This window comes from Homalodisca vitripennis, chromosome X (assembly GCF_021130785.1).
Source record: "Homalodisca vitripennis isolate AUS2020 chromosome X, UT_GWSS_2.1, whole genome shotgun sequence".
Taxonomy (NCBI): domain Eukaryota; kingdom Metazoa; phylum Arthropoda; class Insecta; order Hemiptera; family Cicadellidae; genus Homalodisca; species Homalodisca vitripennis.
In genome coordinates, this window is record NC_060215.1 from 50808951 (window position 1) to 50933269 (window position 124319).

The window sequence follows — 124319 nt, forward strand, 5'->3', positions numbered from 1 at the left end:
CTTTTCCGTTTTCGATCTAGGGTTCAGATAGTTTACTGAGTTAACAAAATCTCACTAACAGATCATTATCCCCAAACATGTGCTGTTTTTGCGTCTTGGCCCACCGTAGTCATGTAAGAGATACTTGTATTTTAAATTGTTCACTAGAGGTCAAATATAACTTTATTGAGGTATATTGATGCATCGCAAAAGACTCATGGTAGTTCTTATTCTAGCAATTCATTACTAGAGCAACAGACAGTCCGCGTCAAACAAGATAGGTTGATTAGAGTATGAAATGACACATTCCATCGCTCCCCAAATAGCGCTTTAAAACCATTTTTGGTTAAACGACTCTAGAGCTTTTAAGGCTTGTAATTTTATATAGAAGAAGAATTCCTAAGGTCCATACTAATTTTATTGTAGGTATAGACGACTACTGTTTTGTAAAATCAACACAACACCCTAATAGGTAGGCAACAGATAGTATTGCAATCTCAGGAGAGAAACTGAAAGTGATTTTAAATTAGCAAATATTAGTCAATATAAAAACTAAAACTTCTGGTTCCTTTAACAAAATCAAAAATCTCCATTATATATAAAGGATATAACTGAACAAAAACTTTAAATTTCTAAATTCTTGAAATACAAAATACCAAAATCTCTCTTGAATGTAAATTAAAGCTAAAATAGCTGATTCCTAAAAGAACATTATTAAAACCAAAAATAACCTCCTTGAAACCTTATTTAATGGAGGTAATTTATTAAACATGTCATTTATAATTTAGGACAAAAATCGGACAATTATTTAAATACCGGAGTAAGATCCACAGATCCAGGCTGACACAGCTAGCTCAAGTTAGCTCAGAGAATCAGGAGAAGTACTCTTATGGCAATACAAATGCTCCTCGTATTCACTCAAGGTACTGCAAACGTTATTCAATAAGTGCCATATAACTATCTCTTCCGGCTTAGTCACAAGAAAGTTAGATTTCACATGTGGCTGGCATCTCAAAATGTCAAACTGAAGATGCATAATGGGTTAGACGTTTAATTTCCACAACACTAATGGTACGATGACTCAAGGTTGGCATGTTAATATAAATTGCAACACTGTTACATATTTAGAAACTCTACATGAAAAAGCGTAGAAATGTAATTGTAAAACGTAGATTTCATTAAGCTCCGGCTTGTGCCACCATACCTTTAAATTGATCACGCTTGTGATACGCTTATGGGATCACGGATTTCGTTGAAAAAAGCACCGTTGGAATAATCATTGCAAAATTATTGTAAACTTAACTGGTCTTTTGTTTTTGTATTCTAAAATGTCCTCTTATTTGCCAAAACCAATATGCAAAGTTTAGTGTCTGTAACTAGTTCTAGAAATACTACATTTTTTATAAAAAAAGATACAAAATTATTAGCGGCTAAACGAGACATTTTTCAACCTATGTTTATATGACATTTTTGTTTAAATCGTGAGTACTGTCAACCAGAAAGTTTGTGACACCCTTTTCGGAACACATTTGTATACAAATTGACGTATTGGAGTTCTAGGGGCCAATTGGAGGAAATGCAAAAAATATCTCCCGGAATTTCTGTTATGTGGGTGATTGCAATAGGTATGTTTATAAGAAATCTACCTAAAAGCCAAGTAATCTGAACAAAAGTTACAAATGTTTTGTCAAAAACATGTGTTCGGCATATGGTTCACACATTGAGAGAATAAGGAATGTTTCTCACGCTAAAATATTTCTAAGAAACATAAATTCAATTATATTATCTTCACATCCCAATTTAAACTGTGCTTAAAGAACTTATAATACGAGTACCTCTTTAATAACTGTTTTACGGTAGACTGAGACACACAAAAATCATGTTTGAGGATTAATATCTGATACTAAGGTTTTGTCAACTTCATTCATCTTTCGATTAGTACCACGTCTGAAATATGACACTGATACAGATTGACTTTTTAAATCTTGAGTCCACGTCTGTCTGTAAAGTTCCATAAAAAGTCGGCGACGAAGTCATTTAAAACGAATTCCTTGATCTTTCAACTAAGCAGAGGGTGAATGGAGCTTAATTCAATATTTTCACCATACATGATGATGTGATAAAAGAAGCTGCAACCCCTAAGACCTTAAAACGCAAACTGAGTCACGGCGTCTAGATTTTTTTTTATTTATTTTTTTTTTTTTGTTCTTTTAGGAGAAGAAACTTATAATTTGCACTTAGTCCTATAAAGAACGTTGCCTCCGGAGTGACAGGATATTCTGGATAGGTAAATTTGGGGGTATGTTCCGCCTCCTATCGAGATTTATGAGGAAGAATTTAGGACACTAATCTCAAGTCACGTCTCCTTGAAAGAAGGGGAGGCCAGCTCTGAACCAGTCTCTCCAGTCAAAGCAGGCAAGGGATGCCTTATGTTGAAGCTAGCAAGAACCTCTGACACTTAAGGAACGTCATCTCCCATAGTAGACTAGACCAATCGAATTAATTACCCTTGTACCCCGAGAATCTCGACGTTTGCGGTTAGTAATGTGCCGCTCTTGGACATCGAGAAGGTTATCCAAATTTAATTGACACAAACGGTTTTTGCTGTGCCCAGTGGTTGGTTCATCTGGAAGGTGTAAATCACCAGGTGTAGATCCCTGCTGGGTGTCTAGCTTGCTACTCGATGGAAGAATAAGGTCTTCTTAAGTAGTTTATCGGTTTTCGGTTGGCATTATTGAAGTGACTACTTCTTTTTGCGGGCTATGGATGTATGTTTTGCATTGGTTTAAACTTTTGTTTCGTGTCACGTAACGTATCGTCATGCTTGCTTTTTGTGTGATGTGTGTTATATTGGTACAAGATACAAAAAGCTACAGAACTTTCATCAAATATTTATTAGGATTAGGAGGTAAGTTCAAGTCACAGTAATATTTTCCGGTAGCCCAATATTGTTATTTTTCATCCATCCATATTATCACTGCTTGTTTACCAAGTATTACCAGACATTTTGTAGTGTTTAAGCCTTTATTACTCGTGAATTGAATTTTACAGCATTTTAAACGCATAATTTTGATATTTTAATACGTATACTTAATCAAATGATTAATCTGTAGCATGTCTTTGCTATTTTGCAAATAATCCGTAATAAATTAAAATATTAATGTGTCTACCAACGCTTAACATTAGGTCAACATATATTTAAAGCTTAATCACTAGATATATATTTTTTAAACTATTGTAGATCCCAGTTTGTATTGAAATTGTTTTAGGCCTACTGTACAGTTATTAAGATTAATGAACTGAGATAGGTCTAAACCGAAAGTATAATTGCTTAGGGCGTAATTAATAGGTAGTAGGCATATACGCTACTTAACTGTGTAGAGATAGAGCTGTAAAATAAATAATTAATGCCACCAAGATATTCCACGAGATAGCTATTTTGAAGATTGAATAAATAAACTTCGTGTTAATTCTTTGTAGTCACTTATGTCGGCCAGCCCTGTGACAGCCTTACTTTTTTTATAAACTTGATGCATCATTTTGGTTCCCGTCACTTAAAATATTGCTTAGTGCAAGAAAAATGGAGCAAAGGTTTTCTCACTCCACGACAAAAACAGCATTTCAGGGCATTTTATAATCAAGAAAATAAAAAATGTTGTAGATAAGGAAATGGATTTTTTACAGAATATGTATGAAATATGAGTAGAAGAAATGACTCATTTATTTATTTATATGAAAATTATTTCCCTCAAATAGTTCACTAAAACTGATGTAATTTTCTTTAAGGATATTTCTTTTCAAAATATAATTTTCTTATGTAGATACTGTAAAAACTCAAATTTTTCTTTCATTTTTATTAGAGACTTGTTAAAATATTGACTAAATTTCCTATTTAAAATGCCTGTAATTCTTCTTGGATTGACAAAATAGATTTCATACTTCTCTTGTCCTCATGAAAGTTACCTAAAAGTTGCCTAACACTATACTTTGATTATTGTTTAATATTCCAACCATGGACCGATTGCACCACCCTATCGTGCTGAGATAAGAACGATCATCTGTTACCACTTCTTTTATTATTACTCCCTGAAATATCACGGCAAACCCATAATTAGGAAATCGTAAATCCGTTACCGTAAATCGGGCCAGTTCTAAAAGTTCTTGTTTTCGTTTTTGGATGTATAGGGACGTGTCCGCTTTGGGTTGTCCGCACATTATCTCAAGATTAGTTTGACGTACAACGGCAAGATTTTGCACCAAAATTAGTCTTTTGTATAACAAAGAACAGCAGGGAGTTGAAATTTTAAAATCCACACCATAGACCGATAGTATTATAAAAAAAGATTACAAGGGCCAGAAATAGACCCTTTTTGACGTGTTTAATAAGGTGTGTATAACGTGTGTATAATATATATATGATGTACATGATGTATATATATATATATATATATATATATATATATATATATATATACATATATTTGGTCGGAGCAACTAGGCAAACACAATATTTTAATGGAAATGCAATGCACTCCAACCAAAAGTGCTCATAAAAGCACAAATCCGGAAATAATTTTTACAAGTCAACAAGCGTGGATTGCTTAACTTTTAACTAAGTTTCAGCAATGCGAGAGTGATTAAACTTTATGTTTCAATGATGAATCAATTGTTTGTGATTTCATAATTTTCTAAATCTGAACCTTTCCACCTAAAATACGTTGGTTTAATAAAGCGATTATTCATTTACAAGCTCTTCGAACGCGTATTACCCCCGTATAAGAGCTCTGTAGGTATTCTCTTCCAACCGGCCATTTAACCATTCCTGGAATAATTTATTGCCGTCGAGAGGTATTCCTGTGGTAGTAACTACTTCCAAGTTTGAATTATTGGATATAAAGGTTAGCGTGTTTCAGTTCTGAAATAGAATAGTAAACCCTTTATTATTAAGTTCCTGTAAAATACTATGACTGCATATACAATGTTGAATTGATTCTTTTAATTTTCAAGACTAGTGCTTTAAAATATGAAACAATATCTTTTCAATGTTTGATTACATTAGTTTAAGTATGTTATAGAATTTCGGTAGCTTTTTATTCCATAATTTCAAGAGTGTAGGTCTGAAATGGTAGTTCATAACGTTCGTACGAGAGAAAAATTAATGCAAATCTTCATGGCTTGGTAGGTTCCAAATTAAATAATTTTTTTCCATATTTTTAAGTTTCTTTTTTATATACATGAGGCAAAATTTCAGTGATTCGTCAATAGTTCCAATAGTTGTGTACCGTAGGTAGCGACAAATTATTATAACTTTCTGACATAAAAGTTTCCCATTAGGCTACACTTTAAAATCATTTTATGAAAAGATTAGTACTTTAAGTTTTTACCTTAAGTACTACTGTCTAATATAGTGATTCCTAAAACTTGTACCCATTACAAAATGGCGGCCATTTAAGTTATTTCTTTAAGGCCATTACACTGTAATGAATAATGCTTATAATGTTGTTTGTTGTTTTATAATCCAATAATAAATACCTTTCAAAGTATGTACATATTAATTTACGGTTGCATTTAAAATTATCATAACACAGGCTGTCCAATGTAGGTGTGTAAATGGTTATTGTATAAAAATGTAGTTCATATAACCGTATAACATTCTGCAAAATTTGTAAATGTTTTTAAATGCTACTATGGTTTTAAAATTATTACAGTGCTTTTAGACGTTTATTTATATGTATATACTTTACACATATATTCATATACAGTTGAAAATATATATTATATATATATATATATCTTATATTATCTATTATATTATTATATAATATTATAATATATATTTATTATATATATTATATATATAATTATTATTATAATTATTATATAATATTATCTTATATTATCTATATATTATATATCTTATATTATTATATATATATATTACATATAGTAGAAAAATATATATCATAACTATAATATATATTCATATATTTGAAAATAATGGAACCAACTTCGTTTATATTAAATGAATACAGTTACAAATTTAGATTTATTATACAGATGTAAAATGTTATTTTCAATCTCTTGAGACAGAATGTAATATTGCTCATAATAGGAGTTGGTCAATGGAGTATTTGACAAAAGTACTTAAGTACATAAAAGTAATCATGGAACTCGTTACACCGTTCATGCCATGGTATTAAGTGGGGAATAGGTTAACAAACTGTACAGTCAAAATATAATAAAAATGTATTATTAAATGAAGTATTTAATTTTTTAACTAAAATGTTCCACCGTAAAAATTAAATTGGTTATAATAAGTGCTGAAAATGTGTTCGTGTACGGTTTGGCAGTATACAATCCGTATAGAAAGCTGATACTGCATTGCGTAATGCTTCTTCAGGAATTAATCTCGTTTCTCGTACAATTCTTTGTCTTAGTTCATCTACTCGTTATTCATGCGATTTTTACAAAAATTATTTTTGAAATACCCCTATAATAAAAAGGTAATTCAAGCAGTGATAGATCGGGTGAACTTGGGGGTCATTCTACAATTTTACTTCGACCAATTCAACTTTGTGGGAAATATTGTCTTACTTGTATACCACAATGAGGAGGTGCTCCGACCTACTTAAACCAGACAGCAGAGATATTTGAGCCAGATATATTTTCATTAACATGGATTAATTCTTTCTGAAGCACGTGGAGATGAATCAGAGTTAAAATGCCTATCAATAAAGAAAGACTTAGTTATTTGCATTCCAAAAATGCCGAACGTTCGCTTTTTGGAACGTTTAATGTGACACTCCCACCATCCAGTTACGATTGGTCATTTTGACCGTTCGGAGTAAAAGAGGAGTATGTCCGTTTGAGAAATCTACAGAACTTAGAAAGACGAGATCTTCATCATACTTGTTCATCATGAGTTTGCAAAAATCTATTCTTCTATCGCAATTATATTTTTTGTAAAAACTTAATTTTGTAAGGCTTAAAACTATTATGCTTTACAACAATTCATACCAAAATATGATGTACTTCCACGTCCTTGCGCTGCTCCTCTTAGAGACGCACGGAAATTATCTACAAAAGTTAGTAAAACGTCTAAAGAATTTCCTTCGTCATATTAAATATTTTGGATTTCCAGCTTTCAAACCGATTAAAAACGTTTAATTTACTATTTTTATTACTGTTGAATGGAATCACTTAGCACTTCACGATATAACCTGACACTGCCACCATAGCCACGCATCATTAACAGTGTGCATGAAAGCATGCACAGCCAATGTCATTACAAAGGGAAACAATAAAGTACGTACTCAGATGCTTACTTACGAATAGTTCTGAAGTCCAATAATGGAATGGAGTATTGACAATAAACAATTAGGTGTTATCAATAATGAACTTGGAAATTCCAATATTCCCAAACCATTTGTTATTCTTGTATTAAGAGATAGCAACACATAACATACTAGTCATTAATGCAATATGTAATAAATCACTGATACAGAATTTTAACTAGTCGCCATTGATTGTTTTGAGTTGGTACTTCCGGCTGTATCCTTAAGATAAAGGAGGTAGTTAAGATATAAACTTAACCATAGCCTTTCACAAGTACTTTTTATGAAATCTTCCATGAGTCATCCTCTCTAGGAATAATAATTCATTCTACATAAAAAGATATAAAAGCATATCCTATAACAGTGTAAATATTTATATGCATCTAATTAAAAGAGGGTCGTTTCATACTGTTTCAAAACACGGTATGTTTCAAATCACATCTACATTCAAACCGTTCTATGGTAAAGTAAAATATTTTTGATCTGAATTAGGTAAAACGGTACAGTTTACTATCATTATATTCGAAATCTAAAATCTAACTTTTCCTGTTCATAACAATTTGAAATAATTTATGATGTGAAGTTTAATCATTTTCCAACAGATTCCACCATCATCACACCCCAGAATTTCGAGGTATTGAATTAATAATTGATCGTGCGAACTATATATCACATAAGATAGGTAGAAAGCAGAAAAGAAGGTGTTATAATAAATTTAGGACAATTCAACGCAGATTAACAAAGCGATTAAAAAACAAAAATAAGAAAGTTGGGTGTACCTAGGCTTATATACCACATTTAGATTAATTAAAATGAAGAACGACCAAAAAGACTATCTTCCTTACATCCAAGAAATTACTTATAAAATAGGATATGAAGGAGTCCCAATATCCAAACTACATTAAAATGGCTCAAATATTGAAGAAGTGACTGAGACCAGTAAATGTCACTATTTCATTGTAATTCCAATTCATGTCGTTGTGCTTAGTTTGGGAAATTAAAGGCTATACCTACATGATTAGTGAAGACACTAGGTACATTAATAGTTTCAGTAGGGGAAATCGGTCATTTCAGAACAGAGGTACGAAAACTGTGATAGAATTCGACGAAACAAAAGTTTTTCTGATATCCATGGATGATTGGAGAAACCTTAATAATAATTAAGAATAGAAATATAATCAACAAAGAAGTTAGCATGATATTGTCAAAAATATTTCCAACTATTATCATATTGCTCCTTTGTTGGTTAAGCTTCAGCTAATTACGATACACCTCCGAAACATTTAACTGTTATGAACAGGTGAATATGCACAGTTTGCTGTTTTTGGTTTAACATTTGCCACACCACAACAAAACAGAAATAGTCAAAAATTAAATTGTGTATGTAGTGTTTCGATGTGTTGTGATATGAAAAACGGTCGCGTAGTTGTGATAATTCAGGTCATTCGATAGTAAACATCTTAATTCTAATAATGATTTCTTAATGGCTACAAATTTTCAAACCAACAATTTCGACACGAGACACCAATAATTAACTTTGGTGTTAAATTTTATTTATATGAATATTGCCTGCTACCAATTTTTTAAAGAAAACGTTAAAGAGCGCAAACAAATTACCTATTAACAGTTATTGAACGCAATTCATTTAGCATGTATTCAGCTAAAATCCATTAATCCTTGTAACAACTTTACACTACATCAAAAAGCAGTTAAGTCAAAGAAAAATAAACACGCAAAAGAGTTTATAAATAATAACATTTATAACATTAAAGAACGTTTTCAGTATCTGTTCAGCACGGCATTAATTCATGAAACGAGCCACTGGAAATGTGAAAAAATAAAGAGTATAATAAATTAATTATACGCTCAAGGTTATAATTAAAGTGAGTAAGGGTATACATTTAAATATAAATCAGCGAATTTCACCTACAAAGATACAACGTTAGAAAGCACAAGATTATTGTAAAGCATACCGTCTGGTGGTCGGACCAAATATAGAACTCTTTAACAGGTATTGCTGCTACTTGCTCATCGATAGATGGAAAATAGAATTATTTACTTGGTTTACAAATGTGTGCAGCTATGATTCATTAATGGTAATTACAAAGCGCCATAATAAGTTCCCTACGTGTTACAAACTGCGGTTTTGGTTGCGGTAATCTATCAATAAATCAACGCGTGAGTAGATTGCACAAATAAACTATATCAGGTAATAAAGATAATTCGGGCAATTACACCGGCTTGGCTAATCATTTCCGAATAGTGACCACCTATGAAACACGATCACGCTATTTAAAAAGTATAAACCTACATATGGATATTATTATAATAAATTATTTTAATGTAGTTCTAATTAATATTTAGTACGTGTGGAACTCTTCGTTGAATGTAAAAATCTCCAGATAATTAACTAACCATTCCTCATACATCAAGCGATTGCTTACAAACAGTGTTAATGTTAATAGTATTAGTCCACACGTCCCTTGTATACGTGGAATATCAATGTTGATCTATAAGCTATAAAATGTAAGGTACAAATCTAGTTCATTATTATCGATGCGTAGAGTAGTGTTGACTTTATTTCCTAGTAATTAATTTAATATTAGGCAAATGTGGTACCTGTTATAAGCTAAAACTGTGCAGTAAGGCCTTTATTTACATTCTGTGTGCAAAGGTGTTACATAATACGCCAAGTCCCAACAGACAATAAGTTCAATTAATTTCCAACTATATTATTTTCATTCATGCAACAATGGCAATGTTGATTGTACTTTTATAAAAAGATTTTAGACAGGAAATTGTTATAGTTTTTCTAGCTAGTTTTATGATTTATATCATGTAAATTTGGTGCAAAATGTATTTTAAATTAATGATAATGATGTTTATATTAATTATCCGAAACTAAAATATTTTTGGCGTCTTCTAAAATAGCCATAAATACTTCACCAACAAATTGTTTTCGTTACTTTGGAGTATTAGACCAACTATTGAGTAATCGTGCGTACCTATACAAGTATGCTATTTGTTCTTGTACTATCTTCAAAGTTTGCTACAGTTTCTGTCGTGTGCAATTCGAAAAATGTAAAATAAACTTATATAGTATTATATGCATTCAGATATATTTTTAGAAACTTTATACTAACTGATATCATAACTTTGGAAGAAGGATGTTATATTTATTAAATAACATTTATAGTTAAGGACAAAGTTATTTTAATTATAATTAAAACTATATTATAATTTGATGGTTACTTTAAGTGATTTTAAGCAGTGCAATGCTAACTTTATGAAAATACTAAAACTTGTTTATCACTTTCTTTGTGAAAAATTTTGATTTAGATTTGAAGGTCCGGTACTTAACTTTTATTAAATATTGGTTTTAGTCCATTTAATACATTAGCGGATGTGCGTATTTAATACTAGTGCAATACTGTTTTCTAAATAAATTAAAAGAATTCTCAGAGAACATAGTACAATAACAAAGTTTTAATCGCGATGGATGTATTTAAATTCAGATTTATAAATGAAATCTTTTCTAAATTAATTAGTTGCCTGATGTGAATATAAGAAATATATTATTACAGTTACAGTTTTACAGTTGGTGACAACAATCACGTATAAATAATCACTAATCAATCGTTATAAAATTTCATTGATTATAAATGTTTCGGTCATGGCCAATCATGATATAGTATTTTCAAGAGCACATCAAAACTGTAATACTATAAATACAACTGACAAATAAGTCGCAAAAAAATCCTGATTTTGGTGGAAATAACCTTTAACCTAATTGTTTTAAAACGAAAGGCATCAACTTTTATTTTAAAAAAGATTTGATTTAGATTACAGAGTTCAGTATTACTATTTTGTATAATGTTGGCAAATAAAACATTAATATAAATGTCTAGCTGTTGTAATATATGTTTGATTTACAATATAATATTTTGGACGCAATACGTTGAATGAAACGATTAACTTTAATAGATATTCCTAAAGGTCCCTTCACATAGTACGAGATATATCACAATTTTTTACTTAAGTAAAAAGCCACAAAGCTACTAGTTTTTGTCTTTGTGATGCTGTAAAAAGCGCATTAACAAGAATTTAATTAATCTGAGTAACTACGGATTGTAAAAACAAGTCGCGGGAGTTTCGTCCAACCACGCAGAACGAGAATGAATAATGTATGTACATACACACGCACACGCACACACACACAATACACTAGTTCTCTCTTGCTCGTCTAGATTAGATGTGGGTGGTTTTCTTAACAGAGTCAATTTCTCTCGTTCAACCGACAAGCAAAACTCGCTTCTTCGTCTTGGCAGATAATTTCGTTAAAAGTTTCGTTTAATTTTATGAAAATCAGCTTATTTTCCCCCACATTGCTAAAGACCAAGTAAAAGCGAGAGATCTATAAAACAATCAATGATCAGTGTAAAGCTCAGTATGTTGTGGTGTATTTAAAATAATAAGCCATTTATATATATATATATATATATATATATATATATATATATATATATATATATTACAACTAATATGACGTTCACTATATTTTAAACAAGAGGACTTGAATAAAAATGTCCTAAACAAGTGATTTTTTTTATTGCTTCGATCGTTCTTTCCCGTTTTGACTTAAGTACAGCCTTTAGAGGCCAGTTCGTGTAAACAGGGAGTAATCCCAAATAACTATGTCATTCTGTTTTTCGAGAAAATGTGATTTTACAAATTATAAAATTATTATTACATTTTAAACTATATTTAATTTACTCAACAACTGAAACAACATTTTAAAATATGTTAACAAATACCTAGCATATTTTGCATTTTTAAGGATATAGAAGAATACAAACTAATAAGTAAGAAAAAATAGTAAGGACACTGAATAAATGAGAAATAACTTTAAATGAAAGGGGCTAAATCCTGTATACTAACCAAAAATAATACACCTAACTACCACTCATGATGTACGATTGATGACGATCCTGTACAGCACATAAAGTCCTGATAGCAATTTCATAGAGCAATGCCGATGACTTCCCTAGTTTCATATAACACAAAATAATCAATAACTTCTCACTAACTCGCTTGACACCAGTGGGAACCGAGCCAGGAAACCATGTACGATTATCCGCGATTTTATTAGCGTCTCTGAGTGCAAATCGCACACGTTACTATTAACTTAATGAGCAATTCCTACCGTTTTCCAAACCTAGATCGTTGCTTAGAGCTGACAACCTCATTAGGAGTCGTTGAGTGCGACTAGCCTATGGAAGAAGTCAAATCAAATCAGTCTGTTATTGCAAGACCTTTTTACAACGTACGTAAAGATGTATGTAAAAAAAAGTCACGCATGAGACAAAAGATCTTCAAACACGAATCATCACTCAATCTCGCTCCATCGGTTTCCAGCCACACAAAAAACACAACGGAAGAGGAGCTTGTTGGGATAGGTTGGAAGATGTCGGAAAGGATGGAAGTTTTCAAATGTGACCCTCACATTTCAGGAACCGTAACTGCCCTAAGCAGTTAATATGGGCAAGTTGTTACGTAATCTATCAAAATGTGTGGTTTTGTAATGTCCAATGTCGTTTTATCTGTAAATCATGAGATCTGCATCATCGGCGTTCGTAACAAAGAAGTAGTCAGCGCGCTGGAGATTTAAAATATCTATGACTCCATTCCTTCCTGTGCTCCAGATATTGTACTCCCTCGCTCCTGACCTTGAGTGAATTTGCGAGTGACAAAAAGTTAGGCGTTACATTGCGTAAGGCGCGCCTCACCTTGCGCTTTCACCGCGTCTATATAAGCCAGGTCCGCAGGGGCAATGGAGTTTAGACTGTCGGCTGAAGCTGTCCAAAGGTAGGCGAGCTGTTTCTGTTCAGTGCATAGTGTCAGTGTGTCGCCTCTCATTGCTGTGTGGTTGTGGTTCATTATCACTATTATATCCTTACGAGCACCGATGACGGAAGTGACTGGATATCAACAGTGGATTATTGTGCTTCGCCTGCGGAACCCGTCATTGTATCGCTTTGCTTGTGATGTTTTGGTCTTGATAAGCGAGATTTACGATTAATCGTTTGTACAGTTCTTTGTTGAGAGCGCATGAAACTTCATTTCACACGTTACATTGTACATTGTCTCACAGCTAATGTCTCCTTTTATCTACAGTTAAATAATACACAATTTAGCAGTGAATCGTCATTGCACCATAACTATTGTGTGAGAGTATGACTGAGTCATTTTAAAGTTAAAATTGCCCCAAATTTTGCGATAGCACCCAAAATAGTCAATTTGAAATTAATTAACAAATCAGTGTATTGTAGAGTAAAAGAAATTCCATCAGTTGTACGTCTTACACGAACTGTCATACTATCGTAGTGTAAAGGCTCCCTACGAATTCCATAATACATTTCCGGTTTTACCTTCAACCTTTTATTTGTTTCTTAGAATCACTGGATCAGTCATGTGCTTTTAAATATATAAATGAAGCTACTGATAAAAACAATCAACTGGAATGTTATAAAACGTTCCGAACGGGGAATGGTTTTGTACGGTGGTATAATGGCTTTGAACAAATAACACAGATTCAACTTTAAGCAAGATTAACAAAGCTCCAAATGAAAAATCTCGTGGCTCACTGTGTATCCACGTCCAATAATCGTATAGTCTCTTTGGTGTGTACAGTGCGGAATCCACCATGGATCTCGATTGGTTTGCATTAAACACCTTACAATCCGCATTCCGTTCGTTTGTCCACGGTTTCGCTTACAAAGTTGATAAATTAAAGCTATTTATTCAAAAGCACTTACACTTTGTAAAATAACAAAATTGATTTAATGTTTCAGATAGAACCTGAAAGGAATTCATTTATGATATGTCGTTATTGGTAATTATTAACCATCGCAGTAACTTTAATTTCGCGTGTTTTTATGTATATATATTGACCTGGGGTTTACGATTTAAATTGGACATTTCTACATAGTGACAAAACAATATGGTAATGGATTCATTCTATAACGGCGTTTCGATCACTATATTATAACAGCAACTCTTGCGATACATTATACTTTCATTTTCTATACTCTAAATTTGAAGATGTAGATGAGCCCAGTTGATATCTCGGCTTTGTCATACTTTGTACAAGATAAACGCGTACAAAAGTTCAATCATAGAAAATTTCACAATCAATCAAAACCTTTCCACTGATTATGTAACGTTTTATGGATCAACAACGATTGTGTCTAATAGAATCTTTATGTGGCATGATGATTGGTGTTATCAAAGAACTTTTTTTAATCATTTATTAGCTTTCATGATGGTTTACAGGTTAATCTTTAAATTTTCATTGAAGATAAACTAAATTGTTTAGATTTCCATAATGTCTTAAGTCCATCATAAAACGGGTTCTACACAATTAAATAGAAAAGCATTCCAAAACGAAGCCACTTATTAAGATTTAACGTATGAAAATTGTGATTGCATTCTACATCAGCTGTTCAACTCGCAACTGAAACAACATCAAGGGACAGTTGGAGGAACGGCAATGTTAATAATGTAAAACGTCTTCCATTTAATTATGAAGTAAATATTGTTAATGATTCAATAGAAAATTATATTTTAATATCAGATTTCGAACATATGTTTCTATTAAATTCATTATAAACTACATAAATTACCTATCGGTTATTGTTAGACTATAGCCTACATGAATTATTCAGACTAAGAAATTTATTATACCACTAAGCATTATATATTTTTGTCTCAAAAACAACGCTTGAATGGTATTTAGGTTAAATTTGTCTAATTATAGAAGCTAAATACTTATAACAATTTATGAAATTTATTTTCCTTCACTTTCCATTACTTTCTTTCTATATTTCAATTTTTTATTTCACGTTTATCAACTTCAAAAATTCTGAATAACTGACACTATTTTTATGGATTTTTTTAATAGTTGAATGGTAAAGGATAATAGTCCACTGTTGGTATGTATAGCTTACGTTAAATTAGCCATTAAACTTTACAATTATTATTAGGTTATATTCTTGTGGTAATCTTTATACTTCTTTGACTGTGCATTGCAATCTTACAACATACATATTGCATGACAACAATTACTCGTAACATGCTAATATTTACTTAATAAGCTAAGCTGTGTATATATAACGTTGATGTTATGGGTGTTTCACATAGGTTTATTGTTCTTATTGCTCTGATTTCCAAGAAGTTTTAGTTTTAATATTTTACCTGTTACCTTTGATAATATTAAAACTTACTCTTATTCATTGAGAGTTAATACTGAAAAATCAGAAGAGAGCTTTTAGTGTTCTATAGAAAATATTTTTGTTTTATTACACTGATATAAATGTAACTGAATTGTCCAATTTGAGGAAAAATTTGTATATTTCGCGATGAGAAAACGAGCCAAGCAATATCTGAATCACGTTTATGTACATCAAAGTGCAAAAATGTACGAATAAAAAAGTTAGGTTCACTTACTAAATAACTTTAATTGAAATTTCCTTCTGCATTTTTAATTAAATATGCTTTTAATGAGATGTTTCACAACTGTTGCTTAAAATTGAAACTTGATTTCTTGAAACTTGAAGCTGATCATCTGACAAACAATTATCGTTTTGTTCATTGGCAGAATTCTCGTAATATATCTTATTGATACTTTCTCCCTAATAGAATAAATTTTGCACCAAATTAATTACTTAAATTACAGTTTTTAAAGGTCTTAACATATAATATAATAAAATGTGAGATAAATTATTCATTTTAGTTTAATGGTATGAAAATAAAATGACTGCATATGAAATATCAGGCTCCGTGCAATATCTCGAAAATCGACGTATCACATATCACTACAGGTCTCACGGCCGAGAAGCAGTGGAACCGTGCTTCCTGGGGCGGTGTAAACCAATTGCCCAAATCACTTTCAACGCCTATCAATCCATACCTTCCCGATAAATTTCCAATCTGGTGGAAACCAGTATCGATTTCCAGAATGTCTGGGACACTGCTGTCGAACTCTGCCATTTTCTGGTTGAATGAGATAAGCCGTATAATACAATATTGGCAAATATTAAAATCGCCATCCTTATATTACTACATCATAAATTGGATTTTACAATTAATTTCTGTGGAAAGCTTCTCATTTTTCTTTTAAAACTTTTAACGCAATAAAAATATATTTATCTAGTAACTTATTGTGCAATTTTATATATTTTAATATTTAATAACATTTGATGGAAAATTCAGATCCCCCCCCCCTGGTAATATTCAATGTTACTTAATCAAATCAGTTTTACATAAAAAACGTTATACCATTTATTCCACTGAAGTATTATGGATACTTTATTATTCACTTTATTACAGTATCATATATTTCTTATATCAATATTTTTTACATTGTTAATTTTCAAATAAATATTTTTGAACCGTTTGGAACAAAATATGTACGCTTTAGATTACCTATAGTTCAGTTCATTGCTATTTTGATTACTAGTTTTATTTCACTATTGAATCAATAACAGATTAAAACAAAAATTAATTTAAATATTGGGCAAGTGTTAAATGTGTTGTACTATTTTTGAGGAATCGGTGAATGTATAAAACATATTCCAAACGAAGATGATGTTCTTTATTATTATCATTTGAAATTATACAACGTTCTATGAGATTAAATAACCAAAGATAAAATTACAAATAGGGAGGTAATTTGTCTGTAAATGTACGGTTTTATTTTACACTGACAATTCAATAGGTTCAGTTTTAATTTTCTTTCCATAATACTAGGTGGAAATTACTGTGATTGTGACTGAAACCCCAATGGAACCTTGTTTAATTAAATATCTATACTGACAGAGTAACACGCGATACGCCTGTTCTGTCGTACGTTTTATTGTTTATTTAAACCACTATAAATCGTATTTAACACGTCGAATGTACCACTTTCAGTTCAACATTTCACTGTAATGTCCTACACTAAAGACCGGATAGCCATTATGTGATGGGCGGTAATGACTACTGTTCACGACATTTTAAGACCCCACACGTGACCAACAGTTAAACTATAGGTGTGGAACCGAACACTACGGATATCGACGATTATCCTAACTCCTAGTTACGCGTACAGCGGTTCCGTGCTCATGTGCGAGTTACCGTTAGTCTCGTGGCTGTCACCACTAAAGGCGATGTTTTCACTTAACGCCCTAATTTCATCACAGTAAACTTCTCACAACGCTGTTGGCAGTTTGGCACAGTTATGGCTAAAAAGTGGTACCTATAAAAGGATACAGGTTGTGTTATTACGTTGGTATGTTCCAGGCGTAATCTTACCTGGAGCTATTTCTACTGGGGATCTCCCTCCATACTTCTATAATCAGTAATTGTAATTTAATTTCAGCATTTATATGGCGTATTCATCAAGAAATACAACCTTTCCGTTTGCCTATAGCTTTTATGAATTACGAGTGTTTATTATTTCCAAATATTCAATCATATAAAGCAAAAACAATTTCTAGGAAAAGTTTAATTTAAAACGTTCAAAACCAATTTAAAATCATCATTTTTTGTTTGTTCACTTGGGATAAGCAGCCGAGACACTCGCATTGAAGTCAGTCCTAAAACTACGTATGCGCTTGCTTCCGGAGTGACAGGATATTCAGGATGGGTGCGGTTGGGAGCAGGAGCCGCCTCCTGACGAGTTATACGGGAATAGCGGGCTATATCTCAGTCATGTCACCTTAGTAAAAGCATTTCCGTTCTAGCCTTTCCAGTCAACGCGGGCAGCAAACATCACTCCTTAATGTCCGTGGTAGCAACAGCCTTTTCACTAAAGGGGCTCCCGCTCTCAAACAGTCATCCCCCACGATAGATTGACCAGACCTATCGATCCATCCTTGCACCGCAATATCTCGACATTTGCAATTAGTGATGTACCCCTCCTAAAAATCTATAGGGTTTCCCAGACGTAAGTGATACATCGGGTTTTGATGTTCCCAGTCTAGGTTCAACTGGAAGATTCAAACCAACCAGAAGTGAACCTTCCTGAAGTAAAAATCACCATCAGGAATAAGACAGTGTTACTAATAACCGGTTACAAGGAAATACGTATTCGTTAATTACAAATTGTTGTTATATTTTATGACCTCGAAGTGATTAAATTTAGAAATGGCTGGCGTAATGAAGTTGTCCTGCGGTAAAATCAGCAAGCACCATTTTGTGGATGAATGTGAAAAATCCTTTTTTCAATTGAAATATATAATGTTATGAATATGTATGAAACTTGACTACAAGTACTGAACGAAGAGCTTCGAACGAGGTTTGTATATCGACTAGTGTCGTTGAATTCCTATACGAAGGTCAACACAATATTAGCTATATCGAATCCCCACATCTGACTGTAACTCTAAACAAAGTCGCGACCACTCGCTTTTTCCTGCAAACTGACACAATGCATGTTTGATTGCGGTGCAGATAAACAGACCTCTAGGTTCGTAATGAGTGGCCACTACCAGTAGGTTAACGACGGACTAATAGGACGAACCAAACTGCTAAACTGTCGTTACCTGTCCATGTCCGTAAAGGGGAATCTTTAGTTTTTACCAATTGAAGACGTTTATTGTACCACATTCCGTCATTTGGTGACAATCGCAATACGGTCTACCACTCCTATACGAGATAAACAGCAAATCACTCTTGTACGGACTAACTGCAATTTTGTACTACACACATATCACTACGTGCCGCTATCTGCTACTTCATATTGTTGGCTTTTTCAAGTTTTTACTAAACTTGCTCTTTATTAATAACACGCGTTGAATTAGTTTCCTCTAAACTTTAATTACTCATTTAGGAGGCTTAGTTTGGGTTAAATGTGGAGTTAAACTAGGTTATTTGTATTATAGTGTAATGCTTGTCATAATTAAATCGTATGCAGAATTACAGTCAATCGATCGAACCACCTCTCTTCCTTAAAATTAGTAGGCATACAAAGTTATGAACATTAGCTAAGAAAAGTCCACACCTTTATCTCAGCTAATGAATGAGGAACTTGATTCAAACTAATATTTTTCATCATCATGGCTGGTTCTATATGTTAATCACAGGATTTTTACTTATAACCTGGCGGGAAACAGTTCTGCATGGACTCTTTATAATGCAGAAACAGCGTATACGGAACTAGTCAGCTTAGTTCAAACCGAAACAGTTAACGTTAATCTGATAATATGGGGCGTTATATTTTCACTGTAAAAAACTTTTACTATGTGTAATCTAAGTAAAATGTGATTCAACGAAATGTTATATATACTCTACTAAAAGCATTTCTCCAAGTAGACGTGAGAAATACAACGTAAAATTCTAAATAGAATCATCTGAGAAGGGGAGGACTTTGCAGAGTTTGTCGAATTATATCGATGTTACTCAATATTCCTACAAGAAGAGAAATGTACTTCTATGCCAATAAAGTCCAATTGAGACACGTATCGGGTCCGTGCGTACAGAATTCTCCCGTTACCCAAACGTGTGAGTGTCCGGTTGTCCGGTTGTCCGGGTATTTGGACGTAGTTGTCACAGCAGGACAACCAAAACTAATTCTCGACATGTGTGAAAGTGTTCCCAGGCAATCACTAACCACCGTATTAGTGAACGTAGTGTCTCCCCGGAACGACGCGTCTTGTCGATTCTGATGTGTGTTGGATTTCCTCCCGATTTTTTTCCTAAGCGTTGTTAGTAGAATGTCAGAGTGAGAGAAAGTCTTTGAGCTTTGGACTTTTCTTTTAACCATTTGTTGCAACTCGAATGCGCGTGTGGGAATTTAGGATACACGTGAAGTACACAGATTATTATTCACATTAAAGTGTTATTGATTTGCAAGATAATGGAATCTCTTTTTATACTGCTCCATTTGGAAACCCGAAAAATTAACTTATCAGTAGGTACAGTGAGGTATAGGTCAAATGTTCATGGCAGCACATAATGAGCTGGTTATAACGTCCTGTTATCATACTGAACTCCATCCCAATAAATAGATTGGGTAAAACCTATTTACACTTTATAAAAATGTTTAACTTTACCTAGTATTTCATGAAATCGACCGATAAATTTCCTTCCGACCGTAAACCACGCTAACTTCTTTTATAGCAGTCTAAATGAAAATGTAGCGAAGGATTTTGAAAATAAATAATAAAAATCATATTTTGACACACTTCAAATAAACTTTCAGACACGTAAATTAGTGCGGTCATTGTCATCCGATGGACGAATAGACTGAATGACTTTTGGTGACTATTAGTCTCCTGACTTTTAGTGATTCAAGCGAAAATATCATCTTCGAAAAGATTTTTCATTTGGTATTTTTAACAGTTTCACTATCCTCCCACTTTGATCATTACCATTATTAGTAAGGCTGAAAATCAATCCATTTCATGGAAATTCCAATATCGATGTCGCGAAAATTATGCAATGTTCTTATGAAGTGCAATTTGGTTCCCGGATAAAAGAAGCTAATTTTCTATGGAATTCAGCTTCTACTTCAAAAACACCCGTGATATACCCTTGTTATTTAAATCTGATTTCAAGAAACCCTTCTTGAAACAAAAAACTATTGTGTGGTTAAAAGTTACTTCCGTTACTTTTAACGCAATATACTACAGGCATTATCAAGAACCCAGTCGAAAAAAATTTCAAATAAATGTGTACACTTTCATTACTTCTGTACTTAAAAGTATATCTCCACTTTTATTGGTCTATTAACGTATGTGATACACTTGTGTTAAATGGTGTGTTCTTATTTAATAAGAAACATCGGGGAAGAAAATATTTGAGGAAGGAAACATTCTTAGGTAGCATGTTCTTATTAAATTGCAGGGAAATATTTCCTCATCCCCCTCCAACTGTCAGGCTTATTGGTTATTAACTAAGGCCGCAAGACGACGGAGAGCCTTTCGCCAACCTCGCTTGTTATGGCGAGAAAGTAGATTGTTCGCTTCAGAGAAAATCTCTTAAAACTAAATTAAATGTCACGTAAATTTTCTTCACACTCTAGCGAGTTTAGTCAAACATTCTCCCTTACACGGAGGTGTTTACACATTTTACAACCGAAAACAAATAATGAGAGCTTTCGTATATGGTAATACTTGACTGGAACATTGCAACTCTAAATATGGCAGCACTTGTGAAAAGTTATTGTGTTGAAATCGTGAGGATAAAAACATTTCTTAATAATCACTTTTTGGTGTTATAGTAAAAAATTATTAAGTTTTATTTAAATTGTTTAAACAAAAACCATAACGAATCTTCGTTATATCCCATCTGTATTGCAGGAAACATAGGGACAGCCATTAAACCATTATAAGTAGTTCTTATTGAAATTCTTAGTAAGTATGAACCCTGCTTCTTGGAAGTATCCTGTTAGATTTTAGATATGAGAAACTTACTTGATAATCAATGTCAGATTTACAGACTGGTCGGTATATAATTTCAGCTTTGTTATAATGTTTTTATTAATCCTTCCTTTAGAGCTTTCAACAATTAACTTTTTTATTTTTATAATCACGTTTACCTTCTTGTTAGGCTAAATTACGAGTTAAACTTAATATATACAACTATAATATCCAAATTATAGTCCGTATTAGAATAAGAATATATTAGAAATACGTTAAATGACTGAAATTGAATGAATTAATTTAATTTAAGTTATGAATATTAGAAAAAATGTGTGTGTTTGCTTCCTGTTTTGTTCTGTAACTAAGTTTTGCAATGATCGTAGCCTACGTTGAATCTTAAGTTTAAAATGTGTTTAGGGTGGTATTATTCTTTCTTTCTGTTAGCTTTCATTCATTTAGAAATCTGTCAAATGCAAACAAAAATTGAATCACGCGTAATAATACCATACACATTGCACAAACATAACTTCACACTAAACTCACAATCTTATGAAGCAAAACTGAAATTTTCGTGGTTCAGGTTAAACTGACTCAATGTTGGATCATGCGAAGTATCCAGCTGCGTAAATAGTTCTAACGATACACTTCTTTTTATTTTACGCATGATTTATTCTAGTAACTTTCATATCTTGTTTTATTATTAGATTCTTTGGCAACTAATCAATATAACAAATCTGAACGTCGTATTCATACCATCTCTGCTGCATCAAGAAGTAGAATGTCAGTATGATATAGTCAATAATTACGACAAATTAGCTTTTCTTATGTGCCTCACAATTTAAAATGTCTCTAGTTGAAAAGTGTAGTAGATTAAGTAAGATAACAGTTGTTCGCACATGTTCAATCGTTATATGTTACAAACGTCGGGCACTAGAATTGTTTGTGTAGACTTAACTTTATACTTTTAGGTTGTTAGAAACCAGAGAACATGATATATTCTAATCTAAACATGATGGTGTTCTATGTTTTTAACATTAAATGATGAAAAATGACCTAAAGCCTGTTATCCTTTCAAATCGTCCATCGTCAATATTAAACTTTTAAAATTATATATTTATTTCATCGAAAACCTTCGCTACAACCAGCACTGACCACATTTTTAACATTTGAAAAAGGACCATACACATTCTAATTGTAAGAAAAGCGGAATTCCTAGATACACTCAAACTTTTTTAATAAGCATCTGCATATTTTACGCCAATTTATGCTTTTCGGGTGCATTATTTGTGGTATAAAGGTTATAAATAAGACCATTTCACGAATCGTGGCTGTTACGTGGACGAAGAAGTAGTTGGGAGAGAAATTCAGATAACTGACCGCAAGCCAGGCACACAACTTCCTACAAGCTGTGGACTCTGACCGCACGCCCCGAATGCCGAAATGAACTATTCTGACTTACAACGGTCCTCGTTGAATATAAACATGAGATATGTTGCATTTCAACTTTACTACATTGATATATTTCTTTTCAAATGTTTGTTATGAAAAATGTGAACTTTAGACATGAAATGGACTGTAATAATAGTAAAGAATTCCAAAAGATTTCGAATAATCTTTACGAATTTTTCTTATCTTCAAGATAGGTAATGCCAGGAAGCCCCTTATTACCCACTCAACCCTTATACACAATCAACCCAAGGGTTCTTCTCCATGACATTACAAGAAAACTGAAATTATAACCAATTTAGTTAATCACTCAAGTAAAATTTTTATCTTTGTAGTTACCGTTTTCTATTTACATTTAATTTCATTTTTTATTATGTTTCACACTTTATGATTAAAAACTTTCAACGAGGTATGGTATTTACTATCATTAAACAAGTGCCGCTTACATTATTTATTTAAATCCAACATCGTATTCTCGAAACAATTCTTTTAGATGTTTCGAGGTTCTTCGCTCTCCAGGTTCTTTTAGATTTTAGATTTTATATATGAAGTTCCTATTTATATTCATCAGATTGTTATTAGTTTAAATTCGATAAGGTAGCCGTTTGCAACACTTTCCTTAAACGAGATTTCCTCCCATAATAAAGTGAAGCAGAGAGGAGAGAAACAATGAGATATGCTGATCTCGGCTGAGGCATGTAAACACGGTTCAAAGGCGATACTACAAGACCAGTATGTACCTCATCAATAAACATAAGTCAGTGTATGTAGGGAGCTGTGTCAACACGGACGTAATGTACATACTCACATTGCTGCACCCGCCACACCGCATAGCCGTACGCTTCTGGCGGAGTCAGGAATACGAGAGCGAGGTCTGACCGGTTCATCACTTAATAACTAAATACAAACTAAACAATGCTACAAAAATCAAAATTATGATCTTATCGTGAATAATTTACTACAATTGGTATTGAATAAATTTACGAAATGTAAATATAGCTCTTGACTTTTCTCCTCTAGACGAAGTAAAACGGCTCCAGTAAAAATGAAGGGATTCAGATTTGATTCTATTTACAAACTAGTTATAATTGCTGTACGTTAATTTTAAATATCAAACAATATTATTCGTTATTTTTATTTCAAATTAACTTATTCTTTATCCCTTAGTTCTTTTACAGAATATTATAATAATATTTTATCTAATTTGAAGTAAACTAATGACACCGAATCATCATAATACTCGTATATTGAAGTATAATGTGTAATGCACTTGAATATCAATTAAAACGTAGTCTGTTTTACATCATTTAGCAAAGGTGGCACTTGTTTTATGTTAAATATCGGGCAAACATAATAATGACCAGCAACATGTATAATAAACATAATTTTTGTTTATACTTATCTGTTTTATTTCCGTTACGACTGCAACTAAAAATTCGTTTTAAATAGTATTATATTATTCTAAAATTTAATAAATTGTAAGGTAAATTTAGTACCTATCAATAAAATGAATTTATAGGCACGATCAAGAAATCTATTTAGGTTTTTATGAATTTTATTAAATAAATTTTTTTAATGAGGCGGAAAAAAGTTCGTATTCAATGCAACCCCTTTGAAGTTTACCGCTTACTCTATAAAGGATCGATTGGTTCGGATATGGGGTCACTTTATTGTCCATGAATAAAACTGCTGATACAGCAATGGTAAGCTGTCCAATCGTTTTATACGGTCTATATAATGACTATATTATATTGAAAGGGTAAAATTATCATACAATGAGTTTCCACTTTAAGCCTTCGTGTCTTTATTCCGTGTGACACGGTGAGGCGCGGCAGGCGAGAGGCGACGGGCTTTCCGACTTACCGTTAACGAGCAAGTTGAAAGCGCACTCTGTCAATATTCTGAAAGGCCTGCAATTCCATTGTTCAAAATCTTTAGCCCACATTGCTAAATAAAGGTTAACATGAGCTACACACCACTTAAGTCGACAACACATGATGTTATAAAATGGATATTATCCAATCGGTTTTTAGTTAGTTAACAAATTAACTAAACGCATTAGATTTAAATTACAAATTTGTTTTTTTTTCTCCTAGCCACAATACTTGTAAAAGTGGCCAGGAAATTTCCAGATGATTTATGTATGTATATAACTATGTAAAAATAATTGGAAATAAATCATTATTTCATTAATATAAACATAAAGTTAATATGCAGTTGTTTCATAAATTTTTAAAATCTGAGTCTAAAGCTGTAATGGGCCCTTCGGAGTTTTAAAAATATTTCCTAGTGACAGGAAAATTGTGACCAATGCAAATTCTGCAATGGTAAATCACAAAACAAATACCGAAAGATTGGATACAACTCCGTTGCAATTACGTGCTGCAATGTTATACTCTCCTCATTCCAAACAACGGTCAGTAAAAACTTTGAAATATTGTTTGTTATTGTTACTATATAAACTGGCTTATTCCTATTAATGTAGCAACACTGAATCAAAATAAAAGCAAGATTTACTAAGCAGCTTGAAGTTCACGTTTTACCAGACGATAGGTTTTTGAATGTAATCCGTGATATATAGAAAAATATATGTATTTATCATCTTTTTAATTTTATTTTTCACATTCTCAAAAATTAGACATTTATATCTGTCAGCATAGCCGTTAAAGTGACTTATCTAATAAATAATACAAATACTGTATGGAACGTATAGCTCCTGAAAGTCTGGTTCAAATTTGTTTTCGATGCTTTTTATGAATAGATTAATAGCACCAGAGCTAAAATAAACAAGCTTTAGATAATATCATATTAATCTAAAAGTTCAAAGTTATTAAAATGTCCCACCTTCATGAGGAGAATCGCCCAGGGACGACCAGTTGCCACGGACTAGTTCAAGGCCTTGTAAGGACACTATTACAATATAAGTGATGGGTACCAAGCCTTGCGATGTACCCGGGTACAGTATTCCCCACATGGTCGCTCTTAATGAGAACATGTAGTTTAAATTGACTGCCTTTACCCTACATAGGGACTATTAATCGTAGTCCTAACTGGACGTGAAGGTTGGTGTGTGTCAGGTGTATGTACACCGGCCAACACACGTCTGCACCTGCACCTGTTTATTGGAAAATAAGAGGTACAGATTTCCCCAACATAGCCCTTGTTGTGTATATGCTCATCAAAACATGTCCTTAGTGAAGATTAAAATTTCAAAAATACGTCTAGTGGTTGGCAATATATTTATTTTGATTAACATTCATTCTCTACAAAACATAAACTTTAAAGATATGTTTCTATCACATACAACAACTATGGGAAATCGCATCTTAATATTGTTATTACTTTTATTTTTCAATGTGTACGTGTTATTTGGAAAGTACATTCAGTGGTTGGAATAATATTAATGTTTTATCATTTATTACATTGGTGTTGAAATTCAAACATCTTGCCATCATTCACTAAAAACATGAACCATCATATTTTACAGCAGGTTGGAGTTACTTAATTTTTTCTACCTCAATACTGTATAAAAACTGGGGAAAGGTTTGTACGCTGTTAATTTAGAAATACATTAACTAGCACTACTAAATCTTCTAGCTATGAAGACACAACTAAATTAAATTCAGTTTACACATGCACTCTTACTCTATCAGTGTGAGTCTGTTCATTTTTGCTTCAGGTTACATAACGTAACACTACTACATTCTGTCGGATAGCCCATAACACAGTAAAACCCATTGTTTGTGTTGGAAATCGCCATTCTTCAGAGCAGTAGCTCGTGCCTGCACCATTATACAATTCTAGCCTCGGCTGGAAAGACAGACACATCAGCTGTCTAATTGGTGTGTGCGGTACAATGTCCTTTAATAAATAAACAGTAAACTGATAAGTTTTCAGTAGTATTTTTGCCCCGTTGTAGTACAATAATAGTTTATAGACTCCTTTTCAGATTCCACTCAACCTACTCCATACTTAGGAGATATTAGAGCTCGCTAACAAGGACGTAAACATCTCGCTAAGTGTCAGTTTATGCATGAACTACTAAGGAAGCTCCATTATTTTACGCTGTGAAAACCCTAGAGAAAGGTCAACCCCTTAACTCAAGGCGACTCCAAGGCTACATCAGAATTATTTTTAGAAATTATCTCATTACATACAAGGAACTACGATAAAAGTATTTTTATTTTATTGAGCGTAACTAACTGAGATCATTATTCCTTTCGAAATACTATAAAAATACTTGTACTTGCTGAACGGAACATAAATAAACGAATACATTTTGAATACGTTGAGATAACATAGTAAGACTTGTAGCCATTTTTCTTCGTTGTTTTTAACACGTTCATGCAGTCAATACATTTACTGCTGCTCTATAGTGACTGATGTTCTGTAGTTTCAGCATTGAACAAGCCCTAAGGCGTCTGCCGCAGTTAATGTTTTAAGGAATAGATGAGTCTATTCTTAGTAATATTATGCACTCGACGGCACCGAAGGAGCTAATAAAAATGTTGAATTGGAAGAAATGTATTTTCATCTATTATGATCCATCTATCGTCCAATAGTAGGATAAATGGTTTTACCAAATGGGACATTTCTACATAAGTACTTCTCTTTAAACTATTGTCCATAATTTCAACAAAACAAGTTTTCTGTTCATATATCGTCTGAATATTAGGTAGAAATGGGAATGGGAAAACGCAAAGGTGGATACACCATGCACAACGTCATGTTACATTTTACTAGTTAAACTTTTAATTCAGACAATGGGTTTCATATACGAGTAACATCCTTTTATTGTTGTCATATGCTAAAATTCGGTCCACCGCTTGTTTTTAAAATTACTTTGGAATTTTTGTTGTTTAACCAAAAAGTAAAGTTGTAAAGTGTAAAAGGATAACTGCATATATGTTAACAAACTTGAATAAAAGGTATCAGAAATCGTCTTTTATTGAAAGTAATTGCTTTTGTAGTCTAGGAGCCAAGAACCAATTTGCATTATAAGACAGCACACAATTTTATGTTTCTTTAAATCGATAAATGAATTTCACCTAAGAAAGAATTATGTTATCAGTCGTGCAAATTTTTTTAAGGTCTAAATGGGGAGGTATCGGAAGGGGTAAAATTATCAAACGATAATTTATCCTCGAATCGTATATTTCTTGGCTTAAACACTTACACCACACATGTAAGTAAAAGTTATATCACCGCCAGACAGTTAAATAAATAGGCTAAAAACCCGCTATTGCCAACCAAATAGTCGGTTTGTAATAGTTTAGCCAACGCTTGCAGTTATAACAGTTGTTTTAAGTGTGTAAAACTATAAAAAAATATGATCTCAGAAAATTGTCGTTTTTTATTCTTAAACCTTTCGATACCACCCCAGTTCAAAACTAGTGAGGCTGGAAATCGATTTCTTAATTAAGGTCATGTACTTATTATCCAAAGAGGCCAAGTTGTTTAAAAACTTATTTAAAATGATAAGACAAGCACTAGTACCATATCTACTTACACATAGGAAGTAGGGAGTACGACTTGACAGAGTGGCCGCAATTTTGTAATTTTGTCGCGGGTAGGAAGATAGGAGAGGGAGAGAGAGCTGCTGGGACCCACCACGTGACGCCCGGAGCACCGCGTCGCGCCGGGCCGCCCCGCCGCTGTATCCCGCTTGCTGTAAATCGCCTCAGGCTCAGCTTTTAGAGAGACATGCAACTCCTATCTATAAGACTGACGGGTCGCATATACAAAACTGTCCTCGTTCGTAGTCGATCTTTTTACTAAAATGAGTTTTGTACTGTAAAATTTCAGCATTTAAATTGTAAATGGATTTGATAGTTGGATTTTTTCAAATTCACTTTCCAACTTTTATTCTCAATGATAAAATTATCTAATAGTCAGTTCAACTACTTTCATTAAATACCCTTCGCAGTTTCTAATAAGAAATCCATAAGTGTGATAATTTTCCAAGCTAGTAGAACGTTTAGTCTTCTGTAACTTCAATTATGTGTTAAAATATTACGTAAAATAAATTTAAAACATGAACATGTTTGTTGAGCAAAATCACGAGGGTCATACAACGTAATCGGACGTATGCGTTAAATCCATATTAAATATGTACAGTTTCAAATTATTTTATGTTAAATATGTACAATTTCACGTTATTTTATTACAATTCTTTGAATACTATTTATTGGCTGGAATGACATCTCTAGTTTGGTGAACTAAAATTACATCATTCCACACAAAAATAAAACAAAGATTATGGAGAATCCTGTAGGTTTCCCCTTCACGCCATCAATAAGACATTGGTTATACTCGGACTGTTTATTTAAAGCCTCCTAATTGAACAAAGAAGCAGTGCCCGTACTTCTCAAGTGCTGAAAGCGCATTAGATGGAAACTTTATTGGAAGGGCGCAGGCGTGAGGCGGTCTCGACTCTGCTAAAATCGCGCCCACTCCACCATTCTTCGCCTTTCGCCGTCTCGTAACCGACTAATTCATTATCGTGTTGGTTGTAGCTGTGGGATGTCCGTGCCGTGATTAAATAATCACCGGTTCTGTCTCCAGTGGTAGTTCGAATCGTTCTGTAAATAACGTTCTATGTGTGTTCTGAAATGAAAATTAATTTAGTGATTTCCTTGAAATTCTAATCAATATCCAAATCTAAATCTTATTGTGATGCTGCTATTAAATCCCCTCTCTTGTGTGGAATTCAACCCATTTCTGTGTTTCGCGCCTGTTTGTATCGGATTCATGGTTTGTGAACATAGCTCTTTCAAAAGTAAATTTATTTGCAGCAAGCTTTTAGGATATACTTCACACTGTGATCAATGTAAGAGTTGGGCATCTGCTATATAGTTATACTTGATTTTTGTTATTACCTTTGATTTAACTTCAACTTAAACACTTTGTCAAAATCCAAGTTGAAGAACCTTGTACAAGATGTGTCTAAAAGTGCATATGAAATGTATACTCTTGTTGTTAGTAAGGTTACTGATATTTAGATAAGGACGTTGTTTTGTATCCACAAACTTTTGACCGATACCCTCTGAAGAATGGGCACCCACCCTATCACTAAATGGTGTAATGGAAACCACTTCTCTGTATGGCATACGGTATCTTTTAAGTTTTTAATGAAAAATTAATGTCAAACCTTAAATTTTATACATTTAATCATTTCTCCCATTTAAACATTACGAATAAAAGATAAGGCATCATAGATGAAACTATTTAGCATTCCGAACAATATTGAAATAAAAGCTCAAGAAAAACATGAATTAGCTTTTAATGATAATATAAGTTATTTATTGAAATACAAATTTCAAACCTCAAAACCTCTCATGCACTTATTCCAAAAAGAACCTTTGCACGCCTTCCGTAGTGATAGGATACTCAGAATAAGCAAGATTGTAAAAAGGGACTACTTATTATAGTGATCCCAAATTACATACGCTATAAGGAAGTTAAAGCTGGCACTATACTGGGTATATCAGTCATATGGTCTTGGAAGAAAGTTTTACCCTCTTACAGTTCTAACGGTCAGTGGACATTATTTCCCCACGTTTAGGCTTACAACATTTAGTACTAACAGTCATCCTTTCCAGTAAACTAGACCATTCGACCAACCCTGTTATCTCAATAGTTCAACATTTGCTGTTAGTAATGTGACACTCCAGTGATGTGACATCAATAGTGTTGCCCATGTGTTTCTTGGACCCAACGGGGTTTCCTGTACCCAGTGTAAACTCAAGTGGAAGTATTATTAACCAACCATAAGTAAACTCTTCTGGCAAACTTAGATTAGGTATATTATGAATATCACAAAGGAATTATTACCATTTAAAAATAAGAATGATAGGCGCTTCCCTCTTTTGAAGCATCCCTTTAAAAGAAATCACATAACAAAAACATTCGTCAATCTAGAAATTTCTTCAAAGATTTTATTTCTACTTGGAAATTTTAGTAAATTAGCAGTGATCGATCTATGTATAAAGGTAGTAACAACCTCAATCCACGCTTCAAACGTTTTTAGAGTGGTACGGCGCTGTCTAACAAGACTGCCTCATTATATTTAAAATCTCCTTAGCATATTTTCATAGTCTACATTTTCACTGATTCCACAAACTCAAATCTTTAATTTACTTAAAAGTATTGGAAAAAACAATAACCGCCAGAACACTAGTAAAAACTAGAGTGTACTTTCACATGGTTCATGTATATCTCTAGATACCCACAATTATTAGCCTTCACCGAAAAGACCAGTTAGTGTTATATAATTCGATTTTAAACTTATGTGACTTGTGGAACTACATTTTTAATCATTTACCCGCAACAACCACGTTAAATTGGAATTTCTAACTAATCCTGTTCGCGGTTGTCTCTCAATCCATTAAGACTCAAATTAAAATTTGCTGTTACTTTAGGATGTTTCTCCTTGTTATTTCTTAATTTAATTGCAAGGAATAATTCATCATTGTCAACGGTAATTGACACTCGATAAGTAGTGGTAGATAAAACAATAAAATCTTCTAATTTTTTATTCATGTTGTACTTTTATTGATTATTATGGAGAACTAGCATTACGGACAATTTAGTTTAATGTTCTGCAAAGGTGAGAGACCATTTGCATTTTACAAAAACACAATCGAGTTTTTCATGAAATCGATACCGGGTTTCCTCCTAAGCTTCACATAGTTATTTTGGGATTCGTAATTTAAAGGTTCCAAAACTGTTACAAATATCAAGTTAACATTTTTGTCAAAGATACCTACATTACCTTACCTTAGCACATTTAAAAACCAACCATTACATACAGTAAATAGTAGTTAGCCACCTAGATAAGGGCCTTAAAGTCTCCATTTACTCAAAATTGATCAACCCGTCTTCGTATGTAACTGGATTCTACGCGGTATAGTATAAAATGTCCATGTAATGAAAATGGGATTATTTTGATATCAAATTTTAAATTATTGATTTTAAATTAAATTCAAATAAAAAATGTTGGCTTTTTTATTTACTGTCTCAGTTTTGGATTTCCTTGGATAGGAAGTAATTGTATTAATTTGTTTAACTATAGCAGTTTGAATAGTACGGGAAAATTGTGAAACACAGTGTGGGGTCATGGGGACATTAAAATAATATTTTGTCATGTTTTTATTAATCTAATCACATTTTGAAATACGAAACTGATGGGCTCTTCCAAGACACAGAGTTATAATTAATGCTGAAGGCTACTAATATAAAATGAAGATTGAAAACCAAATAGACGCGCGCGCACTCAAATGACATTTCCACATTTCACATTTGAATTCCAATGAAGTTTCGTTGATATAAACACGATTTTCTTTTACGTTAATATCAGATATTTAAAATTACAATCAACAAAACTGATAAGACGTAAATAATTATGATGTGATATAAAATAATGTGTTGATACGTAACAAACTGTACTTGGTATAAAGTTTTTGAGGTATTTCAGAGATTTCTCTACCATAATAAATCCTAAAATTAACAACGTCCATCTTGTCTTGCATGGGTTACACAAGGATGGCTCGTTGGAATCTGCGTTTTTGCATGGCAGAATTCTCAGCTTAAATCTTACGTCCCACCTCCCTCACCCGATGCTGTTAAAACTCCCACTGGATATTGAATGTTAGACAATGCGGCATTGTTAACTAGCGTTGCTCAGGACGTGAAATAGCAAGGCCGCAACAGCGACCACTAGGATATCGCCGCCGCCGTCACACGCCCGCGCCCGCGCCCTTCCATCGTCATGTCGGCACGTTTCTGTTTCCTATCGCTACGGTTACAGCTCGGGTAATTAACCAGTCCAACGCAAAACAAACTGAGATAAAATCAGTTCTGAAGGGACACTAGTGGTATAAAATAAACATAAATAATATGGGGTTCTGCTTGTCATTAACTCGATGACCGATTGCTATCCAACACTACGTATGAGGAAGAAAATAAAGTAAAAGTAAAAGAGAAAAGAATTTGCTGAAAGTAACCGACACCAGGAAACCGGAACTATATATATACATAACCACAACTTTGGGATGTAACAGTAATTAACATTGCTTTAAGGAACTGTAAATCAGAAGAACGAGTTGAAAACATTTGGTACCTAGGTATTTACTTTAATAAAATATGTCCTATAAACAGCACCATTTGAAAATTTAAATCGGAAGAAATATCAGAACATTTTATTTTTAAGAAAGTTTTTACACAAAAATGTGTTTAAGATATTAAGTTTTGTACTTATTCCCTCTAGACTAACATTTGGACTGAGACTTCGCGTAATGTGGGCAATTCTGTGATCCAGATCATAGGCGTCTTACGAAACCATTACATTCGAACAACAGTATTCAAACAAAAAGGAAAAACGGCGCCTGCCATTTGAAATGGGTTACAGGCGATTACAAATTTTGTCGGTGCGCTGCGTATTTGCTTTTAGTGTATTAAACGAAATTCAAAAGTTTCGTGTGGTTTATAAAAAAGTTCTTGTTTATTATTTATAATATAAAATACTATTTAATATTTTGAGTTCGATTTGAAAATAGTTTTATGTTAATATAGGTCATAGTAGTCACTACAAAAATATCTGTTTCAATGTATAAACGTTTTAATTTTATGGGTTCTTCAGTATAGGTAGATTTTTGTATTTATTTCTTGTTCTAGAAAAGGTTTATCCATTTGTTCCAATTTATTTTATTTAAGATTTAGCAAAATTTACCCATCGAGTAGAAACTGCAAACTTAAATTAGTTTTTCTTTACTTTTACATGTAAATAATGTGTTGATTTAACGCCACATATAAGTAAGGATGGCTAGAATATTCCATAATAAAATTGTACATTTTATAAAGTTTTTGGAATAAAGTATACTCTTTATGTGTTATTCTTTACCGGTGACAACTGCTGGATTGTTTCATTACTTAACACTTCATATTTTCCTTTTCTAAGCTATCGATATTCCTAAGTGTTCACTTGTATCCAAATTGATACTTTACTTTACACATGCCATTTCTAGCCTAAACTAGACAAAGGAGACACGCTACTTTTGCATATCAGACCTGCATTAGTGACTAACTGGGCCTCTCTTCCTGAGTCTTCTAAAAAGTGTCACACTCGAAGCCGGGTTACATAACGCAGTGAGAGACGGTGTGGCGCGGCGGTCCGGTCCGGACAGAGAGCCTGCGGCCACAGGCTACGAGCGTGTGCGACCCTGTCTGCGAGCCGTGCTAATGCGGTCGCTCACCGGTCAGACAACGCGGTTTCATTCAATTTAATGGTATCACGGTTATCTCGTGTCGACTGTACCTGTACTTAAAACCCCACAGTCGGAGAAAGTAAAGTAATGTAGGTTATTAAACAGCCCGCTTTTGCTTATCGAGAATGAGCCACTTGGCTTGTATTGTTGGCCTCTCTGTCAAACAAGAGACCGACCTATCTGTACCAGTTCAAACCTGTTATTGATTTCTTTTTTCCTTAAAGTTCTCTTTGGCGTTTTTTAATCGGCCAAGGGTTTCTGAAAAGATCCAGTAATAACTTTTGTTGTAGCTACGTAGATGCTGAAACTTTGGGGCCTGTAATCTGCAGTCGTTCTTTATTATCAATTTTTCTCTTTGACCTTCATTTATTTGTATTTTACCTAATGTTTTGGAATTTGGAAAGTGTACTATTCCAACGAACATTGCATTAAACCTTACTCAACGCAACGTAGTTTATGACGACAGATTTACAGTTTATCCAAAGACTGTTGACCGTAAATATCGTGTAGAGTCATTCATTCCCTCTAATCTGAAAATATCGACAGTCGATGTGATCAATGGATCGATTTGTCGTCCTTATCGTGATGACCGCGCCATTAAACTCGGAATGAACAACGCCGCGCCGCGCCGCGCCGCTGTGTTCGCAGAGCTAGGGAACGGAACCCGGTAACGAAATGTAGGCCAGAAGGTCGCGTTTTGTTTCTACACAGCCTTGGGTTTTATGGTTGAGAAGTGGACTAACAAATCGCTATTGTTCTCAAAGAAATACTTGTCTCCACCCTTCAGGAAAAAGAGGAACTCGCTGAAGGTTGGAATAATTTTATTCTACTATCCGTCAAAGTTGAAGGGATTGCTGGAATTTGTCGTTCTTCAGGCCTGCAATAACTGATACCCGACGTTTCGTGGACTAGTATAACCATGCAAAAAAGTAAAGCATTAACACACACAGTGATGAACACATCAAGTTTAATATTGAAAACGAGAAAAGCTGTACATAACTTAAACATACCATGAACCCAGCCCTGCATATTGAGAAACACAAACGAAAAATGACAGAACACTTAAAACATATACCATTAAAGCACATAATGCACGCTCACAATATAACAAACGAGATGCGTATCCTGACGTATTGATGGGTTCATGGTGCGATTTTGTGTATGTTATGTTTTAACTTTAGTGTTTGACAATGTGTTTTAATCGTTTCCTTTCTTGTATGCTTAACTCTACGTTTTAAGATTTTACTCCAGAAGAAGTGGGCAGATGTTAGTCCTCGAAATGTTTTCGAGGAGTACTTAACAATGAGAAATATTGGAATAATGTTGGTATCACTTTCAGTTATTCATCATCTATAATTAACGATTAAAACTAGTCCAATATATTTTTGACCAATTGGTTCGTAGAAAGAATTCGAGTGGGTTTTAATTTTTAATACAATACCTTAATAGAGAATATTATACAATATTTAAAAAAATAATTTTAGATGGATTTACCATAAATAACACTTAATGAATAATATCCTTTCCATTAAGTTTCTTGCACACGCTGATTAAAAAAAAAAAAACAATTATTTTGTTAGCTTCTCTCACGTTCGGACACACACACACACACACACACACACACACACACACGCGCGCGCGCATATTTCACGTCTAGATATAATTCGGAATTCATTTTGAAATTTTAACAGTTCCCCAAACACAAATTATGCGATATTTTCAACAATAAGGAACGGGTTATGTCCATACGTTATTTTAACAGTGATCGATCCAGTATCGACCGGCTGGCCATGGAGCCCAGCTGCTTGTCGATCGTGATAGCTCGCTATCAATGTCCGCAGTCCGTAAAGAACAGCTGGTCACACGCCTTATACAACAGCCAGTCGCTACTCCGCTCGCCTCTCGCTCGTGAACTCGGGCTCTCGCCTCTCGTTAGTCCTGCTGTACACCCGGCAGCATAGTGTCACCTACACCTGACCCGCTTGGCAGGTGGTTATGTCTTGTCATCAGATCTACCTTTGTAGCAAGCATGGAAAAGTTCGAATATCTATCTATATCTCTATGTCTGGCTTCCTTGTTAGTGCTAGATTGTTAATTTGACACACTGTGAGCAGTTGCTAGGGTGCTAGAAGGTCATGGACGTAAAGCATGACCACTATACACGTCCAATGAGAAATGTTGCACTCTATTGAACTGTGATTTTCCCCGACGTCTTTAATCTCTATATACGGCCCTGGGTACAAAAAATTCAAAATTTACAAGAAAATACACGATCTGAAACTATATGCAGTAATGAAAATTAACCCCTTGTCCGAAATCTACTAGAGTATCTCACCAATCGTGTTGGACACACCACACACTAAGAATTATATATAACTTCTGAAAGATGAACAGAAAAAACCCTTTACCCAGATAGCCAGCCAGCCTTCCATGGCAAAAAATTTTCCAGTTCCGCGTTCTAGTCGGATGTAAATCACCTTCAAGTTCATCGAGTGATTGTGGGATTGGTAGATCGTACCGCCCTGTTCACCACGATATCGTGAATCTGCTTGTGCAGACCTGGTCATAATTCAGTAAATGAGGTAATAACCGAGATCTGAAGGTTTTCGCCACCTTAGTACATTCGTGTTAGATGACTCAAACCAAACTGACTTTCAGGTCTAATATTATTCTTGATATATTCTATTTATAATATATTCTTTCATAAATTTCCTCCTCCTTTTGATATTCGTGTCTTTCGAAAAAAGCCAATAAACCCAAAATATGAAACACAAAATTAAAACACTGCTTGAGTCGGAACTGCTTTGGTTTCAAGTCAGTGTTTCATAAAAGTGCTTCTATTTTCTCAATAAATATAAATTATACAGTGACTTTGCTTGAAGTATATTCCCGTCCCTTATGAATAATATTTTCAAGGTCAGAAGAAATTTGAAAAATTATGACATGTGGCGCCTAGCCCATTTTGATCATCGTAAGTAACTAAGGAAGTACTTCGGTGAACGGAGATAAAATTGGTACAAATCACTGAAGTATATCTATTTTATAAGTTTTCTAATGTACTTCTCATTTATTTTATACGTAATGATTAATAATTTTAATGTTTTTAGAAGGACTGCACCATGAGGATATGTTTAATAATTGTTCACTTCGTTTTATTAAATAACCTAATGGTTAAATTTTGAAATATGTTTCAATTTCTATAATAAACCAAGCACTTTAAGAAGGTTTAGACAAAAAAATAACAAAAAGAAACAACGTCTTTAATTAATACCTACAGATATTAGGTATCACGTTGAAAAAACTGTTTTATTTAGAAATGCTATTTATAGGAGAATGTAGAGGCTTTTTGTATAGGGAGGTAGGTTATAAGTATTTTATTAATTCATGAAACAATCCTTTTCTTATAGTTTTCGAACTGTTGCATGATTTTTAATTATTATTTGTTTGGCTCCAAATTTATTGTCTTGCTACGTACAAAGCCTGTAGAAACTGAATAAATTTAACGAATTCAAGTGTTTTTGAAGGTTGGGTAAGAGTAGTTTAAAAGTGACCAAATTGTAATCAGGACATTCCTCTGTGTTATTGAACGAAATAAAAAATAATTTTGTTAATCAGTTAAGCAAAAAAACATATAAGTTGAAAAACATTCATTTTTAAATAAGTAAATAAATATTTGGTAAAAATTTCATTTTAATTTTGTAACTGCGCACGATCTTTATAAGTTAGGTATTGTTAAAAACATTATTTATAATGTCATAATTTTTAGATGAGTTTTGAAGGGGTATGAGGACTTTGGATTCTACAACTGTCTGCTTAGGGTCCCCCTGGATGTCAAAATTAACAAAATAAGTGTATTTCAAGACTTTTACGGGCACCCGACGTGACAGTTTTTCAAGTAAAAAATGATAATCCCTCCATATTGCTTTTTAGTCGTGTTCGGTTTGAGATGTGAAATGCCGAAGTGTCAACTTGTGACGGAGCATCATCAGGCCGAAGTGTGAAGGTGCTAAGTGGCCATGTGTGCGCAGACTCACAATGTGTCACTGTTACCAAGGCCACTCACCACTTGCACTTGTTATGTTGACTTGTCCCACTCGGTCAGTGCCTTATATAGCGCGTAGGTGGTCGCGTTCGCTTTCTCGCGTTCCAGCTAATAGTCTTGGATGCCAGATTTTTACAAGTTGTTACATCATTCAGAAAAACAGGTTACACATTTAATTGTGTGGAAGTAGATTGCAGTTTTTCAACTGTCTACTACTCGTGTTATGCCCTATGTTTTTATGTTGTTAGTCTCGGCCTTTTATGGACCAGTGTAGGCATCTGTTGACATAGCAAAATTTTCATTATAGTAACATTCTATTTATGTTATGGTTCTTTGTAATTTTAAATTGAAAGAATAAAATTATAAAGCAATTTTTAAAAGTGTTCTTGGGGAATCATCAAAGAAGAGAACATTCGCTAGAAAATTGTGGATAAGGCTTGTCTAAGAGCCCAGGTGCGGTTGTGTATAACATTTCATGAGAACGGTTGATACATCGTAACTGTAACGGATAAAATCTTCGCACGCAATTTTTTTTTATGTTGATGGAGATACCCAACAAATTCTAAGATGTCATTCTTCAGAAGAATTACAATAATTGTTCAACCATGTGTCTGTTTTGTTTTTCTCCGTAAACTGTGGAGAGCGTTGTAATAATAAGCATCAGTGTTTTTATACATATGTAACGTTCCAAACAAGTATATTAATTAATTTTCCATAATGTTATATAACTAGTATGTGGCATTCTAATCCGCACTAGTTCTGTAAGAGGTAACCCTTGTAAACTACATACGACAATCGATAAATGAGTCTCGAACTTTATAGTCGTTAAATACCAAGTGATCGCCAGTTAATCCGGTTGCAACACCAAGAGTGCCCCTTTGATTCATTATATTCTGCGAGAGTTGGCCGGTGGCCGTCAAAGTTGAGGCCATTGGAAAGGAATGATATAACGTATTAGATCCGCGTCCAGTGGAATGTAAATGCAGTGTTCCTGAACCCCCTCTCATATTATACCTTGTTCTGGAACAAACAAAGGTGTAGAGTGAATCACTCAATAATTACTATTCCAAAATTCAATTTATTACTACTAAGGAATTTATGATTATACTAATTGCTGAAGTACTCTAAGGATATTGCATGGAGATTGTGGGACTTGACATGTTTGAAGGTCCAAGAGACGTATACTGTCACAAATCAAAAGGTGTATCCGGTCACGCTTAGCAATGCAATCTGTTATCTAAAAATATCTCCTACAATCTAAAATACTCATGGTCAAGAGTAAAAGTAGTATCTAAAATACTTGTTCCGTACTCGTAAATCCATTCGGCCTTTAGCTAAAAGAAAGGTTCACTCCACTTACGTAATTCACATACAACAGTACGATAGTGACTAATTTCTCATACGAAATACCTGAAGTTATATTGGAAAATTATCAACATTTGTGTATTGTATACATCTTCAATACGCCATAGGTTCAAACATTCATGTGTTTAGAGTGCCTCATAAACGCCACCAGCGTGGTACTGTCCTGTACGGTAATATTATCATATGCCGTTTTTAATTTTTTTACGGTGACTATAACAATTAAGGATCGGTAAAGTTATTTAGCGTTCAAAATTGTGTAATCTTATGGTAGTTGTTTTAGAATATATCATCTGCCGATAGTAACGTCCACCCAATAAGCCTTTTTAATGTCTTATTGGAGGTTCAGTAATTCAATTATATACAGTGTGTCTATAACACCAAATGCTTCATGGTAAAGCTATTGTGAAAACTAACTCCTACATAAAGAGTCTGGTGTAACTTCTTTCTTACAGTAAAGACTCAGTAATCAAATTAAATACACAGTGAACCCAATACATGAGGTATTGCGTGGTAAAGTGTTTGTGGCGTATCCACATTTGAATTTATAATGTTGTAAAGTGCATGCATGACAGTGCAGGTTCAGTGATTTAGTTAATTAGACTGTCCCCACAACAACAGGTTCCGCGTGGTAAAGTTAATGGCATATACACATATTAATGACGAGCGAATCTTGTATAACATCTATCAAGCAGTGCAAGTGCCGCGAAGTAAAGTTACTATGGTTACTTGTATATGCTTTCATCAAATCAGTATGGAGGTAAAAGTTCAGGTGTTTAAAACGTTTCCACACCAGGTGCGGGGCGATAAAGTTACTATGGTATATACATGAGGCGAGGCTATTTTAAATCAAGACTTTTGTAAAAAGTGAAGTTTTACGTTACCTGCTATTTATCCCCTTCAACGTACTCTCCTCCCCTCTCTGCATTCGTATTGTCCACTGGTTGAAACGGTGCTGGACGTCGTCTTTTGAAAGCGCATTCAAAGCTTGTACCACATTCTGTTTCACCTCCTCAACGATTTGAAAATAAGTTCTTTTCTGATGACTTTTGATCTAGGAGAACAGCCAAAATGCACATGGTACTAAATCAGGAGAATAGACTGGATTTTGCATCACTGGAATTATCGGATAAAAACTGCTGAACGGATAAGACGCTATGGGATGGTGCATTGTCTTTGTGCAGAATCTACGAGTTGTTTCTCCTCAGTACGATGTTGACTTGACCAGCAATAGCTCGAATGGATAAACGACGATAATTTTTCACAATTTCGTTAATTTCTTAGAATGTTTTGTCAGTAGTTGAAGTGCAAGCGCGACCGGGAAGCTCGTCATCTTCCATCTCTTATCGGCCTTCACGAAACCATTCAAAAAGTGGAGTCACAGAACACATAATTCAACATATTCAAACACTCGGTAGCTGATTTTTGAAGTTTAACCAAAATAACCAAAATCACAACACGCTGCTCAGTCTAATCGTTTTTTCCGATAAACGATTTTCACTCGATGCACTTTAAACTACTGTTGTGGTCAGACTGCTGAACTGATCGATGTTGTTTTGATAACTACGTAGATAACCAGTGCCCTGTTCCTCGCTTATCATTTTCCCTGTAAACGATTTTCACTCGATGCACTTCAACTACTGTTGTGGTCAGACTGCTGAACTGATCGATGTTGTTTTGATAACTACGGAGATAACCAGTGCCCTATTCCCCGCTTATCATCTCGCCGTTGGCGAGATGACGATTATCTCGTTTTCAAATAGCCCGGCTCCTATGTATAAACTTGTATAATGTCTGTATGATGGTAGGGTAATTCAGTAAATTATAATGTTACCACACAGGTACGGCGTGGTAAAATGATTATGTTATATCTATATCTACTTATATAATCTTGTATAACGTCTACATGGCGGTAAACGTTCAGTAATTCAGTAATTTAATATGTTCCCACATCAGGTGCCTGCCTAGTAGCGAAGTTATTGTAGCATATCAACATCTGCATGTAGTCTTGTATAGCGTCTGTAAGGCGGTGAAGGTTCAGTAATTCAGTTCATGGATGCTCGCCAAGCTCTACAAGTCGTACACCGCATGTTAATAAGGTGCGATGGACCAGATTCTTCCAAGGCTGGGTGACCACCAGAGAACGCGTAGGTCTACTCCCGCTACTCTCCACATACCAGATTAGCAACATTCCTTACAGTCTCATATTACGAGAATGTTTGAGACACTTTATAATACCATACCGGTGTGATTATTTTGCCTAAAATTTCGCAAGATTAATCAAATAAGACACCGCGTGCGCTTAATTTTTTTAAATTTGCTAAAGAATTCTATTCGTAACTAAGAGAATATATGGCCGTAGACGTATATTCCTGAATGAGCTCATAGATTTACTGCATGTTTGCGATAGAAAAAGGAATATTTTTATCGGGATTTTTATCGATTTCACTGTTGTTCTCGTAAAATTAAGCTAAAATAGATCCGTCATTTGTTTAAAGTTTGTTATTGACGATGGATGATTTGAAAGGATAAAAATATTTTGGAATTTTCTAACAATACGTTTGGAAGAATGGAACTTCTTGATATATTTCATTGTCAAAACCCTAATACATAAACATGCACACACAAAAACTAAAGAGTGCGGCAATGGACATTGGAGTGTGCCAGTCGAAAACCCCCTTTACAACCATCAATTTATTTACAGTAGCCTGCGATAAATACGCTGAATGTTATTTACGTATGACTCTTGCAGCATGGCTAAAATTTACGTAAGACAGTTTTATTAGTCTAAAAACCCTGTTTTATTTGTGTGTTTAATGTAGACTTATAAGACATTAACTCGGTGAAACAGATAAATTATCATTGTATCGTATATCATAATAGTTGTTGCCTAAATCGATCAAGAGCACTAGACAGTCCGGTGCCACAGCGCTGATGAACGATCATTGAGACCGGTTCCGAGCGCACGACTTGATGTTTTCACGATTTGCGTTCACTTGAATCATTTACGCTGGATTACGAACGTTCAAAAATACAGCTTACTCTGTGGTTTTTACTGAATCCACTGTCGGGTGAAATGCGGTTGTCACGAGACGCTTTTTGTGAAAGTTTGGATCTCGGATTCTATTGAAAAAGCCGTATGCGCTGAATATTTGTATTGCGCTGAACCCGATACCTAAATATTAGCAGTATCAACATCGCTGACTAGCTTTACCAATAGTCACAATCTTATTATAACTCCCATAAACTGTATTTACTAATTTCCCATTGGAAGACAAATTGTTACGAAATACAGATAAGTTATGTTACTACAGCCAGATATACCTTGTGTTTGTTCGTAGAGATAAGGACGAAAATTCACGAGTCTGTCATGCTACTTTATCAAATAAAATAATATTAAACATTTCTTCAATCATAAGCTTAAGTGGCTCTCTTACAATTTAGCCTTGAATCGACCTCGATATCCTATTCAGCATTTACTATTATCGTATTCAAAAATATGAACACAATAAATGCAATACAATTGCGATTACATTCAAATATTCACTGTCCACCAAAGGATCATTATACTACGGTCCTCGCAGAAACCAAGCCGCTGACTTTAGCGTGAAAACACTGTATTCCAAATGGATACCAAGATTGGTTAGTAACTTATTAAATGGATATTGAAATGTTTATTAGTACAACATGTATACTAATACTTCTGACAATCGTGTGCTGGCAGAGCAAAGTTACAGAGCACTTGGTCAACAGCATGCAGTTTTCCTCCTATCTGTACTTGTCAAGCACCAGTTCCCTGAAAGGTTTCCGAAAGAACGATGTGTGGGAGGTAATAAACCTAGAAAAAGTGAAAGTGAGGTAAATGCCGGTTTTATAACAGGTGTAGGACAAGTCACCGGCCGCCCAACGCAGTAATGCACCATTCACATGTCCAGCCTCAATACACCCTCTGTCCTGCTGCCGATCGCTGTCTGGCGAGCCGCACCGCTCCGTGCCGACCCGGACCGACCAGGCTACATTCACCGGCAAAATAAAAATGGTTCAATTTAATCGAAAGGAAAGTGGTCTCTGCTCCGCTCGGCGACCGGTTTGCTGTCGAATCCCGTCCAGAAAAGGCGAAACTCGTTCCGTCTTGTCCGCCCGATCCATCACACCGCGACCCAGAGGTCAAGGGGCTACTTCCCTCCTCCTTCTCCGCACGGCTCATTGTATCTGATCCCGCCTGACCAGGGTTATGTATACAGGTGGAAGTTCCTGATAGGAGTTCCTCTCGGATATTATATCACGGGTAATTCGATCGCTACCATAGTTATATTATAAAATTGTGAAATTCATACTTTAAAATATTTTCTGCTTAGCTCCTCCTCGATAACTAAGAAATAACTAGGATAACAATAGTAAACAGCTAATTGGCGGCGGCAAGACCCTTGCAATCAAAGCATCAGTCGCTGAATGGAATGACATCATGTTAACTAAACTAAAACAGGAGTAGTAAAAAAATTTTGATGATTGAGGAATTTCTAATAAATGTCTTTTTTATAATATTTGAAAAAATCGTACCATTTAGTGCAACAAATAAATCCATAAAACATGAGTGGAAAGGCCAATCCCCTTATCCTTATTCTGCCCGTTATCACGGACCACTGGCTTGTGCGAAGATCGCATCAAACAGAATAAGGAAGGAAGTCGATTCAGTACAAGTTCGACGCGATGATACTGATAACAAGTTCTGCGGCCACAGAGAGGATTTGAACCTGCGCTATCTCTGACTCAGATCCAAAATCCGACTTCCTAGACCATCCGGCCTTCGACTCTTCTGGCCAAGCATTCACTGGCACCGGAGTTGATTTCTTGGCATTCATCTAAGGACACTTATTTTTCACGTGGCATTCATCTCTTCTCTTCTACTCCTCTTTAACTCCCCTATTAACGTAAAAGTTTGTCTCTCCGACCTGTATACAGCAACGAACTCGTGTTCCAGCAGACGCGTCGGCATGGAACGATTGAAGTCAACACGCCACATCGAGCCGACAACAAAGCGTAGGATCGGAGAAAAACGTTTGGCGTATGGAAATTCGCACACCTCATGCTCCACCGTCAACGGACTACTGGGCTAATAGACACGGTAGATTAGAGGTTATTAAATCTCCCCGAAGTAATAACCGGCCAAATATTGCATGCAGAGGGAAAGTACTTCGGCACGCGCAGCACCGATGTGAGGTAACACCCGCCAAGGTTGGCCTAACGTGCGAAACCGCCGGTAATTGGGGGCTAGCGCTAGACACCGACCGGCTCGACAGTCGACACCGTACCGATCGCCGGCGCCGGTCACCACCTGACGGGAAACGGTGCGAGGAAATTGCGAATTATCTCTGTACTCTGAGTCACTTCGCGTCAGGGACCCGGCGGGCGCGTCGAGGCCGTCCCGAACATCACGACCTGAGACAACTCCGTCTCAGGTGAACTATTGTCCCGTCGTTTCTCAACGTTGAGCGACCCGTAATTTTCACCTCGGTATGAAATTCGATTGTCACGCTATGAGGCGTATTCCTTTCGGGCGTGTATCATTTTGATTTTGAAAGATAAAAACATCATGAGTGCGTTGGCATTTGTTGCACCGGTTGTGTGTTCAATGAAATATAATTAAAAAGTAATAGTAATTAAGGACAGTAATAAAGAACTAAATCTTTAGATGGAAAGTTTATATACGCCGTAAGCGGAAATAAAATAATAAAGCAATTAACATTCAAGCGTGTTCGGATTTAGTGATTAAATATCATGTGAAATGTTGGATGGGCTTTTCCCTTAACCCAGTTAATAAAACTAAAACTTGAAACAATAACATATCACTTGTATGTACTGTAGGTTATGTCAACCTGCATTGCATTGCATAGATGTGAAATTGCGCACTGTATTTATTAATAACCTTAAACACTGTGAAAACTATGTTGGATTAGTGACACATAAAAAGGGGGTCAATCGTTTATATAAGATTTCACTGATAAAAAACCAGTGTTCTGCGCCAAAGTGCTCAGGATACCTAATATGATATCTCATATAATGTGATATTCAAGGAAGATAGACCACGCGCGGTGCAGTGCGCAGACCAGACATCACGATTTCCCAGAGGCACGGATGACCGCACACGATTACATTTAATAACCGACCCACTCTATTATGACAGAAAGATATGATACGATTGAAATCGCGGTCAATTTACAGGCACATTATTCACGTGGCGTCCCGTCGGTTATAACTCGTAATGTGGCTGTTGATGTCTTTATAGTGCTTACATGGCGATCTACTGAACTGAATTTATGTAATTTGGGGCACGGCATTGCATATAAAAGTACTAGGAGTTAAAATGTATGTAAATTACTAATAGCTTTTATTCGACGAACTACTAAAGTCCTAATGGAATCTCGTCCGTTTTCTACACGTCTAGGTGACAGTCTCTATGTACAATAAAGCAATGTTTTAAACTATACCGGGTTTTTTTGTATTTGTCCAGAGTTAAAAACGTCCATTTTCACTATCCTTTCCTCTCCAATTATTCTGTGATCATTTGGAATTTCTGTAGAGCTGATTTATTATCTTGATTGAGAGGAGATCGGAACTTGTTAGAACGAAAGATGTTACAACATTGTTTTGACAACCTGACTTACGATGTGGTACGCATCATGCTACTAAAAGGCCTAAAAGCACTACTCTGGCAATAATGCTTTGACCAGCCCGGCTAGGTGAGGAGGGCATTATGACATTACAAAAGAATTGCAGGTCGGGAATTCTTTCTGCAAGCACGAAAGGTGGCACCGTCTCTCCGATGATCAAACCAATTCCTTTTTACCTTATATTATTACATTATATTATTTTCTAACAGTTAAAAATTCACTACTGCTTTGCATTATGTATGCTCTGTAAACTGAATATAACTGTCTTTAATCACTTTTCCCAACGTTTTCCTTAAAATTTAAAGCGCCCGTGTTTAAACATCCTGTTCCTATCTTGAATGCTTTTTTTATCGGTGCTAATGGTTACTCACAGTACGTAGACAATATACTAATTCATTTGTAGCCGTATGGATTCATGAGCCTGCATGAGGCAAATTGACTAAATGATAGTTAACAATATTCTTTTACTCATTTTGTGTTTTTATGTTACAGTTGAAATACGAAACTTTACCACCAGACAGCAGTGACAGCTAAGAACGTAAGTGATATATTAGTTTACTTACAAAAAACATGATCATTGTACTGTGCCTAAAGCTGTCGCTTATCGTTAATCTCTTGTATGTTTTATATTCAGATGATACATCAATGGTACGCTAGAAATACATAAATAGAAGTAGAAATACTGCCTGGTATAAATCGAGAAATTCTTTCTACAACGATTTTGTTTTTCAAGCAATACAATGAGTAATAAGTTTATTACAAGTTTATATACATTGCATTGTTTTGTTCAAGATGTTATAGGATAAAAATGTACAAACATTAATACCTAGGCCTATATTTTTCTTATACAGTACTTTGAAACTACAGTACATCCTTTGGCCACTAAATATTTTTTCTTCGAGTCAAAGTCGAGTATGAGAATTGTCACGCTTACCAAGTAATGGCCTCCTTCCCGACTTTGTATCGCAATGCATTATATGTTTTAAAAACTTAAAGAGTCGTTAACATAAATACGTATTTAAGGCAATTTCTTCCATTCCTGTCCTAAACATGTATACAAATTTTTGTCCATTGAAATGTCCGAGCCACTTTTCACCCAAAAACAAGTTTACAAATTCCAAATTCATGTAATGTAAGTAAAATGCCTTTATTAAGGATTTTACTGTTCATCGATGATGACAGATTTTCTCGAAAAGAATAAAACGGCCATTCAGGTGGTAACTGGTGTAATATTCTTTGTATATCGGCACCAACACCATCAACCAACAGCATTCCTGTGGATCCGATAATTTTACAAAAGGAGAGAAACGAGACGCATGTGCCTTAACAAGCGTATCCTCTCCAAATTCAGTAAAGTACGACGCATATTTGAGGTCAGACGTGGTAGAGCGTGTCTAATAACCTTGTATACTTATAGCAATAATGACGACACACCTCGTTATATCATTTCAATTTAATGTCCCAGTATGACAACGAGTTGTACCTAATATATATAAAAGGTATTTACTTTTCCTGTTGGTAATATGGTGTAGTCGGTGATATGTTAATTTGATGTTTTTTTTAGCTTTTTAGTAACATCTTTTTAAAAGAGAATTCTAGAAGGCAGAAGGAATAGAAGGAAAATATTTTGGATTCTGCGAGGGAAGGAAATGGTAAAGAATTTCCTTTTTTAATAAAATTTCTTTAAAGTTACCGGTACCTATATTTAGATTTTTTATGTCTCTATTCCTGATTCATTTTGAAAAACATTCCATTGAATGAAATCATAATTAATATACATGTCGTAGAAAATCACATTCATACCTTCAGCCGTTTTTCTTAGGCTTGGTTACAAAATACCATATTCTAATTTGGTTCATTTAATCTAATTTGAATAAGAGATGTCAAGGTATGGCCGTAAAGGGGTTGTAAAGGTTTTTATCAATGCTGAGATATGAGAGTCGTCCAACAGATGTGTAGAATTTAATTACATGGCAACAATTTTCCATCGTTCTGTTGTTATTGTCATTCAGTTCATTTAGACCACACGGTAACACCTCCACCATTTTCAGTTCAATAACGTCATTGGTCCACACGAGAAGTTATTGGAGCAGGAAAAGCGAAATAGCTAGTTATATGGCCTCCGAAATAGCTAGTGTGAGAGGGTTTTTAAGATCTATTATTTTGTGAACTCTCAGTTTTTGAACCGTATGACCTGTTTTACTTGGGAAAAGAAACACAGGAACCACCTCATTGCTCTTTGTCCTAAAAGAATCTTCGCACTTGCTTCCGGAGTGATATCATTTTCAGGATGAGTGAGGATAGTGATATGAATTGCCTCATGATGAGGTCCGATGGTACATCCATATGCAGTGGTATAGTGGGCACAATATCTTAGTCATCTCATAGGGGTGGTGGGACTAGCTATTTTCCTGCTTCTTCTAGTCAAAGTGGGCAGAGGACACCACTTCCTAACGTTTAGGCTTGCATAAATCTTTAACACCAAGTGAGCCCTACCCACTCTAAAAGACATCGTCCTCAGTAAAGTAGGCCCTTCAATCAACCCTCTCAATATTTGCGGTCAGTGATGTACCGCCCCTGGGTATCTATGCAATTTCCATATATCCGAGCTTACGAAGGAGTTATTGAGTACGATAATGGCTCATATTAGTGACTCAAAACTAGAAACTCAATATTTTTTTGTATAAAAACTTTTTGAAAATTCTTATTACTAAAACTATTGAAATGTCCTATTACTATAAGTAGATGCTCGTTTTTATAATAATTTAACATTCTGATACTAATTATTATGCGTTCATTTTGTTTTCATTTCCGGTAGCGATTTTATAGGGTTGAACTGTCAACCCTTGTTCGAATGAATGAATATCATGTATAAGCATGTATATCAATGTGACCTCTTCATGTACCTTAAAGACGTAATCCATTATTTAACACAAATAAGTGCAAAACTAAGCACTATCTCTGATTTGTACGCAAATTTGCTTGAATAAATAAAAGTTATAACGAGTAAAAATTGATGACGTTCTTTGGGTACAAATTTAGCGCTACCCTGAACTCAGAAGAGTGGAAGACGACCGTGTCAAGTCGAGTTATTAACTGATGATAATCGTATTGCCTAGAAGAAAGCGAGCCCGCGCCCTCAGTGGCGGTCAAGGTTGAATGTTTGCCGACAGACCGTGGCGTGGCTGGGTCGGCCGTTAACCTTTCCGCCCAAACATTGCTCTTCTAACTACAGGAAGACTTCGTGATAACAATCCCCGCTCTTCACGAGAAGCCAAGGGCACCAGGAATCTAACCATAAAAACTATCTGAGTCGTTTATCGTGTCATTTTAATTCCTTCTGGATGCCTCTACAGCGAAAACACATCTCTGAAATTAACTAAAACATGAATGGAACTGTTACGATGGATGGGAAAGCGTGAAAGAATTTTAGTCTTGAAGGCCTATAATTTTGAGGGGCTATATTCCCTACTATATACAGAATAAGGAATAAAAATTATGGCATTCGCAAGGATAGATAACAATGTGAATCCTTCACCGTCAGAGGTTTTCTCAGCTACAAGTGGGAAGTAAGCCTTACTATAACAATACTCGCCGCTATCTTATTCGTTCAGAGCTCAATTATTGTCTGAGTTTTAAAACCCGTTACGAATTATCTTCATTTGTTAACGTAAAAAGAATTCGACAGTAATTTGTTTAATACCTACTCCATACAACATGGGTTCCATGATAAGATCATATATGTAAAAACCTTTATCAACAATCTAAAGTTACTATCACTTGAAAACTTTCTTCATTGTCGTTAGTTTCAGTTCATAAATTATTTTACTTATTTAAACATATTTTACAATCCGGGATGTAATGGGCAAGATGGTAAAAGATTTCAATTAAGAACAGTTACTTGTGAAAAATTCTCTCTAAGATATACAATTCAAAATGTAATAAAGATCACCACAACATCATCATATCAAAAAATAACGTCAAAGCGAGTGAGTGAGAAGGTATGAAGTTGATTGGTCAGGTATGGGACAACACGGGTGGTATAGGTGTAAACTACGATTCCCACGATATCTGCCAGAATGCCATCCGGCTCGAGCATTAAGTCATTAACGTTTTTGTCCGACACGACTAGGCGGTCGCGGCGCACAGCGGTAGGTTATACAGCGCGCATAGTAGGCTCGAGCTACGCTCGCATTCATTACATATAATTGTCGATCGTTTACTCTACCCCACCACCCACAAGTGGGTTCGAGTTTGCCGTACAGATAATGAAACGGTGTTCTCCAAACTTAAAGCTCATTTCCCAGTAATCGTGAACGTGTTAAACCAAGTTTCATAACCATTGAGATACTAGTCTCTTCGACCGTACTCATTCCTTGCCGGAGTAATGAACGTGTACGTGAATATCAGCTAAGTAATCATCATGCCGTAACAAATACTTCCGTAGTAACGTTCGATATTGTGGATGAATGGATTCAAAGGATAATGCGATTTGGGACATTTGTCAGCGTTATATGTTACAAAAATAGATGGGAATCGCTCTTCTTCGGGTGCCAAAAACATCAAGGTATAAGGCTGACCATGCACCAAAATTTAAAAGTGTAGTAAATTTGTAGCAATGAACGCACTGAAATCATGGATAACAACTAAAGAGTTGTACATAAAGAAAGACTCAAGCATAAACCTGTCCAAAGTAGTTTTTACGATATTAACTTTATGCCATAAAGTTTTTTACACTTGAAGAAGAGGATAGAATTGAATAACAGCGGATGGTAACCAACAATTATACGTTTAATTAATAAATCAAAATATTGACAGCTTTATAAAAAACTATTATTACACAGACTACAAGCTAGGTCTACAGAACCTTAGATTTAATATTAATCTTCGACTTCCTAAAAGTTATGTGTGTGAAAAAGCCACGAACCGACCTAAAGACTAGACATAAGACTGGTAAAGTCCAATTTATTATAGACCTACAGTATTGTGTAAAAATAAATGTTAAACAGCACGTAAATGAAGTGGGCTGACGGCAAAGTTCCACCGAAACCATCAAAATATGAGAAAAAAACAGTTTTTTAATAAAAATTTTATTTAATATTTTATACCGTTACATAATATTTGCACAAAGTATTAACGACCTGTAAATCCACAACGCTGTAATACTTCTTGTTGCAACCGGGCTTCGGTTGTAGTCTATGAAGACATAACAAAACAATTGTTCGCCTTTTTTGTCGCTGGTAGCGTCCTGAAAGGACTGCAACGCCATTACGGGCCGACCGCCCGTTGACGTGCAACTTACGGGAGAATTTTATAGCTCCATAATACTTGGGGCACGCATTTCACTCCTTTTTCTTCTGTAATGTGCTAATAATAGACCTCCCCTTGTAAGAGTACTAAAATTAGAACTTTCAGTTCAAGGGAGATTTTTACAACGTCCAAAATGTAAATTGTGTACTTTATTTAGCCACAACGACGCATAAACTAAGGCACTAAGACTAAATAGATTGAGTAAAGACTTGGAACTAGTCGATAGAGACTAACCGGTCCGTTGCATAAAAAGTTGGTGAGCTATTTTACTACTAGTATTTAACTACTGAAACGTAAAACGCAATAAATGTATCAATTAATTGTGAAAGTCTTTAAGCAACGAAAATGTGAGAATAGTAGACTAGTAGTTCCATTTAATTTTGACATGAAAAATCGTCAAACCAAGCACATAACAAAAACACCCTCAGTAAAGATTCGTCTAAAAGCCCTGAAAGATTTAACAGCCTAAAATATTCTTGTGAACTGATACGTAACTTATTATTTCCTTTATGTATGTTTTTATCTGAATTTATAAAGTTACTATACTGTGTTCTGGGCATGTACACTAATATACAATATTAATGGTTCCTGAGTGATTTATACGAAATAGATTTACTTACAATTAATTAAAAGTTCAAAACTAACTAACATGAGCAGATTTCTGTATCTTTCATTGGGGTTACATATTGAGTGAAATAAAGTTTGTAACATACTATATTTAAACATATTTTTTATTGAAACATAATTTTCAAATGGTGAAGCATCAGATTAGGTCTTTATATTTAACAGCGCATTTATTTGTAAAACGTTTTAATTCACAGTTTTCAAACAAACATATTTACGGCAGAGGTACACCAAAGAGAACGTTTTGTTACACAATAAAAGGTAACCGCAATAGCTTTATCACTGTTTGTTCAAGGTTAATGCAGATGTTATTAGATAAGGGAGGAAATCTGTCCTTGCAGGCAGGAGCCGGGCGGCCGGGAGAGAGACGCTGATCATGGCGATATGTTAATGAATTCGGCAAGGGACTCTTAATTAAATGAGGGTAAAGATAAACTATAGAACGATGTGGAGAACATTTATGTGACGAAACGTGCTTTCTAAGACTTTGAGGGATACAGGAGAATTTTGTTAATGGAAATTAGTCAAGAATTAACTTATTATTGTTTTAGCTATGTGTTAAACCACTATATATTATTGGACTGAAATGAGCCATACTAAAATTGTTCTGATATTGCTTGCATCTCATTCCCGCTTGTGTAAAAACATGCTATTTACGTTGGATTTAATTAGTCAATTCATTTACAAAAACGGCTTAGATGAGTTTTAATGTAATGATTAATGACGCGTTCGCGACTGTTGCAACACTTTCATCAGCTCGATTTTCAAAATTGTCAGCATCCTTTTTATGAATTAATATTTTGAGTAACTATAATTTAGAGATGAATTTTTAAAACTGCAAATTAATAGTGTCCATGCAAAACACATTTAGTTAAGCTGACCTTGGTAGTATTAAAGCTCCAATTATTATAGTCTACTATTTGGTAGTTACTTATTGATTGATTGAACATTCCTAGTTATACATATATTTGTGATGTATACCCCGCTGAGAAATTTTCTACAGTGGAAATCTCGTTTACAGATTACGAGAGTTCCGTGCAGTTGTGTATGGACAATATCCATGAACACCACAGGCAAAAATTGAACCCAAGTTGGCTCGAACTCATTATCTCTCAAACTGCTTCTCTAATAGTTCATCCATTATGCAATTAAATACACGAGCAGGCCAAAATATAACATCTACAAATTAAATATCCATTGAAAATAGTTCATAAGCAGCGTCTTTATAGTGTTTTCAGCAATTCAAGTACCGTATTAGGTGTTCTCTTTTCCCAAATTCTGGATATTTGCCAGATTATTAACATTTGAAAACTTTACTCAAGTTTTTAAAAATTATTTAAACTTCAGCTGAGCTTTTTTCCTTCTTTCATGATTGTCTATTACAGTACTAATAGATCAACATTACTGTTGTCTACCTAATGTGTATTGAACTGCCTTGTTCAATGAAACCAATAAATTCGAATTTATGATGGAGCTTTATTTTCCAATTGTGTTTAGCATATTGTCTTTCTGAGTAGAGGAAACACAAGTATGGCTGTAAAGGGTACAAACTAACTTGCTAACGAAATATGTTGCAACTAAAGCGGTATTACTGCCAAGATACAGTAGTAAAATATAAGATACTTAAGATGAATGAACTATACTACTCAGTATATCACTTCAGTCTAATTGTGCACTGAATATAAATTTAGACTATATAAATATAATAGACTGTATGAAGAACCAAGCTATACCTCACAACGTTGCAATCTAGTGCATTTTCTATGGAGTACCAAATACAAGTCTATTATTTTAAGAAGAGCCGGATTTGAACCCGCTAGCCATATCTCCTTCACTTTCGATCTAAAGTTAAATGCCTTAGATCGTGCCGCTACCTATTCTCCCAAATAAGTTTTCCTCTTGCTATTAAGCTAAGTAACTACATACAAATCAACTATCACTTAAAAATTACTAAAAGTGTCTAAGAACAATTCTACATAAAATTAACGATGCTACTAATGAACAAAAGCCAGCTATATACGTATGTGTCTTCCGAGTAGGGATGTATACAAACGATATAGATTCCTAATTGAGATTTAAACTTCGTTACAGATGATAATATAATATATATTCATCATAATACTATCAATATCTTCAATAAGAGTACAATAGATTTCACATTGAAATGTATAGAAAATAATGTGTGTATTCAAGTTGTATAACGGAAATGAGCTATGAACAATCTGAACAGACAGAAGCATTCCGACATCATTCCAAAACATTCAGCATTTACTGGGGATACCCCGTAATCTCGGCGAAGAGATAACGTTATATCGACTGCGATGCTACTGCTTCTCATTTCCGTGAGCCATCTAGCAACAGAGTGAAAGCGAAGCCGAATTGGTCGGTTATGCGTAGAGTGATTCCAACCTCTAATCAGTCCTAACTAGTCCTAACTGGTCCCGGAGTCGGAGGAAGCGGTGACGAGGGTCATCGGGAAGAAGCGAATTTTGCGGTTAGTTATTATTACCCGCTTCGGTCACGTCTCTCTTGCATCAGACTGTACAATTTGAAGGTGCTCCTGAGCGTTCTGTAAAAGTGGCCAGTGACAGATTAGGATTGTCCGATAGATAGGATGTTATAAATAAACTATTGAATATGTGACAAGAGACTGCGCGTAAAGTGAACATTAAGGTTAGTTCAAAAAGAGGCTGTGTACTTGATCAATCCACTACAAAATCAAAGTTACTAGTTTACAGAAACTTTGGTATCTGATGGCACTGTATAGATATTCAAGAATTATATTTTAAATAGGGTTAGAATTCAAATTATGATTGTATACAATTATCACTGCAATTTACAAACATAGGAAAGACCAACTTAAACTTTCCTTATCCACTCAGTAAATGTGTGCGAATGTACAGTTCAAAAGAATGCGATATTTTAACTTACTGGAATGATAAACCTACATAAAATGAAGGTCAATTTAAGTCAAGTTTAATTTGAATAGATTGTGCCCTAAAACGCAACATTAGCAAAAACGTTAGTTTGTCATTTTCCGAATTTTAGTTTTATGGGCTTCGAATTTTAGAAAAAATACATGAGTGTACTTGCAGTTGATAAATAAATAAACAAATCTGTGTATTCTTTTAGCAAATTATTGTAAACGATACTCACTCATAATATGAAACGTGTAACTGGCCTTTTCACATTCACAACCAAGGTATTTGACATATCTCACGTTGCTTCTGTCTCTATACAATTCTCTTGATGAGTTAGCTACCAAGATGTTGTTTTCCCCGTCATAATAATCCAAAATTGTCATCCAGTTAGAATCAACAGAACAGTTCCCAAAAGATTAGCTGGCGCGCCAGCCCAAGAAGTTTGTTGCAGAACCTCAACCGGCTTATCTGGCTCGGAAAACATTGTAAAATGGAACTATTAAAACTCACAATAGTTATTCTTTCAAGTAGCTTAAATATTTTAAAGGTGGTGGCCATCTACGCGCTGCTCATTTTCAGACTTCAAAATAGCAATCATATATTTTTAAATCTTTTGGTAAATAACCACTAGAAGGGAATGAATTGAAAGGAAAAACCCACGATCTACTCTTGATCCAATTGATCAATTCTGGAAACCGAATTTTGATACCGTCCAAACCTGATGCCTTTTCTGTTGGAATCGAGGGTATGGCACCAGTAAGTCTTCCAAAAACAATATTTAGAACACTAACAGGGACGAATGTTAGGATTTAAATTCATTTAAACTGTTCGATATAGTTCAAAAATGGCATGCGTCTCCTCTGTTTCTACATACTCCTATCTTTACCGTTTACTCGAAGAATGGCAGTAGTTGAATCTGCATAGGTTGAATTATTATACAAATCCTTGTATTCCCTATCTATACCCAGAGAAATGTCCTAACCCCTCTTCTAGGTTTTCAAAACCTTGACATAACTAGAAGCAGTCCCGTGTATCTGTCAAAGTAACTTATAATGGGATGATGTTTAGTGGTAGGGAGCGAATCGCGGAAAATATCTTACCAGGGATTTAGGTATTCCCCAGGTCTATGCAAGGATTTTAAAAGGCTCTAAGGACGATTCTGGTAACGGTTTTATTAACCGAGCACACGAATAAAATCATAAATGAGTTATAAACACTAACTCTGTCATTAAGCTGAAAACACTGTGTTTCCATCTTTCTCATCAAAATCCCAAGAAAACATTTTGGGGCCAACCCAGCTATAATTAGGCAATTTTCATCCTCAGGCGCACCTCTATGTAGCTGTAGCGGTCGTACCAACATACAAGGGTAATAAAAAAGAAGAATTATGTTTCACTATAGGGTTTAGGGGCGCTTGTAAACATTTACTATTATCGTTTCAAACACTAACTGCCAGTACATATATTTCGTCTACATAGCTCTCGTGGATTATATATGTCATTAATGTCCTGGTTAGCGTATGTAGCCACGCAATAAACTTCTTCTGTTGCCTGACTACAAGTATAAATGTGATATCAGTGATAAGATATTTTTGTGCGTTTCTTGTATCGCATGTATGTAAGTGTTATTGCTGTTATAAAATTACATATAAACGTGCTCAGCCCGTCAAAGTTGAGATATAAAAAGTTCAGTGTACTCCCAACAAACCAAATATTGTATTGTACTCATTTAACAACAAGTACGAATACATTTTTAATATAAAACACCTAAAGAGTTATCAGCAATTAATTACAGGGTCGTTATTTTATACACAGAGGATGAAACTTACAAGTACAGGAATAGGTTGTTATAATAATGTTTGTGTTTAAGGTGATTGTTGCTTAGTACTTTAGTCTGATAATCAAAATTAAATAGTTTTCAAGAAATACAATCCCCGTAACCCAATGATTAATTTAAAATCTGAATTTACTAGCTCATTAACATACAAAAGTTACTGGTCAAATCTATTGTAAATTATGTCTTTGCCTTTTTTGTCATGGGAATTAACATTTTCTCGTATCCATTTCTTTTGCCCCAAAATCATTTCGTTAACCAGAACTTCTTCAAACTGCCTTAGTGCGTTATTGCACACCTGGTAACAAGTCTGTCATGAACAGTGTTTTGTGATGTTCGGGGAGTTCACAATTGTTCGTTAAAAATATGTAAGTTACGAAATAGTTACGTATTATAATGTTTACTCATTAATACTCAAACACAGTTGTATCTATACAGCCAGGGGTATAAAATGAACTTAGGGTGTTGTACAAGATATTGTCTGTATATCCTTATGTAACTTCCGCCAGAAACTTTTCGAACTTCCTTTCATGGTTTAAAACGCAAAAGAAAGTCACATTCTCAATCGGGAAGTAATTACATAAATTAAACCACCGAGCTCTCAGAATAATCGTTAAGGAGATTTTACTAAGTGAAACTCTTCCTCAAATAAGACCAGGTGGCATTGCTGCACAAATATGCAATTTAGCGCATTCTCGGGCTTAACTTTCGCCGAGTGTAAGGTCATCACAAGGCCTGCCCGCAACCACGGCCCTGATACGGTTAGAGTCAGCTTATCTCGCTCACGTCGCGGTCGTGTCCCCACAGGCCATCCAATAGACCACTTTGTCAGTAGCCGCTCAATGCAACTCTCCGAAGGGGACTGTAAATTGCGGTATCCCTCGCCTCAAAGGTGCCCAGTGCCAGGGTCGGCCCGCAAAGGCATTGCTGGAGATAATAGTCCCAGGCTTGTCTAGGTGAGCGAGGGAAGCATTTTGGGTCAGAATAATTGTTTTAGGTTTTCATCTTTCGGAGAATCAACGGACCAATTCCAACTAGAGACAAGACTGATCGTTTTTCTGATTGGGTTGGAGAAATATTAGAATGTCTGTAGACTTAGAAACGTGCTACTGCTTCACCAACGGTGTCAACTAGGTCTTTAAAGCTATTTTTCTATATCATACATTTATTTCTTACCAAAACAACTACGATTAATGAAATCGCCTATGAATTTTAATCACACAGAGTTTGTGATATTAAAAATGATTGATATTAAAGGTGCATATAAACTTTAGCAAAACTATAATGTATCTACTTCAATAATTAGTATGAAAGATATGTTATATATTACACATGTGTGACTTACGTCAGGTAATTACAAATTATGTATGCACTTATACATAGCAAAAACTATATATTATATCCATAGGATTGTTATATATATATATATATATATATATATATATATATATATATATATATATATATATATATATATAAACCTAGGGTTTTAATTGGTAAAAATATGATAGCCTCAAGCAATTCAAATGATATCACATCGCAAAAAGTAGGAACACCAGACTGTGAACAAAGTTTCCTTGTAATATTATGTTAAGGTATGAGAAATAGAACTCCTCAGTTATATTCATTGGAATTAGAATGATTAGATGTTACCGTCCTGCGAAGATAGTTATTGTAATTGTGCGTATTTACATCCTTGATTAAGTTCAAATCAAAATACATTGCATACGTTGCAGTGATCTCTCAGTGATAATCCGTGGTTATATATCACAACAGCTACTATTCAATGGCTTCAAAGATTTGGATTAAACCAATCAGTATGCCTCTTTTTCAAAATGATTAGTGATTCGAGTTCAAGTTGTTTGCAGTAAATGCCTCTCCTTTGTGGCTAGTGGTTTTCTGCATCCTGTTGAGTAAAGCACGCACACTGTAGGCCTACCTGATTCTTTCTTAGACTGTGAAACTACGTTGTATTTGTTCTTCGGTCCATTTCCTTCTTTCAGCGGTAACAAATATGATACGGTACGCTATTAACTTATAAAAATAATAAATATACACATAGGTAATACCGATAGAGTAACTGAATGGAGTTATAATCCTCTAAGCGTACTGCATGGCCACATCTATCAGCTGCAGGGAATTTGAGTCTAAAAGGGTTTTAGGGATTACGGTCGGAACGTGTTTTGGTTCTGTACGTATTCCCTTTCCGCACACCGTCGCGAAGATGGTACAAGCAGAAAGTACTTGTATGTGAGAAGCAGGTGAGGAGAGGAAGGAACACGTCCGAGAATACGACATGCAGGCACAATACGAACAACGGCAAGAGCAGAACTGACGCAATGGATGCGAGATCAGCCGTTGCATCACGTGATCGTCCCATCCCATCAGCTCTCAACTGGCGCCGCGCTGCGCCTGCCCAGCGTCCTGTCCCGGACTCCCGGCCCATTGGATGCATCTGCGTGCTCTACATGCCTGCCCTGTCATCTCGGGCCGGGGCCGAGCTTTCTATTAGATGCTACGTTAATTAGCACCAGCAACTTGGAGAGGTGAAAGCGGTCGACCGCTCCCGCCATCATCGTCAGCCGGGTCGGATGATGCCACTGCGCTATGCGCTAGGAAAGTTAATATGATCCACTGTCAGTCCTGATATTGCACATGTGCATATCTATGCAGTAGTGAGCAAACTCCCCCGAGTCCAACAGACGTATTTTGAAGAAAACTTAACAAAGTGGTAGTACTTTGCATTGTACTTGTACTAGTATGTAACATTTGATTTCAGCGTTTGAAATGTATGTTTAATTGGGAAGTATACACTTAAAGCAGGGATTCAATTTTATTGCCCTGGCATAACTACGTAGCTGTCCACTAAATAAACCGGCCCGGCGCTCCGCTCTTCCTCCACTTAAATACCTGTCCATGAGTTATGGAAATGGCAGAATTGAACTGTTCTGGAGAAAAGTTACACTTGGTTTTAGCAGTAGGTCATTTGAATAATAAATATTGTCTGCACAATCTCACGAGCAGATTTTGTTCTATTATAAGAACTATAATCAAACAATTGTATATGACCAAACCCTTTGTTGAACATTACCTCCAATGAAGTCGTTTAACACAAGAATCAAATTGAGATTATGGAACAAATTGCTCATCATTGAGCAAATGAATCATTGATCTAGGAGGTCATGTTATCTTTTCGAAATGAAACGAAATCACAAAAAAATAATGAGAAGCAAATCAAGGTTATATTTATAGATGTGTTTTGTCTTACACGCACTTTGAAAAGACTAGCCCTCCAACATATCAAACGTTAAAGCTAAAGAGCCCTCATCTTCAATTCTTAGTGTAGGCATCGCTCGTTATTCGATAAGTTACAAAACTGAGAACATAAATAACGGACTTGGCCTCCTTTCCCGGATCTCGGCAAAGGCATTGGTCACTCCTGTGATCTGCCACCATTGTAATGGGCGATATCGTAGGATGCGAAGTGATTTTCATTTGTCATAGCTGAGTCATTTCTCTGTTCACAATTTTCTACAACTTTCTGCTCCAACAATAGATAATTAAATAGCCCTGTACAAAGGAGGGGGCGGGGAATGTCCGGCTGTCACGCAAGACTGCCGGCTACGCCCAATATGCCTTGTGACTATGGCTCATTCATTATCTCAGTCAGTTTGCGTGCGTCTGTTACAGAATAAAATCATTATAATTAGGAAGATACCCTAGGATAAAGGTGCTATTACTATAATACAAGTTGTAAAATGATAAATAATACAATCGAAATCTTTACCGTTACCAATTTAGTCTAACGGTAGTACTTTGGACTGATATTCCAATAAATAAATTAAAATTTTTCAAAAATATCGGGATCATTCAAATTTACATAGAGTTTTGTCCAACATTTGTGTTGTAAGAGTATTTTGTTAGAGTTGTATAAGTTATATGCTTATAAGTAATTTCTATTCAAACTAAATTTTGTTTGTCGCATCCAGCTGATATAAGGAAGAGTAATAACTGTTCTAACTAATATTATATGAAACGTATTTGAATGAAATAAAGTTTTACGGACACTCTCTGTCCAATCTGAGTTTAATAAAGGGCCACTAAGCTATTTAATGTTATATTGTTATTTTACTGTAGATAAATTAACAGGAATTACACTCGAGGTGATACAATCGGTGCACGATTGAAATAGGCTAACAGTGGTTTGTTGGTTTAAAACAGTGACTGGAGGAAACGACAAGTCTTTATCTTATAATTTCCTTATGTAATTATTCAAAGACATTTCATTTTCTTCAATTGTATTTTATTAAAACGTGTAGTTCCTAAATTATTAAAAAACTAATTAAAAGTTGAAAAACCTTATAACTCACTGAAGCTATTACTGATTCTGTAAAAATATATTTTTATGTTCAGCCATTTTTATTTGGGCTAGGTTACAGCATTTTCCGAATTACCTTAGTGTGATAAAATTACATCTAAAAGGACTGTGAAATTTAAAAAACATACCCAACCTAAACACAATTGAACAATTTTAAACAGATCCTTTAAAACGTAGTCACCTCATATAAGAAATAGTGTAAAATACCACAGAATTATATTACTTTGCTAATTGCTTATAGAATATTAAATTTATTTATTTTAATATATAGTCCATTCGTCTATAAGAAAGTGCATTGCGTTCCCCGCCCACTGGCTAGGAGAATCTGGCTCAGCCACAGTGACTGAGCTCGGCAGTCAGCCAGCAGGAGCGCTAGCTGGGAGACGCGGAGACCCGCCAAGTGATGAAACTCGTAGTCCAGTTTCGTGTTTCAATTACTCACAAAATAGCGCATGAAATCGCAAACTGCAGCGCGGCCCGAAGCTGAAGGTCAGTCAGAACATTGGCGCAACCTTAAGAGCGGACAGACCTTGACCGACCTTGAGATAGGGGTGAAAGTCTGGAAGGCTGCCCACTTATCAGACCCTTTATCAGTCATTTTTTGTCGCCCTACAAGGCGATTGTTAACTGCGGTCGCGGGTCGCCCGGTTACTGACCATTATCCGAGAGATTGTTGTTTTGCTTGTCGGGCTATTTGGGTCAGTAGAATAGGAAATCGGCTAATCTTAATTTATACCTTGCCGCCACATTAAGTAGAGTGCCGCAGCCATTGCTGTGCCACTCACTGTTAAGCCATAAAATGTTGTAATTCGTTTTAGTATAGCTCTGAAATTCCAATTTCTGATATCGGACGGGCTATAAAAACCGTGTTATGTCTTTACTCGCCAATTGACGACCAGTGCTCGGCGATCATAGTAATTTGCCACCTAGCAATCTCTACTCAGGCAATCTGATTTTCGCCAAAGATCGGATTCAAAGATTCTTTCTATTTGTTTATTATAACAAAACAAAATTTTAGAATATTGTTAGTTAGTAATGCATAAATCTTATTTATCTCATAAGTTAGTGTTTCAGCACACTAGTGGCTTTCGTGTTATTCATGGTTATTGCTAATTATTACTTACATTTGTTAATGGCTAACTAAGGATATACATGACCTTACAGCTTCATCGTTTTTTTGATTTTAGATATTATTCAAATAGTAATTACACAATGTAATGATTTTTAAACCTAACAATGCAAGATGCGTTTCATTTACTTGTTAATACTCAATATTTTCCACATTAAGTTGTGTAAATTTTCTGTTAAGGTAATCGTTTCAAAGTATTTTCCTTGATAGCTTCCTGCTTATGTAAAGGTAAAAAAGTTTTAATTCAAGAGGTATTACAGACATTTATGGTAGGAAATATGGGCAATTTAGTAATTAGGCCCAAAAATAATATTAAAGAAAAGAATTTTACTTTTTACAGCTAGTATAAGAGTTATGGTGTCATAATTTTAATAATTTATGACTTAAGCAAATAGCTTTTTTAATGAAACGTAATTTAAGAGGGCCGCATACTTTAACGAACTATACGTTAAGGAAATTACATATTTTTACAAATAAAAGTTTTCTATGGCCATCTTTCGTATATATACTATTTGTAATTTATACGTTTATCTCCAACCGCTTTTTTATAGTCCCAATTTCATTATATTCCCAAATAATAGCTTACATGCCATTAATTCATCGTATAATACCAAAATATATTTTCTTTATTCTGACTCGAACTGTAACCTAAATATTGTGTTTCTATTTTTGTTAATAACCCCCAAACCAAACTCTGATTGATCTAACTCCTTCGTGACTATTAGAAATTAGTTTTTAAAATGAATAAGTTTCTTTAGACAAATGTCCAATAAATAAACTTTAAAGTGGACACCTTACATCTCGTTTTACATAAAAACATGTATTCATTCTGGTACTTAGTATACAAATGTTATATAGTATTAAGTAGGGACTCCGGTTTAGGCACCGGTATGGTTTAAAGTGGCTGATATCATGAAAAGTTTCTTTTTCAAGTCTAACAGACACAAATCTTGCGTGATTTTAATTTACGACTAATTGTATATTCATCCTTTTATTCACGACCAAAATATTACCATACATTTTTTAGTACTTACTAATCACAACCCGTGTATGTAATAAATTACAGAAACAATTCTTCTTTTGTTATCCAGCATGGATAAAAGCTCCAATCACAATGGACACGATCTTCAAAGTTAAGGTCTAGCCTGGAATTACCTTTGATGAATGTAGGATTAAGGTCAGGTACGGAACGCGCCGCTAGTTCCTTTGGTATTCAAAGCGACCATCAATTAATTCACGGCACTTATCCCGACCTCGACCGACCGCAAACTTCTCTATGCCTAACATGACTAATAGGTTTACCGCTTTGACATGCACAGTCCTACTGTTAGCAGACTACCGCTGTGCAGGCATTATTCTGGATCTTTTTTATAGTTTATAAACCGTGATGTTGTTACTGCTTACGATCCAATATAAACTAATCAATGTTGTACTTAGTTAGTCATTCTGTGTAATTCATTATTCATGCTAATGATTTAAAATCAGTTATTTCCACCAAGAATAAAAAAATGTTTATGAAGAAACGGAAACCCGTTATTTGGTAACGGTGATTTAATAACGAAATAGTGACTCATGGTCGGCTCAACGATACCCCCATTATGTCAACACCGGCCAATCCGGATCATTATCAAATTTGATTAAGAACCGGTTTTGCCCGGTTCCGCATTAGTTGATAAGAGGTTGTGATAGAAAGGAATTTCTTTTTTTGTGCCAGATGAGTCGGGATTGGTTTTGAAATCGCATTATCGAGGTGTCCACGCCCACTGGCCAGTTCTGCGGTACTGCCAGACAGGACAGTTGCCCCAGGCCAAACATGTTCTAGTTTAAATATTAAATCACTTTCCTTCTCTTTCCGACCATGTTTATGACCTATTGCCCAATGGTGGGAAAGTGATAGGTGTTTTACAGTTTGATGGATTGAATGTCACTGGTTTGGTTATAAACTGTGGGTCTGAACTGAGTATGTCAACACTCTTTTCTCCGCCTACCCCATCTGAACTAACTGAGACTTAATATACGTAATACGTAACTGGCCTTCTATAACTCTGTTAAGACATTTCTGTTTGCATAATGCGTCGTAATCTTTCACAACTAGTTATATTGTTGGAGTTTGGCCAGATGAAGAAGTTTTGTATTTCTTGTGAAGTCATGAGGCTCATAATGGTATTTTTAGTGAGTCAAGGACTTTTGGTCCTCCCTCAAATCGTTAAGTGGGCAAGTCAAAACTCTTTAGTTGTATAATATCTCGTATGCTAAAGCCTTCATTATGGAAAATAAATATATTTTATATAGATTGAACCTCATTTCCCAGCCATATAGAACTTTACAATCAATTTATTATGCTCTGGTTTTTACTAGCTTCATCTTCTTCAAGATTATTCAAAGGAGGTGTTGCATGAAAAGGCTGAATATACTATTTTTCAATCCTTCCCACTCTCCCGGTTTGTAGAACGAAAGTTTTGAAAAGTATATCTGTTTGAAAGTAACATTTCCGGAGTCTTAAACGTTTTACATTCATTTAGTATCTACTCGTAACATACCTGCTTACATTTGATAAGTATTTGATTTATTAAATGCTTCATGATAACATTTGTCAAAGTGGTGGAAATTTAAACAACAAAAACTAGAAGAATCCAAAAAGAGGCATAAACATATACTCTTGTCTTCTTTCTTTAACATTTCCTACTAAGGAATTTGTATTTATAATGAATATAATTTATGGATGATAACTCTTGGAGAAAATTCCACAACAGATAATTATCAATTTATATTTATAAGTTATTTAGTATGACTTTTATTGTAAAATCGAATATATATTGTATATATATATATATATAGTATATATATATATATATATAGACAAAATTCCAAATGAAACCACTGTAATCACAATTTTGAATATAATAATAATTCAACTATAATCGTCTGTAATTTTAAACAATCATATTCTGCAACTAAGAAGCGTACTGCAATAAAGGTCAGTAGAGTTGTAGTTGGGGTGTCGTTACCCTCAAAATGTACTGTTAGCGTAAAGTAGCATTTTGAATATAACAAATGGAAGATTGGCCCATTAGTGGGTATATTACCGGTGTGGTCGAGGACAGTCAGGCGTATTATCCAACAAAATATGCTGGAGCTTGGTACAGTTGAATCATATCTAGACCGTTCGACACATTTTAACTTGACTTTCATGCTCAGTAGGTCAGTAACAAGGCTACTAGACACAATCAACAGTTACATCAGCTATTGCGCTAACAGTTGTAGGTGCAAAACTTATTAAACCGTTCTTGTAACTTTTTATTCAACTTTAATTTTTTGACGTTGATTTATTTCAACGTTGAGCAATTCAACAGTTAAGAACTGCCTTCTGTATGAACAGTATTATGCCGTACACTTGTAATCTTCTTCATGTGACTTTATGTCAATAAGTATTGCTGATTTAAATGTAGCTAAAATTTTAAAGAATTACTTTTCGTTTATTGAGTTTGGTTTTATGTTCAACAATTTTCTTAATTTCATCCGCTCAAACGAGAAGCGAGGATCATTTATAAATTTAATTTTGTAATGAGAACTAATAATTATTCTCCATAGGTTAACCTTGTATAACGAAACATAATCTCTCGATATGAGAATCCAACTTGTGATTATTATGGTCATATACGGCAGTTTAATTCCATTCTGTGTATCACTTATAACGTTGCCATTAACGTCGTCGACTCAGTAAATAATCTCTCCGTGCTGTATCTCGGCACCTCACTAACTGGACTCAGCTAATTATGAAATGATTAGGTCAGACTGTTATGCCGGTTTCTAACAAAGCCGTATTTCCCTGGTACCCGGTGGGTGGTTGGCCAGGTGGCCGGAGTGGTGGTCGGCGGCGAGGCGGTCGGACTTGCCTTGGACGACCCAGATCCTCTTGAACCAGTCCGCCGCCGATTGCCGGTTGCGCAACGTTGATCATTATCATAATGGCCGACGGTCCAGACAAATTCCAACCCCCGGGCGATGAAAGGGACAGTTACACGTGAGATTAATTAATTGAAGTCCTATTTTTATGCATAACCCTGAATTTTGAACCTGTCCGAAGATTTCATTAGCTAAACTTAACTAATCAAAAGTAGTTACTGTTTGTACACATTTACTAATAAGTTATTAGTTTAACGTGTTAATTGAACTGTAATGATCCTTGTTCAATGAGGTCGTTAAGGTTCCTATACGTGTGGATAAAACACACTACTTCCTAACTGAGCAAATGTTATTTCCACTGCTATACTAGCAGTATCTATATATGTATGAAAACAGTATAGATACTAGTTTTCAGAGTTTTAAACTTATGTTGTATTTTAGAACATTGGCATCAAAGGACCAGAATCAGAAATTTGGAATGTTTTCGTCGTTAGATTCAGTTCTTAAGCAATTGTAACGAGCAGCAGTAAAATACAGTAGTTATAAATCACTGAACTTATTTTTCGAAAAACGTATTTGGAAGAAATATAGATAACCGGTTAATTTAAATTTCCAAAGAATAAAACATTTTAAAGTAGTTATTTAATAGTTTAATAATTACTAAAAATATAATTATTACAATTTTATTTATACATTACGAAGTTTATTTTTTAATCCATGTAAAACACAATATTTCCAAGATTGTTTTTTGTTTTATTTACTGTTAAGTTCAATTAAATGAAGTGAGAGACTGGGTTTGCAATTATTAAAGTATAGCTCTGGCCAACAAAAATGCTTATCGATGTGTTTAGTTCATTATATGACTTATTCTTTCTCTAAGCACCGAACAGCTATCCAAATTTTTTTGTATTGTGCTTGGCTCATGGATATGTTTAAAATTACTTTAAACTCGCTTAGAAAATTGGCCCGAATAAACTTGTTTTTTCTAGATATGTGATACAGGTCAATCCTACTCAACTCGTGAAGCAATAAATCTCACGTTACGTTCTATATCAAGCCGATTTTACTCTCCGGTATTTGGTTTAATCGATCCCCACTTGTGGCAGCACCTCTATAGCGCTCTGGTAGCGGACCCAAGAGATTGCGCTCCTATTCTTTTATCTAGTAATTCAATTCACTTCGATTATGAATGCAGTTTCTGCTGTGTAAAACTTCACTTTTGGTTTGTCGTAGTTGTGAATTAGAGATTAATCATGAATCTGAAACAGACGACTCGTTTTCCGTTGAACCATATGCTGCTGCTATCTTTCACGTATATAAGTTATATTTCATGAAAATGAATCAATATATAAACATAAATTTGCGTAAGGCTTTTACACATGTACACAGCAGTATTACATACGTACGCTACTGTGTGACACATATAACAGTAGTGTTATATGTATGTTGGCGTATTAGTATCTGGCCTCTACCGGAACGGTTAATCCAGTAGAAAATTGTTGAACTTTTAAAATTGTAAGAAAACTTATACAACGGAGTATTAAAACCCCAAGAGAACCAACAAAATGTAACACGGCATTTCTTTACTGAGTCACTAGCACCGTTCTTGCCCTTTGACCTCAAACTCAGTAAAGTTCTTTTTAGGACCAAAAGGAACCTACGTAACCAAACTTCGAATCTCTGAGTGACATCGTTCATCAAGAGTTATCTCATTGACAGACAGGAAACTACACAATTTAAAAAGGACAATTCGGGTCTTTAATTATTTAATTTTTGTTTCAATCAATTCAATTAATTTACGCACATTTTTAATATCCGATATATTTTAATCTCAAAGGTGGTTCTACTTTAATTGCAACTGTAAAAATTCATTATACTGATTAATTAGATTTTTTGTGATATAGTTAAACTAATCTACAAATATAACTGCTATTCCACTTTGTGCGATACGTAAAAACTAACCCCTTGTGGAAACAAGAACAAGGTCCGAACATGGAGAAAGGATTGGGGAACTCGCTCACTCCCCCTGACCTAATCTAATTCTTCAATTGTTTTAGCTTATTACCACTCCTTCTCCTTTCTCTGTGTCAGCTTGCCCACATGGAATATCCATATAGGTGAGCAAACAGCAATCAACATCAAGGTAGTCCCAGAAAATCCTAAAATTCACATTTGTGATATCAACTTACAAATGATCTTGAGAAACTGATTACAACACTCGGTGTCGTTCAAATTCTGCAATATTCCAGAAATTAATTTAGAGATTTTAGTTCACTTAGTACTGTACGATTTTTGTCGTGTTATACTATATCTAGCATGTGTGGTCTGTTTATAATCTTAGCGGTTTATGAAAAGCAAATTTTGCAGTTCTATACACGAAACTAATTCGTTTTGTTTATCACACAACTAGCTACTCGATATAACAATCGCACATCGTTTGTTCAGAAGATCACTATATTTAGAGTCAAGTTTTTAATGATTTGAAAACTTCATTGCTTACTCAACATAGTGCTGAATATTTAATTAGGTAATTAGTTAATGATATATAACTTCTTGGGGGCCCTTATTGTTTTGTTAATTACGTTATATCATGACAGAGAATTGTTTAGTTCCAGTACATTGGTGTTCTATTTCTTAAGTTTTATTAAAAATGGTTTAAAGTTAATATATAATTATAAGGTTAGCTTAAGCAAACATGTTACATTTCTTTATTAACTGTATTCTAGACTCAATACTAAGTTTTTGTTTTTGTTGTTTTTACACGATATTACTAGTAATTTGTCAGTTATTTTCCAAGTACAAACGTGGTTCTATTGTTTATAATATTCGGTGGAAATACATCACTATTCATTATTTGAAAGTTCCGTTTTGCATTTTTGTATCCATTTTATTTTTAGCTAATTTATAGAAACATAAACTGTCAATTCTTCTCTTTATGTTTATATATTGAACTTCAAATTAACTGTAAGCTACTAAAAACTTTAACCAGCTTAAGTTAAAAATTATGAAACAAATTACGTACTAAATTGTAAAATTGTGTCGTTAATGTTACAAAACGTGCGGGTAAACGACGTACAAGATTAAGATGATCTAGTTTCCACGTAGAACTAAATTCTTTATCACTTCTTTATAAGAAAGTGGAAGTACCGTACTACTGTGATGAGGAGAAACAATGTGTAACACAGAAGAGTAGACCGAGCGGTTTCCCATCCCACTACTAGTAGATTAGTTGGCTAACTGGTTACGCCGAGCACCGCTGTTCCAGTTTTCTGCCCTTGAACTGATACATTTCGTAAACGCGACGCATTAACACATGGTCAACATTATGTAAACTCCGTTCTAATTTCCCTTTTACAGATGTCTTTCCTGTTTCGCAATTGAACAGTTTATGGGCCCAGTAAATCGGGTTTCAATTATCGGTTGAGTAGGAGTCCGTATTTTGAGATACCTTAAAGTACGTTTCACTAACTAGTTTCATTTTGCAGAACTGTCCTTATTCATTTGATGACGATTAATGTAGAAAACCATTTTACAGGTTTAAATGTAGACTTCATGTTGTAGGCTAGTATCATGCCATAACTGTTTACGTTTAAAACGTTTTAATAATATCGGTACTATATTTTTTCAAGAGATTATAAATAAGTGACAAACTATTTTCCAATAACTGTTGATTTAATTTAACAATTACCGGTCATTTCTAAGTGTGAGAAATGGGTCTGGCTGGGTGTACCCAAGCGATAATCACGATATTTGAGAATTAATAAACTCATTTTTAAAGAGATTCAAAATGCAAGTAGTGTTTATTTTTGGAGTGTATGCTTTTTCACAAGCTAATTTTCAGAGTTATCTTAAGCTATTTGTTATTTTAATTTAATATTGTTACCTCCAAATTGATAATAATTTTTCTTTTTCATCCTAAGACATTACGTTATGAGATAGGCAAATCCGTGCCTAGAGAAATTCCTACTGATTCTATTGAGTGAACAGAACAGTTTCCAATTAAATAAAATGCACCGTGCTGGGACTTGAAAAACCCCTCTGAGGCATAATCGTGAGCTTGAGCATGACACGAATGCTATTACACAGCTTACTGATCGCAATAGCTTCAATAAGCTATTGAACAGAACAGAGAACTGAGGTAGCAACGGTTGGCGTGCAGGCTCGAGCACGAACGCCAAGACCTTGACACCACATGAAGGGACGACGCCCTAGGAGGCAGTCATGGAGTCGAGCACAGGCAGTCAGAAGTCAAAGCCAAGGTAGGGCACAACACCTGCCCCTGTCTGCTATTGACAGTGAACTCGGCGGGGTAGGGCGTTGGCTGAAGGCCTCCAATGAATTAACAGTCACGGTCATGAGTGTGTTTTATTTGGAGTCATACCTCGTCCGGGTTTGCAGTTTTCAGAAGCTGTGCGGTAACAGTACTAATCTCACTGATGTTTTTCGTCTTGAACTCTCTACTTGACTGAAAAGACACTATAATATCTATTTACGTACTATACAAGGCACTTAATTCAAGAAAATACATAATACATAACAGGCATAGAAGTTCAGGTTGGCTGGTAAAACTACTCAAGACACGGTTATCGTCAAAACAAAGAAGTATACATAAGCGGAACGACGCTTTAAGATCGGCCTTCACAGTTTCCTTAAAGATACAAAATTAAATTCATTCTATTCCAAATGCTTGTATAGTATTCATATTTTTAGTATAATATTTCATAAAGCACCACTCTGTATTGAACTGAACTTTGTTAGGATAAATTATTATTAGGGCATAACAATCTGTAGAAAATTGCTTTAGGACATGTAGAACATACAAGATTAGTTAGAGTTGATGGATTTCATAATTGCTCAACTACCTGATCTGTACTATTTAATGTCTTATAAATCAGATGATTACTAAAACCAGGCTAATCGCAGCATAATTTATTAAAGTGGTGCAACCAGATTTTAACTGATATATTTTTTACATTAAAGTCATAGTCCACTAAAATAACTTTCCTGGTGACAAAAAAGAAGGAAAATGTCCACAAGAAAAAATAGGCGTTTAAAGTAGTAAATGTAAACAATTTTGTAATCAAGACGAAATAAAGACGGCTGAAGATAAAAAATGTGAACGGCTGAAGTTAAAAACACTGTTTTGAGAAATCATTTGCTCATGTTATTTTTTCGAGTCAGATATTATATATCCTGTAAAATTGTCATATCCATATCTTCAATCGTTTTCTTTTGGGTCAGTATAAGACTCCCAACAAATCTTACGTCAACTCCCAGCCACTCCGCGTGGAATGGTGACAAAATTGTTTTCATATTGTTATCTCCAAAAACGAAATCTTAAAATGCTGTGGCCTGAATTTGATTTAAAATCTGAAATAAAGAATATTATTACTAAAATGTTATGGTACCACCTAAATTTCTTAATCTTGAAAAGAATGGCCCCCTTAAAGCTCAATCTTTTGTTCTATTCTTAGGACATATCCAATACATGATCATAGTTTGCACTATTTTCACTATTACACGTAAAAGACATTTTTACTAGCTTTCTCGAGCGGGAAAGTGGCCGCAACTTTCGCCCCGCTCAAGACAAATTCATCTGAAGGCGGCCATCGATTAAGAGAACGCATGGTCACGGGGTACGAGAGTACATACCATACACTTTCGCGCATAATTTTCGCCACGAGATATGCCGTTACGTAGCTGTCAGGTATGATTACGTGTTGTATGCGAGTCGGACTGAACGTTATGATTACTGCTTATTTATCCTGAATACAATAAGAAATTTAGTTGCAATGGCTCTTATGGAAGATATTTATGTACGCAAGGTAATATTTGCCAATTATTTACAGTTGATACTCACAGGTTTGTTCAAAATTTTGGGGTTTCTTAATTGTTTTTGATCCAAGTTAGTGTTCTCAGTGGCTTAGTGTTTTAAACTATATATAAAACTAAAATTGTTTTATACATATACTGCTCTAACTGTTCTATAAGACGCACAACTGTTATATAGAACGCATGTATTATTCCTCAGTATTTATTATTTTTATAATGTAAAGTTCACTGTTCACAAAATTCACTAAATTACGTTCAAATGATCATCATTTGGATTGGAATCGCTTCACTGGCAGTGCACGATTTGCGACCATGAATAATAAAAGGCGTCGTTCTACACGGACCATTACCCTCTACAAATGACCATGAGTAGCCGTACTGTATATTCTACTCTGTGTGTGTGTGTGTTTGTGTGTACCCTCCCCCCTCTTGTTAGTATTAACAGATGAGATAATTGAAACGAGAGTGTCATCGATATTTACATTATTCACAGAAATACTATAAAAATTCACGTAGAACATTATTTCTCAAATCACTAAATATGTTACAAATTACTTTTTGTATCAATACAACTATACACATAAGTCACTGTTTTTACTACTATAACTACTTGCGAAAAACTGAATGCAAACTTTAATCTATCTAATAACAATTTTCTGAATTTCTTAAACTATCTGAGTTGAATGTTAGTGACCTTGCCATATAACTTCCTTAAATTTGGTAATATTCTTAATAACAACTTAGGAAATAATGTAGGTGTTAAATACCAGTAATACCAAAATATGCGTGTTGTTTACTTTTAATTTAATTAATTAATATGTTTGTATACGATGGTATAAACGTGCATGGATTCTATTCAAAAGTTGAAAGCTCGAAAACAGTCAAGTTCAGTGCTTAAAGTAAAAAATTATAGTTGATATTTTTACTATATTTTGTTTATTCAATCTGTTTACATATATGTATTTTTAGTTTATATAAAATATATTTCCACTGCTATAAATGCATGAGTTTTTTAAACTATTTCTTAAATAGCTAAACAATTTAATAACCAAACTTATCCATAAAAAGTTTAATATTCTTTGTTTAATAACTTTTCCTCATCTTTTAATTCTCTCAAAGCCAATTCTACTGTTCTATTTTACGTTCTCGAGATTTCATAATAATTAAAGGACTTGACGGATAACGCATCAGTACATATTCTTGAAAATATTGTAGAGTTTTTATCTTGACGAACAAATTATGCTTTTTCTTTATCTTGCAAGTAATAGCATTTCTGTATAAACTGTATATTTTATCTTGTTTTTAGTTGGAGTCATATACTTTTAAAGAAATGTATTTCCAAAATTTATTAACAGAATTATTACAATAATCTAAGTATAATGTATTTTTCTGTTATAAATCTTTATGTAAAAAGAACTCGTGTCTTGTACATAGCATACTTATCAAAGGTTAAAACAAGAGTTGGTGCTATAATCTAAAGACCTAACTATTTATATTATTAATTTTAAATTTCCCGGGTGAAGTTCCTACAAATCTCTGCCATACTCCCTGTGTCTCATCATATTTTCAGTAAGGATATGTACTTAACCTTAGTTAAGTCATACATCCCTCTCCAAAACTTATTCCCGCGTACTCCTCAGCGCATAAGTGATATTTGTAGGCATATATCTCTCTGGTGGGCAGGATTTTTCTCCACCAAGGCTGCGGGAGGTAATTCCAGTGGCGCTAATTGGCGTTGTGTGCCGGGCCGGGACTGGGTCACCTCAGATTGAAATGCCTTTCCCGACACCAAATGTTAACTTGCGCAAACTGTCTTCGTCTTACCACGCACCGTCACGTTTGACTGTGAACTAATTGTGGAGTTGGGCGTGAAAAGTACCGATGCGATGGTTAAAACTAGAAAAGTACATCACAATTGGCTAACCGCGAGTCAGTACAGTATGTTAAGTAAACCAGAAACGTCAAGAGCGTAAAACAACTGATCCAGTCACTAATTCGGTTCGACTGCGTAACGTGAACGGGGGAACTGTGTAGCTGAAAAACGACAGAATAAACGAGTTTTGTGAGGGTGTCCAAAAGGACAACGATTCGACAAAAGGACTCGTTTGAAAGTGGATCACGCGATTTGTGCAACGAGCGGTAAAAAGCAAGAGCTAATATTGTTACCGACCGACGCGGCAGGGAAAGGTGCAATTAGTGAATATTTCATTAAGTGGAAGAGACCTGAACGGTCGGTAGAGCGGGTACCCTGTCATTTCGGACCAAATTTATCGTACTGGTTGTTCTCAACGGATGGTTTCTTTTTCGTTCGTTTTTGTTAATATTTTAATCTGTAATTCTTCAGCTGTTCTTGTTCGAGCAATACTTTTCAATATACTACAAACACTGTTCCTTTAGAGCTCGGTTCTTTCATTGTTTTTTTTTTTTTTTTTTTTTTTTAACGAAAATAGTGTATGTCTTTTTGTTTTATGTTATGACGATGTTAAGTTTTAGATACTTTTACGTACTTATTTATGTTGTACAATTATGGGATACGTCACATTAAAAATATTAATACGTATCAAAAGATGTTTAGTTTTCACGTAGTTTTTTAAAGTTAGAATCTTTTGGAATATTCAAACAACGGAATACAAAAAAGTTTTATGAATAATAACCAATTAAAATTATGAAGGGTTTGGATAACTATTACTTATATTTTTGGAATAACACATATTCCTATGATTAAAAGTAATGGTTTAAAAATTGTAACATTATTCTAATCGGGTTAAAATCAAGATAGCTGCCAGTACAGCCGGCCGGCACAAATAGTGTCATACGGAACTCAATATTATGATTCAAAATTTAATTGTAAATTTGCAGAAGGAAATCGTACACATGACATAAATAACTTTAAGTGATTAAACTGTAATAACTGCTTCTTATAAGATTATAATCGGATGAATGGATTACTAAATTATATTAACATTAGTATATTAACATTATCTGGCCTCTGACATCAATTGAGGGTCTCTGTGACAATAAAAAACCTTCAATATTGGAAATTCTGGTGTTAAATGTAGTTTTATTCTGCATCCGATAAGTGGGCTTATTGGGACCTGAGTTATTTAACTAACTGTTAATTCAATTATTTTCTCTATAATCTCTGAAATTTGCCAGCAATCCTGTGACTTACAAGATATATATTTGGTGATTGTTTACTTGAGTTTAAAGGTGATTAATTATTTGAACTGTTATATTGAGGATGACCAGTAGGGAACAGCTGACTGAGGAATGTACTCAAAATGTTACCATAAAACCTCAAGGCAGACCAACCGTGTCGCTAGTAGGATCAGGTCTTCATAATATCAACGATATCTCAATCTCTGATGTTATCAATATTGCCGTTATTTACATATCACAATCTCTAACTTTCCTCTGTCCGGCTGTGCGGTAGAACATTGTGTCTGACAGAGACATATTCGTTCTTTGCTCCGATTGCTTCATAATATGCCGAGATATACGACTTCAGGATATCGAGATATACACTGTATATCCTACAGTGACTTGTTACAGATTTTGGTAAAGACTTTTTTAAGTCAGTAATGAGTTAAATGTGTTTACGAGTTACACAGTGACATTGCTAACTCGTACACATTTCCATTGTTGATGCGTTTCAATGTTTGTAGAATATTTAAACTCTTTTAAAGTCAATAGTAACCCGCAAATTAAAATTTCGTCATCTACAAAAAAACTCGAATTTAATTCGCCCAACTTGATAGTTAAAATTTATTTAGGATTACATATTTATAGGCAACCTAATCAAATTATTTAGATCTAATCGAATAATCATGTTTCTTATTTCAGGAAAAACTGAGTAAGATAATATTTTTCTGAACTGTGTTTTTAGACTTAGTTTGTTATACACTACGTCACAAATTATAATCCACGAATATGCTGTATTGCTGAACGTTATTTCAAACTTTTTCAAAAGTTTTTGTCACAGTATTTGTTATGCTCCTTATGAAAACTAATGAAATAACGTTCAGCAATACAGCATATTCGTGGATTATAATTTGTGACGTAGTGTATAACAAACTAAGTCTAAAAACACAGTTCAGAAAAATATTATCTTACTCAGTTTTTTCCTGAAATAAGAAACATGATTATTCGATTAGATCTAAATAATTTGATTAGGTTGCCTATAAATATGTAATCCTAAATAAATTTTAACTATCAAGTTGGGCGAATTAAATTCGAGTTTTTTTTTGTAGATGACGAAATTTTAATTTGCGGGTTACTATTGACTTTAAAAGAGTTTAAATATTCTACAAACATTGAAAAGCATCAACAATGGAAATGTGTACGAGTTAGCAATGTCACTGTGTAACTCGTAAACACATTTAACTATTTAATTTAACTATCTATTGCTTTTTAATGTACTCTTACTTAAAATGTAACTTACACAAGATTTATGTTTTTGATATATTGTATTTCCTCAATTATAATTCATGGTATGAATTACACACATGGTTTGACATTAACCTAATGTCAACTATAAGCAAGTACATGAAACGAAATACAAACTTAAGAATAATATTGTATGGAAAAACTAAATTGAGATCAGTCTCTGGTGGCAAAATATTTAGAACACTTGTTTATAATTCACTTGAGATTAACTACCTAGACTATGGCATAATTTCCGACATATACGCCGGCAAATCTTTTTATACTAGTTGATAATATTACAACACCTTTAGGTAGAGGACGATGATAGAACTAGTAACATTTGTATATATTTAACAAACAGCTTACTTGGTATTTACAGTCTATATGAATATACAATAAGATAGATCAACTATATAAGACACATAGTTGCATTTATAAATCAATTCATATTTCATTACGTCCATGTACTTGCGTCTTTAAGTACATTAAAGGAGGGTTATCAATGAGTTATTTCATGATTTTCTAACCAATTTTATTTTTTCAAAGTGATTTCATGTGAATTATTTTATGTCTCCTTTTGTTTTACTTGTTAATCGGTTATATACATAATTCATTTGAGTGTGTAAGTCAGATTTCCTTATAGTACATACAATAATGAAAATATGAGTTAATAATTTAATTTAAATCGACATTGAATTTTTCTATAGTTTTTCGGCTAATGTGAATCAAATGTTCAGTAAGTCGGCTACCATTCATAGAGGTCCTTTCAAACAACCATACAAATACACAAAACAACGTAATCTGCTTCACAGTACATATGTTGCTGTTTCTACCTCCTTAAAATTGTATGACCCCCAAACAGCCAGTATCCCTTTAAACTAATAACTATTAATGTTTCTTTGTTACTTCACTTAATATTAGTCCAAAATACGAGAGAAATAAGTGTATAATTTAAGGCAGCCAAAAGTCCCCTAGGAGTTTAGGGGAGTGTACTTCCCTGGCCGATCAATCTCTTTCTCCTCCTCTAAGTAAGATTCGATCATCATTCGAAAGTGAATGTTTCTAATTGGCAAAGATTATCATTTCCTCAATTTGCCGTTTTCACCCGCCAGGCCACCAGATGTTGACCAGCCATTGTGCCTGTCGTGACTGGTGGAATTATAAAGACCGACACATGGTGGTCGGCGCACTCCTTCTCACACCACGGCCTTGACCGCGACCAACACAACGGAGACAGTGAATGTATGTGGAATTGTATGTACCCCATAGAGCGAGTAATTGAGTAAATTAATAACTATGCTTTGCTACACTGTAATCAGTCATACAATTACATAAAGTGTAACATGAAATTCGTGGTTCAATACCACCTTCATATTGCACGTCTAAAGGTAAAGAGAAATAGGAAAGTTTCATATTGTAAGTGGGACTTTTTGCAATTGACTATACAACAGCGAGTTATTTGTACTTAGGGACGATTTCTGTACTTCTCTGTGATGTTTGCTTTGACGGTGGTACTTATTGATTTATTTTTGGAAAATACAGTATGTTTATGATAAATTTAAACTTTCCTGAATAAAAAATGTTTTCAATATTTTGGGTTTTCACGCCACGTGAAGTTATAGGCATTTAAAGTAACAAGGCATGCAATTTTTAATAAGGTCCATATAAAAAATTAATCTTGTTAAGAAAGAATATACTTAATTCAAGTCCTTGTGTGTTAGGGTTAATTGTAAGACAGGGCCTTATGGCCCTAAATTCGCCCTTTTGTATATTTAATACAAATAAAGTCATTTGAATTTGAATTTTGTCTTTTAATTTAGTTTCATTACAAAAATAATCAACTTATAAATTTAATAAGAATCTTGTCACTTCATGAAGATACAACTCATGTACAATTGTACATACTATAAAAATATGACGTTTTAATCTTAAGCAGTTCTTATTTTGCCTGATTACAAAAGTATCTAAATTTCCTACTTTAATTGTCTTTACTTTCACATTGAGTGATCCATGTTTCTAACTTTTTATGTGTTCAGCTTAATGGGCTATGAACAAATATTTTACAAATCCAAAACTGATAGCACCATTTAATAATGTACAAAAACTTTATAATAGTCCACGAGACTCAACTGTAAATTTATTTGTGTGTTCCAAGATTTCAAAACACATTAACAGGCTTTAATAACCATAAAAGACTTTAGTGGTTAATCGTGGGTATTGTTAAATATATTATATACTAAGACCGATGCCTTATTATAATAACCCATAGGGTATCTATGGCAAGACAAGATGCAAACACAGTCGTCAAATGAGTTGGGAAGCTCACTAGTGCGAGAGCCTGGGGAAAATGTTTACCATTGGCAATTAATTACCTGTTATTCCGGCGGCCCGTGCATTCTTGCCTATATCACATTTGATCACATCAAAACTTACACTTTGGTATTATTATCTCATCAATCACCACTTTTAGAGGAATTACAACACACATTTATTGCTCTAAATTATCATAAATTAAAGTTCTCATAATATATACTTCATAACATAAAGTATCAGTAATTAATAATTGCATAAAATATGTAACCATTGTATTTGCACAAAAAAAGAAAAAACCCATTATAAAATACAAGGGAAACCCCATAAAGCCTAGATATTTATTTAAATTATTTCGGCTTATTTGGATGGTTATGAGTCTCCGTTAATAATCTGCCTGTGAAAACATTTTTCAAAAGTTGTTATACCATCCGATGACAATATCAAAAATTCGGCCCTGTGGGAATTGACTCTATAGGAAGCCTCTCATGGAAAGGTTGTATTTAGTCCTATTGAGGAAGTGAACACAATCACGGATGAAACTGACGGGACTGTCCGCTCAATTATTGTGCGACTGTTCCGATAGAAAATAACGAAGACCGCATCAAAGTAAGCATCGGCATGGCCCAAGGGTATAGTTTCTCCTGAATTATTGTACACCACTTTCGATCCGAAATCGCATTTTCTCATTAAATAAACTCTCTGCCATACTCAAAATTGCTGTGATTCGACATTATAACTTCTACAATACATGTGTAATAATCTACTCTTACCTTTTCTTCGTATAGCACCACCTTGTTGAGATATGAATAATTTGCTGAATAATCAAATATTACGACAATAACCCTCCCCCCCCCCGCAACTTCGCCTAGTAAAATAAGTAATCTTTACTTTACTTTACAATATCATTATTATAAGGTAAACCATAACGAACTATTTACATGCGTTACATACGTCCAATGTTTAATACAGTACATGTATGGTAAATTACTTTTTTTACTTGCATTCACAACCGTTCACTCAGAAACAGGTTCGGAAATGCCGCAATCGGCCAGCAAACATCTGTGAAGTACCGTGAACCTTTAATTAAATTTCAAAATTGTCCCAACAATCAGGAGATGAAGCCCAAAATTTTGAAATTCAGTAACCTTTGACCGACCAATACATTCACTGAGAAACAGCTATAATGTCACAATCCAACTGCAAACTTTTCAAAGCGTGAAACTTTTCAATTAAGAAATTTCCTTACAACTGGGAGCTTGAAGTTGGAAGTTTTATAAAGTCATTAGTATTTTATAGAAATACTTTGCTTGTTTTCTCAATTTAACCATGAAAACCTGCGACAAAAAGTGAGGCCTTAAATTACTCATATGAATGCGATATTTCAGAAAGTACTGAAATACATTATATAAACCATTTAGATTACTGAATGGTACATACACAACATTTTACATACGCATTGTTGTTTCTTGTTTTCTGTAAGAAATGTTATTGCTCTCCAACATATACAGTATAAACTACTAGTTTTTATATTCCCAATTTCAATCGTATAGAAGTAAAACAACGTACTACTTTCACTCAAATCGTAATTACGTTCTCTCAAGTATTTCCGAAGCTGTTTCTGTAGAATTCCAGACCTATTTTAGAGTGGCAGGGCATCATGCTGATAAGGAAACTTCTCACAATGGCCATTTCTATTTCAGGACATCTCGTGATCAATGTAAGAGTGCCCGGTGACAGTGGCGTTGAAGCCAACAAACAATAATCTAACGTTAGTACATTACAATAGACAATCTAAAACGGTTATATTATCTGGTAAACATACAATTATTATACACGCTGGCTGTACCAAATCGGAGTGAGATATTCCGATTTCCACGGTGAATACAATGGAATGTGATTGTAAACGAGTCGTGACTTAATTCAAAGGAATAGGAATTGGATTGGATTCAGCAAACTGTGACATTCTTTCGAGGCCGTAGACGACAAACAGATTTTTGGCACACAAAGGTCTGTCTGTAAAAGGAGTAAAGGCTCCTTATCTTCCCGAGGTCATTATCATAGCTTCGGGCTTTCCACTGGCACTTTAAACTACACATTCATCGATTTATAAGTAGCTTTCAGTGACATTCACTCATTTCAGAAATGCTTAGAGTGCCGTTTTAAAAAGATCCTGGCTATAAAGACATGTTAATATAATATATACGTCTTAAAATGTGTGTACGTTTTAGTTGAAAAGACACATTTATTTCAGCAAATGCTTGAGTGGGTTCAAATTGTGGCTAGTAACCTTTCAAAACTGCATATGTGTAAGTTAAGTAGTTTAGTATTTAACAGAGTAGAAATACATCTAACAACGCTCCTGCAGCTTAGAGAAAATATAATTTGTAATTTGAAGTCATAAAAGACTAAGACTGTACTGTACAATATTATATAAGACACCGCATGACATTAACACTCGCCAGGACAGTGATCACGTTTTCATTATTTTTGTCTCCAATTAGCCTACTAACATTTTTATACTCTTTTCTTGAAACTACACCCGCTTTATTTATTGCTCTATGAACGGTGTTCCCCGAACAATATGTTTTTTCAGAATATAGAGTTTTCACTTTGCTTTAAAACTCACTATTTAAGGGAACTGAACCTGAAATTCACAACTGAAATGTTTGTATTCCTTAAAACATGATTGCTGGAAATTCTTTGGATTGTGTATCACGTTTATTAGCACAATACAGGACCAGGTAAGTTCTCTTATATGGATTTATGTGATATCCGTGATTGCCTTGGTATTCACTGTTTATTTTTCAAACATTAGAAAATATTCGAGTACGGATTACTTTTTGGAATTGGGTTTTACTAAGTTTAAATCACATGAATTACTGCCACGGTGCTTGGCTGTATAACTATAGTCATGAAATAAATTAAACTTGAAAATTAAAACTTATACTTATGAGATGATTTAGTGATAAACCATTTTCACACGCTTCTGGGAGGGAAAGAGCTACAATTTTATAACATTTTACCTCTATGTCTATTAAATTATTAGTGCCACTCAATTTTCACATTACTTTTTACATTTAATTTACATAAAAGTCAAAAATTGTATACTTATTAACAATCAAAAATGGTTGTCATTTACATCAAAGATGTAGATTATATGAATATTCATTTCTGTTATGACGTCAATATCGTATATTTTTCGTCAAGCCTTTAACAATTATGCGCAATTGTGGTTTCTCTTTTATAAATTAAAACTTCAAACAGTTCGTATGGCGTTTCCATACTTTTAAAAACTTTGCATCTACACAGTGATAGTTTTGGGTTTTGGGTTATTATTAATCAGATAATTTCAAGATTTGGAAAACGGTTGAAAACTAACCAGAACTACTCGTATTTGGATATCCATACAAAATACACGATGCAACCTACTCCGAAGGTACAATATTAAATCGATTTCAATACTGCGTTCTTGTAGTTACCTAGTAATATATTAAATTCTTTCATTATTAGTTTGTAAAAATATTTATTTAGCAATTCTCGAGAGGTAACTAGAAACAAAATTCAAACTACTCAATCTCGCTAAAGTTCATAAAGAAAGTTTCAAAGTTCCCCTTCTTCCTTATTGAGCATTCATATCACGCTCGGAGAGATCAAGCGAAGGACCGGCACCAAAAATTAACTTTCCCGCGTTTGTGATCGACCGGAAGTAGCTTTCCGAAATCTTCTATGAATAATTCAACTGCTACTCGTGTATTTTCTGATCTCTGATCGAATGGTCGGAAAAGAGGGTGTTCACGGCTTTCTCTCGCCCATCGGAGCTCGCTAATAACACAGTACCTCGCTTACGTCATCAACTCGCACTCTTCGTGCACCGTGCACCGTGTACTGACCGACAAGTACGCTGAACCGTCCAATCATGACGTCAACACGTGGCTGCTGTAACTGCCTCAACATATTAGAGGTCTCAGAACTCAGCACCGACCGCCGCGGCGATACACTAGACACACAAGCGACTTTCACAAGCGTACTGTTCGTGCCCAGTCTTCCTTGTCCTCAGGTCGTAAACTCCTGCACCCACTTAACTCCGATTTACATACCACTGCAACGGTTCATAACGTTAGCGTATTTATTATACCGTACTTTAAGTGTGGTTCGGCCAAATTTAATCCGTGGAAAATCAGTAAGGCCGTGGACCAGTTCTTATATTGATGCGAGTTTCGCTCTCACGGGGATTTAGCCTTGCATTCATGATTATATGTAACTGTAATTTTATTCACTTTTGCAAAGATTGCGCGCGCAAATTTTATTTACTCACTTTACTTTCAGTGCTATGGTTTTAATGTGAATAGTCAATGAAATGAGTAAAATAAAACTTTGGTTTAACCGAGAATTGTGTGAGAGAAGTAGAAATGGAATATACTTGTTTCCTCGAAGTACATAAATATTTACACGTAGTTCATTTTACATGAAACAATGAAAACTACAACTCAATTGCCTTGTGGTCAGGTTTATTGTAGGCTACAAAAATCTCACTTAAGAATACATTTAAGTTAATTTCTCAACATTACACAATTACGGTTTACTTTAAAAGTTTTAAAACAAACAAAAATTCTGTATTATTATTTTTTTAGGAAATAATAAGGCCTCCGAGGCTAATCATGGAGGTTCTATCACAGTATTATGATAAAATATATACAAGTTCCAGTTTTCAAAATAACAGGCAAAATCATATTCGACTTCTCACGACCAACATAAAAATAATAAGATAACTGACGAGGTTTTCATTAAATGAACTCTCTACAAAACAGATCCAAAAGTATTTGTTTAAAATTATTTCAACTCTGTAGATATAAAGGGTACCCCCAAAAAAGAAGGTCCCATGTTTGAATCTCAAAAACTTCATATTTAAACACACTTCATGTTGTACTCCATTTTTAAAAGTCTTTGTATCCTAAAATTTTGGTGAAAAAACAACAAAAACACAATTGTCTATACATTCTAGAGTGCCATTTTTAAACTGATAGAGATAATTAATTATTATTTTCACCAAAATATATATCTTCCTAAGACCCTTAAGATTATGTACAACATGACGCCTGTTTGTATTGGAAGTATTTGAGAACGAATTAAACGGAATTTTTTGGAGTTGATATTTGATATGGTGGGGAATTGTTTAAACTTTAACTATGCAGTTGTCCGTTTAACCTCTAGACATTTAAGACGGGTGATCAGAAACACCCTGTATGTTAGCTCTTTAAACACCAGAAATAAAATTTAATAGTTTCATAACAATTCATGGTAATTCATAGTTTAGCACTCTTTAAATTATTTAACTTGTAGATTCTCAGATCGTTATGCCTAACAGAGTAATCGTTATTTCTTACAAGAAGATAATAAAATCGTGTGTAACTTCATCACTGTGACTTATTTATTTTGTGCATCGAAATTTGTATAGCATTTTATTTACTATGATTGAATTAAAATCACTTTTTCTTTAATACTCTTATCGAGCACATATAATCCCTTCATGAATCTTTTCACATCGTTTCTCCTTTCTATCTTTACGGGTTAGGGACTTTCCGTGCTAAATTTGTGTTTTAATACGTTGAAGGACTCGCAACTCTCCGTCACGCCGACCTTACAGTGGCAAAAGTCACGTCGTGCCTGTGAGATATTCACTGTTGATAATGACGGTATCAGAGTTGTATAGTACCGTAAAGTGGTCGCCAACACGGACGCCAGCAAACCAGCACGCGAGTGTACGGTGTAGGAGTAGTAGGTAGGGTCGTGACGAGATGGGGAGAGATCACCTATACTTATTGGAATAGTGACATGCAAACAATAAATATTTCTGTCTCAGTATTACGAGACACTGAGAATCGCAGGAAAGAAGAAAATCTTGAAGCTTTGGTATTTAATGTGTTTTTAGTTCCCATGTAAACAAAATTATGTAACGGATAAGGTATTTAACTACATATTAAACTAAAGATTTTTTTAATTAAAATGACTTTAGATTCTAAATTGTTAGAATACATAATTGGAGACTGCTTGTAGATATTGCATCCTAAAAGTTAGAAGACACGTACATTCAAATCATGTAACCTGAGAGTATTTCAGAACACTGTTTTCATAAAACGGAAGAGAATTTTATTTATATTTCCTACTTTAATAATAGTATTGAAGAAAGCACTGTGAATACTCGGATACATTTGTCCACTTTTGAAACACTATATATTTTTAATATTTAACAACATTCATGATTTTTGAAACCGCACTAACTAAAATATGAAGTAATATTATTAAATAATTAATTAGCTTTTCAACAAGATGGCACAAGTGTCTTATGTAAACACTATCGTTCAAAATTTATTTCAATATTAAATTAAATTTTCAGATTTCAACAATATTCGGCATGTAAGCTTTAATTTGTGAGTCTGTACACAAAGAGTTACTTTTTACTAAATATGTTATCCTATAATCATAATCTCATTATTTAACTATTAACTTTTTTGTTTTTAAACGTCTTTTTAGGGGTTTATTAAATACTCAATTTTTGTTGTTGAAATATATCTTTTTAATGGGTTTAGAAATATTTATTACAACTTTTACCATATTAACTTGTTTAATGTAACATAAACTACATCTGTGGGATTTAATTGTGTTAAATATAAGTAATACACTACCGGAAGTCTTTTAATGATGTAACAGACATCATGGGGAGTGCTAACAACGTGATGCAATGCTCTGGCCGAGCCTTTCCAAAACACTAATTGGGCAACGAAGAAATACAATTATTACTACGCAAAGTTATACAATTTGTGCCAATAGTTGCACTGTTTGTATAACACTGCCCACATATCTCGCATATGACACATTCTCACAATATACACAATTATCGTTAAATATTTGGAAAAAACTTTCTCTTGTAAAAAAATCATGAAGTTGAATTTTTAATATCAGGAGTTTTTTAACCAACTGAAAGATCAAATTCTATTACCTATTTCTTTGTCTATTAATTAATAAATACTAAATTGTTAATTGGATCTTACATCAAATTGAAAACATCCACAGCTTTAAATCTAAATAGTGCATCTGTAGATTAACATAAGCAATATTTTTAATTGGATGAGAAGTTTACCTATACGTGTTGTAATAAAAATGTCAAAATTAAGCGATCGCTTCACTCACACCTGTATGTGTTACGCAATTTACTACTTGGATTCGTCAGCTATCTGAGGCGAAAAAATATTTCCACTTCACCCTCATCCTCATATCCTCTAATTAATGGCGATGTGTAAATATGATACCCATACTCAGATGACACAAACATTGCCTGAACTGGAGACCCGTGGCCTTGAGCATGTCAGGATCTGGTCTTGTCGCTTTTGTGTAGTGAAGGTTATTCCCTGCCGATTATGAGATATTGGACAATACGTTGTCCTAACCAGAACTAACGCCTGTCACTCAAGTTTATTTTGCTAACGCGAACGAAATCTCTCTGTAACAATTATGCCATTTAGTTATATAAATTGAATAATGTTTTATTAGACTACTTGTACATGATTTATGCAGGACTATAAGATTGTAATTTACTTCTTAGGTTGTAAACATCGCAGTTTCATACAAAAACAAATTAATAAACAATAAATAATGTGTTAAACCCGATTCTCTAACTACAACTTTAATATGCTAAAAATCTTAAGATCTTATTTTGTATTCTGACAAAAATTCTTAGCCAAGAAAACGTAGTAATAGTTTCCAGCATAAAAAATCAATTTAAATGGTAGCGCTCACCTTGTAATAGCAGCCACTCGTTTTCCAGCTCTCTGTTCATCCGACTCTATATGGAATAGAGCCTTCAGACTGTTTCATACGTGCGGAAGCTATTAATTCGTTTTTATGACCAACATCTACTTCACGAAGACTTTATGCCACGCCATTAATCTTTTAGTCCATTTCGCACGTTGTGAACACTTCATTTTTAGCTCAGGTGGATTGGGCAAATCGGCTTTGTGCTGCATTCCAAATTTTATGCTGAATTATTACCAGTATTACCAGCATTCATACATTTTATATCTTAAGTAAATTGTTGGTGTTTAATAAACAGTACTGACAATTGCACAATTTTTCCAATTCTGTTTTATATGTTTTCTGCGAATTATACAAGCATATTGCAACACTTTCAATGGTTCGATGTGTATTGTATTTTCATTTTAACAATAGACTATTTTAATTTCGAGCAAACTTTAGTTGTAATCTTATAGCTTACATGGACAGTTAAAGATTTTGTATTCTACCAGACGAGCTACTATTAATTATATGCAATACGAACTAGTACCTGTAATAGAAAACGTGAATGTAAATAACGGAAATAGTGTTATGCCATACCATTTATTCATGTTACTACAATAATATGTTAAAAGTTCAGTACATTTCAATAGCATATGATTAAGTACGGTTTTTAAATTAAAATATCATTGAGTTAATTATGTCAAGATTAATTTGGACAATAGTAGATATTATTTTTATTTTTTACTTTTAAGGGTGAGGATCTAATGAGGAACATACGTATAAAGGATATAAGTTATCTTTAAATTATTATTGAAAACCTCATGACAAGTGTCTACAACCCATCGTTGTCATGTCGTGTCGTGTTATCTTACCCATCGTTGATTTATTTTTTAGTGAACCCACTATTATCAATTAAAGTTTAACCTTCTACATAGCATTGACTCAAAATTTTAATTGAGTCATTTGGATTTAATGATTTTATAGAAGGAAAAGGAGATTTACTGCAGAGGTACCAACGTGTAATACCGAAGTGATTTCGTAAGATATTACTTCAAAGACCGTTAACTGTTTTGTTTTTTAGTTATTTTTAATTAAGAGTTCCCATGCATTTCAGGTAAAACTATCTCAGGTATCCTGGACAATCTCGTTCACATCAAAGGGTTATTGAGTAATTTAAATGTGTACCCTAAATACTCAATCAAATCCATCCATTAAAATTATTATCTTTTATATATTTACACAAAATTATTAGCATAATTATTATCAAAACTTATGTCAACATTTATTTGGCCGAAATAAGTTTTAGGTAAGTCCAACGGTTTGATGACAGAAGATGGGGCAAATAATGTGGCCCTTCCAAGCAGGCCCTTCGGTGATTTTAATTTTAATGGTCTACTAAAGTATGTGCATATAAAAGATGACAATCGTAATAAGCCATAATATACACTTGACATTGGGGACATTTGGTTTACGGTATACTGAGTATACTCGTATTTATACTCCAACGCAGTAATAAGTGTTTGTTTATTCTATCTACTTCCAACCTTATAACTTATCAAACTAATTCTATTAAATTCAAATCAAAACAGATATTCCTACTGATTGTATCATGATTCCATAAATCATCCGTACATTATATTTTCCCTATATCGTTCTTGAGGAAAAAATATTTATAATTCCACAATTCCACAAAATGTTACCTTTTCGATAGATTTTGTATACATCAAATAGTAAATATTCCTACAGGAATAACCAATGGGCCGATTTGATTAGTATATATTCTATTAATATCCCTGGAATGTCTTTGTTTAATTTGTCATTTTAAGGTGAGAAACGCCGCATTAAATAATGTTAAGGTTTACCATTCTTGCCCACTGTGTTGAACCATTATATTTAGGATAAAATACCAATAAAAGCTTGATCGACATGACATATGGATTTAATTGGTGAATCTTCAGCTACAGAGAATTTGTTTAGTTTTAGTACTTTTTTTAATTTTTCATAAATATCATGATTTCTTTTAAATCCACGTCTGTAATTGCAAAAACTGCAAACTAAACTTGTGTGTAAAGGAAGAAAGTTTGTGGCATATTTAGGCACTAAACATTTTTTTTACGGTATGTGTTTGAAGCCACCCAGGCATGTTAAATCTTTGCCATTCTAAGCCCGAGACTAATTTTAGTTCTCTATGTTTTATCTATTTTTTATGTATGACACTTATATAGCCAATATGTTCAAACTCTTAAAATTTTCCCTTGTAGCAGAAAAATGTTAATTGTAACCAATTACTCTAAAAGTTCCATGTTAAGGAATTTAAAGTCAAACAATAACACATGTATGCTATTCTAGTCTGCACCATCTCTGGATTTAAATATAAGAAGTCATTCTTTGATCTTGCAGTGAAATATTTTAATTGAAGCTTAGAGATCAGCAGATTGGGAAAGCCATCATAACCTATAAAAACAGAATATAAAAGATGACAGCATTATAATACAAATTTGAAAGCAGCACCATGTACAATGATTAAATTAGCTTCCAGAAAAACTGGAGTAACTGGATAATGTAGTGACGAAGTCTGCGGCCTGACCCAACAATGGTTCCATGACTCAACCAACACTTTACCCAAGGACGTGTGTTACACATTGAGTCCCAACACCACATGCCGTGACTCAAGTCAAAGACCGTACAAGCGGTACCTCTACTTCACAACAACACAGGCTACGAATAATATACCTTTTTCGTATCTATTATGGACAGAAGAAACTGTAACAGCTTTCCGAAGCCAGCAAATAAACTAATTTTCAGAATCATCTACATTTTAGAGGCTCTTAACTTTGCAGTGAAATCATCATTCTTACATTGCCCTTTGAATAGTCGCCTCATTTAGTGACAACAACCTCTTTCAGAGCAAATACGGTCCAGCTTATGCGACAATCATGGCAAATCTTAAACCACAACTTTTTCTAATGAATAGCACTTACAAATCTCCCTGATAAGAAAAAAGTCATGACCTTTTATATTATTTGTTGAATTTTTATTTTACGCTCATTTATTGCATCTCATCGACTTATTTATTGTAGTATAATAATGATTTGTGTATCTTTTATTGCAGTACTATTACAGTATACAAAAATATTATGTAGAGTATAACTAAGTTATTTAATCGCTCATTCTCTCTTATTCACTTACCGACCACAGTAGCCTTTACTTATACAACAGGAGATTCTTTCTGATGCGGATGCGGTCTTCCAATTTAATTAACTAGAGACTGTCCGCCGCGCTGGGCCGTGGCGGTATTTCAACAAAGCAATCCGTAACTAGAAGGGGGCGTTTTTCTCAACAAGTACTCGCCCACCTGAGAAAAGGGAAATCTAGACGTACCGGTACCTGTCCGGTCCAGATACATCAAGATAGAGAAGAGATATAGAGGTTTGATGGCACAGACGCAGACCGAGAAAGTGGTCGCCGACTCTCGGCAGACATGCAACCCATCATCACACGTCGGGTTGTGTAATCCACGGATAATTTCGCCGGTTTGTTCCTCATTTAAACCGGAAATCGAGGGTGGCAGGTTCAATCTATAGACTGGAGGTCGGGAGTTAATTGCTGGTCGCAAATCACTCGTTCTAATCTCGTTCGCTTTATGAGGTCTTTACGGCAGTTTAACCACTAGAGAACGTGTGACGAGCTACAGAAGGTCCGATAGAACTGGAAACCGCTGAGGCACGAGCCGTGTAAAACCAGTTGTAGTTATGGGCCGGTTCCAGACCAATACTTCACAAACTTTATATTAATTATTCGTTACAAATTTATTCTAAGCTTATTGAATACTATTGTACAAACATACATTAATAATCGTATATCCACATAAAAGGAAAGAATCCCAATTATGTGTTAAAAATAATGTTAGAATTACAGGATAAGTTTGAAAATTGTTTTCCTATCGGGCAGTGTTTTGAATTTTTGAGCAAATTCGATTTTGGAGCCGGCTATAGTTAAATTTCCTCCCTTATACTTTGTTGAAGAATCTGCATACATATATGTATTTGAACCTTTTAAAAATCATTATAAGAATGTTTTGTTCAAAAATGGATTAATAAAGCAAAAGTAATAGTCGACATTTCCCAAAAATATTTCGATGCGTATTTAGCGTACTTTTAAATTTATACATTTAGCAATATTCGTACTCAAACATAATGGTCGCCAGTACTGGTGAAGCTGAATAAAATAAAAATGTTCCATCTAATATGTCATATAGTTTCATATTGCTTTTAAAAATATACTTATTTAATTTTCTTGGCTAAAGTATAATAACTATCGAGAATATTGAAAGTATTAAATATTCATGAACAATGGAACAGAAATAAAAGAAAAATACTTATTTAAAGAATCAACTGTTTTGAATTATAACAATTTTTAATCAGACTTATGTAAAATTGTGTGACCGTATTCTGAATTAGAACCAAACCTAATTAGGAATATAATTGTATCGTCTCGTTTTATAGCCTTCAATCAGTACTTATTAAGGTTAAAATCCATGCATTTAAACATAAAACACCCTGATCTTTAAAACATGTTCGGATGGTTAATCCGAACGTCTAGAGTCACTGTATAAGTAATGATCAACTAGCACAGGACTGAGATAACAGCAAAATACAAAATGACAGTTTCACTGTCACAATGCTGGACCAGCGCTGTTGTCCTGATTTTTCATTGGAAGCTGAACATAAATAATTTAAATACACAATTAAAGTGGACTATATTACTTAAATATTTCAAATAATACATGGAAAATACTATTAAATAAATGATCAAACCTTGGTTTAACGTCACACATAAAAATAAATATGTATTACTGTACTAACCAGTACCATAATACTAACCAGTAATTTAAATATACACACAATAAAATCTGGCATTTAATTCAGGAGTGGAAAAGTAAATATACTCTGCGAGTCTATGCAAGTGTGTGTTTTAAATGTGCCATGGACACTTTTAGTTATAGCAATCACATTTTCTTTAAATACATCGTTTTTCAACAATTATAGCACCAAGGTGATGAAACTAAAACCAATAAAAACCATAAAAGAATCATTATACTGTATATCTTATTTGACCCCAATATTATTTTATCTTGCTATGCCATTTTAAGATAAGAGCAGGGGTTTTCAACGAAATGAATATACCTCGAAGAATCTAAAACTTCCTCCATAACAGACGGACAGCAAACGTATTTAGTCCTAGAAAAATGACAAGAACGTGAATATATTTTTTATTTTCAACTACAGAATCGATTTCTTATTTTAAAATGAACTCCAATATTTAATTTCGAGAACAGGTGAAAATATAAAACGTACATTAACGTTTTAAGACCAGCATTATTTTGCAATTGTCAAGACCTGTTTGCAGTTATTCTTTGAGAATGTTAATAACAACATGAAACTAATAAAAAGTTATTGTTTCAGATGAGTTTATCGAGATGCAGCTTGCTAGTCGGGCTGCTCTGCTTGCATAGTAGCTGGGCTCAGCACCAGTTCTACCAACTGCTGCAGAACTACTCAGGTACGTCTCTAATACAACATGCTGCTCTGCTTATACGGTAGCTAACCCCAACGTGAGTTCTGCCAGCTAAGGATCTAATATTTCTTCTAACCTAAATTATTTCATACTTTTCAAAAGTTTTAGACCTCCAGTTCAAGGTTATTCAATACTCTTGCAATCAAAAAACTACATTTACTCCCGGTACATGTAACAGGTGCATAGTTTGGATTAGACAATTTCTTTGCTGTTCGTCAATTTTATCTAATGTAATATATAATTTGATATTAAATTATATTTTAAAGTGAGTTGAATTTAAGCGTGCTCAATTGATCTTTCTAGCTATGTTGTGATTGAGAAATGAATATTCTTTTCTGTGCTTCAGATTAATTGAATCTAATGTAAATGTACTCGTATGCATAACATTTAGTCTTAGTTCTTTGGTTCTATGGTAATCTAAGTTCTACAGTTAAAAACACATCGATAATCTTATTTTCCAATTATTTATGTTTTATTGTATTTTTTCCCGTTATTTTTAAATAAAGTTTACCGGTTAATATATTTTTATAGTTTTGGGACATCATAACAAAAGTTTAAACCGTCTTGTTTTCAAAAAGATCTCAGATAGACTTTTTATGAGATGATTTATTAAAACAGCAGACTGTAGGATGAAAGATACAGACTGCTCTTATTTAGACTGACGGACTGGTCGTGAAGCGCCAGTCTAGCGTTTGTTTCTGATGTCAGAAGACATTTGCAATCTGACATCCCAGTGAACCCATTCTACAGATGCCATAGGCTCACAAGTACCATCTTCTTCGACCCACTGACGACCGATTCGTCTCTTCGCTAGACCATTCCTCAACCTTCTCTAGGGCTGGAGGGCGTGGAGCCATAACTTACCAAAAGGTTTTCAGAAGGTCAGTATGACCTTAGCGTTGATATATCTCATTATTCTCACTGCTCATCTTCGAAATTCGCTGGAATATAATCTTTATCGCTTCTCATCTGATACGTCCTGATGGTGGAGAAAGCTGTGCGGTCAAACCCTGCAATGTGATCTTTCATATATTTGGGGGAAATCTAATCTTCTCGATGTTTTTTTTTTTATAATTTATGAATTAGTTTTTTAATTTTAACCAGTTTTTTTATCTCCTTATTTTTCAAACACTAATGCATTTTGTAAATATTTGACGATAGTATTAAGAATTGCCTTTTATTTACAATCGGCAAATTAAAGAGTCATCTGTTTTGAGTTATGACTAAAAGAATTTAAACCAAGGAATTACTGTATCGTTAAAATACATATGGATGATCGTATAGTTTTAATACTTAAATGTTAAATGTACATTTATTATTTACTTAGATACATAAAAGCAATATTGCTATTTTTATAAATAAATTCTGTAGTCATAACAGTAGTTTTGCTCTGTGAGATAATTAATATTGGAGGATATTCCCGTCTTCGGGACTAAAGTGCTTGCTTGTGAGGAACACAATTTAAAGGTTAATTTGTTAAATATAATAAATGCTTAGGCGAAGTTTTATTACTTTTAGTTGAAAAGGTTCAATCATTTAGAGATCTACTTTAATGGATATAAATCATTTCATATTGTTCTAGATTGCCATGGATTTGTAAGTACCGTAAGTCTACCTCGTATGTCACATATATACTAATTCTTCACTGTGACGAACATCTTATACATTTGTAACCTGTATAAGATGAAATGGACAACCCTTTAGAGAATCGTTCTGAACCAATTGGCTCTGAACGATTCGCACTAACCTTTCCCAGTATCAATGGAACAATGCGCAACACTCTGTATAATTTCTTATCACCAAATTAAAAGAATTTCATTCTCAAGACTGTAATCAAACTGCTGTGCTGCGGTACAAAGTGAGAATCGTAACTATCAGAGTTACGCTACAGACGGGCTAGTTAACTTTCCGATCCACAGCTTACAGTTAATATCCGTACGGTATAAGTTAATAGAATTCCCTATCATAAATTAGTTACGAAGCAACTCTCATCAAATCTCGTCCAAATTTAGAAACTCGTGAGATATATGCTGATTGGTTGGCATTACAGATAACCTAGCCATTCTGGGCAACACCAATAATCGTATCGTCTGCAGTATTTCAATTGGACAGGCAAACGAAGCGAACGGTAGTAGAACGGTTAAAACGTAATTAAAGAGCAACCGGTTAGCAGAAATCGTGAGGATTCCTGCTGTAAACGATAAACTGGTCACCAGCAATCACCAACCCACATTCTAATGGTGTAATCACTGCCAGCTCAAGTATATTATTCTTGACAACTCTTAAGCTTTTACTTTCACTCTGTATATTATCAGTTAGGTACAGTGTAGTACAGTAATTCTATAAAATTGTATGCAGGTCGCTGGCGATGTTATTTCCAAGAGTGTTTGGGATTTTATGATAATTTGTTTCTTTAAAAGGTTGTCACTACTCAACGTTTTTACGCTTGATTCCGAATCATAACTAATAATTATATTCCGTTTGACATCTTTTTTAGAACTCGATGTTTTAGGTAAATCAGAATGGCAGTAGAGAGCATAAAGTGGGGCAGTTTGCCATCGATCCGCTGCATTATTTTACACTTTTTACACAGTCCAGTAAGCTGCATTCCCCTAGATACAGAAGAACAATATACCCTTATTTCCATTCCACGAAGACTTAACACATTTGAACTAGTGATTGGGAAGATCTTGAAATCAGACTCAAGGAAAATGGTTGTTGAAGGTTAGAATATGACATTTTCATTGTTCTAGTATGTGAAATATTGTATATGTGTGTATATATAAGTATCTTTATTGAAATTTATTTAAAACCCCGGGTAATTTTTTTGTCAAATTCGATAACACCCATCATTCATAAAACCCTCAAGTCATAAAACATATACATATAACAATTCACATATTCTCTACAACTTTTTCCCTCTCTCTAACTTGGTTTCAAATTATATCCAAATTGAGAATTTTTACTCGTGCAGTAATCAAAAATTTTCTCTTATGTTTTTTATCTTTCGCTAATGTTTCTTAGAGGGCACACCTTAAAACAATTTATTCATACATCTGAAGACCAATTGGACTTATATTATGGGTAGTTGACATAAAGTATTGTGATTAGCTTGAAATGCATTTCATGTTAATTGGCAATACATTTGAAAGACCTATTCCGGTACACGCTAGCCTCAAAACATCTCTTAAATTTGAACCCTAAATAGCTATGTTACACCCTGCTCAGCCAGTAATATTTATGTGGTATACCACTAAAAAGTCTACTAAATTATGCAATGATCTCGATTATAAATTATATCTGAAAAATAATTAACATAATAACTCAGTTACGCCTATGAATAAATGCCGAGTATTAATAGGATTTACCACTGTTCCGCTGTGGTTCATCTGAGTTCTATTAAATTTCAGATTTTTATTATAAATGTCATTCAGATCTTCAATGTACGTATAGATGTTACACATGCAATACATTTCATAAAAATATTTTTTGCATTATATTGCAGTATATGGCTTGTTGATACTCCTAAATGTGAAACTATTTTGTGTCAAACCAACACACACTTAAATACCAACATATTATAGTATTATTAATAAGAATCTTTCCTAGATCCAAATATTAAACTACCCTATTAAAACTATGATATGATTAATTGCCTTTACATCAAGTAGTGACAACTGCAATGATTAATGTAGCTCAAACTTGGCATTACTACTAATATACGTCTTTTACTATCATCTTTGTACAAGAAACTACGGATACTTTACGTATTGTTTACATTACGTCCAGACTTGTTTTGATAAATTACATATCTTGATCAACAAATAACTATCACATCAATTAATATATATTTATTTTATCGAACAATTATAACCAACGAAACTATAAATAAGCTATTGGATTACACATCTCGTGTGATGTTCCTATTCCAAAAGTTATAGGAAAGATATATAAATGCTGTGAAATTTACTCTTTGTCCATGGAATCTTGAAAACTGTTTAAAATCATGTTGTGTGTCTTTAGCTAACTGCCAATAAGGTTACGTGTAGAGTTCCATTCCCAAAAAATTAACCCAATTTAACTCAATAGTTAGCAAAAGTAATCCTCATCGTGAAATTTATAATTGTAAAATACTTAAGTCAATTCAATTTTTTTACGGCTGGACTGGCCATTTTATCGCTGAAAATTATAATTGCAAAGTATTTTAGTTTTTTCAACGACTGAACGTTTCGTCACTGAAAATTATAATTTCAAAATGTTACAGTAATTTTCAATTTGCTTGAATGGTTAAACTTGATACTGGAAACGATGCCAAATTCACCGAGGTGACTGAGTGTGTTACAAATCACGGCACAATGGACATTGAGGCAGGACAGGTCTGTTCACAGGAATGTAGGGCATGGCGCGGGCGCCTTTGTGGTGCGGTTCACAGTGCATCAGTCGCGCTTTATCACATGTACAAGGGCTGTAAATACTTGACACACAAGGCCGGTGCGGTTACCGAGCTGTTATCCCTTGTACAGTCGATACCTCGTACAAACAATGCACCTAACAAGACAGAATGAAACTACCGTACATTTAAGTCGTACCGTAAATATTAAATGGATCGTTTTACAGGCGGTTTTAACGCTTTTATATTTTAATATTATAATATATTATTATATTATCGGGTTTTATTTTTCTCCGTTTTTAAGCTTAATTAATTATATCATTAATTTAATTGAAAATGTTGGATGGCTAATCCATATGTAGTTTAATATAACAAATCCTTGGCGTTACTTTTGATAAGCAGTTAACCTTCTTGAACCATGTTCGAAATATCAATCGTGGTGTAATGAATAGGTTGAGAGTATTGTTTAGGTTTAAGGGGTTACTTCAGTAGGAAGTGAAACTTAAGATTGTCAAAGCTGTGGTTTTCCCAGTTATTGTTTATGCTCTTCCTGTATTTGGGGGAAGATTGACCCTTGAGGGTACGGTCCTGATTGATAGGTACAGAACTCTGCTGTAAGATTTGTGTACGGCCTGAGAAAATTTGATCACGTTAGCCAGTATCGCCGTACAGCAAGGATCCTTCCGATAAAGTGCATTTTCAGACTTCAGGTGGCTTGCCTTGTTCACAAGGTGTTGCTGACGGGAAAGTCCTCTTACCTCAGGAGGATGCTACAGACCCGGGCTGAGATTAGGGACTGTCAGGACGCTATGCTGGAGGTGCCCAGGGTCAGGCTGGAGATGGGGAGGAATGGATTTAGATACTTTGGCCCCTAGATATACAACAGCGTCCCTCACAGTCTAAAGGCTTATGGATATTATTCCTCGTTTAAAAGCAATCTCAGACTGGCTTTGGAGGAGGAGTGTTTCACTCCTAAATAGCTGTTTAATGTATTATATTATCGGTTTTATTAGTTTAATTTTGTATTTCTTGGATGATGATAGATAGATTTGTATGTGCCTTGATTGAAAATGTATGACTTGAGCTATTTAGAAAAACAACAATGTAATGTTGAAAATCGCTTCAAATAAAGACGTTTTTATTATTATTATTATTATTATTAAATACACTAAATAATGGAATTTTTAATTTTGTGCATATATAATCATTTATATATGTATATATATTTTATATATATATATATAGTATTATCCATTTTTATTAAGTTTACTGACATGGTATTCCTCAAAGTAACTTTTGTATTATGAAGCCATTGGAAAATGATAAAACTTGTAACATACGAGTATGCTAACATCTTTAGTTGGATTATTTAGTAAATATGTTTGAACTGAGGAACAATCTTCACAGAGTCGGCATCCTCCAGGAAGATCCGCTCTGTAGAATGTGTGATGTGCTGGATGAAACTGTCGAACGCTTGTTCTTTGATTGCCCTTCAATAGCAAAGGAGCGGTATGCCATCTTTGGTAGTTTGGACTAGGGTGGTGAATTTCCCCAGGAGGACCTGATAGGTTGTTTTCGGCGGTTTGTGGAACTGCTGAAATCATTGACTGACAGACCTCATGGTGTGTTTCCGGGGTGTGGAAAAAGCCCTTGAGGCTTAAGTGCATGGCAGTAGGCCACCCCATAGAAGAAGAGGAAGAAATATGTTTAATATTTTATTAAAAGGAAAATTCTAAGAGTTTAGTTGTCTTATTTTTCAAATTGTTTTAATGCTGGATCATTTGTACGTGAAATTAACATTTTTACGATGTAAAAAATGTGTTTTGTGTTGCAGAGTTCTCACCACTGCGGCCACAGTACGGCCCCAGCGCCGCCCCCCTGTTCCACCCCCGCGGCGTCCCCGTGCTCAACGCTGGCTCAGCTGGAGGTGGCTACGGCCTCCGTCCTGCCCCCGGCAACTACGAACTGCCGCAGACTGATAATGCGTGAGTACAGTATATGTCCTAATGGCTGTAACAACTCATTCTGTAAACATGAACTACCCTGAATTATCTATGTTATAATTTCAATTAACTCTAACAATACCCAGAAGGGTCCACTTCCTGCTGTTTACAAATAGAATCTCCACTGGGTACAGCAAAACAGATATTGTCAGTTATATCTTGGCAACCCACTGGATGTCCAGGGGTTGCACATCGTTAACCGAAAATGTTAGGATAAAGGGATTACTTGAACTATACGCCAAGATACTTTGGTGGATGATGATTAAAGCGGGTAGTGTTCCCTTACTGTTAAAGATTATAGCGGGACCAGAAATGAGGAAATTGTCTCCCGTGTACGCTTTTACCGGCAAATACTACAACAGAACTGACTCCGCTTCTTCCTGTTCTGGGGAATGGCTGAGATGGTGTCTATTAACCCTCCATATGGTGCCTGTACAACGGAATCTTGGCAAGATCTTGGGATGCCAATCCCCCTCCTTTACCCATCCTGATTATCCTGTCACTCCGGCTGCCGCTCAGATCTTTTAAATGTAATAGCGCACTTTTCCTCAGCTTCTTCTCATCTAGAAAATAAAAACAGTGATCTCATTGTCAGTTTAACGTCTCATCCAGTGGTATCACGAGTATTTTAAATTCTTTCAATCTAAATTGATCCATATACACTAACATACTGTGTTTTGAATACTACGATGTCTGGCCACGTCGTTCATGGTTAAAAACTGGAAAATCAAAATCTGAAATTTGAAACAAGGTCATTCCACTTCCAAAACACTTTTCAGCCGAATATATTTTAACAATATTTAAATCTCCTTTGACAGTAGTGCAATATTTTGAAGGCTTGTATCGGTCATTCAGTATTGAATTCAAAACCAAGTACAAGTTAGAATCGCAAAATAGGTTATACGTGACCAAATAATAATTTTATCTTTTACAAGAACTGTAATTCATTTAACAAAATTAATTCTGAATATTCACTGAAATCGACAGTAAATACTACAAAAACATTTTAAACCAACGGAAGATCTATAAAAGACCTACTAGATGAAAAAAATACATCATGAGTATAATATTGGTATATAGATAGAAAATGCAACAGTCTTCAAAAATTAAATTAAATTAATTAAATAAATGCTTTACTTCGTGGGTTTGATTAATCGTTATATACAGAATTATCAAAATGTTAGGGAAGATCTATTGAACAGTATCTTTCTTCGCATTGGAGTAGCAGCATACATCCTGCCCCAATTCTTTAATTGTTTACACTATTATACACTATTTAAATCAGTAAAGAAATGTACCGTCCAAAGTCTCCCAGACACATGGTTCACTTCTTACTTAAAAATTAAGATCGGTGTACGGAGATTTCGTACGCCCTTTATACGAGGCATTATAGATAATGCCTTTTTATAAGAAACCAACACTTCTAATGTTTTACGTTAGTTGTCCGCCTGAGGATGAGATATCAGATAGTGTGAATGTCGAATTAAGCTCCAATTCGCCATGCCCTTAGTGCAGTGTCTGTGATCTGACGCAGGTAGTGTCACTGTTTTTTAACGATGATAAATGTGCGAAAATCCTGCCACATTCACAAACTCTCCATCATTAAAAACAACTATGAGCAAAGAATTTACAGATTTAATGGATTTATAGATGTCAAATTAAACATTTCTGAATGAACGTAATAATATGTCATTACTGTTAATGTTATATAAGAAAATACTAGAACAGCAGCTAATTGAGATTTGTAGGTGGCCGTCGTGTATTCTATACACAACTTTATTATAACAATATGTATATATATATATATATATATATATATATATATATATATATATATATACATTCAAATATTATTACATAACCTAGTGCTCACAAAACCATTAGTTGTGTCCGTTTCCTTCAAAGTGAATCCATTTGCATAGTATAGTTTGCTATGCGTGTTGTGTACTAATAAAACGGATTAATGGCTATTTCGTGTTTCATGATTGTAAAATACCTTCAAGATTAAAACAAACATAGCTATGCAGAATAACACAGTTAAAAAAACAATAAGTTATTTGTAGTTGTACAAATTCTCGGCGGTGAAGCATTAATTTTGAGATGTCCTGACGGAACAACTCATTGTTTGTATGATTATCCTAGCCGCAACATCAGAAACTCTCTTTGATGTTATTCCATGCCTATCTATACTCATCCTATACTTCTATGCAAAGTAATCCTGTGATAGTGACTTAAAATAACTAACATATTCACTAACACTAAAACACTTAGGTTTACACAATTCTATCATCACTAAGAATGAGACGGTTACATTTGCACATTGCACCAATAACCGTATACCTTGTTATTTGTCATAAAATAGTGCCTTGATATGGAAAATTGTAGCAAAACATCCTAGAAATGCATCAATAATTACGGAAAATTAAAATAACATAATCCGTGTAAAAATGTAGTTTTTATCTCAATGGACAAATTATTAATTGATCGTGATAAAATGTGCAATAGTTTTACCGAGTTTTTCCTTAGTTTTGAATCTTTTAGTAAATACGAAATAATCTTTCTCATATTGTCGGTTGATAATTTTAAAATTTTAAATTAATCTTTTTCAAAGGAGTACAGTATAAAAATATCTGCAGCCAGTTATAGAATTTAATTCTATAAAATCAGAAAATGTAATCTGGTTGTAGCTAGCCCAATATTGGACAATATAAACTGCTTTTTTAGTTACAGGGTTTTACAGGGAAAAAATGAGAAATGATTAGTTGTAAATCTTTATTGAAGAATAACAAAATCGATTAGCTCGGAATTATTGTTCCATATCGCTCCTACCAACAGTTGTAAATAATTGGCGTTCAATAGAGAAAATCATCTATCAAAAAGGTAAATCTCAATTCTTGACATATGTGTTTTTTGTTTATATATGGTACTTTTTTAATCATTCATTATAGACCACGTGACACTTAGGATACTATAGGATATCTTTTATTTGCAAAAGTTAAATTACTATAGGGGATTAAAGTAAATATTGTAAAATTTAAAATATTTGCCAAGCACAGAATATAATGTTTTATACTTCAAAAACAACAACAACTTTTAAGAATGGACGAATATATTAAATAGTAATCAGACATACGCTTTTCACGGGAGTTCCATGTTTGTTTCGGCTCATAATATTATTCTAGCCTATTACTGTTTGTTTTACTACTTAATTTAATGTATATTTTGTATTTCAATGATCAACGTTAACAACAGCTTATAATCATATAGTTCTGACTTGGCTCTAACTTACGATCTTTATTACTGGTGTGTGGTTTTAATTCATGTCCATGGTAATTAAACAAATTGATTATTTAGCTTAAGATTTCTCGCTTACATAAATATTTTATGTAAATAGAAAGTATAACCTGATACCCTCATACTGGTTATATAATTTGCTGAGTACCATACGTTTCCTTTTGTCTTGATACCCTTGTCACTGCACATTTTGCTTGACATTTCAATTCGTGGTTTACCTATATTTTACAGTGGAGTTTGATGTCTCAGTTACCATTAGCTTGTCTTCTGTTGGCAGGCTCTACGGACTGCCGCCTCACCCACTCGCTTGCGGACCCGAGTTCCAGGGTGGTTGCCAGGAATCCAAGTATCGCAGCATAGATGGCTCTTGTAATAACCCCCATAACCCCACCTGGGGCATGCCCAACACCCACTATGGACGTCTGGTTCCCTCCAAGTATTCTGATGGTAATGTTAATACCTCTCACTATTCTTAGCAAAATCCTGATCCAAACTCATACATTTTCTAGATACTCTCAGAAACTGAAGAATGTTGAGACATGTTTCGATTCAAACGAAAAATTAATAATAAATAAATAAGCCCATAATTTGGACCAATACCATTAACTTGAAGACGTAAATTTCCATTATTTATATCTTTTATTGAATCCATAATAATTAACTTTAAACAAATTAACAAGGCTTTCAAATTGAAGTTATTAAAAACAAAATAGTTCTACAATTTCACTGTAGATTAAATCTAAAAAGATAACACAGCAAGATCAGGTAAGTATTATTTAGAAAAGTTAATATTGCATCTAACTCATTGATTTTTTTTACAAACAAATCATAATACTATTTAATAAAAAAAGGAATGATCGATTAGTTCCATTTCGTTTCAGAATAATTGTTTTTAAAATATTGAAAAGGCATGCCCATATTGAGTGTTATAAATGTTAACTTCAATGCAAGAATCTTCGTCTATAAGCGAATTATAATTTTAAATTTTAAATTACATCGTAGTATAGACGAACTCTTGTTCATTGATATAGTTTTTTTTAATAAATTATTTTAAGGAAACATGATATAAACAGCTACATTACGTGGTGCTATAATAAAATATGACTGAACAAATTGATTTCAGATAAACTAAGTCTTGTATTTAGTGAGTTATAAACAGTATACAAATAAACAGATTGCAAACTATCCATAGAGTTTTCAGCTGTATTGGGTTTTGCTTTCCTCATAAACTATATAAGTTAGCCATGCTCTATAATCGCATTATAATTATTTGAAGTGTATTGAACAAACTACAGCTTTTATCTTCACAATATAAGTATTTAATAAATAATATCTTTAAATTTTGATATGCAGAAAGATATGATCGTTTTATTTTTTTATTGATATAGTGGTTAATTAAATGTTTTGATAAAGGAGATTGGTAACATTTGTCTATAATGTTAACAACTTTCCCTTTCCTCTTCATAATGAAACATGATACTAACTTTCAAAGTCGTATGTAGTTGTAAAAATGTTATGGTTCGTTGGTTTATGGTGTAACATAATCCGTATTCGCCTACAGGTATCCACGCCCCACCAGTGTCGGTAACCGGTGCCAAGCTGCCTGGCTCTCGTCTGGTCAGCATCGTCATGTTTCCGGACGTCCCGAAGAACGACCCTCTCTGGACTCTTTCATCCATGTCCTGGGGACAGATAATGACTCACGACTTGTCCATGGCTATGGGAACCACCCAAGCTAGTGAGTGTTGCGTTTAAATCTACAGGAAACAAGAGTCATGATAAAGGGTATACAGGACCCTCAGACAAGATTTAATCAATTATCGGTCTTTCTCTATCCCTTCAAATACTGTCGCTCATCACATAAGTGCATCGTTCTAAAGTAAACAAATATTAACCTGATGTTGCGTAAATGGTATACGAAATTGGTTTTTAGTTATTTATTTAACATGGAGAAAGCACAAATTGTTATCGTTTCCATCCATAAAACATGTGATTATTTACATTCCACCGCTGTAACCAATTTGTATAATAGTATACATTAAATTATATGATCTGCGCTATATTTTTATGTTTTTGTTTGATATATGTATATATATGAATAATAACATATATCATCGTATCAGAAGAACTATCAAACAATATATTTATTTGACTCTATCTTCCAGAGGCCCACTCAATCCAGTGTTGCAGTCCTGATGGTCAGATCCGTGTACCCGAGGAATACGCCAGTCCTCTCTGTTTCCCCATCCTGATTCCCCAGGATGACCCTGTCTACTCTCGCTACCATCAGATGTGCATGAACTTTGTGAGGAGCACAACTTATTTGGACACAGGATGCGGCTCACCTCATGAACCTGCTGAACAGGTACAGTAAAGTATACAAGTATGTATCGTGCAAATTATAATATTTAGCAACACTATGTATGTTTACGTTTCTTTTCTTTTCTTTTATTTAACTGTTGATTATTTCTCTGTAAAATTGCTATGAATGAAAACTTTTTAGCTCTATATATTTCACTATAAACGTCTGATACATAATTGTATACGTCGTTTGCCATTTCTTACAAGTAAGGTGCCAACATTCATAAATTACTTTTTATTCTATCTCTGGTGACATTGTAATGAAATGTAAGTGAATGAAAATATAACCATTCATAATACAGAGAATAGTTCATTAGTTACTATATTGATTGTTGACAGAAAACCAAAACCTTTTGGTTTACTCAACTATGGCGACTTAAATGTAGACTATAATTACACGATTTCTATGTGTATGTTGTGAACTCTTCCAAAATAGTGTTTCGAACAATAGCAGAAATCCAGACCTTATATAATTAAAATGTCATATTAATTAAGGTTTATTACACTTGCAATGTTGAACTATTAGTGTATATGTGCAAGTAAAATATTTTAATAAATTAAAACTTTTTCATTAAAATGCATTTAAAATAATTTTTGTTTAAAACGTGTCTTAAAATATTTTATAAAATATTCTCATCTATAATTTTAGTAAAACAAAAAATACAATGGTGATTTATAAAAATCTTACTTATACCTACCTCGACCTACAGTACCGTATTTTCCTACAAATTCTTGTCTTCGACCTCTATGTAACGGCCTAAAAGATATAATGTAATTATATTAATGTAATATCTCCATGAATCAAAAGTCTACTAAATTTTATATCATTGCTTGAAAATAGCTACATGTTTGAACTAATAAATAAAATTAATTAATACTCTTGTTTCAATACTCACTGGGTCCCCTAGCATAGCAGAGCTTATCATGTACTTGAATTGTTCAGCTGGTCGCAGTCACTCATTACATGGATGCGTCCTTCGTGTACGGTTCGACTAACGAGGTAGCTGTGAGGCTGAGGGAAGGTCACGGAGGACTTCTGCGAGTGGATGTTAGAGACAACAGGCCCTGGCCACCAGCGGCAGTCAACAAGAGCGCAGCCTGCGACACCCAAACTGAGGATGAGCCCTGCTACCAGTTCGGTCAGTACATACCTATTCCTCCTGTAGAGGCTGTGCTTGAATACAATCTTCAAGTTCAGCAGGAAAAGGAATTGTTTTATAAATATGACTTAAAAACACTTGCATTAACCCAAAATTGTCAAATATCTCCTTAGCTGACAACTGTTGTCTCAGAACCTGCAAGGTGGCTTTAGATCTCTGCCGATTTTACTGATTTCTAAAATCTAAATTAAACTTCTATCACTTTTAGAAGCCTGGACAGCTAATCTTCCCAATATAAATATAACGTGCTGGTACTTGGAGTTTAAACGAGTCGTACCCATAATATACTGAACTCGGGACTTTATGTGAAATCTCAGTCTAAATAAAATAACCGGGTTTCTCATTTTAATATCTAAATAAAAACAATAATAATGTCAAAATAATATTATGGCTTTCACAGATGTAATGACTAGACAATACTATATCAGATAAGTGACAAATTACCCTTTCTTAACTTTTACAGATGTTACCAAGTAGTGTACTTAAATCCGCTTCTGATTTGGAAGCCCTCATGTGATTATATGTTATAAATAGGATAGTTTATAATAGGGAGTAGGCGGGTTGTAACATAATACCCGCAAGCGCCCACAAGATTTTTGCAGCCTCGGAACTGTACAGTGCTCACGTGATCTGTCTATTAATACTATAAGTACGTTAATTTATAACAAGGAGAAGGCAGATCATGAGGATCCTTTCGAATCAAGGCATGCAGTTCCAAACCCGGCTGACCAAGTCCGTTATCTTTTAGCAATAAGTCGTTTGACTCGAATAATTTCACTGATAACCCACTAACTGTTAGTAATTGTTAACGAAGTACAATACCATATGAGTCTTTTACGGGTTAAATAACTTTTTTTGGGTAAATGACTCTCTTTGACCGTTTTATATTTCTAAAAGTGTTATTGCAGTTTTGTTGATCTTGTTGTTGTTTTTGATAAAAAGTACAAATAGCCGTACAAAAATGAAATTCTGAAACTAACCTAAACAGTGTTAGGATTTAACCATGGACAACTCTATGTGGTGTAAGTAGAAAAATATAGACATGCAGACGCTAAACATATCAAGGTAGATGAAGTGGACAGACGTTGAAAGTTGATCATTTTAACGTGTTTAACAATTTCTCAAACTGTGAATAAGCATTTTAACACTCTGGACACGTGTGTGAAGAATTTAATAATTTCCAGGTGATGTGAGAGGTAATCAGAACCCACAGCTGACTGTGCTGCAGATCGTTATGCTGAGAGAACATAACCGTATCGCCACCACCCTCTCCCACATCAACCCTCACTGGGATGACGAAACTCTCTACCAGGAAGCCAGAAGGATCCTTATTGCAGAATACCAGCACATCAATTACTACGAATGGTTGCCTATTTTCCTCGGTAAGGCTGGATGTGACATTAAATTTAAAAAAAACTAAAACAAAGATTTAAGTTCTTGATAAGATCAAAGAACGTATACCCTTCAACGAGGAATGAATACATTCACGTTTTTGTCTCAGTATTGTTTAGTTCTGTGAATGATGGACAGAATACCTATACCTCTCGTGTAACCCAGTCAGATCGTGGTACTGGTGTCACGTTAAAGCTCTTTTTTATAATAGACCTGTTAACTGGCTAAGCTGTAAGGACAGGTGAAGGTGAAAACACGCACGGAAATAGTGCTAAATAGCAAAAACGTGAAATATCTTATATAGATTTTATCTTACATGAACTGTAATGATACTCAATTGTGTTTTTCTGAGCCTATGTTGTTTTAATGTAGTTTATATTGTATGACATGGAATACAAATTTATTTCTATACGTTCATAAAATAGTGCAGTACACTACTTCTTGAATGACATAAATTACTCGTATTAATTTCTGGATTCAAATTACCAATTAAAAAAAAAAAACAAAAATGAAAATAATTTCCATGTTATCTCGTGAGAAATTTTTAAAATTTTATTAACAACGTGCCAAAAGATTATGGAATTCTATATATAATATCCTTTTTTGGAAAATAAAGTTCTATTCAACTTCACACAACCAAATAGTGACAATTTTTGAAAAATAATGTGTGTAAGCAGTTTTTCACAATATGACTTAAATTAATTGCACAATAAATTGATTATAGAGTTTTGACGAAACGTTTTAATGCAAACAAACTTCTGCCAAATGCCAAATAAAGTACTTTGCGCTTAAAATATTTCAATGTTCATTCAATCTGTTAGAGAAACCGTTAACGAAATCAAAATGTAGAATTATTACCGATGTGCAGGCAAGAAGAACATGAAGAAGTACGGTCTGCTGTACGAAACCCACGGCTACACCGACGACTACAGGCCTGACGTCGACCCGAGCGCGCTGAACGGCTATGCGACTGCCGCCTTCCGTTACTTCCATTCCGCCATCCAAGGACGACTAGAGTGAGTATCGGTTCAACAGTCGGACATGGTATGATATATCAACGTCGTTGGTTGTGAGTGGAGTGTCCGTGTGCTACGCGGGTGGCCGATGACGAAAGTTGGCCAGTCTGACTATTCAGGCCGATAACAATATATATGAACTTTGCGTCATACTGTGATGTTGAAACTGAGTGTTTGTCTTATCAGTCCTGGAGCTTCCTCAGCCCCTATGTCGGCTGGAGCATGGTGTGATCAGATACCAACTGCCAGATTACGGGGCAAAGATGGCCTGGAGATTATGTTCTACATTCTCCATTCCACATCAAGAATGGAAGAAAAATCGATTATACTCTCTTTATATTTTCTGTATTTTGTTACACCTCAATTCAGAATACTTGTGCAGAACAAATGAAACATCTTTAATCAGTTCCAAATAAAGGAATACGGAGAGTAGATTATTCTTCCCACGGAACTGACCAAATATTACTTCCTCGCCCCATGCCAAATTAAAGATTTATGTAGTGCTACTGAATATGATTAATCATATTGTATTTACAACAAGTCTGACTGTTTGCTATCAACAGTGTCGCTACTGAATATGATTAATCATATTGTATTTACAACAAGTCTGACTGTTTGCTATCAACAGTGTCAGTGTTTTACACAAAACTTAAATTAGAAGAAATGTACTTACCATCAAAAGGTTAATCAATAATAACGAAAAACAGTACTCTAATCGAAATTCTTCACGTTTTAAGAATCTACAACATTAAGAATATTTTATTACTAATATTAAAAACTACTCTTATTAACCATATATCTCTCGTATCCTAAAACCACATTTAAAAATTCTTTATTTGCAATTGAGATTGAATAAAAATTTTCAACCCGCTGTTTTAGTACTAATCACCCTGTATATAGTAGGCAGATAACGTGGGTGCCTCGTATCAGGAACGGCGAGTGTTTATCGTTCCATTTTTGTAAACATGTTGACACATAACGGTCTTTGACTCTATGGTTCGTAAATTAACGAATCTTGTTATATATAAATAACACATTTCCTCTGTGTTCGTGTTTACTCTTTCCAGACAACTGAAACAAACACACCACTAAGTTGCTGTTTCTATTTCTATCATAGTATTGATTCTAAGCTCTTTTGTCCACCTGTACAGTGAATGTCTAATGATTATTTGGAAATATTTGTTGCTATTTTGAAAATGAAATAGTAAATGAATATACTACAGATGCACCCAGATGGCTAATGTAAGCGAAACACGTATGATGATGAGTTAACACGTTTAAGAAGCTACGTGAGAAACGTATAAAGAGACTTACAGAAAAAGTGCTAAATTAAATTAGTCAAGCTTAAATTAGTCGCTAGCCAAATGATTTTAATGTTCAAACGATTTACTCAAAGGAACGTAATATTATTACAGTGAAGTTAATTATCCTAACAATCCCAGTTCCAGTAACTTTGACACGATTATTCAGAACTGTACAGCATATCAGAGAGCAATACAGATCAAATACCATTATAAATGGCGCCTTCCAAACGTAAACTACCGTTTGCAAAACATTTAGATACAAATATCACGAAATACAATATATGCAGGCACTTACTATTATGTTTCTTACTACAGAAACAAGTTTAATTTTGTTTTAGTTTTAGTTGTAAACGCAGCATTCTACTACATTTTTTTAATTAAGGTAGTTTATCTCTTTATCAGATTTCCTCCTTTATTAGACACTGTATTTACAAATTCATATACCTTCTTACTTTTCAACTTACCTGATTTCTGGATCATATCAAATTGATAATTTTCTCATAAATAGCCTCATAAATACATTTTGTTCATTCATTGTTTGTACCGATAACTTTTAGACAATCAAAAGAAATGTTTCCCTCAATTTTTGTACAATTTATTCAGCGGCCTTTAACATTATTAAAACTACTACCATTTAGATACATATCTCAAAGTTACTGCTATACTAAATCAAGCTCCACTACTACAAAAATATTTTTCACTGACATCATCACCTATTATAGATAGGCAAACTAAAATCAACATGTTTCTCAAAATTGAACAACAAAATACAAAAACTAAAAGTAACCTACAAGTTGTTTTGTTGCAGACTGATCGGAGAGGAACGTAACACATACGGAGTCCTTCGTCTCAGTGACTTCTTCAACAGGCCTGGAATCATAGAAGAGGGACAAAACATGGATCACTTGGCCAGAGGACTGACCACTCAGCCTGAGGAGAACATTGATCCCTTCTTCACAAGTGAGGTATGTTGTGTTGTGCTGTGTTAAACCTCCGTAGCCTCGAGCCGCAGGGTTGAAATGACATTCATTAATGTAGTGAACAGAGCTTTTTCACAACTTTATTTTATTTTTTGGCCTCTTAATTGCCTAACTACTTGTAAAAAGACAATGTTAACTTTTACTAGGTACCCATAATTACAGTTTATTTACCGCAGTTTTATAATCGTTAATAAAAGAACTTTAAATGTGAATGTTGATCAGGTTTGTACTTTAATTTGATATGGCAGAAGCCCTCCTCCCCCATACAATTTGAAATTTTATGATTATGGGCATTTTTATATTTATTTTTAAAAGTACGGCTGTGAATAGTAAAATTTGAAAGCTTGTTTCATGAAGTACTGAAAACATATTATTATGGTTGGTATTACAGGAGTGGTAATTAAAAACATTAAAAATACTACTTTCTATTTACTTCAGAGCATCATTTTAAAATGAATTGAGATGATTCAATTTTTTTTCTTCATTGAAATGTTTTGTTGCAAAGACCTTTAAAATTATGCATAGCATGACATACTTTTGCATTGAGATTTGAACATGAGACCCTCTGTTTTTAGCAAAAACTGTATTTTTAGAGTTAAAATTATTTTAACAAATTCTGTTTGGATAGTGGGGAATCTGTTTAAACTAAATCTCTGTAGTTAGCCATTTGACCGCTAGACATTTGAGACTGGTGGTCTGAAACACAATTTATGTATCATGACAAGAAAATATTTTTAATACATGATTTACGCGATGATAATTTTTAAAGAAATATTACATTAAAAATTGCATGATTGATCATATAAAAATATGCCTTATAGTTACTATTAAAAAATGTATACGGGTGTACATAAAGTCCTGCACTGGTATAATATTTTCTAAACGATAACAGATAAATGAACAAGATTTGGTACATCAATACTACACCCTAAAAATCTACTTTTTGAAGGAACTATCAGTTTTCTGTAATATCATGGGGACGTCCCGCAAGGAGTCGGAAGGAAATCTTAAATAGGAGCATAGGTCAATATGCACATCATTTTAAAGGGCTTATCTAGCAGAGTTTAATGCCGCAAACCGCACTTCAAAAAGATTGATCCAGTACAAAATGGCGGCTGTTCAAAGGTTTTACTTGGTTACATTTCATTAGTAGCCATAACCCCGGTTAAAGCAAAACTGCAACCAAACGAATACTGCAGATAAATACTACATTATGATTGTCAGTTGTACAGAAGTGAATTATGACGTAGGTTATCCTCAAGGGGTACAAATATGGTCCTAATATATTGATAACGGGGAAAAACCTGATAACAGTAACAATTAAAAAGCTCTTATCTTTGGGTCGCAGTTTGGACTTTCCAATTAGCCAGTCTATTCATAGTAGGCTATTCTAGTTTTCTTGTTTTAGTAGTGCTGTCCAACCTTTCTATCAGTGCACTTTAGTACAAAAGAGTTTGTCGTTATTGCTTGTAGTTCTTCAACTACACTATGTTGCTTGACGAACGTGAACGTATAACACTTCTTATGATGGTTGGTTGGGGAAACAACGGACGATCACACGAGGAAGCATGCCATTTATTTCATGGACTACTTTCACGAGAGGCAGCCAAATTTCTAGAACAACTGTAGGGAGAACTGTTCAACGCTTTATGGAAACAGGAAGTGTTTCCGATCGTCATAGGACAGGAAGGCCCGCTACTGCGGACAACTGAAGGCAACTCTTTAGATGTATTGCACTCATTTATTGAGAATACGCAAGAGTCCCTACGCTCAGCAACACAAACTCATGACATCTCTGTTACGTCTGTTAAAAAAGATTCTGAAAGGGTCTAATTTTAAGCCTTATAAAGTTCATTTGGTGCACGAACTCAACGAAGTTGATGTCGATCGACGTATAGAATTTTGTGAAACTATGATGGCCAAAATAGATTGCAACGAAATTGATGCAAACAAATATTGTGTTTTCAGACGATTGTTCATTTATGCTGAATGGAAGTGTAAACAGGCACAATTGCCGTTACGTACTAGAGTAGCGAAAAAATCCTCACTGGATGCGGGAAGCACATACGCAGTATTCACTAAAGGTGAATGTCTGGCTTGGTGTGATAGGTACCCAGTTGGTAGGTCCTTTCTTTATTGAAGGAAATTTAAGTGCAATATCATATTAACGTTTGCCTAGAAAAATGAAAATTACACCAGCACTTCGAAACATGTTTGGAGAACATTACCAGAATAATCTGGTTTCAACAGGACGGGAGCACCCCCACACTACGGCATTGACGTAAGAGCCTATTTAAACACTGTTACCAATATATTAGGACCAAATTTGTAACCCTTGAGGATAAACCTACGTCATAATTCACTTCTGTACAACTGACAATCATAATGTAGTATTTATCTGCACTATTCGTTTGGTTGCAGTTTTGCTTTACCGGGGTTATGGCTACTAATGAAATGTAACCAAGTAAAACCTTTGAACAGCCGCCATTTTGTAACTGGATCAATCTTTTTGAGTGCGGTTTGCGGCATTAAACTCTGCTAGATAAGCCCTTTAAAATGATGTGCATATTGACCTATGCTCCTATTTAAGATTTCCTTCCGACTCCTTGCGGGACGTCCCCATGATATTACAGAAAACTGATAGTTCCTTCAAAAAGTAGATTTTTAGATGTAGTATTGATGTACCAAATCTTGTTCATTTATCTGTTATCGTTTAGAAAATATTATACCAGTGCAGGACTTTATGTACACCTGTATATACTTATATTCAATTGCTTTTTTGTGAACATGAACCTAATTTCAAGATGGCCTGAATTATTACTTTAAATGCCTACAAATCCTCATGCAATGATGTTTTTTTAATACTATCATTAGGAAAGGTATCATAAAGTGATATAGCTAAAAGTTATTTGAATTTTATTTTCAACGCAAACCAAAATTAGTTGCACTGCCTTAACATCCTAGATTTATTGTAGGATGTATAAACAATAACACCATATATTACATTTGGCCTTATGCATTGATTGCATTGTAATGGCATAAATTACATTTTTTACTTTAATAAACCCTAATTAGAAGTAAAATCGATGGAAAGGGAATTTCATGTCATATATTTGCTGTGTGGGTTAGAGCCCTTGTTAAATCCTAGAAGACTTACTAGTAGGAGTAATGCCTCTAACTTCTTCTAATTCGGGTTTCTTTTTACCTCTATAAGTATAATTTAACTGTTTTACTTTATAACAAAAATATCTTACTAAAAAGTTTTATCTGTAAGTTATTTTTCAAGTCAGAAAGTAATGGAACATTGTTGTTATATTATAATATATATATATAATAAATATATAATAAAATATATAATTATATATATAAAATGTCCAAGTTCCTCAAATTCCCTAAGGTGAGACAACGCTTCCTTGAATTGATCACCCTGGATAATATAACTACCTGAAATATCATGCTTCGATACATAGAGAAATTCAATATTAATGAACATTAATATGAGTTTCCATACATACATTTCCATTTGTGTGTGTTTAAAAAAAATACTTTCAATACCTGGAACCTAAGGATGATGTATGTTTATATTCGAAAGCTGAAAGTTTTCAAGGTAGTGTTTAATGAGAATGAGTTTTCTTCAGGTCTTGCATCATGATGCTCAAGTTATATTTTTGTGATTATTTATATAACGGGATTAGTGTAGAAGCACGTAATCGTTTAGTTTGAAAATTACTACAATATCCAGTAATACAGATTTTACAATCCTACATACTAGCAAAGTGTAGAATGGCAATTTTTCAACAATGACAATATTAGTAACCAATATGATTTGAGCTACACAATTACACAAAAATTTTACGATACAATGGTTCTTAATATGCAAAATCTCTTGTTTACAATTGATGTATTGAGAAAGAAACCTTTTTTTCTCTTCAGATCACTGACTACTTGTTCCGTAACGGCAAACCATTCGGTCGAGACTTGCGAGCAACTGACATCCAACGAGGCCGAGACCACGGTCTGGGCTCTTACAATGACTACAGGGAATTCTGCGGCCTGCCTCGCGCCAAGACCTGGAAGGAGTTCAGTGATTATATCACTCCTGAGGTATGACAAAGTTGGCAATACTGTGCATTTCATCAACAGAGTTATAAAAAAACCACTAAAAAGAGAAAATATAATGTTATACTCTTTACCCCCCAAAAAACCAGTCTTTTCCAAGAACAGTAAATGTGTGACTTCCCATGTTGAATAATTCAATACAACCAATGACCACTCATGAGGTATAATTTTAAATTATAAATGGTCTTTAGTTTTGCTTCCAAAGTGGCTTTCATGAGGGAGGAATTTTTAGTTATCTCACTTGTTTACTAATGTTTTTATGATCTTTTGGAATTGTAAGCTAAGAGGACCATGAAGTTAGTTAGTAAACAATAATAAATTATTTATTTTCATTGTGCAGAGGTAATGTAAGAGATTCCTTTTAATATTAAAAATGCATTATTTTTATAATCATTTATCATATAGTTTACATTTTGTTGGAATTATTTAATTTGTGTAGGAATAATATGATTTTTTTCAATGCCACATAAAAGGTTCACCCACATCAGCAGTGTCATAAACCCCTTTTGCAAATCATTTCCAATGAGAATAATGTATAGTTGAAGCTATTTAGGTGAAATGATTAAGCCATTTATTACACAGAGAAGTTTAGCTGAAATTGTCAGGTTAATTTTTATGGGCTATAATTTTACATTCATCATGCCTTATTTCTTTCAAACTCACGTGTATGTATAATGCAGTATGCTTTCTGGTAAACTTTATTTTATATAATATAGTTTTCATCTAAGGCCCTTAATTTATTGTTGTACCAACCCTCTACATAACAAAGAGCAGTATGTGATATATACTCACATACAGAATATTATTAACCCTCATTTGCAGTTCAGGTTGACCTACTTGATCTGGGTGATTTTTTCAAAGACTTGTACCCACACACAGGCTTGTCTGTGTGGGTATTTTTTCCACTAGTCTAAGCAACGGTTTTTATCCATATTGTTTTAATATTCCAGTATAATTTAATATATTGTGAAATTTTAAATTCTTTGAGTCAATTCTCATAAAAAGTTACAAGTCGATTACTTCGGGAAGTGCAGATGGCTGAGCAGTCTAAGATGTAGAACTTCGATATGAGCTAGATATAATGCAGATTCAGTCTGTCATGCAGCACTTTTATCAGTACCATTGACCTTGTACTGCACAGACTCCCCCCCTTATACTGTTTGATAAGATCCTTGCACAGGCCAGTGGGCCATGAGGACAGGCAGAATAAGGCTGAAAAGGGGATTGGTCCCCCCTTTGTTAAAAAGAAAAAAAAATACATAATTTGTTTAAGAAAAAACTTAAATACGTCAAATGACCATATGTAACAGAAATATCCCTGTGTTTATTTTACTCATGGAATAAACCCAACAAACAATACATACCACTAGGATAGTTTTTAGACAGTGTGGGACATCCAACCATTTAACTCTCACCTTTCTTTTCTCTGTTCTACCTAAATGGGATTCTGTTCTCATATCCCTTGTCACATCAGCCTCAAGGACTTTCTAGTTCCAACAGAACAAAGATGACAGTGCTCTGAAATAAGCCCCATAATCCGATATGGAACTCTCTCCAACTGCAGTGCTTCAAAAACAAGATTTTTGGTTCTTTAATCAATTTCTAGTTTGTTTATTGAATTTTACAAGAGATTTAGAAAGAGTGGAAATATTTTATTTAAATTTCCACCCATATGATACCCTATTCACCAAAATATAAGTCTAGTTGATATGAACCATGTGTATTGTCAAGTGACATCACTTCTTCTCCCATACAGAACATTGAGAAGTTAGCTCTACTGTACGCCTCACCAGACGACGTCGACCTCACAGTGGGAGGCTCTGTGGAGGCTCACGCCGAGGACTCCCTGGCCGGTCCTACATTCCTGTGTCTTCTATTGGAACAGTTCTACAGGACCAGAGTCTCTGACAGGTTCTTTTTCGAGAGAGGAGATCCTCACACTGGTTTCACCCCAGGTACAATAAAAAAAGAATTCTTTTAATTTGTTATATTTCAATGGGTATAAACAAACAAAAAGGTCAAGAATAATACGATTATTTATCGATATAAAATCATTTCTTTCATTTACATCTTTGATAAGTAATCGTATCAAGTTTATTACCAGTTTGTCTTTGAATTAGAATGCTCAGTGATCAAATGTTCTTGCAGAGCAACTTGCGGAGATCAGGAAGTCTTCATTCTCTCGTCTCATGTGTGATAACAGTGACAATGTCTATCAGATGCAGCCTCGAGGCTTTGAAGTCATTTCTCACACGTAAGTATTCTCATCTATTTAATCCTTCAGTTATTGTCAGTGATTGAATTAAAGCTTCAGAAATGTAAGTTATCTTTATCATGGGAATAAAAAACAAACAGATAATAAATGTTTAAAAAATATTGGTGTTAGTGTACCAACTCAAGATTCAAAACAAAATATATGTTGACCCTAGTTGTCATGTACTTTTGTAATGTCGTTTCGTAACTAATACAGTTGACATATTTTAACTTTTTTGTTAGTAATTTTTTCTTTGTAGTTAATTATTATATCCAATTTTTCCCAATATGAATGATAGTAAAATGTAACTTCAAAATGTAACAGCAGTTACGTAATCATTTCTGAATCTGTTTTGTACATTTTAGCTATCACAGGTCAAACACAAAATTTAACAAATATATTTCTTCTGTACTACAAAGAAATGCAGTTCATTATGGAACCACGTTCTGTCTGCCTCTTTTTGCTGTAGATTGTTTGTTTTAGGTCTGAATTTTTATTAGGGGATCCAGACAAGCCTTCTCTTTCGAATTTCAAACAAAACTTAAGAAACCCAAATTTTGATTTTTTATCAATCAAACAGTTTCGGAAAGCGCCCTCTAATCTCTCCATCCCAAGTTACTTCATATTCCAGATCATCTACTGTTCTACTCTAATCTTTTTGTGGCTATGTTGAATTTCATGGCTATGGTATTCATGAATTAAAAAATTATTCTTTATGATGAGGTGATTGTGTATATTTAAATATTAGTTATATTCAAACCCTATAAATTTCAAAAATTAAGTATTGTTCATAAAGCATTTACTTAGATTAAATTATAATAAAAGTTATATTACAAGTAATTGAACCGATTTTCCAAGGAATGGTAATTGCATTTTACGTGTGAACTTATTTAGCCACAAATATCTAATTTATATAGTATAACGACTTGGATTGTAGATAGGCCTATTAATATTCCAGAATATTAAGATTTAAATTATCAATGAGACATGCAAGACGATATAAAATATTTTTTGATTAGTAAGATCCGAGTGAATATTCAGTACAATTTATTACTAAATTGTTAACTATTATATATTATCTGGTTTGTATAAAATAAAAATCACATTTCTAAATAAAAATAATGGATTTATTTTAACCTGGCAAATTAATAAGTACAATTTTTCAGAATTTTCATCACTCTATTTTCCACAAAGAATCGACAAACCGTTTAGTAATTTTAAAAGGTCCTTTAGCAAGAAATAAAAATATCAATCAAATATATCAAACTAAAAATCAGAGCTCTCTTCTGAAATAAAATAATAAAGTTTTCAAATAAAAATCAAATACCGCTTGGAAATAACTAAAATAAAAATTGTTCACTTCTAAGTTCACTCAGAATTCAAAATAAAAAATCAAGCTTCTCTTTCCACTAGTTGTACCTTAACTTTCAAGTCTTTACAATTCAGATACAACTCTCTCAAAACAATTATTAAATTTCAATTAATTTCCAATCAATAATTCACAATAAAACAGTACAAATTTAATACTAATAAATTACTAAATTTCCAAAATTCAATCAAAGTTATTAACAAAGTTCAATTTTAATTCATTTTTCTTGCAAGTTTGTACCAAATGTAACTTGTTTGATTGTATTGTGCTCTATTGTTCATCAGGAATCAGTTGTACAGATTGCTCCGTAGTTTCTATAAATTTAATTTTTCCTATAAAAGACAACAAAATTAATTTAATATCAGATCTGGAAGACTATTTCAATATAACGTACAGTAAATTTGGTGCTTACCTTAAAATCCCCCGTGGAAAAAATTTAGAAACATGGCGCACTGTAATCAACTTAATTCACGATAATAACCAAAAGAAGGGTGAAAATTATGAGCTGGTGGTTTTATAGTTCCCCTCCCCCCCTTCTGATGGACATCCGCGGCATTCTCTCATTGGCCCAGCCGTATCCAACTGGAGAACAATAGCCTTCTCAGATCTAACGTAACTGCAGTACAAGAGAAGTTCTGATTAATTCAAGGCAGTGAACCACCTTCCTAATCATTTAAAATTACCAGCACTAACTTACCAAAGGATTACATATTCTTTTTTATCCTAACTTCTCACAATCTAATTAAAATTAAATCCCAATATTTCTTTCCCAAAATTTTCATTTAATTTAAGTTTTAATTTTTTTAAATCAACCAATGTAGCTTTAAAAACGCTACATATAGATTATAAAAAACTGTTTATTTATGGATTTTGGTTGTAACTATATGGATTTCTTAGAACACTTAAAAAAATAGTTTTGTACTTTTAAGATTTGGAAAAGTTCTACTAAAGTTAATAGATTTACTAATGGCAGTGGGTGTATCATTTGATATGATTCAGTGTTCTACTGCACACCGTGAATGTTCAACCGTAGAGGCTTTTGTGTTGGAGTTTCTAGAGAAACTAATCACAAAGAATGCAATTCTAATACGACTATTAATTCCACGATAGATTTAGTTTGATTTGAAGTTAGTATTTGCCTTTGAACATATTGTGCTAACCTACTGATACCTTTCTGTAGGAACCAACTGGCGGCTTGCCAAGATGCCTCTACAATACCCATAGTGGACCTGAGTGCTTGGAAGGACGCCCATGGGCCAGTTCATACAGGACCTTTCTACGGCAAAAAGTAACATTAGCTTTCTCCATTACATATGAGATCACCTGGTACAACATTATATTACCATTAACATCGTCCCATTCATTCATGCACTCATTCTAACTCAGCTTGGCAAATCCTGCAAACATACAATTAAGCGGTACTAAAAAGTCATTAATGTTGTACTAGACACAAATTTGTTACCACTTTTAGAACATAGGAAATTGTATAGTATTATAACGATGTATGAATGTGTAATAATTCACAGATGGTAATGGGCCGTAATGCTTTCAAGCATTACTACACCGGAATGGCCTTAATTCCATTTTTGAATTTATTATATGAATTTAGTTTTCTAAAATAATACAACATAAATTTCCACATTAAAATTACCTCATTTTATCCAAACTTTATAAAAGCATCAACTGATTTATATGTACACTAAAAGTAAAATCGTTATAAACCCTAATATGTCTATATATTTTACTACAAATCATAATTTAACTTTAAAGAAATTAAAAGATACATATTGTACAGCTAACGGTTTTTAGAATGTTTATAACAATACAAGTATATTATAGTTCTATATATTAGTACACATTCCGTATTAGTTAAAATTAACACATTCAAAGGTGTTAGGTGCTACATAGTTGTTACGTTAAATATTTACCAAATGTTTCTTGTAAATAAGTTTCGCTACTTTGTATGTTTGTCCTGTAATTATTTCATTAGCTCATGCATTTACTCATTTTTGGGGATTTTGCCAATGTACAGCTACCATTCGTCAACCATTTAAAAAAACATCATATCTTTAGTTGTTTTGGGGATTGCTGTAAAACATACTGACATTTTTAATGAGGTACATCATCGATATTCAAAAGAAAATATTGATGTAAGCACCTGAACACTGAAAGAACTTAACATGATAAAATCACATTATCAAATGCATTAACTTTACATCTTTCCCCAAAACAAATTCTTCATGACATCTTCTTCCTGAAACTACCAGTATTTTTTTGTACTTTTATATAAGATTAGACAAGTAAGATTTTTGTAAGCCTTTTTGTACATATGAAATAAATATTTATATAAATGTGGCTTTTCATTGGACCTATACCTAATGACAACTAACAAATCTCTAATATTACTTGAGGATTGTTTTTTATTTAAAAACATGTCATTCTCCCAGACATCTTTCATACATAGAGTGAAAAACTTCATATCTAGAACCATTTTTTATAAACCTTGGTTTATTACAAGATGCCCCTACATTCTGGATGCATACTCCTTGTAGAAAAATGTTGAATGTTTTTCCTTTCTTCATAGGTACCATAATGCCACTAAAGGGCTGAGGTCAAATTTTTGTTCTAATTTAAACAACTAACCCAAACAAAAAAACAGATTGCACCACCTTAATAAAAATTACTTCAAAATACTAAAAAATCACGAGATAACACAATTTACATAGTACTGTAGTGTACTGATCAAACCTTCAACCTGGTACAGTGAGTATTGGTACAGTAACTCATACTCTGTTATCTATAGGCAATGCAAAACCAGTATCTAAGCAAGTTGATATGATGAATAAACAACGAAAAAATATACAAAAACATTTCATCATTATATATGTTCAAATAGTTATGTGTGTTATAACTATTATATAATAAATGGCGGATTTGAAAATCTGCCACCTCTTCCCGCTCAGCTTACCACCTTTAATAATACTATTGTCTGTGAGCAGCTATGTGATAAAACATTCAAATCTGTTGCCACCTGAAATTTTCAGGTGTTATTTGGCGGCAAACTACACAGGGATGAAAAATATAAAGGTGTTCCCAAATTCTACTTTCAAAGACTCAATAATTACTATAACAGCCACCATCTTGTTTTTTCACTTACGACTTTTTTATTTGAGAACAGCTTTATGCAATAGGTTGAAATTTGGTATAGCATTATGACTCAAAGACCTAATTCTATAGAAAAAAAATAATTTTTGGTGAGTTTTATTTTCAAAATGGTGGCTTCTATTTTGAACATAAACATCTTAAAAACAGCAAATGGGAATAATGTACGTTTATTAAGTTTTATTTAGACAATTTATATTACAAATCTTACTGAGGTTTCAGTTGTATAATAAATTAAAGAGAGAATTTGTATTTAAACAATGAGTATTAAACAATATTAACTATCATTTGTCACGACAATCAGCTGTTTTAATTTTAGCTATGCCTACTCTAATCAATTTAATAGAAAACTTAATTAAGACAAATTTATTAGCGATATTGTATAAATAAAGTTAAAATTTTTAGTTTGAGTATATATTTTTATTTTAATCTGCTTTAATCAAAAGAAACCTACAATTGGTAAAGGATAGCATGATCATAGTCCAACAATGTAATGTTTTAATCATCTGATTATAGTGTACTTCGTTCTGGTATAATTTTTCCAGTTGTAGGCGTAATCATGGACAAATAAATGTTTAAATAATTCTGATATAATTGCACTAGTCCTCGGGTTCAATTCTAAGTTCACTAGGTAAATTGATGTGTAAAACCTTTTTTTTTCTGTTCCAATTAACATATCCAGCATTTTCTCCTTGTAGTTATTTGCCTTATATTACCTAGACTAGCTATGATCAATTGTTGTGTAGCAAATTCAATGCATCACTAAACTGAATCATGAACATTGCTAAATGTGAAATAGAACTGAAGCATTGTGATGAGAATGACTGGTTGTGAGGGAAATTCATCCATAATCACTTGGACTATTGCATGGTATATGCGACATCATGCGATGTTGATCATGCCAGTACGATGATTGCAATGTGTGTAGAGAACCCCAGTCGCCAATGTCGAGTCGATTCATCTTTGATCAGTGATACAACTTAATGTACTATACTACACTGTACAATAGCCAGCAGAAAGATTATTTGTCACATTTGACGAAAAGCGGGATCATTTTTGTAACATATGTTGATGGGAAATTTCCGAAATATTATCCTTTCAAATCAAACATAATTTAACAAACTTTAAACTATATATTGGAATTTCATTCATTTACTTCAAAGAAAAAAAAAACCATTGCTATTTGCTACTGTGCTTGTTGTACTATTAAAAACTGTGGTGATTTAAAGTGATCGTCAGGCGAAATTTATTAACAAGCAATTTATGGCTTTTTGCTAACACAAATGGGAATGTCAATGGCAGTTGAAAACACAAATATGTTTGGGGCTTATGAATGTACAGGACAAGATATGAAAACAGAATTGACACACTAAGGGTAAAAAGAAGTATGAAGAGGCTAATGAGCATGTGTGAGGGAGACATTTACGTTACATTATTTCCCTCCCCACTGTTAGCCTATTCCATATTAGTCACTCTTAAAACACTTTCGATTAGTTTAGTCACCGAAGCTATAGTAATTAGTTCAATTTAAACTGCAATGCCAAAATGTTCGCAATAAGAATAAATAAACTGACTATCTAATATGTCTTCTAAAGAAACTTCAATCATAGTTGCAACATTGGATTTCTTTACAGCTAACATGAGAACATTTCTTTGCAGCTGGAAGGTGCTTCTTCTGGTGTTTAAAGGGCTGAGAGTTATTTGGCTTAAGGCCATAACCCTATTGCCATTACTTCTTTTATGGCATTAAAGCTGCCACAAACTTTATTGGTTCAATAATTTATTCCACAGATCAATGGAACAAAGTGATAGGGACTATTATGGATTTAAATTAGTCTTTCCACATGCCTATGTTATTGAACACACTTTAAAACATTGGAATTCGAGAATACACTCAAATGGTTTTATTTTTATTTAGACAGTAGAATACTACTTGTCAAACTGAACTGTGGTAATGTTTATTATCCATTTCTATTCAATCAAATGTGAGTTTAATTAAGTATAGAATTCTACAGAGGTCAATTTTATGATCACTGTTATTCCCTTGTTATTCAAAGGACTTCCTGGAATGGCTTCTGATCATTTATTTAATAAAATTTACATTTATACATATGATACCAATGTAATAATAAAAGGAAAATATTCTTCATACAAGTTGTTTACAGTTTTTACCTATACTAGTTAAGAAACTTAAATAATAATCTGGAAACGTAAACCGTAGTATATACTATAAACAATCTCCATAACATGTATTTTGAAAAGAGTACTCTAATTATGGAGCCATGTGAAAAAAGAATTTATTAGATTACCAGTCTTTTTAAAAGATAAATACAAATTATGCTAAAGATATATGGTGATTTGTATTATGTGAATTATTAAAGAATCTTTGATAATGACCAGCTATAGCCCTGTATTTTTTCTCAGTAAATCCTTTTATTAAACAAAGTTCCAGTTTTCACTTCCTAATACATGAACCTTCCATCATAACTATGGAATAAGCATAGAGATAACTATCCTAATTTAAAATGTTTTGAGAAAAAAATGCAATAAAATTAAATTTGTGAATTTACATCCTTATTCTGCACAAAAGCAAAATCAAAAACAATTAAATCAACAACTTGTAACATCAATTAATGTTATTAACACAGCATGTAAATTTTTCCATCAGAAAAAGCAGGAACATTGGACACGTTAGCATACTTAAGGAACCTTCCACACTACAGTACAGCCATAAAAGAGTGTAGTTGGAGGCGACCAATAGAATGGACAGGTCTGCACGACATTGCCACACAACATGTCAACTGCCACTCGGCACGGTGCATTGAGGCCGACACAAACCATTGTCACAGTTGTTCTGTACAAACCTCAAACTAACACTAATTTGCATTGAAATCTCAATACCTAATCAGTATAAAGGTGAAAGATCTGCATAAAAATTAAGCTTTTAATGCTTTAAGAGTTTGCTATATTATATTT

General features: G+C 34.0%; 1 protein-coding gene across 1 annotated transcript; it reads left to right on the top strand.

Annotated features, from left to right (window-relative positions):
- The first annotated feature begins 13133 nt into the window (after positions 1-13133).
- On the top strand, positions 13134-120532 carry LOC124368988 (peroxidase-like). The gene is made up of 15 exons (XM_046826575.1): positions 13134-13178; positions 46993-47038; positions 92428-92524; positions 98764-98914; positions 102504-102673; positions 103788-103964; positions 104392-104591; positions 105531-105726; positions 106932-107129; positions 108008-108155; positions 110268-110424; positions 114373-114543; positions 116315-116513; positions 116707-116812; positions 119362-120532. Exons 3-15 carry the CDS (start codon positions 92428-92430, stop codon positions 119471-119473), a joined length of 2082 nt encoding a protein of 693 aa, XP_046682531.1. The 5' UTR covers positions 13134-13178; positions 46993-47038; the 3' UTR covers positions 119474-120532.
- Positions 120533-124319: the final 3787 nt, after the last annotated feature.

Coding starts and splice junctions, on each gene's coding strand:
- LOC124368988 (XM_046826575.1), top strand. CDS start 92,428: ATGAGTTTATCGAGATGCAGCTTGCTAGTCGGGCTGCTCTGCTTGCAT. Junction 105,727..106,931: donor TGAGCCCTGCTACCAGTTCG/GTCAGTACATAC, acceptor AATAATTTCCAG/GTGATGTGAGAGGTAATCAG. Junction 108,156..110,267: donor GCCATCCAAGGACGACTAGA/GTGAGTATCGGT, acceptor GTTTTGTTGCAG/ACTGATCGGAGAGGAACGTA.